This window comes from Sceloporus occidentalis, unplaced genomic scaffold (genome assembly GCF_023333645.1).
Source record: "Sceloporus occidentalis isolate IW3139 unplaced genomic scaffold, rSceOcc1.0.p SCAF_50, whole genome shotgun sequence".
Classification (NCBI taxonomy): domain Eukaryota; kingdom Metazoa; phylum Chordata; class Lepidosauria; order Squamata; family Phrynosomatidae; genus Sceloporus; species Sceloporus occidentalis.
In genome coordinates, this window is record NW_028317030.1 from 2,921,335 (window position 1) to 3,065,513 (window position 144,179).

The following is a 144,179-nucleotide window of genomic DNA, read 5'->3' on the forward strand; positions in this document are numbered from 1 at the left end:
TTTGTCTCATGCAACAAAGGAAAACCCTATCTACAGTACACAATGTACACAATGAATACAATGTACACAATGGAGAGATAAAGCAACTTACTCTGAAACACACAGATAACTCATGCAAGCACCATAAACAGGCTCCACTATATATTATTTAAGTGCCAACCCCAGAGAGCTTCTGCTGGCCCTGTATAATGTGTAATTAAATTAGTTACAGTTCTGAAATGTCACGTTGCAGAAGTAACCAGGCATTATACAGGGCCGGCTGACCTCATCACAGGTTGGCGCTTTACCATGTATAGGTAGGTCGGTAAGATGAATACTTACTCTCACCTGCAAACTCACAGCTTAGTGAAAGCGCCCCCCCCCAAATATATATATATATATATATATATGGCTGAACACAGCAGTTCTAAGGAAAAGGGGTTCTCCGGATCTACTCGGAACTAGATATGTCCTTTTCTGATTAATATTCATCGACAGTAAAAAAAAAAAAACACTCTTTAATACACTAGAAGGTTTTTTTTAAAATTATGTTGATTTATTGATTTTTGTGATTGAAAGACTGGCCCTTAGCACTCCCTGTCCCTTCAGCTGGGAATACAACGAAACCCCGGCATACGACCGGAGTTTGAGACTCGTCTTCTGCTTAGTTACACCTATTCTCACCTGTGATAAGCCTCGCGGCGATATTTCTTCATTGCAAGACCGTCCATATTCGCTGGAATATCGGCTGCGTTTTGGAGTCGATCGCTCCAAGAAGTTGTCATTTTCAAACAGGTTCCTTGGTGCTGCATAGGAAAAAAAAAAAAAAAAAAAAGAGAGAGAATGGTTTCATCACGATGGGGAGAGAACACCTTGTGAGATCACTTGTGGGCTCCATTTTATCTGATCAGTACACCACCTTTTAACTCGTTTCTTTACGGTATTGAATAAATCCGGTCGAATCAATAAGGCAGTTGAGTCACTCATTACTACTTTTGTGTTATCAAAGCAAACTAAAAACGGGAACATACCTGCTACGTAACCCTGTAATAAGCATTTACACATCAGAATGCTACAAGCGCCGGCTCAATAATTATAGTAATAATAATAGTAATAATAGCAGTAATAATAACTCATCAGACATTAAGGTAACTACTTTTTGAAACATTTGAGTTGCTTTATTTAGCAATTTTAAAAACTAAACCCAAGAGAAAATAAAGTTAACTTGGTAGCCACCAACAATCCGTCCGACGTCATGCCAATCGACTATTTTCTCCCCTTAGTTTCTGAGCCACTTAAAATACTTTAATATCAATTCTCTTAACTAAAAGAAATAGAAAAATACCCATCTTGGTCTTGGCTGATGAAAGCAACCAATTATTTGAATATATATACACATCTATGTATACTAAATACCATGAAGGACGACAGAGAGCGAATAAACAGACATATATCAATAACAAGGAGAAGTATCCTACCAGACTGTCAACACAGTCAATAAGTGCCTGCTCATAAATAGGTCTTTAAGGTTAAAGCAGAATAGCTTTACATAGCGTGAACATTAATGATTTACACTCACTCGGGGGCGCATTCGAATCATCGTGATAATCCAGCTGCCGGTGCTGCTCTGAAGTCCCTTCAGTTTGACCGGCGGTTATTTATGAAGATAAGCGGCGTCCGTCGCACTATGCCTGGCACAGGCGCTGCCAACGACTCGCTTAACTTGGGGGAGCTGGCACCGGCGCTGGCGTTACATTTAAAATAGAAGGGCTGGTAAGAGCATTGAGATCTCATTGGAAATAGAAGCCATGTTAATAGGCTAATAATAGCACTGGGGGGGGGGAATCAAGCTCCATTGTTTGGGGTAATGTTATATTCACACATTCCCCGGGCCAGGAGTAATAGCAATGAATGGCAGACGTACTGAAACCAGCGAGCGCACACAAAAATATTCCGGGGAAGAAAAGGGCTGCGATAAGCAGGGAGGCTGACAAGAGGCTACTACTTTTTTATTGCCTGCAGTTCCACTTCCTGCCAGCAGGGGTACAAGGATTATTTCAGTGATCCTTTATGGGATCTCTAGACTATTATTATTTACTGCTTCATATAGCGCCATCAGATTCCGCAGCGCTGTACAAAGTGTAGACAGGACGTAACACTTAGCATGTAACATAACAAGATGACGTACAGAAACAACAGGTGAGCTTCACAAAAGAGCTTACAATCTAGTCATTTTCTGTTTTCTAATAACTGGAGGGTTAGACTCCAGCGATTATGTTGGGGTCAGGGAAGGGTAATAGTGAGTAGGGACGATGCATTTGCCCCTTTCCCTGGTCGCTGCTGTTTGCCAGGCAGGCTATATGTTTGGCTCGTGGTATACTAACCAGCGCTGGCTCTGTGAACGTCCTAAGGGTTCCAGTTAAAGCACTCTCCGTATATCTTCAATGGGGGGCGCTTCCCTGCAACCGATTGGCTGCCTCAAACAGGCAATCAGTGGCACGACCTTTTGGACCACAGAGGAGGCGTTCCTCTGCAGCTCTGGAGCTGCAGCTTCTACTTATGGTATTTTAAACATCTTACACAATGCATATTAAAGCACTCATAAGGTACTTTTGTTAATTCTTTGTTGAAGCCGTCTGGGAAATTAAACTCGCCCTGTAAAGGGGAAGTGCCTCTATTACAAATTTTAACACAATGTTAAAACAATTATAAAATTGCAAATCTTCTGATTGTAGATTTTTAATAAGCGCAGTTGCTTTCAAAAATAATCAAGGACCATCTTAGCTCAGGAAAGCAGAAATCTCTTAACTTCTCTCTCTGCAAAACTTTAAAATGCCACCAAAGGAGAACAGTAAATGAACAATCATACAGATCAGGCTGCTCCCATGGCATACAAATGAAGAGGATTAATAATACATATACATTTATATTACTTATTTAAATACTTTTATAATGAACTGCCGAATGTACCAGGCCACAAAATTTTTTGAGGGCACGTGGTTTTAAGTGGAAAGAAAGCTGGAAATTGAAGGTTTAGAAAAGAATTACACTGAAAAACAGTAATTTAGAATTTTGGAGTCGTGCTCACAATCTGATAAACCAAACCCCCAGAAGAGGGTTTATTCATCCTTCTGCAAGACTGCCCTGCATAATGTGTAAGTAAAGCAGTGAGCGGAAACTCAAGAGGTTGCACTCACTCTGGCTCCTCGCCTGACATTAATCACCCTGTTAAGCACAGCCGATTTAAACCCACTCACAACACCGTTCCTCTCCGGCACCCCTTCCTATGGCTGGTTTTAGGGTGTCCGCTCCAACCCGTGGTTTTTAAAATGATTCCCCTTGAAGGGGAGGACGGAAATGAGATTCTGTATCATATATGTTATATCATAACGGAAAGATCAGGTCTGATGTCCCAGGCCGTGTGAAACAATAACCAGCTCAGCTTCCAAACTGTATCCCAAATGTATCCTCCTAGCAGGTAAGAATACAAGCGGAGAGTCATCCATTTAATACGTATTGCTTCAGGTACCAAAGGCGCTTAAAATGCCCCATCGCCTGTCGCACAGGACGATCGCCTGCTCTGTTGTTCTTGGTAAACACTAGTTTATAAGTTCTCCAAACTGCCTTAACCCCTTAAGGACTTTTATAAATAACTTTTATTCAGTTTTATGGGTATACAAATTATCTATGGCTATTATAAATGGGGGGGGTACCAAAAATATGTTGGTTAACATGTCCTGGCTTAACCCCCCCCCACACTATATATAATATATATATATATATATATATATATATATATATATATATATATATATATATATATATATATATTAGTTTAACCTAACCCCCACCACACTACTCAACTACTCAATATATCACCAAGGGTCAGTAAAAATAAATAAATAATAATAATAAAATAAAAACAGTAGGCCAGTAGGGTGAATTAACCCGTCTTGTGAGACGTCTTGGTGGGGGTTAATTTCCCTAATGCTGTATTTCTGCAGGAAATCTCCCCAATCCCAGCTATTTTTATTAGGTCCCAATGTACAGAAATACGAAGGGAACAAAAATCTGTAATCTGTTATTAATCTTAATCTCTATGCAGACTGACGATTTGCCGCATTCTTTCCATACTTTTACATTCTTTTAATCATTTTGCAGGTTAATAGCTTAGCTTTGTGCTTCACGTGACTTAAACTAGCCCTGTTTCCGTGTTAAATACATTTTGGAGCCGGGTTTGCGTGGATTCCGGAGCATTTAACTGCAAGCAAATCGATGCAGGAATGAAGTTATTAGAGGTCTCTCGTTTAACCCCTTCCTAACTGCCTCCACAGAAAGCAGGAAACATACTTTAGTATGATTCTTGCACGTGCTCAGTAGAACTCCCATTCTGGCCAATGGCAAATGAGCTATGGAAATCCAATGTGATCAAGAACAACCAATCACATGCCTGCAGTCTTGGCACGGTTATCTAGCACAGATGTGATTGGCTGCTGTGACTTCTATCGGTATGTCGAGTGAAAACTGACATTTTTTTCCTTAATGCGAGGGCCTATAGCAGCAAATGCCGGTCAATAAAAAACTTGTAAGTATAAAATACATGCAATGTATATAATAAACCTATGTATTAAAATGTTTATATGGGAACTTTCATCAAGATAAGCTCTTTTTAAGGTCTATATATTCACAAGGACAACCGTCAACACACTCTATAAAAATGTACGGCAAGGAGTTAGCATTCTATCAACACCACGAAAAATATTACAAAACTCCCGTCTTGGGTAATCTCAAATAAAGCTGTGTATTTACTATACACAGTAAAAAGCGCGCACGTTCAGAGAGGGCTCCACGTCAGCACAGAGCGGATCTGGAGCGATGCCAGCGTTATGAGCTTGTGCTGGATAAGCCTCTGAAATGACCGGAGCTTTGTGTAGGTTTTAAAAGCCTCGCTGTTTATCTACAGATTTGTTTGCCGTCGCATCTACATCGGGATATTGAATTTTTAGAACGGCCCAGAACTTTTAGGCCTCGCTCTGGAAAGACCTGGAGGAGCCGCTTTCCGCTCTCTCGCTGATAGAATCCCGGCGCGTTATTGAGGTTTTACCCGGGGGAAATTTGTGCCGCGGTGGCTCCGGAATAATGTATAGTAATGTATGGGATAATGTATAGCTCAATCCAACTGCTATAAATGGACCTTCCAGTGTCTCAGGACAGCCCCACCAACAAAGAATGCATGATAAAGTACTTGCCTTTAGGAGAAGCTGAAGCTCCAAGGCTGCAGTAACCATGTTTTGAACCACTAGGAATGCTTTAAGATGCTAGTTTTCGGGCAGGAGATGTGTATCTCCTTGCACGTGATATACTTGTTGCAGCATCTCCTGAGGGGTCCGTTAAGACCCCATGTCTATGCATGGAACGTGCCGCTACTACCTTCAATGCAACGAATGTCCTCCTACTGACTGAATGCTACAAGGAGGCTCGGAGGAGAGGACAGCTGCGGGGCTGCAGCTTCTACCACAAGTCATTTGTTTTTCTTTTTGAAGAATGCATATTAAAGTACCCAAAAAGTTCTCTAATATGCTTTTTTGGGGGGGGGGGGCGGGATCAATAAACTGTACATTTGTAATCACCTGGTTGCAAATAAAGAACCAAGGAAGCTCACAAAAAATAATGGAAAAAAAGGATATTATACTTGTATCGGTAACCTAAAGAAATATGACGATATTTGGGCCGATTGGAATCGTATATCTGTTTAGTCCATCCCAAAGAGTGCTAGGAAGTCTGATTGAATCGTAGAAACATGTTTGGTTTTTTTTTTGTCATAAGCATCAAGTAAAATTACTTTGAGACGTTATATAACCGCTACATATTACTTTTGCTTTGATGCAAGTCTATTGTCTTGTTTTGTAAAAAAAAATAAACGGTCCCTTTTTAAGTAATTTTCTGCTTTGTGAAAACACATTCCTTGGTCTCACGATTTTCTGGGCTGCTCTTTGTCCGTGAAGCGCTCGATATATTTGTTGCTCAACCAACTGGGCTGCAAGAGCCACAAATTCAGCAAATACAGATCAGGAAATTGGGTCCAACTGAGACGATTCCACGAGGCTGACCGCTCCCGGCACGAATCCTCTTACTAGACAGCGTTACATTATTCTGTGCTTATAACCTATCGTACATTCGAACGCATTCTTCCCCACGTTAAGCGAACAAAGACCTAAAACCGATTCCTCTCTGCAGCAGCTCGGCGATGGATGTTCCACCAACGTAATCCGTACATCTTATAACATGGTGCGATGTCTTCCTTCCAGAAAACAAATTGGGGGGCAGGGTACAAGTTTACCCAACTATTTTATTATTAATTATTATTATTATCTTTTATTTATATAGCGCCAGCAATTTCCGCGGCGCTTCTTACAGTCCCTGCATTCAATGGTCTGTCGGAACTCGAACTGACAAACCCATACACTATGTAGAGAGAGGGACCGACTCGCAGACTTACCGACTGCTGTAAATATAATACAAAGTATTTAAAACACCAAAGGTCAAGGCAGCCTCTGTCAATAAACCCTCAGATACTAAGCAACCTAAGAGAGCATTCACGTGAGATCTGCTGGGAGGGACCGCGGCGTACGGAGACCCGCGGGACTACATCCAAACTCTTTATAACAATTCCAATGACGTTATACAGAAAATAGCGGCCAATGCTCGGAAATATTCCGCCTAAGAGTCTCAAGGATTTCTTTCTTTCCTTTCTCTCTCTCTTTTCTGTGCAAAATTTATAATTTCTAGTCTCCCTTCCCAAGATACTTGGGGTATTTTTTTTAAACAAACTGAGGTAATCGTCTTAGAGAGGCATGGCTGAGTGTGTTTGTGTATTTTTTTAAATACATTTTTATTTTTATTTGTATATTTATCAGAAACAAGGCAAGAGGCATCGCCACCAAAATCATACATATTCAATAAAAAATTAAATACACATTTTTTGTATTTTTTTGCATTTTATTTTTTTATTAAATAAAAAAAATTTGAATATGTATGATTTTGGTGGCGATGCCTCTTGTCTTGTTTCTGATAAATATACAAAAAAAAAAAATACAAAAAAAATTAAATAAACATTTTTAAAAAATACACAAACGCACTCAGCCATGTCTCTCTAAGATGATTACCTCAGTCTGTTTAAAAAAAAATACCCCAAGTATTTTGAGGGTGCATCCCACTGCTCCTGGCTTCTTGTATTTACTAAGCAAGACCCGAACTATGCTATGGACTTATGGGCGCCTCTCCACCCTCCCCCGCCGAAACAAAACCGGTTCAAACATAAAAAAATTAAAGGCGCTATTCCAGTTACTGGGAAATCTATCTAGAGTGGAGATAACGATGTACCATTCAGTGACAATACCAAGAAGTGTGATAGAGAGCAATCTGCGCGGAGACACAAGGTCAGCCCCGGGGCGGAATTCACCGCCAGCGAAACTAATGTTCTCAATGAATTCTCCGGTTCCGGCAATTAAAGGATCGGTTGCCGTTTTATCGGACGTACAGGGTTACAATGATTAATTTAAACGCGGGAGAGGATGCTGATTCAGGGAAATAAAGATCTCAATCAGGGTCAAAAAGGTAAAGTTACCTTTTAATAGGAAATTTAAGGCCAAAATCACCCATCGAACCTCGTTTCACATCAACAGAGGAGTTTTGGGAGTTAAGGAACTTCTTGATGATTTTATTTTTTCTGATGCTATTAGAAAAAATGCAGCTCAAAGTATCTAAATAATAAGAGAACAGAGATTATCTCGCCAATAATCAATCAACAATCAATCAATACTACAGTTTGTATAAATTGAGCAGAGTGGAAACAACTCGACATGTTTAAACCACGTAAAATACTCCTAATTCTGGGTTCTTTATTTAGTTTTTTTGTATCACGTTTTGATTTCTCTTTTCCCTCGTTATATAAATCACACCAAACCTATTATTATATGTGACGTGTATATACAGTCACTCTACCATTCAAATGCTTGGGGTCACTTAGAAATACCCTAGTGTTTTTTTTTTAAGAAAAGTACATTTTGTCCATTAAAATAACATGAAATGGATCAGAAATCTAGCGCAGACGGGGTTAATGTTATAAATGACTATTGTAGCTGGAAACAGCTGATTTTTGATGGAATATCTTTATAGGCGTACAGAGGCCTTTATCACTCCCATCACTCCTGTGTTCCAATGGCCCTTTATCACTCCCATCACTCCTGTGTTCCAATGGCCCTTTATCACTCCCATCACTCCTGTGTTCCAATGGCCCTTTATCACTCCCATCACTCCTGTGTTCCAATGACACGTTGTGTTCCCCGATCCAAGATTAAGTTTAAAAGGTTAATTGATCGTTAGAAAAGGCTTTTGCAATTATGTTACAGCCAGAAATTTCCTAAGTGACCCAAAACTTTTTCTACTGGTTATGTCATAACGTTTTTAAGTAATATATGGAATCTCCACGCACTCCATAAATAAAGCGTAACTTCAAAAGACTTGGTGAACGTCCAAAGCTTCCCCGGAGAGAACTCTTTAGCCGAGTATAATCACACTTTGGTTTCGTTTGGTTTCTTTTTTTTTTTTTTAAAGGGAATGATTAAGTGTCATGTGACAAAAGCAATTAGTTCATAGGTTGTTTCCATGGAAACGGAAAGAAAAGCTTTGTGCTCAGCTATATGCATAAAATGGACACCGGCCAGAATTGCTGACATAGAGCTGAGTCCTCTCTGTTTTGTGATACGGCGGATGCCGCGTTCCATGCCTTCCGCGCGTTTAATAATAAAAACCCTTCTAATCATGCAGCGCGGCCGGTTAAAGAACGTGCCGGGTTGCCAGGGCAATAGCCACCAAAATGTCATCTTTGAGCTATAAAAAGCAACGTTATTTGGTTAATTACACATTACTGTAACGCTCTGCCACGCCAGCAGCTGAATGAAAGAATTTGGCATTAAACATCTCCCTCATCTCTGGGCATCTCGTTGAAGCCGGCAGCAGCTCGTACACGACCACGGTGCAAGGAGAAGAGATGGCTGCACATGCGCATGAATGAAAATCACCCGCATTCTACACAACTTTCTCTTAATACTTTCCGCTACTCGATCTAATCTGCTGATTGTTAGGGGGGGTTCAGAATAAAAGTCCTGGCGAGACTCAATCTCTCTATTAGAGACCCTTATAAAAGCCCTCGCCTGCACCTACGTACCATGCCCTGCACCCACCAGCATCTTACACTCCAACATCTGTTTGCCTCTGTATAAGAACATTCATCAACAATAAATACCCCCCAATACCATAACACAGCTTTCATCCTTTCTGTATATAACACCCTCTTCACACCCACCATACACATTCCTGTGCAGTAGTATTCTAAAGGTCAGACTCTTCCTTCCACCACGCTAGCTTCCCTCTATATAACACAGTGCCTCCCCCGCGCTCGCTTCCCTCTATATAGCACCGTGCCTCCATCACGCTCGCTTCCTTCTGTATAACACCATACCTCCTCCACGCTCGCTTCCCTCTGTATAACACCATACGTCCTCCACGCCCACTTCCCTCTGTATAACACAGTGGCTCCCTCATGCTCGCTTCCCTCTGTATAACACCGTGCCTCCCTCACGCTTGCTTCCCTCTGTATAACACCATACCTATTTCGGGCTTGCTTCCCTCTGTACAACACCGCGCCTCCCCAACGCTCGCCTCCCTCCGTATAACACCGTGCCTTCCCCACACTCGCTTCCCTCTGTATAACATCACACTTCCACCAGTAATACTGGTACATAAGACTACAGACTCCCTTCTCTCTGTATAGCACCCCTGCCTGCCATGTACATCGTCATCATACAAAGGACAGACCCTCACCGGTCATATACACCCTTTTATAAAATCACCTAAGGCTCAGGCCCTGCCACATATTTCCTATTGTATCAAAGTCGGCTGCTCTCCGTATAACAGCGATGCCTGAGATTACCCTACAGATAACCCAAAGTTATGTCTGTAACAGCGCGATTCTCCCTCTCTATAACACCTCTAGGGCGCCCTGCCCTCATTACCGATAGGTGCCAAGCCCCGTATACCAACCGGTGCCACCCAGCCTGACCCCTTTATAAAACAACCGAGCTCCCCTTGTCTCTGTATAGCGTTCTAAGCGCCCACATATACCGTAGCTGTGTGCTAGAATATCTCGTCAGCCTCCGCCAAACATCAAATTACGTGCAACACAAAGACACGGGGAGCTCCCTCTATAACATCAGCCCGGTGCCCGTCACTCACCTTCCGTTCCTGTCAAAAAGCTCGCAAACTGCACTAACCGCTCGAATGCGCATGCGCGATGCCCAGAGCGCAGGGAGCGGAGTCAATATTAGACTGTATTCTAAACGAACAGTTGAGCCGCTGTATGTATGCTCGTCACTGCGACACGTCACTGCAATGCTCCCCAGAGCCGCCCCTCAGACCGTGTACAATGCAAAGTGTCTAAGGGCAGGAAAATCATAGAGCGCTATGTGCCAGAGGGGTATTCATTTACAATATATAATATAGATACTATAGATAATATATGTGTGTGTGTGTATATATATATATATATATATATATATATATATATATATATACAGTGTGTATGTATTTATATATAATATGTAATACATAATATACAGCTTAATTCCCAAACTTTCCTCTTTGCAACCTGGAACCTCTCTGGAAATGTGCCTTTTTGTGCCTCTGTCGCTTTTTTCCTCCCCTGTTGCCATAAAACCCCAAATAATGTGTATAGAGACTGCAAGACACGGGTCGATACATTTTTTCCTCTAATAAACTTCATTATGCGGCTTCTAGATGTCTTCGGTTATGTAAATAACTATAATGTCCCTCAGCCGGGACTCTGACTACACCCTATAAAGAAAGCCTGCCAGGCTATTTACAATGTGGGAGTATAATTTATACATTTCAGGGGTCCAAATCGGGGCACCTGTGTTGGGTGGAGTGGCAAGGGAGAAGTGGATGGGGTGGCCGACGTGGCCACCTGCCCGCCTTAGCCAACCCGCCAGCTTACGACGCTAGTTTTTGAGGGGGCATGTGGGATCTCATAGATGAAGGGATCTCCCTAAACAGCCCTCACTCCATGGGACAGCAGGACAGTCGGGACTGTCATGTTAAAACCAGGACTATTGGGAGGTATATTTATAACATTTGTAGTTGTCAACAATCAGTCTCAGTTAATAGAAACGGTGGCAGCAACGCGCTACCCAAACCAATACCTGAACTGGATCGGAAGAGCCTAACTAAAAGAGGTCCATTGGCAGCGTGTGACACGAAGAATTAACACCCGGGATTAATTCCTATTGAAATCCGTCTTCAACTCATTTTAATTGCTGTAGGCTGCACTTGCCAGACAGTATATATGTATGTGTGTACAGTATGTATATATAATGTATACACGCTACAGCTCAAAAGGTGTCACGTAGCTGTTTCCATGGAAAGCAAGGACATTTCTGGCTGTAACATAATTGCAAAAAGGTTTTCTAATGATCAATTAGCCTTTTAAACATAAACTTGGATCAGCGAACACAACGTGCCATTGGAACACAGGAGTGATGGGAGTGATAAAGGGCCATTGGAACCCAGAAGTGATGGGAGTGATAAAGGGCCATTGGAACCCAGAAGTGATGGGAGTCATAAAGGCCCATTGGAACACAGGAGTGATGGGATTGATAAAGGGCCTCTGTACTCCTTTGAAGATATTCCATTAAAAATCAGCCGTTTCCAGCTACAATAGTAATTTATAACATTAACCCCATCTGCGCTGGATTTCTGATCCATTTCATGTTATTTTAATGGTTAAAATGTACTTTTCTTTTTAAAACAAGGACATTTCTAAGTGACCCCAAACATATGAACGAAGTGTGTGTGTGTGTGTGTGTGTATATACAGTGTATATATATATATATATATATATATATATATATATATATATATACTTTTTTCATTTCAGTGGCACTATATCTAGTGCTCTTACTTCCTGTTTCGGTCTCTTTTTCTATCGCAGAGGCTTGTTTTAGACGTTTTCTTATCATTTTATTGCTGGCAGCAGTGCTGAAATAAAGTCATTTGTTCCTGAGCCCTTGCAGTTTGATGCGCGCGGCGCGTGGTGGGGCCAGCTCAGCAAATTAGAATGCAGCAGGAGAAGTCTGAACCTTGCGAGAGTTAAAAAAGATAATGCAGCTATTTTATTTCCCAGTTGGCAGCCGATGCCTTGGGCGGAAAATGTGTCGCCCGCTGGCATTTACCTGGGCGATCCGAAAAAAGGGGACCAATGCGGGGTACAAAGTTTTAAAAGGAACTGCAACATTATCATAGGAATGCCAGGATTAACCCTTCATTTCCGGTGGATTTGTGAATTTATTTATACCTCCTGCAAAAAAAATCTTATAAAAAAAAAAATATATATATATATATGTAGAAACTTTTTTTAAAATAAATATACATAACGCATAATTTGTATATGCAATATGAGCTCTCTGTATCATCCGTAGCGCTGGTAGGCAGCCAAGGCACATGCGCGGTTTCCTTTCCATATGTGACGGAGGAACAAGGAACCCAACAGTCAATAAACGCAGCTAATCTGTTAAAAATAATCACTAAAAATCTGTTATTAACAACAGGCATTAATCTCTCTGGCAAAGATTCACGTTGGTGACGTAACGGATGCTAATTAAAGGTGCTGTTCCACCTACTCTGCTGAATTTCAAAGATGTTTTAGAATGTAGATGTGAGTGTGTGTGTGTTCATGTGTCACTCGGCTTTACCTGCCCCTGAGCCAAACGTTGCCAGTCTTCCCCATTGTACTGTAAACCATACCATTACTTTGTCCATCTGAGCATCCATGACAGTGGGTGGGAGCGGTTTTTGGGCTCAGATTCAGCCCACCTGGTAATTGCCTTTCTGGATCTGCATATAAAGGACCAACAGTCATCTCACAAGCCACAGCAATTTGACAAACATCCCGTTCATCTGCCACAGAATCTGATGTAATGTGAATAGGTAGAGAACATTATACATGTAAGTGTAGCCCATCCAACATGCGTGTCCGTTTTTATTGTACCATGATATCTCCAACATGGGTCATTAACACCATACTACGGTTCAGTAAAGTCAATAAGGAAAGACCATCTGGCAATCTAGACAAATTCTCATAGAGCTGCTGCCCGGCATCGCTCTATCCGTATCCGATATGTAGCTCCAGCGGCAGATCAGGTGTTGTAATGCGCGGCCTATGGTCTAATGCGCTACATGTGCAGAATAACCTGGGGAGGAACAATAAATACTCATCGATGGAAATGAAGATTGCATTGGAAAAAATCCACAGGAGGGCTGTTAGTGCCGCAAACACCAATTCAAAGTTAATAGTAATCTGCATGTATTACACGTTAAATGTGCAATATATATATATATAATTTTAGTGCCTGGTGAGTCAGACAGCTGTCTGGGGTGTCTGGACCAGGGGGTCACCCCTGAAAATACCCCCAATGTGTAGAAGTTGGACTGATACCTGGCAGGGGTGCGGATGTGCACAAGAGATCTGTGTATATTTAGGCATTCTAAGTGTATAAAAACATGGTGAGTTTGTGGGGACAACAAAGGGTCTTCTTGCCAGGGGTGCAATTTGGTCGAGGACCAGCCCTGTCTGTTTTATTTGGTTTGCTAATGATGTTTGACGCATCCATTTTGGAATATTAAAAAAAAGCATAATAATGCACAAAGAGTGGTGGCTCAAGAACTTACAATGTTAAGGGGAAAGTAGTTTGAGGAAAGAGCTTGTTATTAGGGTGATGAATAAGTTTGAGGTCAAGCAGGATTAGAAACCAATAATTCACATATTCATAATCAGATTTCCTTCAGGAATTAGTATAGCAAACATATACTGTATACTGAATATAGAGAGAGCAAGGGAGAGAATGGCAAGATAGGTGAGGGAGAGATGAGAGAGAGAATGAAGATACAGAGAACGTAGTTAGAGAATGTATATTTTGAGAGAGAGGTGAGGGAAATGAGAGAGAATGAAGATTTAGAGAAAGTAGATGATATATATCTTGAGAGAGAGGTGAGGGAGATGAGACTGGGAGAGAATCAAGAGAGAGAATGGTAAGAGAGGTAATTGAGAGATGAGAGAGAAAGAAGATACAGATAAAGTAGATAGAGAATGTATATCTTGAGAGAGGGGGAGTGAGGGAGATGAGAAAGAAAATAGAGAATATTTCTGTTGAGAGGTGAGAGTGAATGGGGAGATAGAGAAATAAGAGACAAAGAGAGAGAGGAGATAGAGTACAAAGAGAGAACAGTTAGATAATGTAGAGAATATATATCTACAAAGAGGGGAGAAAGAGTAAATACATATAGAGAGAGGTGGGTGCAAGATAATATATTGAGAGGGGAAAGCAGCATATAGATATATGTAGATTGTGAATGATAAAGATTTGTTTTACATAATGTTCACGAACAGCAGATGGGAGAATCCCGACTGCCCCATCTGGAGAGATAAAAGGCAAATCCATTAAAATGTGATATGTTAAGAACACTTTATTAGACTCTGGGAAGATTTATAGGATTAGAATGAAACATAAAAACGCAAATGACATTCTTATGTAATGGTGATTTACTGCCCCATGTGGGGTTTTTCATCTCTGCAGAGCTTTTCAGAGGTTTCTTGAATGAAAGTTCATAAAAGAAGAAAAGAAGACTGGATTTTTGTTCCATACAATAATAAGGATAATACAGGGCAGGGGCTGGTAGGAGTGCCAGGCAAGGGGAGAGCCAGGGGAATCAGGCACTATCGCTGACATCAGCACTGCGGCAAAACGGACAGTTCCATCTCTAGAACCTGAGTCAAAGCTCTGGATTGTTCAGGTTGCCAGCTGCTACATAGCATTTCCTGCCAGTGATCGACTCTAGAACACGGGGAAATACTCACACAGGGGAAACGAAAGAGTTAAAGCCTCATCCTCTAGTTATTTGGTCGCGGCTCTTTCCCATTTAATTGATCGCGCCTCTCGGTATAAAAGGCAGTGTTCAGGAGTCCCTCCCTCATTCTTCTCTCCAAGATGAGCTACGGTTCGGATCATTACCTCTCTTCCTCATACCGGAAAATTTTTGGAGACCCTCCCCGGGTGTCATCTGCTCGCCTAGGGGGAAGCAGTTCCTCATCCAGAACTACCTCTGGAGGGTACAGGTCTCACTCTGTGTCTAGAAGCAATGTCTCATCTGGATCTTCTTACAGAAGGACCACCAGAGGACTTGGCTATGCACCAGGAGATCACTTAGACCTGACTCAAACTTCAGCACAGAACAACGAGTACAAGATCATTCGCATAAATGAAAAGGAGCAGCTTCAAGGGCTCAATGACAGGTTTGCGATGTTCATTGAGAAAGTCCATAATCTGGAACAGCAGAACAAGGTGCTGGAGACAGAGTTGGCTGGTTTTAGGCAAAGGCAGTCTGAGCCCTCAAGGCTGGGAGAACTTTACCAAGAGGAGATGAAGGAGCTTAGAGCTCAGCTGGAAGACCTGAATGCTGAGAAGTCTCAAATCATCATAGAGAGAGATAATCTAGAAGATGATCTGCAGAAACTCAAAGGCAAATACGAAGATGAAATCAGAATGAGAGAGGAAACCGAATATGCTCTAAAGGCGCACAAGAAAGATGTGGATGATGCTACCCTGGCTCGCCTAGACCTGGAGAAAAAAGTAGAATCTCTTCTAGATGAGATCTCTTTTCTGAGAAAAGTTCATGAAGAAGAAGTGACCGAGCTCATGGCCATGATCCAAGCTTCACAGGTCTCAGTGGAGATGGAGGTGGCTAAACCTGACCTTACTTCAGCCTTGAAGGAAATCAGATCTCAATATGAAAGCCTGGCTGCCAAAAACCTCCAGTCTGCAGATGAATGGTACAAGTCAAAATATGCCAACCTGAGTGAGCAGGCATCTCGCAGCAATGAAGTGATCAGAGCCAGCAGGGAGGAGATCAATGACTACAGGAGGCAGCTCCAGTCCAGAACCATTGAGATAGAAAGTCTCCGCAGTACCAACGAATCTCTAGAAAGGCAGATCCAAGAGATGGAAGACAGACATATAGCAGAAACCTCTGGACTCCAGGTAAGTCCTCAACTTTCCATAAAAGCAGTAGCCAAATATCACCCCTTTGTCACTTATTTCCTGATAAAAAAGAACTAATATGACATCCAATTATATTCTATATTTCGGTTTAATAAAGATACATAGAGACAAATCTTCTTACCTTACTGCTGTTCTATGTAGCTCCAGACTCTGTCTATGGTGCTGAATATATAACCTCCTGCTGCTTCTAGATCACTTATGAAGACCTCTTAGATCCACATTCCATAGACACATTTAAAGGTCTGAGGTTTTGTTTAAAGTAAGTTTTCTTAATGTCTTCAAGGTGCTGCTTCATTGGTTACTTCTTTTATTATATCGTTTCCATCTTGTTCTATTTTCCAATAAAACGTAGGTGCAAACACTTAACATTGTTTATCTTTGTAGTTATATTCTATAGAATTGAATGTAAAAAAAACTCATCATAATGTAAATTGTGTTTTGTGAACATACTTAGTAACTTGAAAGATTTTCGTTGTGCTTTGGTTGTATGTAAAAAAAATGTCCAAAATCTGTAAATTTCCACCTGGTAAGAGCTTTGTGTTGAAGCAGGTGCAGTGCCTAGACTCAGTTTGTGAGGATGAGGAGGATGAGGAGGAGGGACAGGGTGTGGCAGTGCCATAATCCAACAAAGACACAAAAACAGAATCCAAGGAGACCTTTCTGTAACAGATCAAGATCTGTAGCCTGACCAGCTCCATAGTTACATTGTATTAAACCTATATGTATGTTGACTGCTCCTATAGATCCCCTTAATCCTATAACAACTAAGGTGGAGAATAGAAGCATCTTATCTAAAGATGTACCAGAAGGGAGATGGTCTTGTTGCTTACTTGAATGACATATAGGTAGCTTTAAACATGAAAATACATATTTGGAGAGCACAAGATAAGTTAGACTAGATCGATAGATAAAATAGAGACTACAGAAGCATACGCTATTACTGAATTTGTTTTTTTTAAACTAATACTTTTCAGTTTAGAGGTTTTTTTTGCCTTATTTCACAAGAGATCCCCTAATTTGACTCATTTTAAGTCTGTGTAATGTGGACAAGAGCCCCAATATCAGTAAAGCATGTATGTTGGCTTTTTCAGGTACATGTCACATATAAATGCGGCCAGAATCAGGGAATTCTTTTCTAATGGCTGCAGATGCACAATTTTCCAAGAGACACAAGAAACCAAGATATTCAGGTGCTTTTTGCACATCAAGGAAAATTATTAAAAAAAAATATGGTGAAATATAATGCCACACAAATAATAAAATATATAAATGTAATATAACATATAAAAGCTAGTTTAATTTATTTTAATCTTGCCGGTAGCTTCCAACTCCAACAATCAATGTCCTTGGTCCTTGGTGCCCTCTCACAGCATCACAGTTTGTTCAATCAAGTCCTGAAATTTAAAGAGCAGATCTGGCCAGTAAGAGCCTTACATCCAGAAACATTATATCTCAATGAAAGGGGACGGGAACCACTGAGCTAGAGCCATAATCTTTAAAATAATCCATCTAGACTACACCCGTGATATATCAGGGGCCATCTTTTATAGAGGGAGAGTTGAACCTTGAATTGTGACATTCATTTAATTTGATTGTTCTTTTGCCTTTGTTATTCAATACAATACTTTACCAACTCATTAAGAATAATTCTTTAATTACTGTCACAATTAAAATGACAAGGAAAATGATTGTGGTGGTGGTGGTGGGGGGGTAGAATCTTTATACATAAACCCATTGCGTGCTGCACCCCTTTGGTACTCAGGGGGTTAAGATCCTCAATGAGACAAGGAAAGAGGCTGTGAATTAGAACATACATGTACATATTGTGTCGGTACTGTGTGTGTGTAAATATATATGTATATATATATATATATAATTATTACATATATATATATATAATTATTATTATCACATATATATATATATATAATTATTATCATTCATATATATATATATATATATATGTAATTATATATATATGTGATAATAATAATATATTATTATACATAATGTGGAGATGCTTTCTATGTAAACGAATACACCTTGATTTACTTTTTATTTAAAGGATACCATCAGTCAGCTGGAGAATGACTTGAGAAACACTAAGGGTGAAATGGCTCGCCATCTGCGTGAATATCAGGATCTGCTAAACGTTAAAATGGCGCTGGATATAGAGATAGCTGCGTATAGGTAACTATACATTCCGTACATCTATCCATCCATCACCCATCCATCTATCTGTATAACTTAGATACCTATCACAGGATATATTTACACATAGAAAAATGTGTATACATTAGGTAAGCCTAAAAAAATTATATGAATGAGCTGGAAATAAAAAAAATATTACTTGCTTCCAGTCTTAATTAGGTTTGAAATGCTATCCATGACATCTAAGGAAATTGGATTTGTTTTTGTTATTTTTTTTTTATTTTTTTTTACATAAATTCGTTTTAAAGCACCATTGGGCGTCCTTAACGTTCACCCTCCCGAACCTCTAAATGTATAATAAAGTAGAGTGGAAATAATAGAAAATGCATTAAATCTCTTTGCAAGAACGCCGTGTTCTTTCTGGTTTGGATTAGTCTAAATTGCTGCAATTTGATTCATCAGAAGGGTACATTGTCATGCCTTAGCTGCTTGTTTAATGTATACTATTTGTTCGTACTCAAATCTCTAAAGACGAGGGGTTGGGTGAACGTCCCTCTCTGCCTATTTCACCTCCTATAGCACCCCTAATAATATTGGCACATGGCTAGTCTGTCTAGTGAGGAATCTGGCTCCTTTCGCACCTAACTTCACACAATCCAGCTTCTTGCACCTCTCTTTACACATCATCATGCGTGACTGATTAATCACGCTTAGCATCACATACAATGTAACCCCGTACATCGCCTAATGAGATGCTGTGTTCCCCTCCCTGTGTCACGGTATAGGTATAAAAAAATGTGCAGTGTGTGTGTTTGTGGCGTGGTTTGAAAGTATTTTAATTAGTGTTAGGATGGGTGGTTGGTTGAAGCAAGAAGATGATATTATGTGACTGATTTAGTCAATGGCTTAATTTATTTTTTATGAGAATTTGTATTTTTTTAATCATTACAAGGCAGGCTGTGTCTCGATTTATATTTGAATCTCTTTTTATGTGCCTCTAGGAAACTACTGGAGGGTGAAGAGACCAGATTTAGCACAACAGCCATGAGCATCACTCCTCCACACCCAAATCCATTTCCCGGCTACTCTTATCAACCTCGGTCTTACAGTTCATCTTCCTCATCTAAGGTGACACCGGCCGTCTCTTCCTCGAAGAAAGAAGAAACTGATGGCGTATCCAGAGTGGTCTCCAAGACATCGACCCATACAGGGGAGACCTTTGAGGAAATCATTGAGGAAACAGTTGTATCAACCAAAAAAATAGAGAGGCCAGATCAGGATGAGGACAGCAACGGAAAACCATAGGGAAAAAAAAATAGAAGTTAAAAAGTAGCGAGAATATTAAAAGTTAGAACTTTCACACCATATTTCATTCACTCTTAGAATTCAAAATATAACACACAATACTCGATCAAATCCAACAAGATACAAGCAACAGCACCTGGTGCTTTCTAAAGCCAAATATTAAGGAAATTACACTTAAAAATGAGTACAAATTGGGCAGCCATGCATTTTTTAATTACCATGATCAGGTAGTGGATAAAATTGGCAAATTGAGGTTATAGAGGCAATAACAGAACAAGAGAGCAGGTTATTTGGGGAGCAATTATTTGGTAAATTCAGGAGATAACTTTACAATCACAAAAGCCACATCTATGTTCTTAAGTAAACCTGAAGATGCTGAGGAATGCGTAGAAATGTAGAATTTTAAGAACCATTTTGCCCACCTAGAGTGTCCTTTATTGCCCCAATGCGTTGCCTGACACTGAAAGGGTTAAAGGTGTTGGAGCTCCCATTTACTTATTAAGGTGTAATTTCCTAGGTAACGTCGCTACGTTGAGTGCCGGGCTAGCCAACCACACAGGAAGACACCATTGTTGGGGGGAAAGTGGGCGGGGAGTGGGGCGTGCCCCAACGCCGCCCCCGCGATGCAGAGTTTTCCCAGTGGTGACTCCGGAGTCTCCTGGCGAGACCAGGAGAGTTCCCAGGTATGAGGATTAGGATAAGGCAATAAAAGCATTTAATTTAATTAAGCAATAAAGCATTTCCATATAGTCCAAAACACTTTTATGGGGATGAAATACAACATTTTCCTATGAAATGTTTTCTTTTCGCTATTTACAGTCCCAAACTGTGCTCATGCGACGTATACATGCATGATGATATCTCAAGGCCTTGAGAGTTGAGCATGGCGTGTTGTATCGTGATAATCACACGTTAGAAGCACATAACTATTTAAAGCACTGACTAGAGTAGAACTTTAGCACTTAGTCGTTAGAAATTTGTTGAGTGAAAAAGAAACTTTGACGCAGGGACCAAAAGTGGCAGAGCCATAAATCATGGGGCCGGTTATTTAAATATATCGGGACCTCAATGCATTGGCAACGCTGAGATATATTGGGGGGGTTTGTGGCAAGACCGATTCTGCAGCAAAGTGGTAAAAGTAAGACCTTTATTTGGACCATTCCATTAGTTGCCATGGAGATGGCACCTTTTACCATGTTGCTCTTTACATATGACTTCTGCATACTCTTTACCAGCAATTATCCGGAGTAAACTTCTCAATGTCACTGGGCCTCGGTGATTTGAACCAGCCACACCAATGTTAGGTCTGTCTCTTAACATAAAGCACAGCGGTAGTGTAGTAAAACTGGTTGGAATTTGCAACCGTGGCCTACAAAACGTATTGCGTCACCTACGCCTATGTTCACAGCTCAACCACGTTTGCATTCGATTCCAAACGCGACACAACTACCAGTAACGGTGAACGTGTTATTGTGAGCACAAAGTGGTCGCTGAACACGCATGAACCAGACATATCATATTCACCCACATACACGGTAGGTGGCTATCTAGAAGCTGTTATGGTGTCCTTTCATCGAAGGATCTTGCCGCGATGGAATCATAAGCAGCAACAGGACTGCTTCGCACCAAAGACCAAACTTACAATAGTGAGAAATGTACCAGACCAATGCAAATAAAAGAAAAATAGGTTAAATAAATAAGCATTTAATCAAAATTGTAGATTTTCTGCCTAAAAAATACAGCCACGCTATAATGATATTTAAAGCGAAATCTGATCAGTGGATCAATATGTTTTCAACAAGTCGTGAGATTCTAAAGAACTAAATCAGATACGGTCTAAATGTAATGTATTTCCATTTAATTTTCTTTTATTTGCGTGGTTTTTAGTACATTCTCCATTGAGATAGCTGTCCATAGACACATACGCGGGGTTTACCAGCAGGGAAGATGCATTTCATTAAGCCATGTTTTAAGATAAGATTTTCCACTCTGTCTTTAAACGCCTTGTTACCAGGAACATTCTTCATGAAATAAGTTGTACTTTGTGTGTTTGTCTGCGACCAGACGTTTATTTGGATACCATGACGAGGGGTTACAATGAGTACTGTGGCCTGGGATTTTGTAGAATTGGCTTAATCACAGTAAGTAGGTTATCGTTATATCATTAGACATGCAAAATCTAGAAATAAAATTTGTGAAACCAAGATGTCCCGTGTCGCTCAGATTTATTATATTTCAGAGGCCGAGTATAGTTGCGTTAATCTCTTTGACGGAAACTGGAGCCGATCCGTTTACTAAAATGCGGTGAGTGAATTAACGGCCAGACAAACTTTGCGGTGACCGACTCCGGGTATGATCGTGGTGCAGGAGGGGTACGAATTATATTACCTTTGCTTCTCTGGTCACGGGGGCAGCATTTGGTTACTCCGCCCACTCTCAGCCCACATTCCACCTTCTCCCCACCCACTAAAGAATTCTGGTTAATGCCCCTTTGTATGTGGTGGCTAGCAACATGTGAAACATGTGTGTCCTGGAAAAAATGGCCACCCTATTGGAGCCATAGTTAAGCTGCAACCTATTTATGTCCAGTGATTCTTCTTATAGATGTCAGCAGCATGTGAAATAGAAGTCTGATGTGGTCACCCTCAGCCCCATCCACTCCTTTAATACCATTTCTTTCACCGTGGACAGCAATTCTCAACACACCCAGGCAGCCAGGGGTTGTTGTCTATTCGATCACCTGCTGTGGTTCAATCTGTGTTTTTCAGCGCTGTCCCCTTAGGACTGGGCGAGGCGCCGGTGTTAGAACAGACCGGGCAAACATGAATCCTTGGCTTCTTTCGCTGCTATGACACAAGACAAACTCGGCCACTAATTCTGTCTCCGCTCCGTGTCGGCACCAGGTCAGGGGTTTCTCCGGCAGCTGCCAGGTGTGACTTTCTAGTGGAAGGCCGTGAAAGGGTTACAAAGGGCTGATTACACGCCTGGCGCCTGCGGAGTCTCCCTTGGATGTTAGCAGCACCTTTATTGCAAGTCATTGTTCTGCGGCCCGGAGGGACGTACTTATTTTTAATGAGTAAATTACATGTTGCAGCTGTTCCCCTGCGGTCTGGATAGGAAGATTGGTGATTTCGCCTCCCCACCCGTCTAATGATTTCAGGAGAAAGGATACGAAAAATAACCTGACATGTTTACTGCCGGCGCCTGTCTAGTAAATAATAAGCTTGGTGCTTGGAGTAATATGCACTTGAACATACATTTGGCAAATAAACACCATCTGGCCCATCCTACCTAAAACTCAAGTATTGGTTTTCTGATGACTATTCCAGCCGCCGTCTGACCTCATATCCATTGGCAATATCCAGTGCTGCAGTCATTTCAAGGAACAAAACATTTAACGTCCTTTAATAAAATGTAAATGTTCTGTGGATCGAAAAGAGTATTGGGAAGAATATGGAGCAAAGGAAACCCTAGTATTAGGGAAATTTAAGATTTGCCTGTATTCCAAAAAGCAACGAGGTGTTCAGCTTCATCTAGTAGAAAACCTGATTAACAATTTCAAAGAAACATAGAAAGTGGTGGCAGATCAGATGTGATGGCAGATCAGATGTGATGGCAGATCAGATCCATTCGGCTGGCATATGCTGACTCCCTATTACCACTTAAAGGGACACTCCGGCTATTATACACACTTTAAAGCATATGTTAGCTGAGCGTATTCTTAAAATTATAAGAATCCCCCCCATCCATTCGCCTCTTTCCCTGCCACGCGGCTCACAGCTGTTTTCAGCCAAACATGCGCCTTGCTTGCCAGTGGACAAGTCCATTATACTTACTGCTAGCCGGCACCAGTGCGGGATGGGTGAAAGCTCCAGGGGTCTAATGAGACCCCCTGTGCACAAACACCGAAAAAACTCCTATTGGTCTCCGTTGGGGTGCTTCCTTGCCAATTATTGGCTGCTTCAGACTGGTGTGAAAAATTGGAGTGTGGAAAGGGCAATGCACTCCAGCTCTAGAGCAGCAGCTTCTCCCTAGGGTAAGTTACTGTACTTACTACTGAGCGTCAGGAAATGATGTCATATCCTGGTGGTCCACTATTAAGGGAAGTTGGGTGCAGGAGGAAACTAGGAAGGACTATGCCGACCCTCTATAGCATTAATTGGCTGGTTGGGGAGATCAGTGATCTCATAATTAACTGGCCCATTGAGTTATGCGTCAACTGCCCTCCCCCCCCCCGACCTGTCATCCTAGTCCTTGGCCTAGGCCAGATTACATTACTGCCCATGCGCTGCTGCTTATCTTTGTGTTGAAATGTTTACTGTTTATAAAGGAAGATAGATACCTTTGGAGGATATCTTTCAACAACCTATCAGTGCCTGCTTTAATGTCATGTGACAATTCAGCACTCCCTGAAAAATTATGAATGAGACAAAATTTTACACGATTGTAGAATTATTTCTGTGAATAGTCTTGGCATTGAACTGTAGTAACAATTATGCTTCAAATGCTGGGTTTAGGTAACACAATTATTGTGAATTCATCAGAACAGACAAAAAAGCATTTTGATAAATATCCTTCCAAAATATTAAACCTATTTGGTGCCGAATGCCGCTGCTAACTCTTGGGGTGCTTTTTTTTGTGCATAAATGCCTATTTTAGTTATTTCTCTCTTTAATTCAACACAGCAGAACACAACAGTTGATCTTATTTTATTACACACTTTCATTGTCCATTTACACGATGGGTACATTTTATAAAGAGCAATTCTGGGGCAAAGTTCTAAATGTGGAGCAGTTACCACGGAAACCAATGGAATTCTGCTGTTAACTGTTCCCAGTATAGCAATAACCTATAATTACTCGTAGATATAGCCCGGCATTTTATTAGAGTACACCAGAACCAGTTACAAGTATACCAAAAACATGCAGTGGATGATGCTTCTCACAAATATCAAATGTTTTTTTGTTGTATTAAGACTTGCATGTACCTCGGGAACAATTAAGGAAAGCACAGTTTGGAACAACAGACATTAACACTGCTGGGAATTCCCTGAGTTTGACTTGGAGTCTCTAAGTGAAGCCCTGAGTTTCCCGGGGTCTCTGGGTCCACGTCTTCCTTCTATGTCCAGGGCTGTGTGACCACGCCCACTTCCCTCCTTCTTCCCACCCATTAAAGGCTGTCTGGGCTAGTCTTGCCCATGACTGACTCCACCACTTCACAAAGCCACTACCCCTAAAGAGGGAGAGCTCCGGGTAGCCTACCCTGGGAATTTCCCGGGTGTATACATAAATACCAAATAAAAATCCTCATTTTAAATTAAAACATGACTAAATATACAATTTAATAGATTTTTTAATAAAATAACTGAACGCTTCCAAAAATTATATATTTTTATAAGAACGTCAATAAAATAAAACGGAATAAAGGAAGGATCAACCTCATCGAATGCCTGAGATGTTACCTAGGGGAACGCTTCTTCCGGAAATCTTTAAAGGAGAGACAGAAAAGCTGTGAATAATGAGTATCGATCGCATGCCCTTTCTCCTTCGGTTCCCATTGAGATATAACCTGTGTTTTTTTAAAGGCTTTTCTCACCAAATTGATTTATCGCGTACTGGCTGTTGTTAGACAGAAAATTTAGATTTTATGACTGCTTAAAATAAAAACCTTTTTTTTCCCCCTAAAACAGCAAATCTTGTTGTTTTAGGTCCAATGTTAGGCAGATTTTACTCCAAAGAAACATCCTCACCAAGGTTGGACTAGAAAAAAAAATCATGAGGTCATAACCCCCCCCCCCAACCTTCTGTAGGTCATGGACAACATTGCATCACAAAGTAATTGTGTAATTTAGATGCAATTACGCATGTTGGTCAATGACCCTCATATGTTGGCAAACATGTAAAATAAATCCTTAATAAATTTAGTAGCGGTCAAAATCTAGAGAGGAATTTCTTGTTATTCTGTAATCTCGTGTTAATGGGTATATTTGGACACTTGCTAAATGTTCAGCGAATACCATTCCAAGAAAGCGAAGCCATAAATGTTGGGGATTCCGTCACACTATAAATGGGCATATATTGCTTTCAATTGGCGTATAAAGGCAGATGGGTAAATAAATTGAAATTCTTTTCAAAGGTTGCTAGGTCTCTATTTAAAAATGTTGCTTTTTTTTTCCAGAACCTGTCATTTTTCATCTTAAACCAAACGTGTGATTCCCTCGGGGTAACGCCGGAGTGATCGGATCCTGAGTGATGCAGCTGAACCTAATATTGATCCTTGGACCCTCCGGCTGGGACCGCAAAAAAAGGTCACGAATGGGAAAATACCAGTAATATACATTTAGGAAGAAGAGAAAGCACAGTGCTGGTGCATGGCAGCGATTACACAGCCTGTGGGTCTGACACAAAGATTTGGGTGAAATATTGCATTTTGTTATTGAAGCCCCCGAGGTTGAGTGACTCTGCTGCGAAAAAAAAAAATCAGTGCCAAATCACGCCAGATGGTACCAGTTCCTCTTCTTCGTTTTTTCAGGGGCCACACTCCCCATATGGCTATGTGCCCCCTTATTTTCCTCCCCGTCCAGAAGGCCCTTCATCGAAAGGGTTTGCGCTACTAAAATCATGTTTTAAGGAGAAGGGGGAACTCATAAGTGCTACCTAGCTGCCCCCTCACCAGAAAAGCCAGGACCTTTTTAGGTGAGCCAGCACCACCATGGCAATTTCGGTGTTCTTACACGCATTGCTTGGGGTACTTGGCACCTGGGGCCATGCTCTGGGCTGATGCCACATCCACTTCGAGAAGCGGCGAAAAGCAAGGGCAGGGGCATTGTCTCTCTTTGTCTCTGTTTAGTATGTAAAGCTCTTTGTAATTTAATCTAAAATAAATAGTAATTATTATTAAAATCCTGTACCTTCATCTCTAAGAAAATCCACATAAAAGAATACATGAATACATATTAGTTTAAAAAAGCTAAAAAAAAGATACAGTGCGATATGTTACAATATTAACAATGGTGACAATGTTGCGTTGTAAATTGTTCTACATTGGGTTTCTAAATACAAGCCACTTGGCATGGGTGGGCTGGTGACATTCTCCCAGTGGGCTATCCTAGCTGCGTAGCCGACTAATAAAGCAGCTTGAAGTATATTTGGAGGCAGCGTGCCCAATGTTTTCTTTCCAATCTAGTCCGTAAGAGTTTGACAAAAAGTGAATACATATAAAAAAAAATCTGGATCTGGTCAATGAGATTTCTTCTTTTTATTCTAAACACCCCTGGTGGCTGTATACGGAATTGCATGTAGAACACATAAAGCATCAGGCAGTGGCCCAAAACCATTAAATTAGAGCAACAATTACCCCGATTGCCTCCTGCCAACTCTTCTCTGCCGCTTGGTGATAATTAGCATGTGTTTCAGACAATCGGTCTAACCCATCCTGCCAGAATATCCGCCTCGGCAGAGGTTCCGGCTGTAGAGATCATTTATTCCCAGAATCATAGTGATTTGTTTATTGGGTATACTGGGTATACTGGGAACGCACTGGTTCTTAACCCTTATGAATGAAGGTTGTGTTTCTGTTATTAAATGTCTTTGTATTCTGTGCAAAGCCGCACCTGTCTGAAAGGCTTGGTTATTTATTGCCCGTTATCGCTGTAAATAAGAGCAGATGAGTAAGTAATAGCAGGGGCAGGAACCCAGAGATTACCCCAGGGGCCCATCAGTTTTCAGCTAGGGGGTTTTAATTTCACATACGCTGTGGTTTGTGTTGCAACATAACAATAGATTTGTTAAAGCTGCTGTTCCACCAGTAATGCTGAATGCCCCAAAACCCTTCCCAGGAATAATTCTTTAATGAGCAACAATGTTGTCTCATTCACATTTTTGTCGGGAACACTTAATCCTCATGTGACACAGAAACAAGGTAGTCGAGGCAGTTGGTACCTTTCATACCCTCACACAAGAACACGCTTGATTATTGTCACTAAATGCGGCCCTTTATACGGATACTCATAGGGTATTTATATATGCATTCTTCTTTAGTAGGGCCGTCAGGGATGTTAAACTGTCCCTTTAAATATCATACCATACAAAACCAGCACAAAAAAAGCAATATTAGGAAAAAAACCTGCTGTTTCTTGCAAGAAAAGTAAGAGTTTATTCTGTATGTAACTCCACGGGCAATCTCGCTTCATACCGAAGTGTAAATGAGAAGGAAAAATAAAAGGAAGGCTGAATGTACGGAATGCGGCGCGGGGAAATGTTACTGACTCATTAACGGCCCCGTCGAGTTATTGTGTCAGAGGACGGCAGAAATAAACCGAAGCTGGTGTCAGGTTAGAGGAAAATGATTCGGAACGAACGCCTGTCGGCGACAACTGCCAGACCAAAGTGTCTGTCTGTCTGCGTCTATATATATATATATATATCTAGCGAAAAAAAACATTTTTCTTCTCCCTTTCTTTCATCCTTTGCAACCCCCTTTGTTTCTTTCTATGTGTGTATAATAATAATCATTTGTGTAATTTTGTATTTATTATTAATATTATTGTTAGTGTTATTATTATTATTATTATGAGTGTATTATTCCCAAAGTTTGACTTTGCTTGGTTTCTGAATGATTTATTCTGAGTTTCTGAGCATACTGACGTCTCAATGCTCCTTTATTAAAAAAATTGAAACAGAATTTAAAAAATAAATATTTTTTTTCTAGATCGGAAGTTGGTGAGCAAGGAACGCTTTGGACGTCTTTCCACGAAGAGGCACGGGGGGCCGAACTGGGGATAACGAGGCAGTCCCGGCACTTTAAAGCTTATGACCTAACCGCAGCCGACGGCTTGACATAATAGGCTGCCCCAGTGTCGTGCCCTTTGAGATGTGAAACCGATCGAGGTCAGCACTGACCTCTATCCCGGCTCCCATGTGGCCACCTTGAGCCAAACTGATGGTGGCTAGACAGGTAGGGGTGACAGGTAGTCCCGCTCCTGCCTTTATCCCCAACCCCAATTTGGACACAAAGTTCGATTAATACGTGTATAGAGTCAATGTGAGTATGAAAGAACGGCTACTGGTTCGAGTCTCAGGTGTGTACGGGGCAGCTACAAGATCGTAATGTGCAAATAAAGGTGCAGCTGATATAGAAAGATTGATTGATCGATCAATAAACAACCAGGAAGCTGTCTGACTTCAATGAGACAGCGAACATTTGAGCTGGTTGCTCTCTCTTCCTTTTGGCTTCTACTTTCTCTATCTCCGATTAATAATTCAGGCTCATTCTGCATTAATGAGCCATCGCTAGAATTTCGGTAATGCATGAAGTAGAGAGAAACAGATTTTCTGCAGAGGTCTTACTACAGTTGGGATCTTCTCCAGGGGACACTAACTGGTTTGTGATATTAAAAGCTAATGGGTTAAATGAATGTGCGTTAATAAGCGTGCAGGACTCTTAGATTGCTTTTGACCCAGGGGCAGCGTAGTGCCAACTGTCTTCCTTTAGGAGGATCAGTCCCAAACTCCCATGTTCCTCTTGTTTGCGGAGTATGAGGGTATGAGAGGGTTCTACAGCCCTAAAAGCCAAAATAATGCGTATTGAAAGAGCAGGAACTGTAAATGCACGTTATAAAAATATTTCCTTCCTCTTAAATCACATAAAGAGTCACCTAGGGGTCTTCATAAGACCCTGAGCCCTGGCTACACATCAAACCATGCACCCTAAAGCAAAAAAAGAACCATTCAAAAATGAAATATGGACGCCCAATGAGCTGGTTCAGATGGTCGGTAGTTGACGTGAAGTTCTTTGTGCTGAAATGTCATTCAGAAACTGGGTCAGCAATGGACTGGGGATTAAAATGGGTCCTTGCACTTTAAGGTCAGCGGCCAATTAAGCACACGGAAGTACGTGGCCGCTCGCTAAAGCACTCGATCAGCCTCGCGAGTGGCACAAATGATGAGTAGGTGACACGAAGGACACCGGCCCACCAGGCTTTTCCATTAGGATGCGGATCGGACCCAGCAATGCTGAGAATTCTTAGTAGACTGGAAAAGAGACCACTACGCGAAAAGGTGTGCGTGTAATAATCCCGGGAAAAAAGCAATTCATTGAGGAGGCCCCCCAACTGCTGTAAAAGACATGTAACAAGCACAATGGAATCCGCAAAACGGCCTTCTCTCATGGAATGTTATGGTTAAGTTTTAAGATTTTTCCTGGACAATCATTTTTACATTTTTTTCCCAGTTTGCTCCTTAAAAAAACAAACAAACAAAAAAAAAACAAAAAAAACCATTTGAGAGAAGATCATTGGAGGGTTTAATTACAAACATCTACTATGTCACACTGTCCTCACATTCATCTTGAACGTCCATACGAACCATTCAACAGAAAGCCATTAATCCCGACAATGCAGGCGAAAACCCATCCACTTGAGGTTTACGATCAATCTTGCATTTCATTAGGTAAAGGATTTCCATTAGTAACCGGGGAGAGCTGTGGCTGCCGCTTACATCAAGGAACAGCGGAGATTTCAGTTAATGCAACATCATACGTCAAACTAATATCGCAACTTATCACCTAAACGGGACGTGCCTGAGAACGCTGTACAGCCTCACGAGTAACTGCGGAATCCACTGTAAATGTGCACGTGGATGAAATATACCGTACATTCATACCATAAAGGGAGAAAACAGTTCACATTTTAATGTTTGTGTAAAGTTGATATAATATATATATATATACACACATACATATACATACAAATACATACACATGCATACTCACACTCATACATACACTACTGTTCAAATGTTTGGGATCACTTAGAAAGTTTGGCTGATTTTTTATGGAAAATCTTCATAGGTGTACAGAGGCTCTGTATCACTCCCACCACTCCTGTGTTCCAATGGCCCTTTATCACTCCCATCATGCCTGTGTTCCAATGGCCCTTTATCACTCCCGTCACTCCTGTGTTCCAATGGCCCTTTATCACTCCCGTCACGCCTGTGTTCCAATGGCCCTTTATCACTCCCGTCACGCCTGTGTTCCAATGGCCCTTTATCACTCCCATCACTCCTGTGTTCCAATGGCCCTTTATCACTCCCATCACTCCTGTATTCCAATGGCCCTTTATCACTCCCATGTTCCAATGGCCCTTTATCACTCCCGTCACGCCTGTGCTCCAATGGCCCTTTATCACTCCCATCACTCCTGTGTTCCAATGGCCCTTTATCACTCCCATCACTCCTGTGTTCCAATGGCCCTTTACCACTCCCGTCACTCCTGTGTTCCAATGGCACGTTGTGTTCACCAAGTTTAAAAGGCTAATTAATAGTTAAAAACCATTTTGTTACAGCTGAAAATGTCCTGTTTTTCCCAGAAATCAGCTAAGTAACCCCAAACTTTTGAACGGTAGTGTGCGTGTATGTATTATATATATATATATATATATATTATATATATATATATATAGCTAAATCTAGTGAGTTTTTAAAATAATGGAAAGCAGAGAAGGAATTGCTGAAATGTTTTATTGTGCTTAGAAATAATTCTGTAGAGCACATATTCATTTTCCCCCAAAAAAGCCAAAAGAAATAATTAGAAATTTATACAATCGTGATATTGGGTCATGAATAAACAACAAAGTACTTTTAACTCAAAATTAATTCTTAATAAAAAAAAAATAAAAAAAAAAAAAGGATATTTTCAATAAAGGAGAACATTTATAAATTCATATTATATAAACATGAAAACTACTTTTACAATATAAACGTAGACAAAAATATATATATATTGTTTTAAAAAAAAGAAAGACAAGAAAGAAATTGTTACATTGTCTATACACAGACCTGAAAATTCATCATAAAAAAGATGAAGAGTAAGAAATCGGTAGCCAGAAGAGAAAAGCTGTTACCAGGTCATCCAGTGTTATAAATATCCTCTTCTGTGGGCTTGGCTTTGTGTAGAGACTGGCCTATCCATGTGTAGGGGTGGAGCTAACCCCAGATCGCCTTCAGTTGGAGAAAATGGGCAGGGAGTAGGTGGAACCTGGGTGGGAAGTAGGTGTGGCCATACACTGCTCTCCCGTCTGCCTCAGAGACTCTGGGTCAAACCTGGAGAGTACCCAGGTATGAAATATGAAAAAATAAATGCTTGCCTTAGGCTTTTAAGTTTATTTTTCAGTCTAAATTATTCTTCTGAAAGCTTCCACTAAAGAGCACAAGACTGACATCCCAGACAACAACAACAGTTCTCTCAAAATCTCAGGAGAGTTATATACACAAGAGTGTGTAAAAACTGAAGAATACAAATAAAACAGTTTGTAAAGGAAAAGAAACGTCTGGGGAGAGCAGACCGACCGCCGATAGGCAAGTCACTCCGAGTGCATACATACAGGATCAATCCTCAAAGACAAAACAATATGTCCGTTCTGAAACGTAAAGCGAGGGTTCTGGCTGAATGATATCAGCTCGGCGGCCGTCTCAGAGACAAGTCGACCGGCGGAGATCCAAAGTGAGCGAAAACCGAAGCACAACGGGGTGAAAGAGAGGAGACGGAACGTTTGTAGCATCTTCACTCTTCCATGAGTGGATCCTCATGTTAGTGAAAGCGGGGACAACACCAAGCAAAAGTGAAGCACGAGAAGACCGTCCTGAGGAGGAGAAGGACATTGGGACACGTTATCGCATATTAAATAATTAACGCATATTGTTTTTCAACAGCGAAGCTTATTTAGTAGAGACAATCCATTTGATCACATGGCTCTGTATATGCGTCCTGACGTCTGTAGACACCGGGAGCAGCTGGGGCAGAACTTTTCATTGACTTAGCAAAACCTGGCAAGCATCAACGGCCCTCACCCGGTTCCTGAAGGGCAAATACTCACAAAAAAAATAAATTGTGCTAAAGGCTCGATATCATAAAGATTGCTGCGGTGAAACTCATTATCAAATACTGTCTGCGTCTTGTATCTGGGTTCTTTTAACTGTATAGAAAATTGTCAAAATGTCGAGTGAATGCACATATTGTTATGGCAGCCAGCAAATAGAGATTTGCTGTTATGCAGAGAATTACGATGCAGTGCGAGATCTCCCGCGTCTCGCCTGTTTCATTAGATGTGTGAATCCTTGAAGATCCCTAGAAGCATCCACGGCAAGGCATGAGAACCGACGGAGACACGCGCACGCACGCACACACACACGAAGAAGGAACCCGCTCATTTATTATTATTTTTTATTTATACAATGCCAGCAATTTCCACATCGCTTCTGACAGTCCATAGAGTCAAAGGGTCTCATAAAACTAGTACTGACGGACTAAGACGATCCGATACATTAGGTGAAGAGAGCTTACAATCTAGAGTAGCACTATAGGGTCACCATTGATATGCGTGTCCGGCCAGGTCAGGCTGGAGACCCCGAACCTATAAATCTGAATTACTTCCGCTGGGCGGCCGTCACGTCACCCCCTCTCAGTAAAGTAAACCTTCCTTACGTTCCATGCAAGCCTCTGGCCCTCTAGTTATAGATCATGACCTCTCCTTCTAAAATTTCTCCTCCTTTGACATAAAGTGGCCTTCTGGAGATGAGGTCTCCAGAACTGGACACAATACTCTAGGTGAGGTCTCCGACCAGAGATAAAAACATAGATTAGACAGAAAATAAAACGGGCGATTAGGTTTTCAAATCTGGAGCCAGCTCTGGTTACTTCGGATATGACAATTCCTTTTTCAGATAAGCGAGCTAAATATATCACGTGAAATCGGGTCGTGCCAAAGGTCACCTTTGCTCGGTGGTCTGCCATGGGTTCTATTATCAAGCAGAGTTCTATCAGATGTTCGCCAACGATAACACATTTTACGAGCTAGAATTCATCATGGAAACGCGATTTAACGTCTTTTTCGTGGCTGCATTCAGATTTTGCGTTTGTAGCTCTCGCTCTTCTTTGGGGGAGGAGAGTAAACGATAAGAAAAACAAAAGCACTGGGGCTAGAAATAGACCGTTCATTTGTCTTGACCTTGAACTGTATCTGTCCTCCGTCAGTAACGCACAGAACAAAAGAGTCTTTTATTAACACATTAATACAAAAACGTATCAGAGTAACCATGAAGTAGCTGTTGGTTTTAAGAAATTAAGTAATATCTTTGGTTCTGGGAAACGACCAGAATGTCAAATTGTAAATTGCTAATGATATGTAAAGGCTTATCGTCTCCGCACTTTATAGCAGATCTTACACTTAACTGACTAAATGGAACAGCACCTTAAAAAATAAATAAAAAAGAAGAGTAAATAAAGGGTTATAAGAACCCAAATGATTGTTTTTGAGGCAGGATTCAGTTAGGGCTCTGATGGTTTCACGCTCCGGCTACTCCATGGATGTAAGAGCAAAGCCTTCGCCCCCCGATTCTAATTTCTCACCTAGAAACAAAGACCAAATCTCTACCACGTGAAGCTAATCGCACTCCACTTCCATTAGCGGATCGGAAATAATCCGCCGCCCGCAGCTGAGACACTCTTTTCATTTTCCGTTCTCCTCCATAAAACACTATTTCATACTGGAGGAGCAGACAACATAATTTACCTCCGTGATTTATTAGATTAGAGGGGATTTCGGGATGCGGGGGTCTCATTTAACACTCAATGCGTACAGGAAAATGTAAAAACGTATATTGAGGGCCAGAGTTACGAAGCATACACAGCATACATATATATATCCACTCTCTGCCCTGACCATCTACAAAGGCTTTAAATATTGATTCTGTTGGATTTTGTAAAAAAGAAGTGTTTTTTGATGTTTTAAAGCATAAGAATCAAATGAAATACGGTTCTCGTGACTTGAGGGGTCTTGTATTCTTTATCTAAATCTCATCAGCAGAAGTAAAGGTAATTCTGTCATTGTGTTTATACATTATTATTATTTATTGTTTTCTATAGCGCCATCAAATTCCATAGCGCTGTACAATGGGTGGACAGGACATTAAGTTATTAACATGAAAAGTCATTTTCAGACATTCATTTAGCTACCAGTCTCCACGTTGGGTTTATCTAGCTTTATATAGAGAATATTGTGATGCAGACACCCACCATGATGAATTATACATTAATTTGCCCCAGGAGACTCGGAATAGAATTTGATGACTTCTCTGAGCAAATGGCCGTTTTACAGATGTTATGAAGCTATAACGGCTGCATATTGATAAAATATACCTTACTCAGCATCTAGTTTATGGAAGCGCATCACGTACAATGAAATATTTTCAATATACGCCGATAAACACCCGCTACCCCCGATGTAAAGTGAGATTAAACTGAAAATAAAGCTTGCAAACATGTTTCACGATTGTACTGAATATCAAAGTGACCGGAGTCCCACGCGGCCCGACAATAATGCATTAGTGCTTTAATATTAAATTCATCGACCTTCTTTAGGAGAAGCTGCAGAGCCTCACCCGCTCCATGGCTTCTGTTCTGCACCACCGATTGGCTGCTTGAAGCAGCCAATCAGCAGTGGGGAAACACTCCCTTTGAAATCCCTCCAGACATTTACAGGGGGGGCAAAGGATATTTTAAAGGGACCGCTCAGCTATTATCTGCATTGAAGTGCATACGATGGTGGGGGTATCCGTTTAATTCATTTTAGTTTAGTTCATTTTCAATGACACTGAGGTCAAAGGGGAGTCACCAGACCCCACGGTGGGAGACAGCCACTGGCTCGAGTCATTATATTGTAAAAAGAGTGACTTGGGTGGATGAATAAAAATGGGAGAGTCCTAATATCAGATGCAGAGCCTGTCCAGTAAAGCAGTTTATCCCCCCCATATTTTCTCATTATGCTTTTAGATCCGATACTTTACCTGAACGGCACTTTCGCCTATGGCTGTAAGAATTTCCCTTAGCGTCTGATAGTGCTCCAGCAAATGATCTCCACATATAATGTCCACCTGCCAATAAAACACACAGCGATCACGCATTAAACATAACAGACCAAAGGGCTGGCTCCTTTACACTTCCATTCCCTTTTATCTCCCCATTTTCCTTTTCTTCTGTCCCTTTCCCTTATTTTCTTCTTCTAATCATTTCTTTACTTCCTCGGCTCTTTCATTCTCCATCCCGTCTTCCATGACGACTTTCCCTTCTCCCACGATTTGCCTCTATATTCCCCTCTCTTCACGTTTATTGTTGTTATTCCATTTCCCATCTTTTTTGCCCGTTTGGTTCAACTATTTCCTCGAATATATAGATCTATAGATCTGGCAACAAACATCACCATAGAGACTCGCGTTGCTCTTCGGTCTGCTACATTAATGACCGTCCGCAAACCGACAGTACTCAATATTACATTGTTACAGAAACGTAGAATGCGAAAGAACGTCCAATTTTTTAGATGTAAAGAATGAAACCTTAAATCCGTCCTTGGCTCATTTTACATTCTGGAGCCATATGCGTGTTTAAATTCCCTGTGTTAAAACCATACCACTTCAGCTGGGACGCTGTTTCACTTATCTACCTCAGAAAAGTAAATTATTGCACACCACGCAGCCTCTTGTAAAGGTCAGGCCCACTTGCATAATGTTCTTGATGGGATATCTTTATAATAAATCCTTCTGAAAACACGTGGGGTGTGTAATTGTTTAAATATGCCTAGCAGTCTGCTCTTATTAAACTTCATGTATTAAACATTTAATCACACAAGCGGAGTGAGAACCCGGCTGCGTTAAACATCTATTCCGCGTGCTAAACTGACAAGCGGATGCGAGGAGGGATCTGTAACTGGTTTCGCTCAGAGGAAGCAATAAAGACGGAAATCGGCTTAACTCAACCTTGATGTATTTTTGACTTTATATTTTTAGCCCCTATTCCAGGTCGATAGCCTATACTCCGGCAACTTTGGTTCAGAGAACATTAAAGAACCGAGACAATTACAGCAGAATAAAGCATGGCTTGACAGCTACTCTGTTAGGGTTCTGGGAGTAGAAGCGATGCTTTTATTTCACGGCTCGCTGAACATTAGTTGCTCCCTGCAGACTATAAAACAGCTTGTTAATGAATATTTCACTTCGCCGAGGCCCCCCCCCCTCTGATTAGCTCCTTATAATTATGGAAAGATGCCGAGAACGCTGTTTGTGGGGGGATGAACGCGATAACAACGCAGGTAAACGAGTCGCAATAAATGGTCTGACCGTAAAGAATATATATGGTTATTTTTAAAACGGTAAAATAGGGCGTTTTATTTAAAGATTTTGTCTTCTGTGATGCAATGAAGAATCGCAGCTCTGGCTGCAGATGTAGAACAGCTAAAATGAGACAAATCGCTGGTATTTGGTTAAAATCATTGACTTTATATCTTGCCACGTTATCAGTAGACAAAAGGAGCTTGGCGTGGAAGGCTGCCTGGAGTTCTTCGTGAGGGGTGGGGCAGGGGCAGGGCTAACTGCAGGAAGGGGTGGTGCTTGTTGCAGACAACCTTTAGTGGGCACTCCCCTGTCTGGGAAAAAAAAAAGAAAAGACCCGGAGACCCAGAGAGGCAGCACTTTATCCAGAGACTCCAAGTCAATCCTGGAGCGATCCCAGGTATAGTTACCAGAAAAAGAAAAGAAAAAAAGTGTCAAATTGCCGAAATTGATCATTTTGAAGCTGCCTCCATACTATTATTATTTACCGATTTATAAAGCACATTCACCATATTGAAATAGATAGGCTCTAGTGTACTAAAAGGGTTAAGCTATGGGGTTAGAACTTCAAAGTTTAAGTAAAGTCAAAGAGGTAAAACTGCAAGTTCTCTCTTTAGTGAGTAAACCCCAAAGTCTTGCCCGATCAGGAAAAGAGAAGTCTCAATGAAGCTCTGTTGGGGGGGTCCTTCAGCTCGTAGCCACTCCTGGTAGAGCAACTTACAGTAACTGTTAATGGGACCAAAAGATTGGAAACTCAAAAGACCCGAGCCCTCTCCTCCTCCTGCAGCAGTACGTCTTCACGTGTGTTACTATCAACCCCATACTCTTAATGTTATTAAATATCTGCATCATCCCCAACAGCAATGTAATAAACGGGACTCGAGCCCAACGCTGGACTTGGCCTGGCCCCTCGGATTAGGGGAATGTAAAGCGAGGCAGATACGTCCAAAAAGAGAAAGAAGCAAGAAACGAGCAACACGCAACCAATAAAACATCTCGCTTACCTGACAGGCGGCATCCAGCTGCATCTTTCTTCTTAGAAACTTCTCAACGTGCCCAATGGTTGCACTACCGGACACACGGACAAACTTCTTCTCCAAGGGCTAAAACAAAATATAAGGGAAAAAAATAAATAAATAAATAAAAAAAAATATATATAATATAAAAAAATAAGGAAAAACTTGTAAAGTGACCGATACCACGCAGGACCCGCAATATACACGAGCAAGAACTGAAATAAACTCTAGGATTCACTATGGTATAGATCAGGGGTTCTCAAACTGCGGCCCTCCAGCTGCTGCAGGACTACATCTCCCATACTCCTCAGCCAGCCCCTTAGCTGAAGGAGCATTATGGGAGATGTAGTCCTGCAGCAGCTGGAGGGCCGCAGTTTGAGAACCCCTGGTGTAGATCTACCAGCGCAACCAGCTCCATGGGGGTTTATTTGGACAAAAGTCTCTGCTTTTATGTCACGTGATTAAGTGTTATTTTTTTTTTTTTTAACTCAAAACTATAAAGGAGACAAAAGTTTACTTTATGAAAGAATTATTTCTGGGAAAGGTTTGGGATTTTAACGATAATAGGAACAATGTTTCCGATGACGCAGCTTTTAAGTATATAACTAAATGTTAATCTAAGCAAGTATTCCGCGGCTTCTACAAGCAATGCCCTTATCACACACGCAGACGCAGAGACTCAAAAACAAAAAACACCCAAAAAACCCATGTTTATTGGAATAAACACATGAAGGACGCACCGCGCGGCAGCGATTACCTACCTTAAAGTTCCCCGTGCCTTCCGCAGCCCTGAAATACAGAAGCCAAACACTTCATTAACGACACGATTAAGGATCCAATGGATTCCCAGATCCATCGATGAATACGTCTCCAGGCAGAAGCGATTTATAATTTAAGGTTTACTCATTTTATGCTACATGCGAGGACCGAAGCGTTCTCTTTTTATCCACTTTCAGTACCATCTCATCTTCATAAATAATAAAATTCCTATATAATGGAAAGCCTTTCACATATTGTCCAGGTCAATGGCTAAAGGTGTCGCACATTACTGGAGGAACGAGCATATCTTCTTTACTGCATAAACCGGATTTATTTTCCTTTTAATTTTAGAGACAGACAGAATTGGTAAGTTTCTATGACGCATGGCGGGTCTTTTATATAAACCGGGGTCATCAGGCAAAGTTCCTAAATGGGAGCCGCAGCAATGGACGCAAACAGAACCTTCCCGCTGGTTATTCCAGCTTGTAATACCTGTAAGTTCACCCAGAGGGAACATTTAATATGCATCGCCATCTTTAAGAAGCAATAGAACTTCTTCTATGCAATCAAAAATAAAAATGGAGCCAGTACTGGGCGATGATTCACAAAACAAAGCTAAATATTAGGCCAAACCACATAAGGCTTAACAATAACAGGGGATTAAAAGCCGGGGAACATAAGGCAGGGGAAAATCGAATGAAAGACGCACCCAAAACATTAAAAATAAACATTTGGTCGTTCTGCCCCCTTGTGGCCGATATCCATCATCAGATATTACCCCCCCCCCATTGCTTAAAGGGAAAGTCACCTTTTATTACAATATCAGATGATCAGCTCCGTTTTCTTCTAGTTTTTGCATAATATAATGCTTTCAGGCAGCTGTATATCAGCCATGTGCATGTGTCCTCGCCCTGCTATATTACCCCAGACAAACGCCCTTATCGTACTGCCTACGGTATACAATAGAATAACTCGGCCTCAATAACCCAGCAAGACACTGACTACTGAGTATATAGAGAGCCAAACTTCATTAGCATCGCCATAAAGCATCAGCTCAGTGTGGTGAATGTGCAGGGAAAGCCACCCAAAATATCACACGACTGAAAGCAATGTCAGACTCCAGGTCCACAGATAAAGGAAGGTTATTGGAAGAAATTGAGATAAAAACAGGTTTTACGTCAATGCTGACTTACATGACTTGATTGATGCTGGCAAATCGTACAACCGTAACCAGACAGCACCATCTTGACACTTTTAACCACTAGTATATATATATATATATATATATATATATATATATATATATATATATATATATTATATAATATATATGAATGAGGTTGGCTGGCACCGGTGATTTGTCCAGGGGCAGACCACCTTATGTCACGATTCTTTCAGGTGTCACTTTGCGTTTACAGGTAAGAGATGATTTCCTGGGCTGGTTTGCAAGACGTGAAAGAAGAACAGTTTTTTGGGTACATCTCAGATCTTTTCAAGGAGTTAATGACCGACTCCCAAGAAGTGATCTGATTCCACATGTTTTGGAAATCAGCAGTGTTTGTTCTTTTCTATGTGTCATAAGGAGTATAGGTAAAGAGTGAGAAGTGCATTTTCTACAATACAATTTAATAACATTCACTGGTTTATGTAACAAATATAAAAAGCTAATAAAAAAAAACAAACAAAAAACAACAAAACTAGTTTTTTTTCTTACAGACCCCATGAACTCCAGGAGTAAGGACACATCCAGCTCCGAGGGAATACGGAAAACGGGTCCCAATATCCTCCTTGATCTTCCTCGGTCGGTACAGACTGCTTGCGGGGCCGCTATACAAAACAAGAACATATTTACAAAGAAAGTAAAGGAGAAAACCCCACATCCTTCAAATCAACAGCCTTTACATCTCCCCATAAGAAAGTACAACCCCCCCAGTCAGAACATTTTGCCAAAATGAATGCCCTATTAATGTCCAGAAGCAACAAAGGCTCGTTATGACAGAGTAACAATATATATACATATAAATAATTGCACTTTTAAAGGGGAGAGGAAAACAAATAGAAGAGCAGATTCCATAACTACAAACACATGCGCAATGGCCGAAAATTCTGATTATCGCTTACTAAACACTCTTACCATTAATTTATAGACACCTTTTCGGTATTACTGCGGCCTCAAAAAGATGCCAGCATATAGAAGCGCGCAGACAATTTACAACAAAAGCTTACGTTGTCTCCCAAACAAATAAATACTATTATCAGTCTACTGTAACAATATCTGAGCCTGTAGGTAAAATTATTTAAAATACATTCGAGCATAAAAATTAAATGTATTCTGAATCAGCGCCTCGCTCAAAAAGCGAGCATGTAATCAAAGGACATTTCAGCCATTATATGCCATCGTAGGATTGCTGAGGGTCCCTTTAAGTTTGCAATGGATCCAACATGCAAATACATTGTGGGATTATGCAGGACCCCCTACATGTATTCCCCCTTCCACCTGCCTTCGGCACATTTATGGTAGCCGGCGACCGCGTTGTATACTCATTGCCAACCAGCTCCAGCTCATAGAGGGGTACGAAGAGGTCTGATGAGACCCCCACCCCATGTGCATGTGCAGAAGGTGCTCCCATTGATCTTAATGGCAGTGCCATCCTGACACCGAATGGCTTCTTGGAATTTAAGGACAGTCAGGTTAATTTTTGTCACTTCAGGTTGAAGAATGCGTATTAAAGTACTTTAACGTACGTTGCTGGTAAGGCTAGAGTCGATGGCGCGTAACAAACTGATAAAGTAACTTTGTCACCCAGATGGTCGGCATCATACTTACGAGGTTTTGGGACTTCTAGACCTCTCTGTCTATAGAATTCACACATTTGGTTTTTCTCTCCTAAAATAAATAGAAGGACATTAAGTGATCTCCTGGGCAAATACAATACAAAATAAACAATAAAAAAAAAGTTAGACATTTAACCCCTTAATGACAAAGCCTGTACATGTGCGGGCTCAAAATGCATTGTTTTCAATGGGTGTAGGGACCTCCCATTGTCCTTAAGGGGTTAATATTATGAAACAAGAATGAAAAAATATGTAAACCAGTTTTTGTTAAAAAAAAAAAAATAATAATAAAAAAAAAGTACTTACGTTCTTCCAAATTGACTACCAATTTGTACACAATGTCTTGTAATTGTCTATCCAACCTAAAAGATAATTTAAGGAATCAGTAAGGATTTTGCAGAAAGAGGTTTATCCATCTAACGAGTTCGGGAAGAAGCATCAGAAAGAGAAGCGTTTGTGTTTCGTCTACTAGGTTCCCACAGGAATCAGCGTAAACGGAGCCATAAAACATGCGCGAGTTTCTTTTATTTAAAGGGCCGCTGTCACAAAGTTCAGAGCTGTATAATATTGCAAAAAAGTACTTTGTTTTGTACTTATGTTTTTCTACAATAATTACAAACTGGTAACCTATATAAGCCCGTGAGCAGGGCCCCGTCTACTTAATGGGTCAGTTTGAATGCACGGAATGTGCACGGGGGTGTCGTGTAAATACGAGGTCGCTAATTAAATAAACGGTTATAATAATCAACCCCCATCCACGCATTTGCAAAATGGACAAGATGAAAATTTAAATAAGAACATGAAATAATGCCGGAGGAGCGCTCACCGGATATTATAGAGCGGCTGCGTCTGATGCACCACAACATTGCACTTCGGACATCGGTTGGAATAATAAAAGTGTCGCACAATACAACTTTTACAAACTGAAATTGATAAAAATGATAGCATTAGATCCCAAATGATGCGGTATATCTGTGCAATCTGTAACACTGCGCCCCGTGCTCATGCGTGCGTTTACACAAATAAGGGATGTGCAGGATTGAGGGTAATAAAGTGTTTTTTTAGGACAGATGGGGCTTTCCTTTGAGGCTAACCCTTTTCTTTACAGTTTAAAATAAGTGTGAAAAATGGGAAAAAAAAAAAAGTTTTCATGCTTTTATTACTTTATTTTCAGGGATGCACAATCTCTCGCGCACACACACACACACACACACACACTAGATCAAAGCGTGTCGTTAAGAGAGGATTTTAACAACTCCAGTGTTCATCGAACACGGAGTTGTCATTGATTGTGTGTGATCACCGCACATGGAGATAAGGAAACCCTTACTCACACGTATGAAGACATTCGGGGAAACCCTTACTCACGCGTATGAAGACATTCGGGGAAACCCTTACTCACACGTATGAAGACATTCGGGGAAACCCTTACTCACACGTATGAAGACATTCGGGGAAACCCTTACTCACACGTATGAAGACATTCGGGGAAACCCTTACTCACACGTATGAAGACATTCGGGGAAACCCTTACTCACACGTATGAAGACATTCGGTGATGGTCGTAGCATCGATGAAGTATCCTTTGCAGATCGAGCACCGAATGTAAGGGTTCAAGTCCGTCAAATTAATCAGGGGCTGTAAATAAAACAAAGCAGGTGTGTTTGACTTACACATAGTACGGATAACGCTACTTCGTGACACCTACTCAGGGAATACGTTATTCCTTCTCTTCTAGTACTTTACCCTTATTACCCCATTTCTGCATCTTGCACGGGGGTAAAGCTCACAGCGAATGGGTTTATTCACAGGAATTAAATGCCATGGGATCCTCGGGGTGGGGTTAACGCCATCTACTAGAAGGAGTCTCAGACCGACTAAGGGGTACTCTGTGTTACAGTTCCTAAAATCCGCCTGGCGAAGGAGTTCTATTCTATTCACTAAAGGGAGAAACGAGGTCGCTATACATCATGAAGGTCCAGCCCCGGTGAGCGCCTGCTGCAGGAAGAGCTTAGCTGGCCCTGTACAATGTATAGTAAAATCAGTGGGTTTGTCAAGGTCTCGTCACCCACCATGCATTACGTGGGGTCAGCCCTTCATAGTGAATAGTGAGGGATCTCTAAACCCCAAAGTGCCCAAAAGCTCTGGGCACCTGGCCAAGCCATACGAACCAACAGGAGCTAAATAACTACCGGAGACGGACAGGGTATTATTATTACCTAAAGATTTAAAGAGCACCGTCATTTACCACAGTGCTGTATAACAGGCAAACAGGACATAACCGGCGGTGCATTAATGCGGAGGTTCAGGGTTTATGATCCAGAAGAAGGTGGGATGCATTACGCAAGAGCCCAGGGGCTTAATTCACTAAAACAGGAGTTCTGCAGTTCGAAGCGAATCACTTCATTTTGCAATAAAAGGGGCAAACCATGTGAAAGGACTAGTTAGCTGGCCCTGTATAGGGTATAATAAGATCAGTGGGAGCTCAAGCAGGTCAGCACGCACGTTAAAACATGCATCACACAGGGTCTTGCAAGAGGAGCTAATATTACATAGCGATGTCAGAGGGTTTAAATGCCACAGTGTGCCCACTTAGTGAATATTGCCCTCAGCAGTAGCCGATATATATGGGTGCTGGGTACCTCTTCCTCCTCTTCTGGAGACAGCTGCTGCTGCTCCCCCACCCCCTCGTCCTCTCCTCCATCAGTTCCAATGGAGGACTCGGTATCTTCTACGAAGGAAGAGCGAGTGAGCTCCGGCAGAGACTCCGCATTCCGAGGAGTGCTGGAGACCAGGTCCTCACCCTGCTCACCGGACCTCGGTGAATAAGAAGGCTCCTCGTCCATCCGGACGTCTCCCCGGTCTGAAGTGGAAGCCAGCGCGGTACGAGTTTTCGGAACGTTTCTGCGCATGCGCGCCGCTTGGGGTGCTGGGAAATGTAGTTTATGGGCTAGGTGCATGGACTATAACGTCAACCTCTTGGATGCAACAGATACATTATTTGAAAAATAAAAACGGTGAAACTTATGTCATTATATTGATAATTTTGTTCGCTATTTACATTAATTAATTTAGCCACCTTGAGGTTAATAACATAATGTAAAGCAGGCGACCTACACAGTGTTTTACTATAAGGTCGATTTTCTAGTACGCACTGATATGACGTCATGTGAGTGCGCCCTCTGCCAATTAGGCTTATGCCAGGACTGTCGCGGAACGATTTCCGGAAGTAGGGCGGGTTCTGCCCTCAGTGTCGCAATGATCGACGTCGTAAGGGAATAAACTCCCGCTTCAACATGGCGGCGGTGCCAGACGAGGCGAGCGAGGCGGTGAAGACGGAGCCCGAGCTGCAGGAAGATATTAAAAGCGATGGCCTGGGCTGCAACGAATCCAGCGCCCCTGTGCTGGGCAATGGAAATGGGGCTTCTTCGAAGCCCCCGAGCCCTCAGACCGTGCCTCCCGCTGCCCCAGCGGCTGTTCCAGCCCAGGCAGCCGGGGCTGAGTTCCCTGACCGCCAGACCCTGCTCGCCGTGCTGCAGTTCCTCAAGAAGAGTAACCTGAAAGATTCTGTGGATATCCTGAAGCGGGAAACCGGGCTTCTGGATGCCGATGAGGCCTCCACCCTGAGTCCGGAGCAGTCCGGGGCGGCTGATGGTGGTGGAGCCAGCCTGCTGAGCCGGGTGACTGCAGGCAGCGCGGGGCTCGCTAACTCGGCTGCAGCCGGCGCTGGGAATGCCTCCAATGCCTCTACCGTGAAGGGTGAGCTTCGGGGTAACTATTGGGTCTGGGCTGCTGCGGTTATACGGTCTGATCGCTGGTGCTGGAGGGGCCGGCAGCCTCGTATACCTCATATCAGTCACTGTGTGGCGGGGGAGCTGGGGACTGGGATCGCAGGCTGCTGCAGAGAAGCTCCAGCCTCCTCCATGCCTGTGGGAGATCCAAACCAGGACTTTCTGGCTCTTGAAACTGTAGCTTTACCCCTCTAGCCAACCACTCCAGTGCCTTTAGTTTGGTCAGGATCGTGAGAATTGTAGTCCAGCGAACTCTTCAGAGTTACAATCCCTCCGAATGACCTATAGATGTCTTGCAGCCTCCTATACCGTGGTGCAGGTTTTAGGTTCCTCTACATACAGCCTGCGGTGTTTGGGGTGTTTGGGCAGTCATACGGTTTAGGGTTTGAATTTTAGTATTAGGGGGTTTGGGGCGCTGTTATGCTGGATTTGGAGCTTTTTGTGTTGCGATGGTCCGTTTCCATCTGTTAGGCTTTCGGTCGCCGTGCAGGGACTGGTCTCGAGGCGCTGTCTCTCTTCAATCAAAGGTAGAGTCCTCTATACAATCATGTTTTTTTCAAACTACTCCGACCCCACTATCGTCTAAAATATATATAGTTCTGACATTTGAGATCATGCTCACATTTTCTGAAAATTACTTGTCTATGAGGCGTTTTCTAACGGTTCAGGGAATTTGGAAGAATGTAAAGGTTTACACCTGTTGGGGATCTTGGGTAATTGCAGCCCTGGAATACTAATTTGTTAAATTATTTAATTTAATTTTTCTCTCTCTAGTCTCTATGAGCAGCGGCCCGCAGGACCAGCCGGATGTCAGCGCTGTGTTGTCTGCTTATACACAGCAAGGAGACCCTGCTATGTACGAGGAGTATTATAGCGGCCTGAAGAGATTTATTGAGTCCGTGCTGGACTGTCACCGTGCGGAGCTGTCCCAGTTATTCTACCCGCTGTTTGTGCACATGTACCTGGAGCTGGTCTACAACCAGCACGAGAAAGAGGCAAAATCTTTCTTTGAAAAGTAAGTCTTATTTACCAAATTTGTGTTCTGGAGGTTCAAAGAGGTTAATAAACCAATGGACGATCCCCCAGGGCCTTATCTGATTTTGTATGTAGAAGCCATGTTCTTGTGGCTTCTAAATACGTTTCTTTTAGTGATGAATTTCTTGACCCGTGGATCTATCACTTTCTGGCGGCTACATAGGACCAGATAAATCGTTGTATGATCTGTCCGTATTGAATGCACCTTTAGTAGTAGCTTTTATATTGGGGATTTCTAAGCATCTCTAGTAAGGTGTTGAAGCTGTTCTTAAAGTAAAGCTGTGTACTTTCTAACAAACAGATTTCATGGGGACCAGGAGTGTTATTACGAAGACGACCTTCGCGTTCTAGCCAGCCTCTCAAAGAAGGAGCATATGAAAGGCAACGAGACCATGCTGGATTTTCGGACGAGTAAGTTTGTCTTGCGGATCTCCCGTGACTCCTACCAGCTCCTGAAGAGGCATTTGCAAGAAAGGCAGAACAATCAGATCTGGAGCATCGTCCAGGAGCACTTATACATCGACATCTTTGATGGGATGCCGCGAAGCAAGCAGCAGATCGACGCTATGGTGGGCAGCTTGTCAGGAGAAGCAAAACGGGAAGCCAACAAAGTCAAGGTATCTGTTTTAATTGGGTTACTTTGTTTGAGACTCGAGCGCGGAATCATCAGTAAAATCTATTGCTTATGTGTCCGTTAATGTGTTTTAATACTTTTTAATCTTCCTTAAGGTGTTTTATGGACTTCTTAAAGAGCCAGAGATTGAGGTGCCTTTGGACGACGAAGATGAGGAAGGAGAAAATGAGGAAGGCAAGCCGAAGAAAAAGAAGCCCAAAAAGGATAGCATTGGGTCAAAAAGCAAGAAACAAGACCCAAATGCTCCTCCACAAAATAGGTATCTATAATTCTTCACAATGGTTTATTCAGTATGGTTTCAACTACCTGACCTTGCTACACATTATAAAGTGCAAACGCTGGCTAGTTTCCCTGCTAACGAGGTCTGAGTTGGCCTTGTATAATGCATGATATAATATGAAGAAATCCCCCTCGATTGAACTATACATGGAGAGCCCACCTCTCTGCAGAATAATCTCACTGAGGTTGGGCCATCATAAGGTACAGTTAAGTCAAGGAGCTGATTCGCATCTCCTGCAAGCTCTTCCTTTAGTGAATATACCTCAATTTGTTTGGGCACATTGTCTATAGAATGCAAAGCGTATGTTTTACTGGACCAAATCTATTTAGCAGTATTTTCAGATTGACTTTATTGCACAGTGTACATGTTCTTGAGTATAAAGGTACTGTTATTACTCATCACAATGTGTACTTGTAGCTGTGTTGCCCTAATTGTTAAACAAGCAACCAAGGGTTAAACAAGTTGATAGGATAGTGTAGAAGCTGCTTGCTTTTGAGTGTTTGGTAAATCAGGGTGAGGAACCCTTCCAGGTAGTTTGCATTTTCTGGTTTTGTGCCACATTATCCTGAGTTGATCAGTTGGCGCTCCATTATTTCTATGTGGAAAATGACATCTTTTGACGCTCCCCCCCCCCCCATTTCTTTTATAAGGATTCCACTTCCAGAACTGAAAGACTCAGACAAGCTTGATAAAATTATGATAATGAAGGAGGCTGCAAAGCGCGTCCGCCTTGGTCCAGACTGTCTGCCATCGATCTGTTTCTACACGTTTCTCAACGCCTATCAGGTCTGTAGCAAATATTGGTAATCCGTAAGTAAAATGACGTCTTTTTAAAGCCCGCGACAGACCAGGTGTATTCCTGTGTCCAAGAGCTTCACTGGTTTTGTTCTTTTCTACAAACAAACCTCTTGTGATTTTTGTACTAACCGGACCCGATCTTTCTTCCAGGGCCTAACAGCGGTGGATATTACAGATGACTCTAGTTTGATTGCCGGGGGATTCGCAGATTCTACTGTCCGTGTTTGGAGTCTGACTCCCAAAAAACTGAGAAGTGTCAAATCTGCAACAGGTAACTAGAACGCCGTTCCCCGTGAACAGAAAATTGAATCTGCCCCTTAAGCTTTTTCGGTGAAAGAGGGGTATGTAGCACTACGTGAGGTGAGGGCGTCCTTTTACACCTCTGGAAACCCATATAAAATATTTGCCAGGAGGGAGTCCTTGTTACTGCTCTGTTAACCCCCCCCCCCCTTTAACTTGCAAAGGGTAAACCTGTATAGGCCCTTCATGCATATTGTTCTTGTGCATTGAGTCATTAGTCCCGGGCATGAATTGTTTAATGTTAATTACTATTTTCACACCAAGATTATATTAAACACAATCTACTTCCTAGTGGCAGTCTCTAGGAACAAATAAATTGAACCCTATGGCGATCAGCTCTTCGCTTGCTGCTAATGGTCCTTTACTGGCAAGATAATGTTGATGGCCATGGAGTTAACAGGCTTTTTGTTGCCTGGAGGTTAGAATACTATGAATCAATTAAAGTTTGCCTTCTATCTTTGTAGATGTCTGTATTAGTGAACACTTCTATGTTAGGAAAATACATAAAATGCATAGATAAAAAAGCAATGCTAAATATTTGGGAGCGCGTCCTTACCAGATGCTTCTTTCTTCAGAGCTTAGTCTTATAGACAAGGAATCTGATGATGTTTTGGAGAGAATAATGGATGAGAAAACTGCCTGTGAGATGAAGGTTTTATGTGGGCACAGTGGTCCCGTTTATGCAACAAGCTTCAGTCCAGACAGGTAAGAGAATGTTATTACAAGTCTTATTATTTATTATTATCTTTTATTTATATAGCGCCAACAGTTTACGCAGCGCTTAATACAATACATATATTCAAGGGGTCTGACAAGACGAGGATTGACAGACTAAGACAAACCGACACATTAGGTGTAGAGACTCGGCTCGCAAGCTTGCAATCTTGAGTGTTTATATCCTATTGTGAGAAGACCTCTGTGTAACTCAGCCTTTTCTTCCTCTCAGGAATTACTTGTTATCCAGTTCAGAAGATGGAACTGTCCGCTTGTGGAGTCTTCAGACGTTCACTTGCTTGGTAGCTTATAAAGGACACAATTATCCTGTGTGGGATGCACAGTTCTCTCCATACGGTTACTACTTTGTGTCTGGAGGTCATGACAGAGTTGCCCGGTAAGCACACGGAGGTCAACGCGTCACAATGTACGAAGGCACGTTCTGTATTAGAGAGAGAGCCAAATGGTATTTGGTCACTAAATCAGAAATCTGCAGCTTTCTTGAAACATTTCACATTTGACTTGGAAAGGATCCTGCCCTGAAACGCGGTATCGGTGATTAGGGACATGGCTTCCATCCTAAAGAATTGTATTTTGCCCTCCTAAATGGATGATAATCCCTTTCCTCTGTTGCTGACAGTACAGGACCCCTTATCTTGTCTTTGGATTTTATGTCCCAAGTGAATTTATAATCATTGAGCTGCATTCTTGACCGTTCTTCTGGTTCATATAAATCACAAGGGTGGCCATTCCTGGTGGAATAAGCCACATGGCTGTTGCAGACCTCTGTATCATCTGCAGAAACACATGGCTTACCTTTTTGAGGCCGTGTGTAACAACGCTAATAAAATGTATGCTTGTGAAGGACACCTAAGGATGAAGCCAGATGGATCCTTTACAGGCATGCATGCCTAACACTCATTGTAACGGAGCAGCCACGTGTGCGCGCCAGAATTAAACGAGTGTATTCTTTCTGCTTTGTCTTCAGTTTATGGGCTACAGACCACTATCAGCCATTGCGAATATTCGCTGGCCATCTTGCTGATGTGATATCAACTCGTTTCCATCCGAACTCCAACTACGTTGCCACCGGTTCCACAGACCGAACGGTCAGAGTGTGGGATGTGTTAACCGGGAACTGCGTGAGGATCTTTACTGGGCATAAGGTAAAGTCCAAATGTAACTGCGGTGTGTAGCCACACTGTGTGTGTGTGCGTGCGTGTGTATTTACACAAGCTTTCTTGTCTCTTTAGGGACCAATTCATGCATTGACTTTTACTCCTAATGGAAAATTTCTCGCGTCTGGAGCGACCGATGGCAGAGTTCTGCTGTGGGATATCGGCCATGGTTTGATGGTTGGAGAGCTGAAGGGCCACACGAATACAGTCTATGCACTTCGATTTAGCAGAGATGGGGAGATTCTGGCATCTGGTATGTCTAGCGTTATACTGGGTATTACCAACCCCCACCCTGTTTATTTCTAGTATCTAACCTCCTCATTATAACTCCATATAAAACTTAGGTTTTTACCGTGTTTTTGTTTTGTTGCAAGTGCGTATCCATTGTAATGCATTAGAAGTAACTCTAGGGGAGGTCTGTTTTCCTTGCCTTAGTACACTCGGTACATAAAGAAATGAATTGCTGGCAAAATCACTAAAGCCATAGAGGGATAATCAGTTTATGTATCCTAACAGCAAATATATGGTTTCACATTTATCTGCCCCGTTTATCAAAGTGTCTTTGTTCTTGTAAAGGTTAACCTGTAAGATTACATTCAGCACATTTAGAACTATAGCATTAGGTTTGACCCTGTAGTGTTTTCTATCGAGTATAATTTTACCTACTTTCTTGGGCATTGTTTGACCCAAAAGCTGGCCTTAGGAAATATATATATATATTTTGTGATTTAATTATTTAGTAGAATAGAATGATCAGGCTAATGTTCATCAGTTAGAAAGCTCAAATTTAGTCTAAATGGAATTAAGCACTTATGTGAAACTGCACCATACGCTTTTATGATCGATATATAAATTTTTCCCCGGAAAGAGTGCCGTTTTAAAGCCTGCCATCTATCCTTAAATGAACAAACATATGGGCATCAATTTTCCATGGACTCCAATGAGTTTCTTTCTTTGCTATTGGATTTGGAACACCGTTGGTAACATACATCTAATGGGATGTTACTGCTCCCCATTTTTAGTGGGAGCGATACTGAGTATGAAGTGTACGCTCCAAAGCTCCCATAGCCCTGGAGTAAGAGGCATTGGAGACGGTACACATGAGACTTACCATGTATATGTATAATGTGGGGCGCTAGTTTTCTTTAACCTAAAGAAACAATGGCATTATATGGCTTTATAAAGGAATGAGCTTGGAAGTGAGATTTATTTTTTTTACTCTTCCGTACCTTTAGGTTCAACAGATAATACGGTGAAACTATGGGATGCCATCAAAGCTTTTGAAGACTTGGAGACGGATGACTTCACAACTTCAGCCGGTCATGTAAACTTACCTGAAAACTCGCTGGACTTGTTGCTTGGATCTTATATGACCAAATCAACTTCAGTTATACATCTCCACTTCACCAGGCGAAACCTACTCCTCAGCGCTGGAGCCTTTACTTCGCAGGGATAGCGATGCACTTTATCGTTCTGATGCAAAAGATTATCTTCCATTGTTCTGATCAGCAAATGGCTCTCAGATGGGGAAAAAGGCTGATAAAGCTGGAACGTTTCCAAAATGGGGAACAGATGTCAATTTCTCCAAGATTTCCTGCCTCCTCCACGATGCCTTGTTTGTACCATAGACTTGCAAAAACTGCATATGCCCGATAGCTTTGCAGCGAGCTGGGTTTATAAAACTTAAGGGAATTTTCAGTGGTTTAAGCACAGGTTGCTTCCAGAAAATGAATGCCTTTCGGTGCGTTTAATCCTAATTTATTAAGAGTCTGTTTTCTCTTTAACCGTCGGATAAAAGGAGCAGTCCTTTACCTATCGTAACTGATCTTTAGCTTCCTGCACTGACACAAGCTTTTCTGCCTCTTTCGAACATATGATTTCACTAGTAGCAACTTCTTCTGATGACTTACAGGTCTTGGGAACACATTCAGTGACGAGCGAGCTCTCTCCGGCTTCGTCAATACTGATACACATTATTCGGGCCAGTTTGTTCCTTAGAAATGCTCAGGTATTAGCCGATTACAACTTTACGTACTTAAAGCTACCGAAGCTGACTAACCCTTACAATGCTTATACTTGTTATTTGTTTATGCAAGGAATGGGAAGGCCAAGCAGTTTTAGCTAAGCTTCACCATTAAAGCCCCCCCCCTCCCTGCATAAGTGGCATTAATATATTGTCCTTTTTCATGTAAAAACAGCAGTTCGGCCTCAAACCGTAAGAGTAATTTTGATGCCATTTCTACCTCTAAATTAGAACAGTTGCAGCTCAGTGTAGGCAGCTACTGAGATGTGAATAGATGCTGGAGCAATAAGTATTTTACGAGTCACCAGAAGGAAACGTGAAAGTGAACTAAAGACATTTATTTAAACATATACCTCCAACATACTGTGCTATGCTCAACTGTAAAGTGATCCAACAGACAGGACTCCACTGTCATTTTGTACAGGCTTTTTTTAACTTTATATTTTGTAAATAAAGAAAATACAAATCCACAGCAGTTTGGTTGTTTCTTTCAGACGATGTTACTGTTTTCATAGCTCCAGGCAGGAAAGGGCCTAACGAACAGAGTGCAAATTAATAATCACAAATAGAACACGTAGGAAGGTCGATATAGAATTTGCAATGATGCTGCTGCAGACATAGCTTTATACACAGTGCTAACTTAAAGCATTTACATTATGTGCATTACAGTATGAAATAGTTACCTTCTAAAAACAAATTGCAAACCTGCTTCACTCTTCTGCAGAACAGGAGCTCCATATACAAGTAGGATTCAGGACTAATTCAAGTTCTAACATGGCATAAGTGTTAAACAGAGCAAGATTTCTTCTGTAAGTGGCAGGTTGGTGATAATAGGATGTGGTTTCAAAAACACTGCCCCTAATGTAGCCGTGTCCAAGTAGACCAGTTTGGTATCAAACTAGCAGTAGATTCATAACACCAGGTACTGTGTAATTGTTTGGCGGTTGGGCTTCTAAGAGGCAGTATTTACCTTAAGACATCTAAGCTTATATTTAATGCCCATCTTCCTGAAGGACGGGAACAGGCCTTATAACTATAGGGAGAGTAGAATTATAACACAAAATGTGAACAGCCAGCCCTCGGTGGCAATAGTCGCAACATTTAAGAGTATTTAATAATGTGCCTTAAATGTTTATTCTCTGGTGGCCATACATCCTTGCGTGGCACCGGCTGACTAGATATCTTAAGCAACATTCGGCTGCAGAAAGTCTGTATTAACTTTCATTTTTTCCTCACGCCGACTATCTTATGGCAAACCCTCCCTGTGAGAGTATTATTCTTAATAGCACTTGTCCGATTTCCATTCTTACAGACGTACTTTAAAGCTACAAGAGGTGTGGGGGGGAATGTATAAATCAAACTCACCGCTCATTTTTCTGTGACGGCGGGGGTCTGTTTTTTAGGTTTCAGTTTAAAGAACAGGATGAGTCCCGCGATGCCGGCGTACGTGGCCAGTACACACTAAAAAAGAGAGACACAGTGAATAATTCTCCAGTGGGAACGTACAGCTATTAGAAACATAGATACATCTGTACGTACATTTCTTCTCCCTGTGATTGTATACGCATTGAAGTATTTCTGAATGCCGGTGAACTGGTGGTGGCTGCCGGAATCGTGAGCGCCCATGACTGATGTCTATAAAACGAGAGAGAGAATGCAAGTTAATATGCTTTAGGAAGTTCGGTTTCTGGCTACATTGCGGTTGTGCATTAACACATTTACTGGTTTACTATAAAGCTGAATTCCACCATTAAAATAATTTAAAAAGGACTCTATGTAAAAATCACTGCCCCTAAAGGATGTGCCGTTTCAAGGGTGCTGGGTTTTTTTTTCCCTTCAGGGTTTGTTCTGTTGGAGGGTAATGTTAATGCAACAGCGTATAAAGAGATTTTGGACAATGCTATGCTTCCTACTTTGTGGGAATAGTTTGGGGTAAGGCATTTTCTATTCCCCACTGCGCCCCGGGTGAACAAAGCAACGTCCATAAAGACATGGTGGAAGAACTTGACCGGCCAAAGAGCCCTGACCTCAACCCAATCGAACACCTTTGGGATGAACTGGAACGGAGATTGCAAGCCGGGCGTCTCGTCCGACATCAGTGCCTGACCTTACAAATGCTTTACTGCATGAACGGGCAAAAATGGCAGAGGGCAACTCCATATTAATGCCCATGGGTTTGGAATGGCACGTTAACAAGGTCATATAGGTGTGATCGTCAGGTGACCTCAAGAGTGTATATCAAGTTTCTGTTTCGGCTAATTCAAGCGTAGAAGATACAAAACAGCTGATAAACTCTGAAAGTGACAAGTAAGCCACACGTCATTAATACCTGGTCATTTCATACATTGCGTGTACTGTAGTTAAAGTGCGACCTTATAGCTACTAATGTTTAGAACTTCATGTTCACTCTGTCTCTTAATAAACTCTCTGCCATGTTACTAATATGGAGATTTAGGACATAATTTAACAATCTGCTCCATCGATATCAGCTTATCGATATCTCACTCCAGTTTCGATGCACCCCATCTTCAAGACAAGCAGTCAACAGATTATATACTTTTTGGTCTGGGTTAAAATATCTATTGGTCCCGATTGGTAAAATAACATTAATTGGACCTAGAAAACGGCTGGACCTGTAATGTGTCCAGAGAAAACGTTTGGTATTTTCTCACCCCTGGAAGGTCAAATTCATCGCGCTGATGCGGTTTGATCGTTCGCAAACACAGTTATTCTCACAATTAACCAGCAACATAGACAGCTGTGACAAATTCCCACCCCCAAAAAAATAATTCACTAATTCTTAACCGCATTCAGGGTGCGATAACATTGACTTTTGATTGAAACACAGAGTGTGCGCTTAGGTGCAATACCGACCATTACAGATTTCTACACTAATCTAAATCATTCTTAGGGTAACCTGACCTCTTATCAATGAGCATTTACTCCTATAAGAGATTTTGATGAATCAGGCTGGAGTGAAGAATTAAAAAAAAATAAAAAATATTAAGATTGTACTATTTTTTCTCAACTGAAAGCAACAATTTTTAATAATAATAAAAAAAACTATATTCCGAGCAACAGTCATATTACCACCCAGTTACCGTTCTTTTAAGGTCCTTTAATAGAGCTTGCCTTAGTGAATTAATAATTCCAAATATTAAATGTATAATATACTATATATCTCAACACTTATATTGCAGGAGACTCGTAACGGATAAATAATAAAGTAAAATAAAAATATCCCTGCCGCCTGATGAGCCCCATGCCTGGTTTTAGGCCCCAACACTACCGAACGTTACAGTAACGGCCGGACCCCAGCCATAAACACTTTGCCTCATACATGACACCCCCACATGGACAGCATCCCCTCCCCGGCTGATATGACCACGCTTCCCGCTCCCTGCACGCCTCCATACTCACTTATTTCCCTCAAATCAATCTAAATGGCAAGTGTCCTTCAGCGGCAGCTCCTGCTTCCTCGGATCTGAACAGGCAAACCCAACCTCTCGCTTACATTGGCTGTCAGGCCTGTCTATCAATGCGTTGTCGGCTGTAATTGGCTGTAACAGACTCTCGCCCTCCCGCTAGGTCACAGAGTTCTAAGCGCTAGAGGCAACAAAACACCAATGACAGCTGGTTTAAAAACAGTGTCTCCGTGGCCGAACCTTGTGCTATATTAAAGAGAACATTTCTCAGAAGCCTAATTAAGATACGGGATAAACCGAAATGCACCCAGTGAACTGGCTGGGGAAGTAGAAGTTCAGAAGTGCGGTGTTTAGCGCTCGGTGACTGGGAAGGTGACTCTAATGACGTCGCTTCCATGCCTGTGACAGGAAGTTCTTGTGTGTCGACCTGTGAAAGTTGAGCTTCCGGGTCGGGTGCGCGGAAGGCTACACGTGGGTATGAATGCTGCATGTTGATGTAAAAGATTGGTTGTGATCAAAGCGGGAATAGTTTATTACAGCTGAAGGTAAATAGATTGGGATTATTATATGCACAAGCTAAACTCTCACTGCACCGGAGTCTTTAGCGGAATGTGATGGTATTTAATTGGCTAACACAGGAAAATATAAACTTTCGAGACCTCAGAGATCAGATTATTGTAATGTAACCCTTTAATGTATTGCAAGCTGGTAAGAGTCTTCTCCTCTTGTATGTTGACGTTATGGTTCATCTTGTATATGTTTTCCTCATTGTGGTGATCCGCTGGTGTTCAGTAAATACAACTAATAATAATTGTAGAGACGCAGATACAGCCGGCAAACACAGGCATCAAGTAAAATCCATGGGAAAATAAGAATAGGTTTTTTTTTTATTTTTAATAATTGTTGGGAATATAAAATATGTATGTGCTGAGCGTGTCTGTTACCGGAACGAGGAGCCTGCATCTTAACCAGGGCTGGATCAGATGGAGTGAAATCAGTCTGATTTTTTTATTTTATTTGATTGGCTAATAATAATTAAAAAAAAAAAAGCAATAAAAAATAACTTTTATTTTCCGTCGTGACAGTTATTCACCAGCCTTTTCTAAAATGCAGTTATTTTAGCAACAGAAAAAGCAAATGGCTAGATCCAAAACTTTGTATGCCATTCATAAAAAAACAAACAAACAACAAATCAATTCATTTTACAGCGTCACTGATAATTTCACCAGGACTCGCGGTTTTGGAATGCCCCCTCTCTCGGATACTCATGTCAAAAGAGAATTGATGCCAGAATGTCTTGGGACCTTAGTATTTTTATTTTATTTATTTGCGATTTAATACTAGTTGGTCTGTGATTAGTGAACTAACCAGCTCATAAGTTTAAGAACTGGGGCACCATTTCTCTGTCAAAATAGGCAGTTGATAGGGTGTCTTATTCATACGTATCTTTGTTATGAAATGACATTCCGTTTGGATATATATGTTTCTAGTGGTTGGGCAAACGTGTTTGGTTCCTGGTATGATATGCATGAAACCATAGCAAAGCAAGACTAATCGGACTGGGATAATCCCTGGCACTCTTTATTCGTCAGTCTGGGGCATTGTGGGACTTGTAGTTTCTGGAAATTGCAGTGCTACCTGAAGCATAAGTATATATTGTTTGGTTAAAATAAATGTAGCATTTTCTGCAGATCATGCTTGATTTGTCCAACTTTCAAAAAGTGGTTTTAGGGTTGTAAGTCTTTAAACGCGGAGTTGTATCCGCTTTAAAGATCTTAAATACCTTTAGCTATTTGAACATGCCAAATTCTGTATCCACCAATGAAGGTCTGTTCGTCATGTTAGAAAATCTTGGTTGGCCCTGTATAATGTATGATTAAATCCATCTCATCAATGCATGATGCAAGGTCAAGGAGAAACGCAGCTCTCATGTTAATTCGCCTGCAAACTCGCAGTTTAGTGAATAAGTCCCAAGGTGCCTTATTTATGACAATACATGGCTTTTATTGGACAACGTCGTTCTTGGAAGCATCGTCTTGGGCTTTTGCGCTGAAACAAATGGAAGGTCTACACACGGGACGCTGAGCTTGCTTTTTTTGTTGCAATGGGATGACAAAACCCTAGATGCCCACTGTACAGTTCTACAGAATAATATTATTGTTTTATATAGCGGCATCGTATTCCGTAGCGCTGTACAATAGGTAGACAGGACATAACAAGTAGTATGTAACATAACAATTTGACTTACAGAAACAACAGGTGAGGAGGGCCCGGCTCAAACGAGCTTACAATCTAGAATATGATGGCATTTTGTAAAATATTTAATAATAATAATGCCAGGAAGTGATTTCTTGTCGCCATGGCAACCTGGCACTACATTCATACTTGTTTTGTAAAACATAATAATGTAGAGTATTTAATAACATCGATGATGGCCCTTTTATTTTTATAAATACAGAGAAGAAATCAAGACATCATGGAGGAGGAATGTTTCCCTCGTGGTGGATCGTTACCCAAATCTGACCAGTCAACCACTAAAAAGAGAAAGAAAGAAAGTGACAACCTGTTCTCTGTAAGTTAACATCACCGAACATTTTATATATATATATATATATATATATATAATATATATTTAAATACATTAACATTTTATATATTTGTCCCAGTTGCAATCTTGTTTGGAAGCATAAAATAAAAAAAAACTTGAAGGGGGATCGAAAACATTTGTAAAGTGAAAAACCTATGAGTTATCATTGGAAATGTTTCTTCAGTTTCATGAAGAAGAAGAGGAAACCAGGAAGAAAAAGAGGAAAGCGGGCAGTGAGAAGCCAAAGGCTGTCCGTCCAGAGAAAGCCACGCCGGCCAAAGAGCAGCCGGTGAAAATCCTGCGGTTTAAGGTCTGTTCTCCCGTTACATCTTTTATTAACAAAAAAAATTTCTCCTGTGACTTTTCCTAAAATCTGATTGGGTGATACTTAGCGGATCTGACCCCCCCCCCCATCCTACATTTTAATACCTCTGTTGACGGACTGAATGACAATTCCTTGATTGTTATTGATTGGCTCAGGCAGCCTTTATAAAATAAAATGGTGCTTTAGGTCTCTCTATATTGAATAAATCTAGTTTTTTGCTACAGATATCCGGTTTTATGATGTAAACTAATACTTTTGCTGTATAGGTGATTAACACATTTTGTTACACTAAAGGTCTCACACATACACACATACATACGTACACACTCACACCTATCACCGGTCCCCTTTAAGTGATGATGGTAATGTATTGCTCAGGTAATTTACATGTTTACGTGTTCGTTCTCTTGGTGTTTAGGATCTCAGCGTTGGTTTTCTGCTCTTGGGTTGTGTGAAAGAAGCTAAAGACTTCGAACTGGTTGTCAGCCTGCCGTATGGCCTGACGGGATACGTCCATGCAATGAACATCTGCGAGGCCTATACCAAACTCCTCAATGAGCAGGTGGAGAAGGAAGTCGTATTGGAGGTAAGGACTTTCTGCCTGACTATTCCTTTTATTGTTAGGTTTGTTGTGTGTTAGTGTTGTTGATTGCAGATTTTGTAATCGGCCGGTCAGGAGAACTTCAGAGCAGGAAATTGATTATACGATACCAGCTGTGCCACAGGCTGCTGCCATTTTGGATTCTGGCAGATCACTTCTGGCAAGAATAATACGTTACCACCCGCCAACCAGCAGAGGTTCTTGGTTCATTACGTAGATTTTAGCAGTCAGAGACATAAAACGGTGACCAAGCCAAATTGGCTCGCAGGGTAGTTCCGCTCAAGGTTTGTAGGTAAAGGGTGCAAAGGGTTTGTTGGACTTTGCTTTGCGACATTTTTAATATGTAGCATTGGGTACTTATGCGGAAAGCATGTTTTATTCTCTTCCCTTCCAGAATTTAACTCCTCTGTCTGACCTGTACTCTCCTGGGATGTTGATAAGATGTGCTGTCAGTGGCTTGGAGACGACAGCAGGTGGCTTTAACAGCGTCAAGTTGGCGGTCGATCCCAAACTTGTCAACAGTGTCCTCGTGGCTGCGTCTTTACAACCAGGCATGGTATGTCTTGGGGTGAAACTGTAGACAAACCAAATTACAATGCTGGTATTAAGCTATAAAGTCTGTTAATTTATTATTTTGTCTGGGGGGGGTATTGTATGGGGACCTCAATAACTGAGGATATTATTGTGGCCTGTCACGTTTTAGGGCTGTTATTCCATCTGTCTTTTACTTGTGCTTATGATTTTTGTCTTTTTGTCTCTGTGCAGTTGCTGTCGGGCTGCGTGTCCAGTGTAGAAGATCATGGGTATCTTGTTGACATAGGAATTGGTGGATCTAAGGCGTTCTTGCCTCGTCAAAAAGCTCAAGTGTTTCTAAAGCAAGCAAACAAAGGTTTGTGAAGTTTCACTGGTCAGCCTTGGCTCTCGTTGTGACCGTCTCACCTGATTGAGCTCCAGAACATTTTCTAAAAAACGTTCTAGACAGGAAGTGTCGCTCTTAGAATATTCAACCTGAAAGGGTTAAATGTTTTCTGACATTTTGAATTCCTTGGTTACAACCTTGCACCCTATCTTTCTTCTAGGAGCAGCCCTGAGAGTGGGAGAGTACCTTAACTGCGTGGTTGATGAAGTGAAGAATGAAGGGAGGATTGTCCGTCTGTCCGTCGTTCAGTCCGAAGTGGCTGCAGCATTTGCGACAGTTGAACAAAAGTGGACATTGAATAATCTGTTGCCCGGACTGGTTGTTAAAGCCAAAATTACGAAGGTAAAATGCGAACAGGTCGCAAATTCATGGAAGTAGCATACTAATATTTAGGATGTTCTGTATGAATACGCTTTACGGTACGGGGAAATCTCAAGTCATTGCTGCACATTGTGTGTGTGTGTGGGTGGGGGGGGGGGGTGGTTTGTAGAATTTTACCCCATAAGCTTTGGTTCTCACTATTTCTTCAAGTCTAAGAAGGGATTTTAACCCAGCCCTGACCCTGTATTTTGCCGCTCTCTTTCTAATCACAGGTATCCATCAGCAAAATTTCCCTATCCTTCTTGTCATCCTACACGGGAGCTGTAGATTTCTTGCACTTTGATCTCCAAAAAAAGAGTGCGTACAGTGTGGACCAGGAGGTAAGTGATATGGCATACATAAAAAATGTTTAGTTTATTTCCTTTTTTCCTGCTACAGACTTACCTTAAACTACTTTCTTTTAAAAGAGGTTTCAATATTCCATCTTAGATCTCTTCTGATTTTAATGGAATATCTTCATAGGCGTACAGAGGCCCTTTATCACTCCCATCACTCCTGTTTTCCAGTGACCTTTTATCACTCCCATCGCTCCTGTGTTCCAATGGCCCTTTATCACTCCCATCGCTCCTGTGTTCAATTGGCCCTTTATCACTCCCATCGCTCCTGTGTTCAATTGGCCCTTTATCACTCCTGTGTTCCAATGGCCCTTTATCACTCCCATCACTCCTGTGTTGCAATGGCCCTTTATCACTCCCATCACTCCTGTGTTCCAATGGCCCTTTATCACTCCCATCACTCCTGTGTTCCAATGGCCCTTTATCACTCCCATCACTCCTGTGTTCCAATGGCCCTTTATCACTCCCATCACTCTTGTGTTCCAATGGTCCTTTATCACTCCCATCACTCCTGTGTTCCAATGGCACGTTGTGTTCGCTGATCCAAGTTTAAGTTTAAAAGGCTGATTGATGATTAGAAAACCCTTTTGCGATTATGTTATAGCCAGAAATTCCTTTTGTTTTCCATAAAAAACCAGCTAAGCGACCCCAAACTTTTGAATGGAATAAACCATAATTACACGGGCTGTGTTTTTTATTTAAAGTATGTATGCATATCATGCCCATTGTATGCACCTTTTACTAAAACATTGGAAACAAACAAGATTCAACCATTTTTTGGTTAATTGACAATAGAGAACAAAACAGCTTTTTAATATTTAGGATGCTTGCCGTTATTGATTTATACTCCCTTGCAGGTGAAAGCTTGCATTCTTTGGGTCGACCCGTCTTCCAAAAACTTCCGATTGACGCTACGCCAGTCGTTTGTGCAGCCGGGGAGCTCCGTGCGGCAGCTGTCCAGCTCCCTGGTCGGGTCGGTCATCGAGGACTGCGCCATGAAATCCATGTTTAAGACGGCGGGAGCTTTCTTCCAGCTTGGCGAAGGAACTTTGGGATTTGCGTTTGTAAGTAATAGCAAAGCTACGAATCCAGAATATATACTTCGTTTCCCCACCAATATGTTTAGAAGTCATAAAGTTTTTAATGTCATTTCAAGTTGTAGGATTACCTGGGTCAAGATACATGTTGGAAGCTATAAAGATGGAACCGTCCACAAGGTCTTGAGGTTATCCAGTCGTGTTCCAGAACGATAAACCGATAGAACCTGGACTATTATAGTCAAGTCTTAGAAGCACTTGTTTTGTTTTTTTTTGTAGGTTCTTGTAGCTCAAATGTTGCTTAATATCCCGGCAGGAATCATAGCTGATGTTTCACTTTTACTATATTTACAGATGCACAATCTTTCTGAAAACCCCAAGGGTGTTGAGAAAATTAAAGACGGCACCCGTCACGCAGTGCGAGTGATCGAGTACAGCCCGATGGATGAGACGCTCTTGATATCTTTGAAGACGTAAGAACAGCAATCTCACTCCACACAGCTTTGGACAAAAATGTCCAAAAATCTTTCTGAGTGTAACAAACTTCTAAAGCTTAATAACATTACTAACCCTCGCTGAATGGGTGGTAGGGTTTATCCAGAAGTGCGAACATACACTTGCCTGACTCTAGATACCTTTAAATAAATATACTTACCGATACAGCAGGCTAGAGAGATCTCTTATTAGTTATTAGAACTAATAACACACACACACACAATTGAATGCTACATCTTGTATCTGCTTTGTTGTCCAGAACTAGCGCTCATCTTATTCTTGATTCCTGGTGGGTTTTAAAGTGTGTCGTAAGGCTAACACTAATTTAAGAAAATCAATAAAAAAAATATTAGAACATCATTCATGGACAGTGTAAAAATAGTGTATATTTTATTTTAATTCACCGTTTTCACTTACACGTTAAATATTCACTATTATGAATATATATATGTGTGTGTGTGTGTGTGTGTTTTTTATGTGTTTGCCTATGCTCTGTTAAATGCCTGTTGCTAAAGTGTAGCTTCTGGGTCATTATATCCGATGGGTGCTTATCTTTTGTTGCGATTTGACTTTGTAGGAGCGTCGTAGAAGGGCTGTTCTTGCGGCACGAAGATATACGAGCTGGGCAGATAGTAGAGGTAAAGTCAACCGTGCTGGGTGGTTAAATAGGTATATAGCTTATTGTTGGTTACGCCAAATTGCTATAAAAATGCACAGATCCACGTTTGTGGGGCGCTCGGTGGCTCGCTGTGGATGTCTTAGTGAATGGCTGGTTTGCGCAGAGTTGTGCTGACAGCTTGGAGTGTCGATCAGAACAGCACCTCTCAGCCAAACATTGTGACGTTCATTAAGACGACTCGTCGGTAAACGATATTCTTAATGATTGTACGGCTGGCTGCAAAACAATGCATTTATTTTTATTCTATCATGGTGTTTGTAACCGTCTCTCTGCTGCCGCCTTAACAGCTGATAAAATATTCCATGGTTGGTTGGCGGACACTCTGCATTAAGATGAGGTTTTATATTAGGCGTCATTGGTCTTTTCCCTGGGGAACTTTTGAGTTCAGAAGACCATTTGATGTAGGACTTCTAATTGTAGAGTTCACAGAATATTAACTTAATATCCGTTTCTTTCCAAGGGCACCGTGAGCACCATTGAACCTGTAGGTATGGTAGTGAAGATCACCAATTATCTCTCTGGTCTTGTCCCGCGACTCCATTTGGCGGATGTCGAGCTTCAGCATCCCGAACTCAAGTATAAAACAGGGCTGAGTGTGAAGTGCAGGGTAAGTACGAGGCAGAATGTTCAAATGATTTACTATATTGAGTAATAAAAAGGTATTACAGGGTTGACTTTCTATACCCCTTACTGTTTTTTCTCCATTAGGTTCTAACTGTAGATCCAACAGCCAAGAAGTTGATATTAACAAGGAAGAAAACATTATTGAACTCGAGGCTGCCGGTGATTGCCAGTTTCGAGGATGCAAAGCCAGGTCTCATCACTCACGGGTTCATTGTCTCTATCAAAACCTACGGCTGCATTGTCAAATTCTACAACGAAGTTCAAGCGCTGGCTCTGAGGAGTCAACTGAGCTCGGAACCCATTCACAATCCAGAGGAGGTTTTCTACAAAGGACAGGTTAGGTGTTGATATGATGCACTGATGTGTTGTAACGGCGTGAATGGATGGGTGTGTGTGTGTACATAGATGTGTTTATGTACTAAATTCGCTTTTGCTTTGAACATCAACTCTCTTCTTTTGTAGGTGATAAAGGTGCGTGTCCTGGAATGCAATGTAGAAACTCAAAGGATCTTGGTGTCGTTTAAATTAACCGAAGAGGATGATGATGAAGAAGCGACGCTGAAGAAACCAAACCCAAAAGCCCTGGAAATTGGCAAGGTAAATATTTCTGTAAATTATTTATATGAATTCTCTGAATTCGAGTAATCCGCTTAAAGATAAAATATAACAACATGGAAGCACTGCTAGAAAGTACAGTGCTAAAATGCCATGTGTGTCACCGCGGCAACCATCTCCACTTCCTGTTCTCAGGATATGCATTTATCCTATTCAGTTGCTGACTGCTGCTGATTGGTTCAGGCAGCCTTTGTAAGGGGAAGGGGGGAGGCGCGACTTCAGGACAGGAAATTGATTAGACATCAGATTTTGCCTCGTCTCATGTTTATACATTAAAACAAAATATCTCCGAAGCCTTTAACCCCTTCATGACAAAGCCTGTGCGTGTACAGGCTCACAATGCATTGTTTTTAACGGGTTTAAGGACAACCCATTGTCCTTTAAGGACAGATAATACACAGGATCGCAGAGAAATCCTCTTTTTATTCCTTGGAGTCTCTACTTTTTTACATTTTATATATATATTTTTTAGCATGTTTCCATGATCTGCCCATCTGTATAATATCGTGTAAGCAGGCAGCCCATTTCTCTAGATTTTCTCATCGCCTTGTGTATTTCAGGTGGTTGATGTAAAAGTCGTCGAGAAGACCGCCGAGGGATTGGATGTCGTAACCCTGCCGGAGAACACCCCCGCCTTCCTTCCTAAAATGCACCTGTCGGATTACATCACAAATTGCAATTTACTGTGGCATCGCCTGGAGGTGGGAGACGTCCTCCCCGGAGCAATGTATCTGAGCAGCTTTAAGAAAAAGAATGTATCCTTTCGTCACACATAAGTAACGTTTATTATAACGGGGCAGACGTTAATAGGTGTGTTTTATTACTTTTCAACGGTAAACGAGGGAGATCTAAAGAGCGAGATGACATCGGAGTCCAGAACGGGCCGTTGCCACCTTCAATGTATTTAAAACGCACCTTCGCATAAATAATAATGTGTAACCTTACTTTGCCGTTATATTCATCTGCTTTCCAATTGATAAATATTAAATGGTTGCCAGTGGCAACCAACATATAGTTGTATGTTCCTTTTGATCTGTACATTTGCTGGCAGTTTGTAGCTTTGAGCTGTACAGCACACTTGTGTTTCTGAATGGCACATGGCTAGTGCATCGTTTAGACAATTAGCCTACGGAGTGAAGGGTTATTTTCCCACTTTTATCCCTTTCATCTGGATCAGTGCAATAGGGGATACTTTGGAAAGGTTGAAGTCGCTGGACTTGTGTCTTATCTCAGCCCCGATGTGCGTTTTAAGGACTCCGTGACTATCTGGCAGCCCCCTGTAATTACTCGTTTAATCCTTTACGGAAAGCGTAGATATTAACCAGGAAATCCACTCTGATTGCGGCCGTGAAGGAAGACGACTGCGTGAAAGAATTTTCCGACTTGCAGATTGGGATGTTACTCACCGGGTTTGTGAGAAATACCATGCCGTACGGCGTGTTTGTGCAGTTGTCACACGGGCTAGTAGGCTTGGCACCCAAATCGGTAAGTAAGGCTGTCCCTATATTCATTAATTTTTAATACGAGTTTATAAAATAAGAAGAAAAGTTAAGTTTTGGCTTCTCGCTAACAGGAAGTGGCCGATAAGTTTGTGACGGACGTCAACGAGCATTTTGTAGAAGGACAGACGGTGGTAGCCAAGGTTCTGGAGACAGACGAGGAGCGGAAGCGCTGTCTGCTGACCCTGAAGCTGTCTCAGTGCGCTCCGGATGACTGCTCTGATGACAGCTTCTCTCGGCTGAGCCGGTGTTTCAGCGAACAGCAGCTCCTAAAGAGCATGATCAGCAGAAAAGGTGAGGCTGTTTCATTGTCGGCAGCAAGAAACCTATTGGCTTCGAGCAACGGCTTTCATTTTTTACGTTTTTGTACACACTATGGAGATTTTGGTAAATTTTCTCTGCTGGCTTACCTTAATCCTGATGACATCATCGGATGTTTGGCGTCATTCTTTATAGCAACCGATTTCAGAGCAGCTAATGGGATGGAGGGCTTGGAATCCTAGCATCATTTTTAAAGGGAAATTGAATTATTTAATGAGTTGGTCACATGGGCTGCTTTTATATTATGAATAATTTATCATAGCCTTATAAAGCTTGCTGTCCACCTTTTGTTAATGTCTCGTCTGTTCCGTGCAGCACTAGGAACAAATATCCTTAATGTTGTGTATGGTTCTAATTTTTAGGAGACTCTGATGATGGTGAAAGTATCACCAGTTTAGTCCCTGGAAAAAAGCTGAACCTGGTGGTCAAGGAGGTAGAAGAAGACGGGACAATCCTTTTCGCTGTTGGCCAGATTCCTGGCGCTGAAAAAGTTATGGCTTCCAACCATAACCTTGGAGGTACGGGTTCAATCAGTTTATTACTGAAAAAGCTCACCATACTTGTCTTAAATTTGTAGTTTTTGCATGATATAATGTTTTCAGGCAGCTGTATAATAACCGTTCGTGCATTTTCTAGACATACTAGACAAGCAACCCATTATGCTACCTATGGTAGACAATAGAATAGAATGGCTTAGTCTTAGTCACCCATCAGGGCACTATGACCAATAAGAATAGATTTTTATCAATGCTGACCTACATTACTGTGTACATCACTGCATGTAATGCTCAGGTATTTTTCATGATACTTTCATGCAAAAGCTTTAATAAGCCAGGAAAGGTAAACCCCATGGTCTGTTAATTATGTTTCAGATATGGGTTTTTTTCCGCTAAGTGTGGGGAATAATATAATGAGCCCTGAATTATTTCTCTGCTCTCTGACTGGTAAAGATTTACCGCGGAACGTGGAGCTGTGTCCAGGAATGGATAATAGGAATTGCTGGCGCAGATAACACAAATTATAATGCAGAGGCTGCACGCATCGGAGCTTTAGGAATATTATTCTGACGTTACAGATGATGTTTTATCTGACGTTGTTTTACCTCCATTGCAGGGAAAAGCATAGACAGCGGCCAGAAAGTGAAAGCCGTGGTTCTGTATGTAGATCTCATCAAGTCTCACGTTTACGTCTCTTTAAATAATACTCTCCTGAAGAAGAAAGGAGTGGTGAGTATCTTAACCTCAGCTGGTGGCAACTGAAGGTTCAGCTGTACATGTTTATGATGTTGCTCAGAGTCAAATATTTGGTGATCTAAAATTCATTTCTGGTTATTTCTCATCAGTATAAGTATGTGTTCCTACTTATGGCTACCCAGGAGCCCTGACTGGCTAAATATCTATACCTTTTCTTGTCTTGTGGTCATCCAAGGGACTTGTATAGAGATTTCAGTTGGCCCCATGCTCTCTGAAATGTTTAAACACCAAAATCTGATGCCATAAGCCTTATTGCTCTGAAAATATGACTGCATGTTGGTTTATATTTAATAATATGTATAATTGATGAATAACCTTCTCTCCTGCCTCTCAGCTTACAGAAAACTCCACTTATTTTGCCGTCGTGCAACATGTAGCAGAGGAGTTTGCCGTTGTGGCTTTGGAGGGTACTTCACATTTGGCAGCTGTACCCGTGTCCTGTCACTTTAATGACACGCACCAATTTGAGTCTGAAAAGTTAAATATCGGGAAAAGGGTCTCCATAACTCTTAAAACAGCATCTGCAGAGGAACACAGGTATTTGCTCGCCGTGCGAGATTCAACCGAGAAGAAAAACAAGAAGCGAGACAAGAAGACGCAAGAGAGCGCTGCGCCGGGCAGCGGCATACAGAAAGACCTGCAGATCGGATCGGTCGTCTCTGCGACTGTGAAGACCGTGAAACCAAACAGCGTCGTCGTCTCCATCGATGATAAAGCGGTTGGATTTATCCACGTGTCTCAAATACTGGAGGAGATGTCCGAGGGTTCCTTCCCGACATCCAAACTGAAGCCTAAGCAGAGCGTCACCTGTCGGATCATAGGAGCAAGAGATGTGAAGTCGCACAGGTGTGTTGGGCTAACACATTGTATAGGTGAAAAATATAGGGAGAATTGTCTCTTTAAAGAGCCTTCTGTAGGTCCACATATCCACTGGTTGGGCTTTCGTGATTTTTGACCCCTCATCAGCAGTGATTTGAGGTCAGAGGTGGATATATCTCTCCGGCTGATAAGATTTACAACCCTTGTCAACCTCATGCAGGCAAAGATTGTGGCTTGTGGAGGATAATGGGGATTTTTAGGTGAACATCTAAAGTAGGTTGCCTTCCTCCGATTTACCGAGAGGTGAATAAAGACCCTACAAAAGAGATCTGTATAAAGTATGTGCTATCTTATGTTTCAGTGCAGCTATTTAAAGTGAAATGTTTAGATGAAAGGTTTATCATGTTTGGTTTATTCAGAGTTACAAACACATCAGGATTTACGAGTTATGGTTTCTTTTTCATAGGTTCCTGCCAATTACGCACCCGAATTTCAAGCAGTCTTTGCCAGAGTTGAGCCTTCTTCCAAGGTAAGTAATCCTCTATGTAAGCAGAGACCTTGTAAAGCAGGAATCAACCCAGTTTTTCAACAATTTCATTGAAGAATGACCTCCCAAACGTGCGTGGCGTATCATACGGTTTGTCCGGTTACATTAACGACTCGTATAGTAAATATGTATTTTTCTCTTGCAGTGTAATTGAAAAAGAGGGTGATTTACCACCTCCCAAAAACCTGAACATGTACAGCGTTGGAGAGAAGGTTACATGCTTCGTACTAAAGGTAATAACCATTAAAAGAGGAAAGTCGGTATGTACAAAACATAGCTTTTGTTCCCAAGGATTGCTATTTAATCTGTTCTTAGTATCAAAAAAAGAAAGTCGACTGACTTGGCTAAATGTTAATTGAATAATTTTCCCTGAAATCCAGGAAAAACAGCCGGATATATTAAACTTTAAGTTGGACAGCGCTTAATTTTGGCATTTTCTTTTATACCGTGTGCAGTATTATAAGGAGATGTCCGTCCTGGAGGTAGAGCTCACCCCTGGTGTCCGTGGCAGAATCGAGCAGTTGCTCCTCTCGCATACTCCAAAGGTATGAAAATGCCTCCTCCATATTTGTTTCCGCGGACCATGTATTGAGACGTCGCTAAGCAAAATTCAAAATTTTTCCTCCCCAGGTTTTGAAACGTCCAGAAAAGAATTTCAAGCAAGGGCAGGCGTTGTCTGCTACGGTAGTGTCCCTAGATGCCTCCCTGAAGTATCTTCACCTGTCGCTCACAGGTATTGTCATGCCGGGTGCCGACGGGCTCACGGGAACGCGAGACTCCGCTTTCTGGCTATTTTAACATCTAAAATGAGGACATATCTTTCGTGGCCAGAAGTGCAAATGAAAGCAAATTTTAAAGTACTTCCACACCAAAACAAGTGTAAATCCCAGTGTAAACTTAGAATTTTACTGCCCCCGGCCTCATCTTCCATTGTGGGTGAACTTTTTAAAGTAAATATCTCCAAAAAATGGCATTATTTGCCAAATATCGGTGGTTTTAGTAATGCTCAATTACTTTGAGTATCTGGTCCTTCTGGGGCTCTTATGCTCTTCTTCATCATTAAGAGTAAGTCTTGCTGTCCGTAAGGTATGGGGTCCTGTGGCTCAGACCCAAAGGCAATACTCCCTAGAAGCAGCAACACGGTCTCCGATACTCTTCGTTCTGAGACGCTTAGATTGTGTTTCTTTCTTACGCAGGCTTCCATCGGCTGGAAAAAGGCACCGATCTGGTGGGCCGTGTGAAGAAGGTGATTCCGGGTTCTTGTCTTGTTGTATCCCTCCCGTTTCGAAAGACCGGCAAAGTCGACCTTTTTCACTTAAGCGATTGTCACGCCGAGGCTCCGCTGGACAGTTTTAGCCCTGGGCAGTTTGTGAGGTTAGAACTAAATTTGTTCACGTTTGTATTTATGTGCGTGCGCGTGTGTGTCTGTGTCTGTGTGTGTGCGTACGTGTAGTTTTTTGCATAATTAAAATGTGTATTTATACCAAAAGTTAACATTGTGTTAGGTCGGGGAAGCCACCAACATCTAGCTGTCCTCTATATAGTCACATTATCGAGATGCCTACCTCCCACCCCAGGCTCTGGAGTTTATATGGCTGCTCATTGGTATGACGTAGTTCTATGTAGGCTCGTGTTCTTTAGTCTCATTTGTTTTTCTATTCTGTGTTTTATTGTTTATTTGCTCTAGTCCAATAGTTTGCATAGCGTGTTCTGCATCCTCCGACACAGAGACAGAGTGGTGGTCCATAAAGCACGGACCTCCTGCTACCGACAGGGTTTACTGTCAAAACCAACCTACACGCGTTGTTTGACTTATTGTATTTCCTTTCTTAAATGTAGGTGCTGTGTACTCTCTACTTCAGCTACCACGGAGCTATCGCTTAGGAAGTCAAGGTAACATCTAGCCTTGCGGTTTTTCTTCTTGGCATCTGTCACTGTCACAATTCTTACATTTTTTTTATAGGAAACCTATGTAACGCTACTTACTTTTCAAAAGTCGCAGTATTTGAAACTCATTATATGTATATACTATGGGAGTCGTAATCTTAAAGGGACCCTCCAACCATTGTGTTTTCCTCACCAATTGAGTTGCTAGTGGTGACTTGAGCAAGATTTCCAAGGGTTAATGAGACCCCCACGTGTGTAGGGAGCATTCTTCTTGGGTTCTGTGGGATTGGTTTTCTTGACACTGATTGGCTTCCTCAGGTACTCATTTTAAGGGATCGTGCATAAGCAGAGATTTTTATACTAACGTCAATAAACCGGTATAGGAACCGTAACCACAACGTGTCTGATCTGTACTCTGATATAGAGAGAGTTTAAAAAAAAATCGGTATCGCATGGCAAGTGCTAACAGTGGGTGGAATGGCGTTCCATTGGTTCATACGGTAATTACACCACCAGAAATGCTCTTTTTTCATTAAATCTTATGCTGTTTTCCAATCCTTTTTGTTTCAGGCTAAATCCTGAGAGTAACATCAGCGTTGCCAACCCAGAAATCACATCTGTTGAAAGCCTTGAAGAAGGGCAGTGTGTCAGCGGTTACGTCAGTGCAATTTCAGAAAAGGGAGTGTTTTTCAGGTATGTTTTTTTTATACGTCGATGCACAACGTTCTGTCTCTGGGGTTTGGTGAGACTTGGGGGCAAATACAGTGTAAGTGTGGCATTTTCTCTCTGCCCTCGTATAGAGCAGATATGCCATGACTTCTTAAATCCTAACCATAGACGTTCTTGCCATTCATTGTCTTCTAATGAATTGGCTACTAGCCACTTGCGGATGTAATTTAATAACTGTTATTTGTTACAGGTTATCAAGCACTCTTGTGGGGCATCTCAAATTCAGTAATGTCACAAGTTACTATGTTCCCGATATAACATTGTATAAGAAGTATATCCCAGAAGGAACACTGCTGACAGCTAAAGTTATTGGGTATGTATACGTGGAGGACGAGGTTGAGGTTTTCCAAGTTAGGCCTCTTGATGCTTTCACTTCTAGTTCTCTCTACATAAGCTTTATATTGTGGCGTTGTTATTTTCCAGGAAAGATATAGAGGAGAAGCACGTCGACCTCTCGTTTCTCCCGGAGGACACTGGCAAACCAGATGTGATCCCAGAATCTGCTGGCCTCAAAAAGAGAATCGTCAGAGATCCGCGGGAACAGTCCGACAAGAGAAAAAGAAAAGTTTCGCAGAGTGAAACAAAGGTACCGCGATTTAGTATCAAAACTGGCTTTACTGGCTATATATATATATATATATATATATATATATATATAATTTTGGATCCAATAAAAAGATAACTTAAAAAAATAAATACAGAACTTGTGCTCACGTTGGTCCTATGATGTTCTGCAGGATGTTCCTGAAAAGAAGAAAAAGAAAAAGAAATCTCAGGAGAACAAGGAGGACGAAGACAGCGGAGTTGAAGTTTACTGTCGAGAAGATAAAGGAGAGAACAAAGACAAAACCACTGATACGGTGAGTTGGACGCGTTAACCCAATGATGGTGCCGTAGAATGTGTTTGCAAAGCCATGTAGCAGCATAGTATCAAAGGGACCTTTATTGTTCTAACCAAAGTTACTTTTGTATATTTTATATTATTATATATAATGTGTGATTAAATTGGCTTCCACATGAGGAATACATTTTACTATAATTGTACTGGGGTTGTGTGTTAAACAGCTGCTGAGTGAGTTGTGTTGCTTTTTTTGCCCTTTCCAGAAGGACCGCAGCAAACAATCGATCTCTAGGCTTGAAGTTCCTGCTGGCTTCTCCTGGGACGTCAGTTTACAGACACTGAGAACGTCTTTAGCGGATGTGAAAGAAAGCAGCTCAGACAGCGAGGACGAGGAGGAGCCGCAGCCAAAGGTATGGCCTGTGCCGCTCGTATTTTGGATTTGTTGGATAACCTTAAGACTTGGCACAGGCTACCAATGATACAATACATACTGGTGATTCCGATGTTGCCCCCCCCCCCCTCCTTGCCCATTGGAGCGATTGCCCCCTCCAAGAGCTCCTGTGCCGTTTCCATGGGATTTATAACATTTGTATTTAACTTCTAATAATCCTAACTCCAAGATGACCACGTGATCTTTGTCCTGTATACTAATTATATGTCATGTGATTTCATTAAATATGAGATTGCGTCTTTCCCCTATTTATCCCCGCGAGCCGTGCCGGATTTGTTTTAAAGCCACACGCGTGTTGAATGAAACTTTGTTGACTTTCCATTGGTTTTTCTATGTGACCTTTCAGACAAAGAAAACCGCAAAAGAAAAGGCCATGGAAAAGAAAGAAGCAGAAAAGGAGCTTTCTAAGATCGAAGCTGCCCTTATGGACCCGAGCCGGCAGCCTCAGTCTGCCGATGACTTTGACCGGCTGGTAGTGAGCTCTCCAAACAGCTCCATCCTCTGGCTCCAGTACATGGCTTTCCATCTTCAAGCTACAGAGATCGAGAAAGCCAGAGCGGTGGCAGAAAGGGCCCTCAAAACGATTTCTTTCCGGTAACCATGACACTTATTTATCTGAATTAGTTTTTTTCTTGATCTTTAATAATTTAGAACTAAAGTGTATTTTGTCTGTCCTAGAGAGGAGCAAGAGAAGCTCAACGTTTGGGTGGCTTTGTTGAACCTGGAAAACATGTATGGGGCAGAAGAATCGCTGCTGAAAGCTTTTGAGCGGGCTGTCCAATATAACGAGCCCCTGAAAGTGTTCCAGCAGCTGGCCGACATCTACATCAAATCGGAGAAGTTTAAGGTGAGCGCTCCTTCCGTCTCTTGAACGTTTGTAAAGTGGGCGTAAAAGAAATTTATTTCAAATGTATTTAAAATAATATTTATAGAATTGTGATAGAAGTAATATATGTATATATATATGTGTGTGTGTATATATATATATATATATATATGTATGTATATATATATATATCTATATATATATAAGTAATATATGTGTATATATATATATATGTGTGTGTGTGTATATATATAATGTGTATGTGTGTTGATGGACACTTTATGCATCAATTTTCCGTTTGTTCATTTGCTTATATCTCTTTCTGTTTTCTCCTTCAGTTATTTTTTTTTTTCTCACATCATCTTTTTAGAAGGAATATTTTGATTTTTCTGGGGGGGTTTTGTGTTTGAGGGCTCACACGAGCCATCATCTGCACTTTAATGTTTATGGTTGTTAGGGAGTCCCTTTAAATACCCCCACCCCCCCCGTGTGTACCTTCACCAACCCCCAGCTATTGTCTAAACACCTCCAGTTAGCTCCAGTGCTGGCTTAAGAAGGGCTATCCGGGGAAGAAACCTGTCCGATCTTTAACATTTTGCATATTTTATTAAAATTCCACAAATTATTAAATTCTGCATCTGCTTTTCTAGAAAACCAATTAAATGTTTGTTTGTTTTTTTCTTCTAGCAAGCAGAAGATCTGTTCAACACCATGCTGAAGCGCTTCCGTCAGGAGAAGTCCGTGTGGCTGAAGTATGCCACGTTCCTTCTGAGACAGGGTCAGAAAGAAGCGACGCACAAGTTACTACAGCGCGCCTTGAAGTGTCTTCCTGAGAAAGAACGTGAGTATTCAGCCTCTCCAAAGAGCAGATCACTGAGCAGCCAATGAGAAATTAGCAAGGTGAAGATCCCATCTCCCATTGGCTGACTGCATTCGTTTGCTCGTCAGAACCTTGTGTAATTCTTATCACTGGTCACGGTATTGTATGATGCCACGTGTCTCCTTTTGGCTGTTGCTGTATACGTTACTGAAGACGTCAACCTTCTAGCGATATGAGGTGAGGGACTAATTACACGTCTTTGATGAATACCCTGTGGGATCAATTAAGCAATTGTATATCAATCTGTTCTAAATTATAGAGGATCGTACCTGTAATCGCATTGGGCAGATCAAAAGGGAAAATAAAAGGCGTTTATAAGTGAGGAGTTGACGTGTGTTAAAGGTTTGATTGATTATGCTGTGAATTTTTTTTTCCTGTTGTGTTTTCAGACATCGATGTCATTTCAAAGTTCGCTCAGCTAGAATTTAACCTGGGAGATACCGAGCGAGCCAAGGCCTTGTTTGAAAGCACGCTAAGCAATTATCCAAAGCGAACAGATCTCTGGTCAGTTTATATCGATATGATGATGAAACATGGCGGCCAGAAGGAAGTGAGGTAAGTGGATACTGGTTATAGACAACAGTACGTCTTAAAACTTGGAGCCAAACGCCAGTAACCAGATGTAAAAGCTCCATGGAATAGTCACGGTTTATCTGAAGCCACCATTTGGCTACTGTCTGCGCATGTAATATCATGGCATGCACTGCTGGTTCAGTAGCCCTCGTACAACTGGAGCTCTCCCCTTTTTTTCTTCATTTGTGGGGTCTTCAAAAGAATGTTTAAAGCAAGCTTGTGGATAGCGATTTTTAAGATATTGTATATATCCCTTTTTAACATCATCAACATCCTTGAATGCAAATGAAGAAACATAATTTACATACCAAGTCAACCAAAACACAATTTTTAAAGGAAAACTAATCCAATTATGTAACACCCCTTAAAAAAAATAAAAAAAAGTTGATCATAAACCAGCATCACAAGTAAAGAACTCACAAGTCAAGTCAGTGCGTAAGGAAACCCATTTATTAATTTCTAGAAAATATTTTGATTTAGTGTTATTTTCCGCAGCACTGTACGATGTGGTATACAGAACATAAGAAACCCGCAGGTGATCAGCTGACCCAAGGGCACTATGTTCTAGTCTGTAGTCTGTTGAGAAGTTTCAAACTTCTCTACACCAAAAGAGCATTTACATTTGATCTATACATTTGCTTTCAATTCACCAATCCCAATGTATATAAAGCTCTCAGCTATGCATATATATGTATGTGTGTGTATACATACATATATATATACATACATACATACATACCGTATTTGCTCGGTTATAAGACAAGGTTTTTTCAGAGCAAATGCTCTGAAAAGTAGCCATTGTCTTATATTCAAGGCCGTCTTCTAATTAGACCTCAAATAGAGGTCTGACTACAAGACTAAGATCCAGATCCCCCGCAGCTTATATTCAGGCTTTTTCTTTTTTCCAAAATTAATATTCAAAATTTGGGGGGTCGTCTAATAAGCGAGCAAATACGGTACATACACACCCATACCTTTAGGGCTGTTTAGAATACAAATCCCAGTTTATTAGTTATGAGCCGACGCTTTATGATGTATAACAGAACACCGTATTGTTTCCGCAGGGATATCTTTGAGCGAGTCATTCATCTCAGCATGACTGCAAAAAGAATTAAATTCTTCTTCAAACGCTACTTGGAGTACGAGAAGAAACACGGCACCGCGGAAAGCATCCAGGCCGTGAAAGAGAAAGCTCTGGCATACGTTGAATCGAAAAGCTCAATGACGACGTCCTAATGCCTGTGTCGGTTCTGTTCCTGCTTACGGACCGCGGTCTGACGGAAAGACTTGTTTCTCTGGCCATTTAATGACACAACTTTTTATATCACGCCTTCATACGGGACTTCTGACTTTCCACTTAATTGATCTGTAAAGCCAGTAGAAAACTATACACAGAAGATTTCCCAGTAATTTTTTTTATTGTATATTATTGTATGGAAGAGATGTTTCATTGCAGTGATAGACATAAAATGAATGTATTGACTTCAGTTTTATATTTGGAGTTTTTCCTCATCAGACAGAACTATAATAATAATAAGAATTATAAAATTATATATGTAATTTAATTTACAGCTCCATTGGTCTTATAAACAGCCCGTTATACTCTGTTCAGTTATGGTTTCCCTTTTTTTTTGTCTTTTTTTTTTTTTTTACCAACTTTCACCTACATGGACCATCACCTCTTCATCTTTACATACAAAGGGGCTGTAAAGCCAGCCTTCCGCTTCCCTGCATGCGTATTAATATTCCACCTTCATACTGTACTGCGAGCCTTCATTGGTTTTTCTGAATGACCGGCATAAAATTTGTACTAGTAGCTGAAAGAGCCGTTAGCATTTGTCTGGGATACTCGCCATATCGATGGCGAATTTCAGGTAATGGAAGGCTGGCGTTATTCCAACTTCTTTGTTATAATTTAAGTCAGTTTTAAAGGCTTCTATTCCGATCAATGTCTTTGGACATGTATACAGGCTGGTGTGCTATGAAACATGATATGTCATGCATAATGTTCCCAGGCATAGGTACCAAAACTAAATAAGGGCACCCCATCTAGTTCTTTAACTATGGGGTTCATACACAATGCTCCGGATCGCCCCCCCCCATCTCATGTTTCTTCCTCCTTGCCGTATATGAGATGTAAAAACTCACAGAAGGGGGCATTTTGACTATTAACAGCCCCATACATTTCAATCTCACCCCAGCAGCCACAAACCCAGTCCACTTATTCACTTTCTCTTGCCATCTACAACAAACGATGCATGCGTAGCAATGGCTGCTGCCACCTGTAACCACCACATACAGAGCAGAGGCAGCCGTTGGGTTAGGACTCGTACCACAACAGATGGACCAACTTCACTTTACTAAGTATTGTTTGGCTTTATCTCATGATACTCATTATCTGAGGACAATGTTGGACAGGGACCTTTTAACCCCTTCATGACAGCCCCTACATGTATGAGCTCACAATGCATTGGTTTAAGGAAACCCATTGTCCTTAAGTGGTTAATGTCTGTCCACTATTACTGACCGGAATGAGTATTGTGGGGTCTAAGTGTGGTCCCCACTTTCTCACGTCACTGTTCGTTATGAAAGGTCAATACCAGCACGTTTCTCCAGCCTGAAGGACGGAGCTGGCCCTGGATAATGTACAATTAAATGGCTGAGAATAATTTATATATATTTAAAAGGTCTCTTGATGGGATTTGGAGTCTGAGTGCCCAGGAGGTCGTTTAAACGCACGACTTACTATGCTAGTTCCCAATTTCTAAAAAGGAGGACATCTGAGCGTGAATGACAGGTTCTCCATGTTCTACAATCACTGATGGTGTGGGATCAGGTTGGAGATGACAGACCCACGGGGACCCGAACAGGTTAGAAGCCCCCTTAGTTTCTCCTCCATGTCTGCTACATGAGAAATTAGATACTTACTCCAACTAGGTTGGCCTTACTGGGCTTTTCTTTTAGGGTGATCTAGAAAAACAGCAAAATAGTCAATTAACCCCCTAATCACCACTAATTTTATGAATTCATATTTTGCCGACCTCAACAAAAGAGCAAATGCTTACGGAATGCTGACTTTAAGGAGTTTGAAGACTAAACTGTGCATTGTAGGAGAATTGTATTTAATCTCAGACTTAAAGGAAGGTGGGATTTACCAAGAAGCTTTTGTCACGCACACTTTTTAAATGAGCGGACCCGAAGGCTCTTTAAATATGAACCCTTTAATAACCCATCGTGAAGATTCTACGTACGCAAAATATGTTACCCAAATGGCTTTAATACGGGCCTCATAGAAACCTTGACGTTATTTAAAGATGCACTTAGCTGAGTCACCTGCATTCAAGCAGGGATATCAACCATGGAAACAGCTAAGTGACCCCAAACTTTTGAATGCCAAGTGTATTTATGTTTCTATTTATGATTCTAAATATTTCAACTTTGTAAAATTATTCTAGAGAGTAAATATCGGGTTACCTTTTTGTATCCCCGTCGCTGGTACCGCTCCTGCTGCTTTAGCCTGAAATAATAATTTACAAATAATTGAACTCCAAAAATTTGATATAAACAAGAACAGCCTTGCCCTGAGATGCCTCGTTCATTGCTCGATCACAACTGGTCTCCCAGCTTCAGACGCGGGGTCTTTCTTTCTTGTTGGGGTACGAGTGCGAAAACAGAAACTTTATCATTTTTGCGTTACCTGAAAAAGTAGCAGCAGAAAATGAAGCAGAAAATCAACAGAAGAAGCCCTGCTCCGAAGACGAGAACGATGAAGTTTAACGGGACCCCGCGTAGAACTTCTCTGGTCATATTGGGCTCCTGGGACCGTGAACGTCCTACGTTAAAAGAAAGGATGTCACCTTCAAGGGTCCGACACATCGAACAGAGACTGGCTGTCATGGCAACACATGGGATCTTCTTTAATGAAAATACTAACACTTTTATCCATGTAAAAGACTCAAGGATGTTTTTAAATAATCCTAACAGGTCCCTCTGTTGCCCTAGATGGTGGTACAAAAGGAGAAGAGGGTGCTGATCCTGGGAGCTTACAATCTAATCAGTGGTTGAGGGGGAAGTGAAACAGTAGGAGAGACGGCTTGGATGGGGATGAGTTGGTTGGGTCTGGATGATCTGTAGAGGTTGTTGGTCGTTGATTGGGATGTTGGCTGAGAGTGTTAGGAGGATCGGTTGTACGGGTTGTAAGGAGCTTTTGAAAGTTGAGTACGAGGGAGAAAGCGACGGAACAAAGGGAATTCCCTGAATTCGGGAGTGAGGAGAGGTAATGGCGGTAGAAGAGAGACGCGGGTCATGAGAGGAACGGAGAGGGGGGGTAGGGGTGCATTTGGATAAGAGGGTAGAGCTAAGTATCTTGGATCAAATGACTTGGGCGGGGGGTGTAGGAATCCATTCTCCTCTGTTTGTCTGCCGCAAATTCCATTTTTAAACAATTTAAACAACTCTTTGTGTGACACAAAACCAACGGGACTCAATAATAAAGAACTCTCCTGAATATCTGGTCAGTTGCTATGGTGACCGCACTGTATTTGCTGTTCCGGGTGATGGATGAACTCCCACCCACCTAAGCTAACACTCGTTTGTTTAGCGCAATGTTGTTCGGCTTCCTTTGCTGTTCTTTTTTGTCTCGTTTTACTGAGTTCAGCAAATGTTTCCAAAAGCAAAGTTCCTGCTCTCCCACGCTGCAGCCTGCGCTAACAGAAACGTGCAGCTCGTTTTGGAATAAAGGCATAAAAATGCCCTTTTCTGATTAATACATATTTATATAATATATATATATATATATATATATATATATATATGTATGTGTGTGTGTGTGTGAATTATACTGTATATATATATATATATATATATTAAACCCATTAAACCAAAGGCATTATTAAAAGTGGCCTAATCCTGGCCATGTTGCTTGTAACTGTATGTTTCTGTAAAATTCCCAAATTCTCCTTTTTCGGAGCCACTTTGATATTCCGCTCCAATATTTTTTTCCTCCCCACTCAGTCCCTTTAATCCAAGAGGCCAAGCTGCTTGTTAAAACGTCTGTGATAACTCTTATACCCGTTTGTGGTTTGAACAGGTGCAGATATCAAATATCCGAACACTTGTTCAATAAGCAGCGCTCACGTTAAAAGGTCCGACGGGCGAAGGATTTAACCATTTACTTCCTTCCTTTTTTATTCTCTAACTGTGCTTCGTATGGCGATTTAAAACCTTCCGGGTCTTTTGTGTCTTCCTATGCTTGGGTGGTAGATAAGAGGAACAGCCTCCCAGCAAAAGTGGTAGATGCTAATAAAGTAAGGCAATTTAAACATGCATGGGATAGGCGTACGGCTCCTGAAGTTTAATCCACGGTGAACCCTTGTGGCATCCGATTCACAGAAATGTAGAATTTGAAGGTATATACCTAGAACTGTTCACCCAATACCAATGTCCTGGAGATTGTAATATATTTAGGATGGTCTTATGCATGTTTAATGCCATCATCACTGGAATAACCTCTACCACCTCTCCTGGAAGGCTATTCCATCTATCTACCACATTCTAAGTGAAACAGTACTTTCTCAGGGTGACAAGGGAAGGTTCCTAACTTTCACCTTCATTCTCACAGTAATAAATAAACATTTTTACCACCATTTTTCATGTTTCTTTAGTAAATATGAGCACAATTTGAATGTCTGCCTCCAGCATGTACAAAAACGCATCAATGCGTATTTCAATGTTAAGAATTATATATAATATAGAATAAATTACTGATTTTTTTAATATATTTTTTAAATTATTTGTATTTTTATATTTTTCAGCAGTAATGATATATTTACAGGTTAGCGCCACAACTAATAATCTAATTTCTTTAAGAGACAGCCTGGCAACCTCCATACCCCCCTGTGAATTAGTACCCTATACGCTATATAAATAAAATTAATAATAATAATAATAATATATAACCCTATGCAAGACTCATGGCAAAATCACCCTATTATTCAGTACAATTCACCAAATTTCTTTATCAAAAAGTCATTGTACAGCGCTATGGAATATGATGGTGCTATATAAAACAATACATAATAATAATAATAATAATAATAATAATAATATAAAGCATATGGACATTTATTGCCCTACTGGGTTTATCATAATGTACCGAACAGCTAAATTTTAAACCCAATCCTAAAGCCAAATTTAACATTTTTTTAACCATAAGCACGATCCTATAACTCAGATTTCGCACCCGTAACACACGATACAAGCTCTACACAGAGCCACTTCTCACGTGTTCCATAAAACGTTAATATTACTCACTAAATCATTGTCCGTTGGGGCTTCTTTTCCGAAAGCCCCCATCTGCCTCATTGTAAGAAGCTTCTCTTGCCCAAATGCCCCTCTGTGAGCCGCCCCAGTCAGATGATGTGAGGATTGCCCAGAACTGTAGAGGAAATCCTGTTCTTTTGTGTTTCTGTAGCTGGATAACAAAGAAATGTTTTTTTGGGGGGATGATCACATTGTGGTCAGCATGAGCCAACCTATTGTCCCAAAATTCACTAACCGTGAGCATTTAAAGGAACAGAGCGAGTGAAAATCAGCCGTCCGCAGACACCGGTGTCCGTGCCAATGGAAGTCATTATGGCTTATGGGGCCTTTCATTAAATGCCTTCAGAAGGAATGTTACTGCCCCCCCCCCCCCCCCCGGCTGCTCTGGAATAAGCCAATGATGTTTATAGGAGGAAGGCAAAATCTACTGAGATATATAGGGTATATAGATCAGCTGCTGTTAAAAAGTGCCCTGGCCTAAAGGGTGGTAGGCAGCAGGGCAAACGCTGCTAACAAATCTTCCTGCCAAAATGCAGTGGGGGTCTTGTTAAGATCCAACAGAGGAGGGATGGCCCCTTCTGGTCCAAGTGGCATGTTTATCCAAGTGAGCGTCCATGCCCCCCCCTCCAATCACAGTAATTAACACACTCACTCTAACACACACATCCTCTAACACACACTCACTCTAACGCACACATCCTCTAACACACACTCACTCTAACACACACACATACATATTCTAACATACACTCACTCTAACACATACATCCTCTAACACACACACATCCTCTAACACACACACTCTCACTCTAACACACACTCGCTCTAACACACACACACATCCTCTTGCACACACGCTCTCACTCTAACACACACTCGCTCTAACACACACACATTTTCTATCACACACACTCTCACTCTAACACACACACATACTCTAACACACACACACTCACACTAAAACACACACACTCGGGGCAGAAAGACACCTTTATCTTTTATCTTCCTGTGTAATCCAGCCGGTGAATCTTGTGTGCTCTTCAACTTGTAACAAACCTGATGATTGCACATGACATCAGCATGACATCACTGACATCACAGCTGAAATTGGGTACTGAGTCACCTGTTCGTAAGGCTCGAACTCTGTCTTATAAAGTAAGCTGTCCCAGCATGGCCCAGCGGAGACATCCACTGTATTGACATCTAGCAAAGCCGTGAATTTCTGAAAACTGCGGCATCCGTGTCTCTCTGGACCAGGAATTAGACGTCCCGGCCTTTTCCCAGCCAGACTTTTTAGCTCTCTTCTCTCTTTTCAGCTATTTTTATATCGAACGCCCACAGCGTGTGACTCACAGATGGTTTTCGCCGACACAATCGCAAAACCATTTTAAATTCATTCCTTGTGGTTCATAAAAACTCCTCTGAAGGAAAGCTACGCACAAATAAAGACCGTATTCTCAGCCGCAGCGGGCAAAGAGACCGTTTGACAAAGGAGCCTTTTAAATCAGGACCCGCCAAACGATATCTGGCACAAACCCGCTCGGCCCTTTGAGTCCCCTTCCATAATCAACAGAGAAGGTGGGTGGTAGGCGTACTGGTCCCAGTTACTTCTTTTCAAAATCTATCCTGGAACCAAGTCCCCAGAGAGTCTCCCACTCCTACTTACAGGGACACTCAAATACACATAAGAGCCAAGGCCCCCCGTGTTATTTCCGCGTTTTCCCTTTCCTTGCCTACAAGGCTCCTTGGCTTGCAGGAGATGGGGTCAGCTGAACACTTCTCCTGCTGCCTGCACCCGCCTGATGTACTTACCGTCCGCCAGCTCAAGCGCCTTCTCAGCGAGGGTTCTGAGATGGTTTAATGAGACCCATTCTGCACATAGAAACGTAGACAGTAATGGGAGACGAGAACCATTTGGCCCATCTAGTCTGCCCAGCCACCATCACCAGCTCCTACTACTTCAACCGCAGAAACCTGTCCATGACGGTGGTGTTGAGCTGCAGCTTCTCCTAAAAGTCAGTTGTGTTTTTTTGAGGAGGAGGATGTATGGGACACTTCAGTGCCCTTTATACAACAACAAAAAAAACCAAACAACGATTTTTTGGTCCCGACTACATGATTTGGGTTTATTTGCCTGGAACAAATCTAACATTTGGGGTCAGTTTATTTATTTAGCTGCCAAGTCCCACTCATGGAGGATATAACCCTCAGTAGTCGTTCCCATGAGTATACTCCGATTGTGTAACATAGTAACAATTTGTTGCTTATGTATTTTCTAATGGTCTCATTTCACACGTTTTGTAAACCCCTAATAAAAGCTTTTTATTTGCAAAAAAAAGTCAGTATTTTTTTTGGTTAAGTTACTTCAAGAGGGAAGAAAATGGAGAGAGAGAGAAAGATTGATAATCATAGAATTAGAAATCGGGTAATTATCAAAAAACCCAAAGATACCGTGTGAAAAATATTAATTATTTTAATGGAAAAACTACATGCACGGCTACGACAAACATTAAAAAAAGATACATATATAATATATATATACACAATTCCTGAGGCTTTATGAACAAATGTACCTTATTGCAGATCTGTTCTATATATATTGTAACCCTTGCAGTGCCAAGGCTGTGACATATACCATCTGGCTCTCAAGGGGTTAAACAGTACTTATAAACATTGATTTTTGCAGTGCAGTTAATGGGGATATTTGCCATAAAATTACACTGCTTACTGAAATATTTCAGACCTGATTAATAATTAAAGGTTTGTAATTTTTATTCCATCCCTGCGGTTCCACCGGCTACCAAAAGAATAACACTATTGGTAAAAAGAACGCATTTCCTTTAAGTTCTTAGACATGTGTAATAATGGATCTAAATGTTACCCGGCTAGAGGGGACTTCATGGGTCTGTTAATATACGACCTACAGCGGTGTTGTCCAAGTTGTGGCTATGGAGGGCCACCAATCACTTGGAAAACGAGGTCAGTGGGCCATACACAAGGAGACGAAATCATGTAATATCACAACCTATGGGCCTTGCCTCATCAATAACAGCATTTGCCGAGACCATTGGTTGGATGGCAGTGGTCTAATGAGTGGTTCAAGTTTTCAAGCCATTTGCAACAAGGTGGCTTCGGATAAAAGGTTTGAGATAGATCACAGATGAAACACGTTACATTCAGCTATCGGCAGATGGTGTGGATGAATAACCGTCCTGTAGGTTCTTTCATTTAGAATGTTCGTTACTTGGGAACCCATAATTAGTCTTCAAATCCCTAGTCAAGTTTTACACAGCAAGCAACGCCATTTCCCTGCCTTCAGGGTCCAGGCCATTCCCTATTAACTTTTTAGCCCATTTATGGAGACGGCTATACAACGGGTACCCTTTATTTTCCCGATACAAGTAAACCCCAGTAATTTCGTTCCACTGAGGACTCGGTTGGGCCTCTTCCACTCGGTATTCATTGACAAGTTCCTTCTCCTCCTTATCCAGAGCCACAAAGCCAAAGAATTGCTTGACGTTACTGGCAGCCAGGATCTTGGCGTGGACCTCCGCTGTCCGATTAAAGAGATCCTTTTCGCAGGTCCGGTACTGTGACCAGTAAGCCTCCTGATGGTAACTCATCGGTGAACAGCAATGCTGCAAACACTTCAGCAAAAATATGGTTGATGCAACTACAGCGATCATTATCCAACCGAGGAACTACGAGAGCAAAGAAAACGATTAGATTAACTTGGGCTGAAGACCAACGTAATATCCTTCATCATACGTTACTCCAGAACTTTGTCCTTTCTGCATTCCTTTTTGCTTAAAAAATAAAGATAACCCATTGTAATCTCAACTTTTCTATTTAAAATAATGTTAATTAAGATTAAAACCTGCTTTAATTATCATCTGGAGATGAAGCTTTGAGTCCCAAGGCTCTAGATCTTGTCATACATCAATGAACTAACAAAGCGCATCCCATATGATACAATGTTTAGCTGTCATTCGATGACATATCTCCTGTGGTTCATTTATTCAGCGTACCCTCGTCTAATGTTATTTGCTGCTGGAATCAGGGCATGGGGTGGGAGAAGTCCCCAACATGATGGAGATGGGGAAATAATGCACTATTGTGCACTCACAAGTTATATATTATAAGAGTTAAAACTAAGTCACCTGTGATTCATACTTCAATCTTCTTACTGCTTCTTCTCTAAAGGGCAGGACAACTGCTGGGGCATCTTTGCAGGGGATCCTTGCCAAAATGTCTGGTCCGTAGAGCGTATTAACATCTGAAAACGTGAAAGGATCAAGGAATTCGCTTCTGGCGCACACGTAGGCTTCTCCACGTAATAGTGAAATCACAGACCACGTAATGGGGGCCACCACCGCCCTTCCTACAATGGATCCAAATAATAAGAAAGTCGCCGGAGCCGAGCAGTTCTTCAGCCCTCTCTTTCGACATTCTGCGACCATATTCCACGTGTGGTTATTTAGAATGATCCCAATGAGGAACAAGACGAGAGCAGGGACACCAATGGCAGTCAGTCCGTACAGATAGTTTCTTTCCGGAGAACACGGACAATGGAAAGCAACCACCGAGAAAAGTTCTTGACTGCCCACGGTTCCCAAGGCAATCAGCCCATTAAATATCATAACATCCCGGCTTTTGAAGAACAAAGCAAAGAATTTCAAGTTCTCGGATATTATGGAAGCCATTTTCGCTCTTTGGTTTTAGAGTCCAGAGATTTCAGAAAAATCTTTACGCTGAAAGAAAAGAAAGAAAGCTTTAAAATTGTGTTTCCCTTTACCCACTCCGTTAATTATACTCACAAAAGTCTGACATTCTATGATCTGCTTCTACTTCATTTATAACCAAGATGTTACCCTCAACTTCCTTAGTTACTCTGTTTCCGGTTGATTTCTGCCTCTAGACAGTAATATAGAAAGTGTAAAATAAAAAAGTATAGCATTTGGTACATGAAGCTATGCAAAAGAACCACCGTTTTTCACAAGAGTCCCATTGGTACCCACCAGCGCTCCACAGCTCTACGTATTCAGGGTCTGGGAGCAGAACAAGGGAAACATTCCATGATATTAGGACTAGGTCAGCGGTGGAAGCTTAAGTCAGATATCTTGTCTTAGATCAGCTTTAGTGTTCATTTAGGATAATGAAGCCAACACTGAAACCAGGGACAATCAAGACAACCTGGTCTGGCAGGCTGGTGTCCACAAACTGAGCTGGACTCTAGTTCTACTATACCTTTTCTAGTTCCCCTACCTTTACCGGGGCTCTAGGAAGAGAGCCAGATTAGGGTCCCCATCGCTACATACAACAGAGGGGTCATCAGATAGTACGTGTGGTCTTGCTTGATGTGGCACATAGGAAGGACCTTCGCTCATGGCCATGGGCCCTAGACAATATCCTATTCTGCCATGACCAGAATAACCATTTTAGAACACCACCAAATCCAACACCCCAAATTAGCCTTAAGTACGATAAAGGATTTGAGCCAAAAGTCATAGGCCTTGCAGTCACTCAGTCCTCATTACTGGACTGCGGTGGAGGAGAGGTGATTCTGAGAGACCGCATTCATCGTGTGTGTGTTTTCAGCTTTAACATTCTTCATATAATGTTTCCTTTTAAAAGCCCGGGAACGTAGATGAAGAAACACCTGAAGCTTTTTCATGAGCAGAGGGATCACGTTACAAACACGCACAAACCTGCGTGGGAAGAGGGACTTTCAGGAAGTTACCTAGAAAGAAATGCCATGGATGCCTCGTTCAACCTGGACTTCTTGTGATCGTTTTCAGTCTTAGGTGTGAACCAGGGTGCTGGATACTTATGGTGGCCATATTTGACCCTTGTGGAAAATGGATACCATAGGGTTTCATTAAAATAAACGATGACCTGCAGCATGCCACTTTTATGAGTAGTCACATAATGGTCAATACCGGATGGATACAACCTGCTCCGGCGACTACATTTGTGGGGCTAAAGTAGAAAAAGTTACCACCAGGATCACAAGGATGCGGTTCTAATACTCTGTAGACTCTATGGGAGTCCGTATAACTAATCCCGTCCTTATAACCCGTTATATCCTGTATATTCCTCATATTATATATTATATACTCTCCGGCCGTATAACTAATCCCGTCCTTATAACCCGTTATATTCTGTATATTCTCATATTATATATTATATACTCTCCGGCCGTATAACTAATCCCGTCCTTATAACCCGTTATATCCCCTGTATATTCCTCATATTATATATTATATACTCTCCGGCCGTATAACTAATCCCGTCCTTATAACCCGTTATATCCTGTATATTCCTCATATTATATATTATATACTCTCCGGCCGTATAACTAATCCAGTCCTTATAACCCGTTATATCCTGTATATTCCTCATATTATATATTATATACTCTCCGGCCGTATAACTAATCCCGTCCTTATAACCCGTTATATCCTGTATATTCCTCATATTATATATTATATACTCTCCGGCCGTATAACTAATCCCGTCCTTATAACCCGTTATATCCTGTATATTCCTCATATTATATATTATATACTCTCCAGCCGTATAACTAATCCCGTCCTTATAACCTGTTATATCCTTGTATCAGTAGCGTACCTAGCGGGGGGCGGGGGGGGGGGGGGGCGGTCCGCACCGGGTGCCGCTCATCAGGGGGGTGCCAACTTGTCGGCACCCGGCACCCCTCCAGATATAAGAAGGCGCTGCTATCCCTTTAAATGTATTCCACATTCATAAAAAAGGTGTATTTGTACTGGACCTAAAGGACAATAACAGGTTTCCATTTCTGAACCGGTAACGGTGTAACAATTAGTTAAATACATCTGTAAGGGAACGAGTCACTTTGAGCGCTCGATTGGGAGAAGGAAGACCTGACCACTTCCCTAATGATAAAGATTCCCCGGATCAGCCTTTTCACTTCTTCATCTTCATAAAAGCTCTTTATGCTTCATAGAAACATAGAATTTGACCCATTCAGCCCATTTAGTCTCAGAACCTGACTCAAACCTTAATCCCTGATCTCGTCTTAGATTCAGGAGCCATATGTTCACCCCACACATGTTTAGACCCCCTCACTGTATTAACCGCTACCACTTATGCTGGGAGGCTGTTCCACTGATCTACCACCCTCTCGATAAAGTAAATATTCCTTACGTTACGCTCTGTTTCAGTTTATGAACTCTTGTTCTAGAATGTCTCTTTCTTCTAAATAAACTCCTCTCCAGTACTTTTTATGCATTTCAATGTTTTAACCCTGACTTTCCTGTTCACGTTCACCCTGCAATCACTTTTTCAGTTGCCCTTCTCTCTCCCCAGGATGCAGTAAACACAGAATACTATAGCACCGGGTCTACTAAAATAGCTGCAGCTGTCTGGAAGGCAGAAAGGAAAGTTTGAAGCATGGACGACTGAAGCCAATAAAATGCTGCTTTTTATTTCACCCTCCTTCATTAAACATTATGTAAAAGCTTGCCAAGCTCTCCCCCCTTAGCTGATTTACAATAAGATCTGGTAACATTATATAAAACAGATAACTTACTTCGCAGGACACCCTCCTTTTATCTGCACATGACCCTCCTCTGCAACAAGAGACTTCTGAGTCCTGCAGGACTGTGCCTAGGAGGCAAGGAGGAGAGAAAGCACTAAGGGAGTGACGTCAGAAGTGCTTGAAGCCCAGGAATCCTTATGGGGTGTGTTCATAGGAAATGACATGAAGCCTGCTGGAAGGGGGGTCTGTTTTAGGGAGAGAAAATCCAATTTAAAGCAACAGCTGGTTTGTGTGCAAAAAAAAATAAAATAAAGAAAACATAAAAACAAAAAAACAAACAAAACAAAAAACTAACTAAAAACAACAAACATTACACTGAAGATCTCTGTGATCTGTACTAGAATCCGAATGTATTGTACTAAAGGGAGATAAAGCAATCCTGCTGCACAAGAGATTTCATCTTTACTAATAGCCTTTTTTAGCCTTTTATTGGGACAAGACACCTGAAGAAGAGACCTCTGAGGTCTCAAAACCCTGTGTAATTCTTTTTTTTCTGTGTTGGCCCAATAAAATATATCACGTTAGGCTTAAAAATAAACTGTGTATGTAAGTACTTAGCAATGGGGGGGATGACACTTTTTCCCCCCACACGTTGGGTTATCATTTTCTGCTTTTTTTTTATAACCTCATAACTTTTTGCTACAGTTGGTGCTATATAAGTAAACGATGACTGTCACTAAGAGGTTAAAAGGAGAAAGCGGAATGAGTTTAACCCTTTGAGCACCGACCATTTATGGGATATGGTGTTGGACAAGGAGACCCAGGGGTCCAAAGTTCTTTGCCATACATGGCACCCCCTCCATTCCAAGGGCCGGAGTCTGTGTATCGAAATTGTCAGCTAATAACCGCCCATTTCTATAGGAACCACCAGTGGGTATAACACTAAACACACCAAAACATTTATTTTCTTTTAAAATAGGACGGGTGGTCTTTTGTGGACTATAACTCCCATGGACCATCTTGCCAGCATATGGGAACAATTGCCCTGCTCCCAGTAACTACAAAAGACACAATCAGATACATTTCAACAAATGTATTTATGTATTTGACTGTAACTCCCATGACTCTGAGCCTGACTGATGTTGAGGGTTATGGGAATTGTTTTCCAGAGGTACAAAAAGTGCTATACTTGTGAAAATGTGTCCACCGTGCTGTATGTTCTGTCACCGACATCAACTTTGTGAGCCGTTTAGGTGTGTGTTTACCGGGGTAAGTGAGGCTTCCTTCCTTTGGAAAGTTAAACGCAAAGACTTAAGAGGATTCAGCAATAAAAGAAAAGTAAGCTGAAAATCCCTGCCTAAAGGGATTGAACCATGGAGCCTGCAGCCTAATGTGGCTACCCGCTACTATGCAGCAACATATTTTGTTTAGGGGCTGCCCCGGCCATCAGGGTTATATCTGGACAGGTGGACGTCCTAATAGCCTACTTAACCAGCCCGTCCAGCAGTGGCACACCGGTGGGCTTAATCGCCCAAGAGGGTGGTCTGCCCCCTGGGTTTGGGGTGGGAGGATTGGCGCTCCCTGGACCTGCCTCTCTAGGGGTGAATACGTCACAGATTAGCACTCACTTCACTCATAAAGTCTTTTTTTGGCCGCTGCTAAGGCAAAGGCGCTTTTAATGTGGGAGTAAAGGCTGTCACGAGTTGTGTGATCAGTAACGAGAAGGGAATCTTCTATTTCTTTAACGAGTTTGTGGTCAATCAGGTTGCAGAACTGTTTGAGAGACGCGGTGAGGCTGAAAGGAATTCTTCGCTTATCGACTGTAGGAGGAAGAGGATGACATTTGTCACCCTTTCCTTACCGACAGTGTTTTCGGTGTATGAGACGATACGGTCTGTCTGAGGTTTTTTATTATATGATTACATGATTAAAAAAAATGAAATTGCACATTTTTCACTGCTGTTCTGGCCTAGTCCGCACATTCTACTCTTACACGGTCATTCTGCCCAGTGGGGGACACGGACTATTTGCTCTTTGAGCCCAGCTACGCTCTTTAAAGATCCTCCAGGGACATGTGTTAGAGGACCAAACACAGCGGCGGTGGCGGGATCCGGGATCTGCTGATAGGGACATTTTTAGAGATCCTGCGTCAAACTAAAATATCCTTATGACAATTATGTATGCACTAAAAATACTGCCTCCCCTCCTTGGAGTGTCATCAGTATGGTGTAAAAAGTAGTATGGAAAGTGGCCAGCAGGGGGAGTGAATACTCACTGCAACTGAGTATTTGTTACTACTGTACCTACTAGCTCTAGTAAATCCCTCTGCCTATTATATGGGCAGCACTATGCACTCTACATTCAATTGATCGCGTTTATTCTTTGTGTTTCTGCTATAGAATGCGACAACCAAATCCACGTCTGTAAGAAAAATGCCAACTGTCAATAACAATGGCAAGGTATTTTTTGTAATAGTTTAGTCCATTTAGTACATTTAGTCCATTAAAATAACATGAAACGGATCAGAAATCCTGCACAGACGGGGTTAATGTTGTAAATGATTATTGTAGCTGGAAACGGGTGATTTTTTAAGGAATATCTTCATAGGCGTACAGAGGCCCTTTATCACTCCCATCACACCTGTGTTCCAATGGCCCTTTATCACTCCCATCACTCCTGTGTCCCAATGGCCCTTTATCACTCCCATCACTCCTGTGTCCCAATGGCCCTTTATCACTCCCATCACTCCTGTGTCCCAATGGCCCTTTATCCATCCCATCACTCCAGTGTCCCAATGGCCCTTTATCACTCCCATCACTCCTGTGTTCCAATGGCACGTTGTGTTCGCTGATCCAAGCTTAAGTTTAAAAGGCTAATTGATGGTTAGAAAACCCTTTTGCAATTATGTTACAGCCAGAAACGTCCTTGTTTTCCATAAAAACAGCTAAGTGACCCCAAACCTTTGAACGGTAATGTGCGTTCTGTAAAGAAGAAATACTAGTTTGTTTCTCGCTTTATTGAGAAATGTATGGTATACACTGCGATGTAACAAAAAGCCGTCAGCACTCACAAGTCAGCTTACAATGAAATAACCGTCTGTTTGGGAAAGACGCGGAGGAAGGGACAGTACAATCGTGAGGACAGTGTCAGAATGTTTACGTGGCAGGCAGACACTCTCACTATATCTCTATAATACTGTTAAATATATAAACTCATATTCCTACATCCTACCCCGCTAGGTAGTTGCCCCTGGGCTACTTCCTTTACAATGATTTTGGCTGCCATCAGCAGTTTTTGCCCGCATTTCCAGATGGGGCCACAGGGTGTCTAACGTAAGATGCAGCCAGGTGTGTAGGTAGCATTCCTCCTGTCCGCGGGGGCCGCTCCCAGATGACATAGCACCCCAGGCAATAGATTTCTGTGCGTGCCACGGAGATCGGTGCTACAATAGTGTCACCGTGTTGAATGTAAGTATTCATACCAGACCTTCCCTCAACTCTCTTAGCTTAGCCAGCCGGTCTGGCAAAGATTTAAAGGGGACAGTCATGTTAACAAACGAGTTAAAGGGACAATTTGGCCATCCTATACATCCTATGCATAAAATAGCTTAGGTGCCCCTTTAAATTTACATGGTGTCCCCTACAAAGTAATTGGGGGGATGAATCCCCGGACTACAGAGGGAATGGGAAGCTGCAGCTTCTCCCCAAGGTAAGTACATTTTTCTTACTCTCATCCACCTCATTTTTAGGGGCTCCCCGGGCCCTTTAGTGTTAAAACCGGGAGACCAGTTCCCCAGTTAGATACTCAAAATGCAAATGGTTTTCATAGCTGCTTCAAGGCATTTGTGGGCCCTCTACCCCTTATAATATATAATAATAATAATAATATAATATCATTTCACCCCAAAGAAATAGTAGGGTGTACACTATTACCCATGCATTCTTCAGACTAGGAGTAGCCATTGTGGTATTTCCAATAAAAATGAGACCCTCTGTGAGTAGAATATTTCCTTCCCGGCAGGGGTAAATATCTTTTCCCTCTACTGTCAGTGCCTTTTATCTTGTATGTTCGGAAGACGCTTCCACGGTGCATTTCATGTATTGTGATTATATGGTCATGTTCAATGCTGATGGAAACGTCCATTTTCCATTTAGTATTTTTTTTTTTTAACAATTAAAGAGGAAAACAGCTTACATAAATAACTATGGTTCTGGATTTAAAGTCTCTGATAATCGCATATTTTTTAATCTAAATTCTCTAATTTACATGTCCTGTATTTCCTCTAAGGTCCAGCATTGACCCCTTAAGGACAATGGGCGGTACCCTAAACCCATTGAAAACAATGCATTTTGTCTTTAAGGGGTTAAAACCATTAAGGAAGGACACAACTTAACACAAGCTGCTCGGAACACAAAGGTGCTCAAAACAACCTCTCAAAATTCCACATAAGGGCTGGGGTCGCTCTCCTTAGAGGGAATACGGCATCAGACGCATGACATCACGGTAACTTCTACTCAAAGAAGTCATATGCACGATGAAGCTAGAACATTTCGGCCAACTTTTGACCTTCTCGATGAGGTTGAACTTTGGCTAACCCATTATCCACAAATGGGTTAGCCGTCCCTGTGCCACAGCAAGTCACGTTTATTCAGTGATCCGTTACTCTTCGTTGAGTAACTGCAGGCAGATTTCCATTAAAAAGATGAAATCATGTATCTTCTATTTAATGTTAACCATCAAATCTTCAGACTTTACTATAATATGTTATAAATTCCTTCTTAGGGACGCTTAGGTCATTCAAATGGTGATTTTCTTTGATACAACCGTTACCATTATGGTCTTCATACTTATTGAGGTTAAGCGGGGGCTTACATTTGTGCCAGTTCTTTAAGAGTTTATTCATCGTTCCTTGGTTTGTGATTCCCAGCAGTTTCTCATCTTCTTCTGGTTCCAGGGTCTTCTCCAGAATATGGCTGTGGGACAGGTTCATGTCCCTGTTTATTGTCTCGAAAAACTGCTGGATACATAGCTTGGCAAAGCTCTTTGCGTGTTCCGTGCACGTCTCGTCAAAAAGCTTACGTTCTATGTCAATGTAATGGGACCAATATTTGCTTTTCAGGAAGGCCGCTTGGGTGAAGCATGGCCGAATGGCTCTGACAAGGAACGCAAAGAAGGTCATCAGCAGAACAAAGGTCCAACCGAATGCCTAAAAGAATAGAGAAGGCATCACATTATTCGTTTATATACCATATCGGGATAAAACCTTGCAGCTTTGACCTTAGGACCCTTCCCCTGCCTCCTTTTCTGAGCGCCTTCTTGCATTCACCTTGGATAGATGGACTCCCAGTTGGGCGAGTGCCCAATGGCGCTGTCCATAAACCTTTATTACCCCTCATGGGGCATATCCCATGATTTAGTGTGCGGCCACCCTCTGGATACACATAACCACGGACTACGAAAGTGTAAAAGATGTTAAATACGGGGTAAGGTAGGTGCCACTGACTATTGCCACTCTCAGGCAACAAGTTCACACTCAACCACACAGACTCTCCTCTCACCCACACTCGGCCACTCATATCACTCTTAGCCACACAGATTGGGTTTGGCCACACACGCCCAATGCCACACTCAACCAAACGTCTTACGTTCTATATATTGAATGCATTTTATTTAATACACAAATGTATTACATCATAAGATACAATGACATGCATTCAAAAGGGATCACAGACAAGGTATGTAAAACATCATTAAGTCATATGTCAAAAAAACGTTTAAGCCGTTAAAATTCTGCAGCATTGCAACAAAAATATGATCACAATGACTTGCAATTCCTGTTTGTGAGAATGAGTTATGTTTAGCAAAGGTTATATCTTGAGAATATGAAATGTTGTATGACCAGATATCACCTTGAACGTGTCAGTTCTAGGAGCTCAGAGTGTTGGCCGGGTGTATAACAGCGCTCTACAGAGGGGTTTACAAATTCACCCAGAGCTCGAGCCCCCACTTCCATAGCCTTAAGTATAATTATTATTAATATTATCTTTTATTTATATAGCGCCAACAATGTACGCAGCGCTTCATACAATACATATATTCAAGGGGTCTGACAAGACGAGAATTGACTAAGACAAACCGATACATTAGGTGGAGAGAGTTCGGCTCGCAAGCTTACAATCTTGAGGTTCCCTAACGCTATGAGGTGTCTTTGCGCAGACCCACTTTTATAAGGACGCCTACAACCTTACATGTAAGTGTCTTCCCTTCTATATTCCTTTAGCTCACTTTTCCTAGTGCCTCTCCTGTAATACTTATACCAGACCCTGACGGTGGCCCTTTTACATCCCTAACTACCTCTAGATTGTAAGCTCCTTTGAGCAGGGCCCTTGTTACCTGTTGTTTCTGTAAATCAAATTGTTATGTGATGCACTACTTGTTATGTCCTGTTTACCCATTGTACGGAGATTGTACGGAATACATACATTAAGCAATAAAAAATATTATTCCATTGCTGCCTCATTTGGGAAGACAATCTATCCCCACCCCGGATAGACAGGTCCTGCTGTGGCAGCAGCCAGTGATGCAGGTGTGAAGATCTGTGCCTCTTGTGCTCCCTCTAGTGGCTGCGCAGTGTTTAGCCGCACACAGGAGCGAATTCATTGCATTTCTTTCTATAGCACTAGCAGATCCCGTAGCTCTATTACAATAGGGAAGAGTGGAAATTAGCAATAACATTAAAAATTACACTAACACGAACACTTCTGGTAAAGAAGAAGACGAGGGCCTCAGTCTTGTTAGTCTGCAATCTACTAGATTGTAGAAATTGTGTCAACTAATATACTTCTGCTACCAAGCCGCCTGTTGACACTCACAAAGTGCAACTCTAGGCCCAGACCGAGTCAGCCTCAGCATAAATACGCCCCTTGGCTTCCTCCACTCCTTGACCTCATTTGCCATTCCTTTGCATGGTAGCCCAAAGTCCCTGCACAAATCATGAATGGAAAACCCTACAATAAGAAGATGGCCTTTTGGTAACTCATTGTTCCAAAGTGCTGGAAAGCCCCATTTGATCACACCAGTTCCCGACATATTACTGAGACTCTCTTGGAGCAGCAATGAAGAGATACTTGATCATTTTACTTCTAATGCTGGTTGTGCCAGCCAGGGCCAGACTGGGGATCAAAATTTGCCCTAGCACTTTAAGGCCAAGGGCCAACAAAATGATGAATGTGCAACTGCTGGATATATGTGGCAACATTCTGTGCTCTTACACTTTTGTATAGAGCACATTTCAGTTGTATCTCTCTCTCCCTATATATATATATATTTATATATGTATATATATCTATACTATTATAAAGCGAGTCTTTATATCAGAAGAAATGAGCAGACTAGATGGGTCGAATGGGTCTTATCTGCTGTCAAATTCTATGTTTCTATACATAAAAAAAAAATGATACATATTTTTTCCTTTGTCTGGCAGATTCAAACTAAAATAAAGTAAAGCAAGAATGCTTGTAAGTTAAGATGGGATTTGGTAAACAGTTTAATGTTCGACTATACAGTCTTACCTGAGAAATGCACCGTAAGTACCTAGACGCCACTTCCTGTCCAATAATGTGATGTCCATCATAAATCTCTTTACATGGAATCCTGGCCAGTATTCTTTTAATCTCTTTCTCCGACAAATTCACACCTGTCATGTTTCCGAGCTTTTCCACGGGCACCGACGTGCTAAAGGCACATATAAAACACTCGCCGTGTAATAACGTCACGGATACCCACACGGCCGGGGCGATCAGCGCGCGCTGGGTCATCGAGCAAAACATATAGCGTAGGACGGCTGAGTCTTTTTGCCTCATCCCAGTGGGCCTCTTCCATTCTTCCGCTAACATGGACACGTTATTGTTCATTACAAACCCGAGTAGAAAAAGCACAATAGGCGGGACGCAGAGGACACCCATCCCGTAAGTCAAGTTGTAATTTGGAAGGCAAGGGCAATTGAAATCAAAAGCGGTGTAGAGATGGGCACTTGCCAATGCCATAATACCACATATCCCATTCATAAAAGATTCCTGATTGGACTGCAGGAACTGGAAGATCATCCGAAATTTATCCATTTTTTGTTTTGGACTTGCTGTCTTCTACAAGAAAACAAAAATAACAACCTAGGTTTGTCTTCTTGGTTTCCAAATGACGATGTTAAATTTCTTTCCACTCCTTGTTGGCTACACTTGAAAGAGGTCAGATGACCCCCGATTTGGGTTTCTCCGTTCTAGTGATTGATTTGCCCATTGTCCGTCTCTTTTGATGCTTCAAAGAGGTTCATCTATAATCTCTGTTCTTCTCTACAAACTGTTTGATGAGAAGCTGTTTGCGAATGCTGCTGTGACAGGTTCACTCCCATAGAACCACAAAAAAACAGCCCCACCTTATAGCCCGGCACACACATATGCAAAAATCTAGAAAGAACTAGCTAACAAGCCGTCCCCGGTCTTAAATAACCAGAGAACGGGACGGTGCTATCATTCTACAGTAATTCTAGACTTTAGGGATTGGAGTCCACGCAACTTATTTTAGGCCTTAAGAGGAAATTTTTGAAATTCCTATTTTCTTAGTTCATTAACTTGGTTATTATGTTACCAAAAAAAAGATGTAGGTGTTCTTTTTCTTCTAATACACATTTGGAACGATAGTAACAGTATGTAAATTTACTGTCTCTTGGTGACGGTTTCTACCTCGGTATTTAGTCATAAAGTGTTTAGTTTTAGTTAATTAGCCCAATTTTGAGTTTTGATGTGAAAAAAATCAAAGTTAATGAAGCACGAGTACTCGTAATCTGGGTAATAATTCAAAACACCCGATACTGCGTGATCCTTACATACGGTATATATTATGATCATTGCATGTATTACAATTGTTGCAAATTTATTTGTGCCAGAAATAAGGGGAAAACATGAAAATTAGGTACTCGTCTTAAAAGGGATCTGTAATGTACCCCCAATTCTGAATGTTACAGTTCATGCACCTTATATCCTCTCATGGTGTCTATACATTAAAACATACAATGCATATGTATTAAAATCCCATCTTATACGTATACAGTGGGATGATCATTTCTCCATTTCACCAGAAAGGTGAGAACGTCAGAAATCGCATGGTGCTCCATGGGCTGGTTGGGGAGATCAGAGATATTCTTTGCCATTATCCCAGTTTCGGTCTCCATAGTAACATTACTGGGTATTGTGCGAATTGATCAAAAACGATTTTCCGTTTCGTTTTTGAGACATTTTTTTCAGACAATGAATTTCGTTTCCTGCTCTTTCAGTTCGGATGAAATTTGGAGGTTTTTTTTCTTATTTGGAAACGAAATTCACTCGCTGACCCTCACTCATCCTCTTTTACACTATCTCACACTCATGATCCCTCACACTCTCCTGCTCAGTCTCTCTCATGCTCTCTCATACTCTTTCATGTTGTTTCAATGTCTCCCTACCTTCTCCACAGGGAGAAGTGGACAAAGAAAGAAGACAGAAGAACAAGAAGAGGCAAGAGAAGAAGTCAAGCTACAGAAAAGAAGACAGGAACATGGAAGCGGTCGGCAGAGAAGGTAGGGAGGCATTGAGAGACAGCGTGAGACAGTGTGAGTGAGAGAGCGGGATTAAGAGTGTGAGAGAGTGGGAGACAGCATGAGTGAGAGAGTGAAAAAGCAATGAAATGCAAACAGAAATTCTGAGGTCTTTGCTTTGTTTTTCTTTGTTTTGTTGATGGTCCATCCTCATATCCGGGCTTTTGTATGAATTAACGACAATGGTGATTATTTGTTATAATTCAGATTCATATGAATTCATATAAATGCACACGTCTATGACTGGGGGTCACTCATCCTTCAGATGGAGAGCGCCAGGATATGATGTAAAATCCCAGCATTCAGCAGAGAGGAGGTAAGTGGGGGACGATGGCTGGGGTGTTCTCCTGGGTCTGGCCAAAGTACGCACTGACTCTAGGACAGGAGAAACATTAGGTACGATAGTTGGACTACATTGAGGTTTTAAGATAAACTTTGACAGCTCCTATTTCGATTGCCCTGGTATTTTCATATTCATTTTGTCTACAAAACCAAGAACAGATTCCAAATAAAAGATCAATCAGAAAGTAGGAGTTGGTTAGTGTATGGAGTTAGAGTGCGTGTGATCAGATGGTGCTAGAGACAGTGTGTAGGGGTTTTAGTGTATGGTGTTAGAGTGAGTGTGTGTGTTAGATGTATGTTTTCGTTGTAGCAGGGAGGGAAGGTGCCCCAGGCATCACTTACCCTAGACTCACCCCTGCAACCACACTCTAACCTTTAAAAAGCATGTGTGGAAGTGCGACTATGCAGAAGAGCATCTGCTTACGTACACAAATATTACTTTCTGAGTCACACAGATACTTCCTATAAATATCTCGACTGGCTGTTATAATAGTACTAAATCTCAACAACGTAATGTCATTGTTACCAGGCTGCTATCCTATGATAACTGATATGCCACAAACAATTTATTTTTAATATCTTCACTTAGTTCTAGTAGATTTTCAAATTATGCAATTATGTGAAGAAATAAAAAGAGAAATAATATATATTTGGCAGCATTTTTTTAGCCCAAGGTACAATTCTTCACTAAGAACTGGGGAAAAACAGGCGAACGGTGGGAAAAAAGCCCATTATGCTTTTGGGTGACCTCAGATTTGCACTTATCCATAATAACGGGGCATCTCTCACCTACATAGCTTTTGGCATAATTAACCCAGTTTAACAAAATTGCCTACAGCAATAGCTTATGTCTCAGTTTAATTGTTTTGGGGATATTTAGATTAAAATCAGAAGATTTCAGTGAAGCTGAGATCTGGGGCAGAAAAGTAGGAAAACGTACATAACAAGTAGTTTCCGGTCCTGAAATCCTCTCCGTCCCTTACTTAACCCTTGCAAAAGCTAAAGTTACATTAAAAAAGGCAGGGTGATTTTAATGGGGAGGAATAATCTTGGAAATCTTGAGGTTAGGGAGTTATGGGGGCTGCTCCCATGTCAAGAGAGCTTATCTCATGCTGTGACAAAAAGAGGGGGTTTAATACGGTTATGTTCCTTTTGTAATTTGGAAAGACCGTTACATAGATTTATTGTTGGTTCTGAACTGTAAAATATAGGATTTCGGAAATTTAGGCCTAGAGCACGGTGAGACGGGATCTCATAAAATTGCTTTTTTTTATTAACCTTCAGCTACAAAAATATTTTTTTTTAAGGGAAATATAAAAAGTGATACTTTCACCACTAAAAAGGATAAAAGTAGCTGCATGAATAAAAAGTTATAAAGAAACATACATTTCCGTGTATATCAAAAGACCAGGCAGAAATCTTTTGTAAAGGTGAATTTCATTTACGTTTTCAACTACTATGTTGCTACATTTAGTCTGCTGGTCCACCACGCTCACTCGAGGCTTGCGAGCAGTAACGACGTTGAAGCAAATCCAATGTTCATTTGCATGGATGGTAGTTTAAAAGCCGGCCACATCTGGCCAGCTGCTCTTAACGTCTGCCTGTATCAAACGTAGAAACAAAAGTATCTGTTACATACTCCAAACAGACCAGGGTAAGGATGAATATTGTAAAGATCAGATGAGGTTCAGTTATCCAGAGTCAAAGTTTGATTCAGATGTTGGGAATGGCCACCCCAGTTAAGGGCGTCAACAATGAGTCAATGAGTTCTTAAATTGCTGTCTTCTTCATCAACGCCCATGATGTCACTCATATCCAATGAACAATGATATGCAACACAATGGCAATGGGTTTGGCCAAAAGTGGGGAGGGTCAGGTATGGGCAACCTCCTGCCTCACCTGAAAAGCCACATCGCCATGTTGGTGCTACAGCAGCATGGACCTCCGTTGAGTTTACAGCTCCCTGGGCAGGTCGGCAGAGATCAGAGGATCTCCCCATTCAGCTCTTGATCCTCAGCTCTTGAGCTCTGCTGCTAGCAGACCAGCTATGTGGGACAACAGGACAGTACCTGTAATCGGGACTGTCCCACGGAAATCTGTACACTTGGGTGTTGTCACCCACACCGAGAGGCCAAATCACTTTCTAACCAGGCAGCCTCAACAGGACAAGGAGAGACAACAGCTCCTTATTTTGTCAAACCTTTCTTTGAAGGAATACATTTGTGAACTGATGGAAGTCAACAGCGGAGGTCAGGAGTTTTGCTAATTATTCATTTATTTAAAGATAAGGAGGGGAAAACAGACTCCAGGACCAAAGTGTTTCCGGTATAACATGTTTCCACTGCTATATAAGCTGGATACAATGTAGATGATCAAACCCTCCATGGTTTAAAGGTGCTGTTCCAGTTAGACAACACATTAATTGTTAAGCCCATAATAAACCTTACAAGAGCTCTTACTTTATTCTTTTCAAAGTAGGTGAAATAGAACATTTATTAACTGAATTATCCATTCTTGATTGCCTATATTTCTATTTTTGTATCTATTTTTTTCTTTATGGGTAGAATAAAATCCACATTTTTGTCAAGTAAACACCCAGACGTTTCCCTTGACATCACGTGTTTCTTTAATTACATTTAAATGTAAATTTTTAATTTGGGGCTTCTTGTGATCAGCATCCTCCGGAGACCAATTAGTGCTAATTAATGTACCGAAGCGCTACGTGAAGTGCTTTTATCTATACTGTACAGGTGGGGCTGCATTAATGACACAGTGACTTTCTAATGCTCATTTTAAGCAAATTACCGAGAAGATCCTTGAAGCCTCGTTAGATTTTCCTACGCATACTTATGGTTTGCATGCAAAATATACATTTCCGATTACCTCTGCCAGAGAGGAAAAGAGAAAATAAATAAATCTCTTTGTTTACTGCACAGAAAAGATTGAAAAACCTCTGTGCATCCATAACTCTCATAGTATTAGAATATCTCATGTTACAGAGCACTTAAACTGCCCAAATTTGCCCAAACCCTACACTTAACAATAAAGTAGGATAAAAAATATATATTTTTATATTTACATATATATATATATATATATGTATCTCTCTCTCTCTCTCTCTATATATATATATACAAAGTTAGACACAGAGTCTAAATTCTCCAAGGTAAGCATTTAAACATAATACCTCCAATACAACTTCACTAATTGCCAAACAACAAGTGTAATAGAAATATATGCATTTACTTATATTATTATTTATTATTCATTCATTTTATATAGCGCCATCAGATTTATATAGAGCCCTGCAGCCCAGTTAAACATATATGTTTGTTCATTTTGCATTGGCTCCAATGCATTCAGCTGCATTCAAATTGATGCAGTCATTCTCTTTGTTATTGGAACCTCTTTCCTATTTAACTCCGCCTCCAGCTGCCTCTGCTGGGAGTGGGATGCATTCCTCAGTACACTTTGTGCACATGCTCCGTAGCGTTACCATTCTAGCCAATGGGAGCTCGGTTCCTATTGAAATCCATGGGACCAATGGATTCCCAGATGTTTTTGTTGGATCCATATATGCAATAGACTGCTCCTACTTCCACTGATTTCAATGAGAGAGCTACTGACCATGCGCAGCAGATATATCTCCTGGTTACATTTATCAGTTTCTGTAGTAGTAAAACACATTGGGGTCAATGTTCCATCTAATTTTTCTTAGTTGGCGTGCGCAGAAAATTTCTCTTGTGCAAAAATTTTCACAGAGCAAAAATTTTGTGCGCACAATATCCTCACCGCATAAAGTTTGAAACAAATTATAATTTTTTTCTTTTTTTGGGAAAAACTGTTGTGCGCACAATTTTTGGACGTGTGTGCTCTCTAAAAAAGCTATGTGCGTGCGCACAAGCGCACAGCTTAGAGGGAACACTGATTGGGGTCTATGAAAAATTATGCATTTAAAAAAAATATATATATTTTTTTCTTTTTTAGGACTAGGCCGTTCCTAACTGGATCCTTCCTGTGTTCCCTTTATTGGCTTAGTATTTATTTTATTTTTTTGAATGTGTGTTGGACATTGAACAAGTCTGCCAAAGGCTTTTTTTTTAAAAATTTTTTATGTTTGGCTGGACTTGCTTCTGGCTGAGAGTTTCTATAATTCCCCTCATATGCCCTAAATGTCAGATTTGTTCAGTTCCATCAACAACAACAAAAATAAAATGGCATCGCGCATTCCAAGTTTTTTATTGTTGTACTTTCTTATTGTACAAAACTTAAAAATAAAGATTTTTTTGGTCCCAAAGTGATCACAGCTAACTTAAGAGCCATATAGAAACTATCACATTTTGCATTTTTTTTAAATGGTGGAAAACGCGACGTAATGTAATGGGAATGCAAATCGAATATACAAATAGCTGCTGACGGGATGTTTTTAGTGGCGTAAGGGACACCAGGGAAATCAAGCTTTTTGCATATAGTCTATAACACCAAGGTCACCTGAATGTCATTCCCTTTGCCTGAAACAACGTTTCTAATAGCCGTCTACTTCCAAAACAGGTAAAAATGGTCACCTTGCCAACCATGTTACTGGAATATGGCTAAGAGAGCTTTTTGCCCCTTCCTTGTTGAAGAGACAAATTGCTGTGCGTATCTCCAAAGGGAGAGGAGGACGCTCTTGAATGTCATACTTAGTTTAATCATTCACATTAAAATTAACTCTTGAGCAGAAGGGTGTGTTTGCTGGCAAAATTTGCTTTAAGAAGTCCCATGGCTAATCACCTTTTATGTGGCCGCTCTGGCGATGACGAAGTAGCCCTGGCACGTTAAGGCCGAAAGTTATGATTTTATGCTCACATAGCGTGCCGCTAGGCATATCCAGCTGGTGGGTGCACACTGCTGCACCGGATCCGCCACTGGGGTAAGTATGTGGCCCTGTTGGCCAGCAGCCAACCAGGCATTTGTTAGATGTAATTATGAGTGATGACCATAGCCACAGGGCTTTAATATTACTAGAGCATCGGAAATACCTCTTCTGGTGTAACTTCCTACCAGTTTCCCAAGTGCACTTCCATTTATTGATTCATGGCCATGAACTGATGGCTCTCCATGGCCTACCTTCACCGGATCGGATAAAGAAAACCGGTGCTTAGATGAGGGGTGTATGGATCATACACCCGTCATCTAAGCACTGGTTTTCTTTATCATCTCAGCACTCCTTTATCCTCCCTTTCTCATGACTTCCATGAACTTATAATCCCTACACAGGGCATCTATCCATCTCTGAGGTCCTATACTTGTGTTGAAACAATGTATCGTCAACTGGTAGGACAGAAAACAATATGTTTACTGGCTGTGGTGGTTATTGCGGGAGTTCCATCTCGAGATGAGGAATATCTTTCGTGTAGCTACGTCTCATTGCTGGCATAATAAACCACAGCTAGTGTTAAGAATCTGCGTCCGTGGCCAGTTTCATCCTGTCACCACCCACGTGCCGTGTATCTTTGAAGTGGAACGAGGTATGTCCCACTATGCCGTAAAAATTGCGAGATAGTTAAAATGTTTGAAGAAGAGAGTTATTTCCCCTGAAATTTTGAAAAAAAACAGCTTGTAATTTCGAAGTAACAAGCTTCTTTCTCAGGGTGACAAGCGCTGCCCGAGGCTGACTCATAGAACCAGTTTGAACGGAGCTCAATACAGGGGATCTTACCTGGAGCCAAAGTGGGGATCAGCGCATGTCCGAGGGCCTTCAGCTGTCAGTGGGATCGACGCAGAAAATGAGCTACTGAAATCCTTCTCGTTTAACACGGAATAAAAATAACGCTGACATCCTTCAGAGGATTTTTTCATGTTCACTGGCCTCATAAACATGCTAATTACATACATTTATTCATACATTCATCGTATGTTTTTTTGTAGAATCAAATTTTCAGGAAACCTGGGCCATAGCGTTGGGTTGCCTTACGGTCAGTTGATCTGGTCACATGGGCATGCATTGTTCCACAAATGCATAAGATATACGCATGGGGTCCAACAATGGCGTTTTGTCCCAGACCCTGTTGGAATTTATGGCCCGATACAACCCATGTGTCCCATTTTACAGAGAACACTTCTGATATTCTAGCACTATCCGACCAGAAGCGATCAAAAGTTCGAGATCAGAGGGACTTAGGTGTGAAATTGATTGTGGACTGCAACCTTAGTAACAGGTCCCAAAACGGCCACTTAGTGCTGCGATATAACATGTGCTTGTGCCTGCTTGAAAAACTCACCACTTACCAGGGCCCCCTACCACGTGTCCAACCATGCCTTCAACAAAGGTGTCACGGTAGGGCCAAACTGGGGGCAAAGGTGCAGTCCTGGCAAGGCCAGCGGACGTCGAGGATGTAAGTGTGTCCAACGGCTGGATAGGAGAGGCCGCACGCTACCCAGTATTAATCTGGCTATAACCATCAGAGTCCAAGTAATTACTTCAGAGAGTCCTCAGTTGAAGACTCACTCGTAATGACCAAGTGACACATACAGCCACTCAAGATTTATTAAATTTGAAAGAACAATACAAATGCTTTTGGCTAAAATGAACCTGTTCTAGACAAACGCTGAAAGGTTTATCTCACTAACATGCTTTCAAATCAGTTACTTAACAGCAAGAATTTACTGCTGGAGGAATGCAAGCGGTGAAATCTGAAGCCAACATCTCAGCTATAAAATAAAGTCTAACCCGCCACTTCAGGGAATGCTGAAACATGATTATTTTGTAATGTTTTGCCTCTATGTATTTTTTCTTCCCATGTCAGTTATGAACTGTTGTGACATTTGCAGATCACTGGATTTTTCTTTAAAGTGCTCAGTGACACGTTACGGTATTTTACAGAAGTATTACACACTTTATGTTTTTATGGGGACACTGGTATATTTAACTGATATGTAACGGGTGGAGGATATCTTCACCTTCGTGTTATTGTTGATCTCTTCGTGTGATTAGTAGATGGAACAACCTTCCAGCTAAAGAGGTTAATGCAGTGGAGGAATCTAAACATACATGGACAAGACCAGGGGCTTATTTTTGGACCATGAGGACCAAGATGTTGTTCCTCAGCCTAGACCACCAAGTCAGAGGAACCCTCTCACCATCATTTGAAGTTTTTGCTTGCTTTCAGATTCGGGATATGACTTGACGGGTTTTAAAAGATGTCAAAAGAAGCAATAATACAATGTATCATAGGCTTGAGGAGCGGCAACATATATTTGTTGGAATGGAACACTGGGTGTTTGTCAGTCTGCAGTGAAATTATACATCTGTATGTTTGTCTGCATTGACTTCCATGTTGCAGGTACCATTTTTGGCTTTGACATGCTGTCGCAGTGTGGGAAGATTAACGCAGAGGGGAGGTTTGCTTTGGTACCAAGATTTTAAGAGATTGTTCACTTGCTCGTTGTCAGTGATCCCACGCAAATGGTCTACTTCATCTTCATTCTTTTTCTTTAGGGTGAAATGTCCAGCCTTCATTTCGTTGTGCATGTTCTCAAAGAAATAGAGGATGCATTTGTGGGCAAAGTCCCGTGCGTGCTCACAGCAGGTCTCATCAAATATCTTCTGCTCAATGTCAATATAGTTGCTCCAGTAGCGTGTCTGGAGAAAGACGGTTTGGTCAAAGCAAGGCTTGAGGGAGCGGGCTAGAAAGGCCAGTATAATCAGGAGTAAAAGAATTCCCCATCCAATGGCCTACAGAACACACAAAACAACGGAAGGTTAGTTAATTGTTCATGGTAATGTCTATATTCCTTGGGATCTGCTATGAAAATCATTAGTACATATAAGGAAGGGGGTGATCCCCCTCATCTGGGGGTTGCCCGGTGGACTGGCCGAGCAGATGTCTTTGCGGCCCGCCTAATACAGGCCTGCAGCATGCCGCTGAGGACCTCAAACACCGTGCCAGGAAGCTCTTTTTCCTTGCCCAAGGAAGCAGGAACCTGAGCGGGAAAAGAGAGTTTTCTCACAAAGTGTGCGAGGGCCACAACGGTAAGCTGTGTGCCCGTGTTAGGCGGCTGTCGGGCCACATAGACATCTGTGTGGCCCCAGTGCTGCTCGACCGCCTCACAGACCAATGAAAACTGCAGAGGTAAAGGGGTGAGGGAGGCTGAATGGGTGCATGAATGAGTGAGTGTTTAGAGGCAGAAATGGGACAGGCAGGCTGTTTAGGGGCAGAGGTTGAACAGGCAGTCTGTTTAAGGGCAGAGGTGGCACAGACTGGCTGTTAAGGGGCAGATGTGGCACAGACAGGCTGTTAAGGGGCAGTGGTGGCACAGGCAGGCTGTTTTAGGGGCAGAAGCCTACCATGTCAATGTCTGGCTCAGTGTGTAGTGATGGGAGTTATGCTGTACCACCCTCAATCTCTGGCTCAGTGTATAGTTATCGCGCTTACGCTGTACCACCATGAATGTCTGGCTCAGTATATAGTTATAGGAGTTATGCTGTACTATATATGTTCAGTAAATATTATTTATTTAAAGTTGTTTTTTATTCCTTGTAGTTAATAATTTTTTTTTCAGATTTCTAGTTGACATCTAGTTCACAAATTTGTGAAATAAATATGCTTGCCAACATTATCTTTTTTGTGGGTGTCCTATCATTTTAAAGTGGAGGGGGTGCCACATACAGGATCCGCCCTGAGTGCCAAATACTCTAGGTATGCCCCTGCTTTGAAGAATGACCTGTTGGGCTCCAGTGTTTAGTCTCGGCTACCTAAAATGAGGTGAAAGTGTGCTGTTAGTGTTAATGTCCCTATCTCAATGCCCCCATCTCAACACGACAGCACACAGGAATTTACATATCATCGGTTATGTTGGAAAATAGAGCGAACACCTAAAAATAATTACACATTATAAAGCCAAAAAGACAATGAATAACAGCATTCCATTTTTGATGAGACTGTTCATTCGACAAGTATAACAAGTTACCTGCGACCAACATTTTAGATATCTAGAAACGGCTTTCCTTGAAGTGTTATTTGTAATCAGTACATCTTCTTTACAAGGAACCTTGTAGAGCAGAAACTGCAGTTCGGGTGAGCTGTCATTTGCAAAACCAGGAAACTTTTCTGGGTCAACCGATCCACTAAACGCACAGACAAAACAATTTCCATCGAGGAGCGTGGTAAGAATCCAGACAACAGGGGCGACCATAGCTCTCTGGAGAACAGAGCTGCACATGTACCTGTTAGCGAGGAAGCAGGAAAAATAAATAATATCCTGTAACATGTTTCTCGCTAGAGGACTAAAACTACAAAATAAAAGCTTAATTCAAATAATAATAAAAAACAGAAGGCAATATCTGCATTGATGTGTAGAATTAATATATTTTTTTATTTTATTGAAAAAAAAAATCATCTCTTTTGGGTCAAAATCTTAATGCTAATCCTTGGTCCTAATATTGCTGCTGTGGTCCAATTTAAAAGGGGGGGGGATGTGCATTTTCATACCCCTGCCTATAGATCCCCAGGCATACCGCTTTTACATATTTTCTGTTTTTATTTTGTTTAAAACTTTAAAGACAAGATACACATTATTAGGAACCATTTAAGGATCTCAATATGAATAACTTGGAAGAGAAAAGAGAGAAATGGGATATGATAGAAACCATTAAATTCATAAAGGGGTTAAACAAAGTCCAGGATGAAGAATGTTAGGACCCGAAGTCAATCTAATAGGTTTTCAAATAACATAAGAAACAAAATTACTTTGTACACGTTGATACAGTAAGGGGATTTAATCATGCATGGAGTATGGATAAGGTCATCTTGGACCAAGTTTGATCTTTACAAGTACTGCCCTATGAGACAAACCTTACAGACAGTACTTACCTTACAACAGCCAGGTCTTTTCTTCGGTTGCCGGTAGGTCTTTGCCATTCTTCGATCATAATCACCGATTGCCTATTCACAATAAGGCCAACGAGGAATAGAGCCACAGGCGGAACAAACATAATCCCCATGCCATAGATCATGTTATACTTTGGTAAACATGGGCAGTTAAAATCCAAAGAATTGTAAATCTTAACGCTCGCCAAGGCTAAGATTCCACAAATTCCATTCATTACCGATTCTGAGTTCGATTGAAAATATTGAAAGACCATCTTAAACTTATCCATGGCTGCGTTGATGGCTATACAAAAAATAATTCAAAAAAATGTAATTAAATTCAATCTGAAAAAGATAGTCTTGATGTTTACTAATTCCGGCTTTTTCAGAGGCTACTGGGCATCGCTGTCAGATTCTGTATCTGTTGTTTCTTCTTTGTAGTAAATGAGGAGAGTCTTCCAGCAATTGGATTTTGTCTCAGGGCCAGCTAACCTTATTTCCCCCAGCTCCTGTTCTTTCAGCAGAAGCAGGCTCAAAGCTCTTCTTTACTCACTGGGATGTAAACCACGCCGGCTGCCCTCGGCTAGAAAGAAAATGAGCTATTCAAATATAGTTGTTTGCTTATATAGCCTCGTTATTGTAAGACTTCTTCAAAGAGAATCGCGGCGATTTTGGATCGCTCTTTGTAGAGGTCAAATCCAGAGTATAAATATGGGATATAATTCTAAATAATAAAAAAAAACCTGCAAATTGAGAAAAATCACAAAATACTATTCCCTTTTGATCCCAATTGATGTATTTGACACACTTTTGTAACATTTGATTTATTTGGGCCTATATAGAATAGGCAAACTGACACTTGTAATGGAGACCTGGCTCAAAGTACGAAGGTGATGTTAAGATCATGGTGCGATGGAATGTGCTGGTACTCAAATTACATTTAATAACGATTGGAACAAACCTATGGAAGGCTTTTATACCTCGTATTTGTGTGCTTTATCACTACTGATTAGTAGAGAACATCTCCCAACCTTCCAGCAATGCTCTCATTCATATTAAAAGTAAGCTTTGAACAATCGTTCCCTTATGAGTTTAAGAGCCATTGGTTTAGCTGTTGATGTCCACTTCCGTCCACCACCTTCTTCATGGTCTTCTCTGCAGAGCCCAGAGCATACTGATATCCTCTGTGTCAACATACCCACATGTAAATCCTTGGTTTTATCCATCACATATTAAACACTTAAACCATAGAAGCTTTTTATACACTCCACTATACATTATGACTGCATACCATCTTTTATTGAATGTTGCTGAAATAGGTGGGTAAGACAGTTCTGTTGTCCGGGACTATTCTTATAAATATGAGAATACCATGCCTGTGTTCACGTGCCTCTCTCTAAATAAGGCTGAAAGGGTGTATTTAAAGAAAAGCGTGAGGACAGATTTTGAAGACACGACCAGATCTCTTTGTTCAGCCCTTTAATAATTTGATCAGGATTATGATATTTAACCAGCACTTTGTTAAGAACCCATAGAACTAGGGGGATCAAAGAAAATATCTTGCCATGACTGTTAAATGAAACCTTTCAACAGTTTTTGGAATGTGGCAGAAGGGGTAGGCAACGTACTTCAATCCAGAAGCTAGTGTGGGAGAATTCACCCACTGGATTGGCAATAAATTGACCCACTAAGAATTTTAGCCTCAGAATATATACAGTAACTACTAATTACTGTATATATACAGCAGAATTTATACAGTAATTACACCCCTGCAATGAGAAACATATTGGAATTGTTATAATGGGTATAAACACTGGGAGGATTTATTGGCACTTTATTTCATAGACGATTGGTGGCCGACAATTGTACCACTGATCTACGTAATGCATCATCTCTCCTGGGGATATGAGGTGCTCTTCCACATCACAATGTTTCTTTTCGACACTCTGCCTTTCGACTGTTTCAAAGTAGCTCTTTACATTGTTTTCAGCCACTTCATAGTTGTACGCCAGACAGGTAATATCAAAGAACTTCTCTTCCATGTGAGAGAACTGGCTCCAGTATCGGGATTGCATTTTTGAAGTAACATTGAATAAGGAGCTCACAATACGAGATAAAGACGCCAACACGATAAGGGACAATAGCAACGAAACGCCAATACCCTACAGCAAGAAAAGACCAGAAACATGGATTATTCATGATTATCCTGCATCTGTAGACCTTACAACCAGATAGAAGTTTGTGGTTCCCACTAGTCCAAAAAAGCCAATTCCACCTTCGGATGGCACATTTACCTGTGAGATACATTTAAGAAACCTCGATATCGCCTTCCTGGTTTTGGAATTGCGTAGCAGCTCAAAATTCTTACAAGGTACTTTAGCCAACAATATGTCCGGATCCATCCCTGTGAAGTTACCAAAGCCTCCAAAGTCTTCTGGATCCAAGGTTTCACTGAAGGCACAGATGAAAGACTTTCCATCGAGGAAACTCACAATAATCCACAACGTAGGAGCTATGAGAGCTCTAATCATCACCGACTGGAACAGAGACCTTTATTAAAACAGACAGAGAGAGAGAGGCTTTTTCAGATGGGTTTATACTTGGGCCGGAAGGTCAATTCCAACTTCTGGGAAAGCCATTCACAAATTAGCCAACGAATGAAAGACTTACTTCAGGACATGCTTGTTCTTTTCTCTTCTACCTTGAGGTCTTGAAAATTCCAGAGCCAAAGAAACAAGATTACCGTTTAACACGATACCTAAAAAGAGGAATACGAATGGGGGTACAACCATGACAATGAGTCCATAGTATAAATTGTACCCTGGCAAACATGGACAGTTAATCTTGTATAGCCTATAGATTGCCATGCTGGTCGCTGTCAATAAGGCATAGATCAAATTACTTTTGGATTCAGGGTGGGACTTGAGATATTTTGAAACTTGATCCAGTTTGTTATCTACAAAATAAAAAGCATATAATACTTTTAGGTACATGTACGTAACAGACAAGTATAGCTAGGTTTCTTTTTTTTCCAAAAAAAGTGTTTAATGTTGGCATTACTCAGGAGTTCCAGAATATTGCGCAAGATTCTTTTGAATGACTCAACATTTTGATTTTGGTGTCCTGTCCCTCTTCATCTTCACTTTGCCAGTCCCTCCACTGCTTCCCATACCCTCGCCTATCTGGGATGTTACATTTCATGTATATATTCTCTGGAATTCCCAACTACATTCTGCCAGACTCTGTCCAATTTATTCTAACTTTTAACACTCAGTATATTCCACCAACTCAGATACACTTCCAACCCATCCTCCTAATACCATCAATCTGCATGATACTTTCAAGATCATCTTCTCCAAAAGACATTCATTACAATCAAACCATTCTTTCCCTTTTCTTTCTCCTCTTACAGCTTTGTTGTAAGGAGACCCTTGGAAGATTCCAAAAAAAGTTTTCAGCCTCATTTAGACTACTTTGGCAGATCTACAAACAATTATTATTTCATTTCATATTTTATTTAATTATGCATATTTTTCTGTATATTTGCCAAATATATATTTTAGGGACATTGTTTCTTTTTTGTCATACTCTGCTGTTTACTTTCTGATCCCCTCCCCCTCTGGCCTCCTTTTTCAATTACCCATATTATTCATTTAGATTGTAAGCTCATGAGAGGGACCCTCAAAAGCCTCCCCATTCTTGCCAGAAACTTTGTGTAAAAGTCCGATAAGGATAGATAACAGCTAGTGAGCAGGGTCTTTAAAACTCCTAATGTGTCTGGGGGTATTAATGTATATTTATTATGTTTGTGTTAACTGCCCCACTTTAATTGTACAGCGTGGCGTGATGTGATGGTGCTTAATAAATAAAAGGTAATAATAATAATTCTTCCTCCAACAGTCCTTCACGTTTGGTTTCATTTCCCACTCATATTTAGATTGTAAGCACAAGTGTATATTTTACCAGACATTTGGTAGTAGTAGTAGTAATAGAAATAGTAGAAGTAGTAGAAGTAGTAGCAGTAATAGTAGAAGTAGTAGAGGTAGTAGTAGAATTATTAATAGTAGAAGTATTAATAGTAGAAGTAGTAGTGGTAGTAGTAGTAGTTGAAGTATTAATAGTAGAAGTAGTAGTAGTAAAAGTAGCAGTAGTAGCAGTAGTAGAAGTAGTAGAAGTAGTAAAAGTAGTAGTAGAAGTAGTAGCAGTAGTAGTAGTAGAAGTGGTAGTAGTAGTAGTAGTACTACTACTAGTAGTAGTACTATGGGTCTAAAATGATTGAACATTGTTAAAAAGATAATTAGAATAATTAAAAGCTCCAAAACATTTCTTGTGTTTCTTAACCCTAACCCTAAATCCTACTTAAAACAGAAAAGACAATTTACTGTACCTTGGCTCTGCAGATACTCAGCCGAAATATAGTTGGTGCGCAGTGACTGTCTTTCTCAGATATCGGAATTATTTACAACGCAACCCAGCAGAGAATGATTGTTCATTTAAATGTATCAACTAAAATTGTACAGTCATTTGTGTTTTCGCCTCTCCTTGCAGGCATTTTCTATATGTGAATGAAAATAAACTATTTCATTTTGTTAAAAAAAGACACATATGTCAGACCTTTCACAATACCGGTGAAACTAGTTGTATCACTTTACAAAAACATTGTAGAAATGTATATGAATGCCATACAAGTTTTTTTTGTTTTTTAGGTTGCATTGTCCGGATGCGTCCCCAAATAATCCAAAATAAGACAAATACCTGTTAAAATATACACATGTAAAAAGGTCAAAGATGAAAAGAAATCACAATGCTCAAAGAAATCTGTGAGCTAAGAGAAGAAAAAATGTGTGAGCCTAAGCATACATATAATAAATAATCTGAAACAAGATAACAAAAGAAAGAAAAACGGTCTATGCTCAAACTCCCGCTATAACTAAACGAATAAACAAATGTACAATAAATATTGTATCATTACCATCTTCTCTAACAGTACGTTTATCAGAATGACTATAAACATGATAAGGAAATAAATCGTAGGGCAAGGACACTATTCCACCTCAAACAAATAGCAGTAAAAATCATTAGTGAGATCAAATACGTCATATGTAATATAGGTGACTTTCCCTACCCATACTGAGCTGATTCTTTATGGCAATGCTAATAAAGTATCTTCCTCCATGGCATGGTGTTCTTATCAAATATAGTTTCAAGACAAAGTTATACTTTAGTCACAATTTAGCACACGCTGGGATGTCCCACTATTTAATAATCACAATTGAAAATCTTTAACTTTTAGTTAAAAAAAAAATATATAGATTTTATATTGGGACGTTTTTATTTCTGGCATAAGAAGCTATTTTATTTATCTACAAATAGAGAAGTTTGATACATGACCGGGGTAAATGCTTATTAAATTAAGGTGATAGTTAAGAAACGTTGAGGAGTGCTTTGATCCAGGCTCTTTATTTTTTCTGCTTCGGTCACAAAAAAAGGATTCAATGCTGATGAGAAGCAGTATTGGGGTGATAGTTGCTCCTTGCTGGTTTGAACCATATCCCTGCACAGAACCAGAGAGTTATGTTCTTGCAGTTATTGGCAGTGAAGGCAGAATGAGGGAATGTGTAAAACCACCTGGTGCCATGCAGGGGCGTCACATGACCCACCAAATGCCCGGTGGGACGTTCTCTCTCATCCGGGTACTTACTGATCTGGTGCTGCAGCATGCGGTTGACGGCTGGATACGTCGGTCGCGTTTACTTTATCAGGCAGCCACTGGCCTTAAAGTGCCATGACCACCCTGTCACCCTGGAGAACATTAAAGAATAGTCAGACCTTCTGGAGGAGACCTGTCATGGCCCTACTGTGAAATTCCAGTGATCATATGACAGCAAAGTGTAATTGATATCAAATAAATTCATTATCCACTAATAAATGCTGAAAAAAAACAAAGATCCCATGTGAAAAAAAGCAAAGCTGTCATTTCCTCAGCTACCAGTAGGGGGCATGAGAGTGCCATGTGTCACTCATTCTCACCACGTGGCCCGCATGGTCGGTGTAGGCGAAATCTTACCCTTTAAATGCCTAAATATAGGTCAATATTTTACTTTCAGATTTGCCATTAATTCATACTTTTATCCTAATTAATTATATGCTTTACTCACTAACTTAAAGGGACACCCCAGCCCTCTTATACACTTTAATGCATATGATAGATGTGATCCCTTTAAATTATGGTTTTTGTCCCCTTAGATGGGTTTCGCAGAATCTCCCCAACCACTCTTTTTCTTGCCCCCCCCTTGTGAGTTTCTAGGGGTCTAAGGATCCCACAGATGTCAGTGGGAACACTTTTCTGCCACCGATTGGTTGTTTTAATCCAAAACAACAGGTATTTAGTGATGATGATGATGATGATGATTATTTACAATACTCCTCTGGATGGTGTCCAAAATCGTTAAAATGGGACGGATAAAAATGGATCAGGGAGCTTTTCCTCGGCCCCGACTCCTTCTGGCCGTCGCACAATCATTCAACGCCATAACCTGGTTAATGAATAACCCTACAAATAATTGTTATTGTGCAACGCACGTATTATGTGACATTCAATCTCTCATAGTTCTCACCTTCCCGTACTGGTTTCTACCTGGGAGTCCGGGCATGCGGGGCATTTAACCCTTTGATTTCTGAAAAAGTGAGGATAAAGTAAAATTTACATAAAAGAAGTATTAATAAGAACACGGCATGGGAATGAAGTCACCCAGCTATGCTTATCATGCTGTATTTTCCAAAAGGTATGAGTTGTTCCCTGATTAAACATTGTGGCGCGATGAGAAGTACCTTTTGTGATGGGCTGTGCCTTCTAATTAGCCGGGTTTTACACTCCGACGTGTAATCCGAACTGAGATAAGCGATAACGTACAGGTGAAATTCACCGAGTTCCCATGGGAAAATTTATATTTATGAATGCCGGTATCACTTCTTGTGATTTATAGATACAATATTTCTTCTTAAGGCTTGGCAAGCCACATGATGACATTTTTCCTAAATCAAACCAGCACCAAAAAACCCTTCTGTTTCAGGCAGGGACGCTACACACGTGAATTTAGATCTTAACCGTAAATCTAAAGCAGAATTATAGTGTAATGTTTTTAACGCTTGGATAAACTGGCACTCTACTCGGAGATCGCCTGTGGTGAACAGTAGGGTGGCTAGGTCTTAATCACCCAGTCGGACACTCTGACTAATGAGAGTCTATGGAGGAACGGACTTCATTAGCGTTGCCATAAAGCATCAGCTCAGTGTGGTGTTTGAGCAGGAAAATGATTCGGTTGCTGATTGTTGTCAGACAACTTTCTTTTAGATCTGAGAGAGTGGTAGATAAGTGGAAAGGTCTCCCAGCAGATGCTGACAAGTGAGGGGGTTGAAACATGTATGGGATAGGTATATGGCTCCTGAAAGAAGAGACCAAGGACTAATGGAGGTTTCAATCGTAACATCAGCAAAAATGGGCAGACTAGATGGGCTAAATGGTATTATTTGCCATCAAAAGCTATGTTTTGTTGAAAATTGTGCTTATCCTGAGCTAACCTTTCTCCTTCTTAAGCACCGAGGGCATTTCAACTGAGCGGTATGAAAAGAGGATGAAAAAAGCATTCAAGACGGATGTGTATGGGTACAACTGGCACAATAAACTGCACAGGGCACATCGAAGTACTCAAAATTAAATATTTTAGTATGATTTCTGAGATACAATCCAGCAGAATCGCCCCCGGACATGATATCATGATGCGCTGTTTTGGGCACAATTCCGTATTTACTTACTATCCGCAAGAACATTAAATTGGAATCAGGATCATATTTAAGGAAAGTCATTTATGCGTTTGTGTGAAATCATGAACATTTCCATATAATCAGCTCTTTGTGAGGATAAACATATTTTATTTGAACCACAAATGAATCTGGTAACCATCTTGGTCATATTAGTCCTCGATTTACTGCTAGATTTCGCTGAGGATGAGATCAGGAGTAGGCAGCTTCTTCCATTCTATCTCTATGGTGGTGCATAATGGGAATTGTAGTCTACAGGAGCTAGATTGTGGGAGTTTGCTTCGTTTGGCGCTGTGTTCATGTTGACATATGCCCGTCATTACTGCTCGCTCTCTGCTTCATATTTCCAGGAGACACGGATCCAGCTGGGATAGCTTTGGAGTCAATTAGAGTCATCGAATGTTATAAACACCAAATTCATTTGACTGCCAGTGAATGGTGGTTTGTATGAAACTTTGATGATGTCACATGTTCATAGAAACATCCACCTTTTAGCCTTGGGCATCTCCCTGCCCCCCCCCCACATGTTCTTCTCAAGATTTTGAGATGGTATCGATTTCTGAGGTTTGGACCCCCCCCTAAAGACGGAAATTAAGACTCACATCCCTGCCCCGTTGCCTTTAACAAACAACCCATACTTCATGGAGGGCATACATCATACTAAAGGCGGGCAATTAGGAATTGTTAGTTCAGAAGCACCCATCAACAATAATTCTCCCAATTCAGTCACTACGTTAGGAGCTTTGTGGGTAGACATGGGTTGGGTGGGGAACTATCAACCCTACTGTTGACCAACTGTGGACCAACCAACCATAAAACTAATGCGACATGGCTGCCTTCAACAGAACGACCCCCGAAATTGTCCTGAAGGAACACATTCATGATAGCCGAGTGGAAAGAGTTAATGTTTAAAATGGATTATTGATTAACTGACAGGCAAGCATGGAACGTTTTCTTGCAAAAAAAAGACTTCAGGGTTTTGGGACAGTTCCACTTAATTGCTTGGAGTGAGTCACCTCTTTTGGGGATTTTTATGATGATCAGAAAAAGTTAAGACTGTTCTCCAAAAACAGCAGATAAAAAACCTTTTCCTCAGCCCGTATTGCAAAGGCAGGAAAGCTGCCCAATTTGTAGCATTATTTACCCTGCCCTGCGCTTGTAACACTGTAACGTTATCCACGTCACTGTCATCTAGATGTCCCTGCTCCGTATCACAATGTCCACTTCTTCAGCGTTAACCTCCACTCCATTCCAATGGTGAGCCTCAAATTCTCGACTTTTAAACCCTAGAATCCGATGTTTCTCTGTGTTCTATTGTCCTCTCCATGGTAGTCTATATCCCACCGGATGTTCAAAACCATAACGCTCTACACCATACTTTCCTCTGGATCACCAGGCCATGTACCAAGGGAATCAACAAAACATTCTATCAAATATAATGAGATCACATTTCAAACTTATCCCCACCGCAGACTTTTAAGATAACTTGATAAATGTTGAACAAAAAAATACTCTACCCTCATTCTTCTGGTTGCTGTAAAACCTCAAACCTTAGTTGGTCCTTGACCTTGTCGTACATCTATCCCGCACAGGCTTAAATCCCCCTACTGTTCAAACTCTACCACTTCTGCAGGGAGCCTTGTCCACTTCTCCACAACCTGCTCAGTGCAGTGATATCTTCTCGGTTTGGCATAAATCTTTCTTAAATTTTCCATGATCCTCCATATTCAGTTTCCATAGAAACCATGGAAACAGTGAAATTTAATTGTATTTTTTAAGCTCTGTTGGAAAAGGGTTAAACATGTCTATTTAAGTAATTAGAGTAATATTTCTATGCATTGAAAAAGCTCAACTTACATGTTCAGGGGGCAAATATTTAGGTTCACCTTGGGTGCTGTCCTAGTCCTGACCTGTATTAGCACTCCCAACCTTGCTTTGGCAGCCGCCGCCCCCCACTGAGAGCTGGGGTATATCCCGACGCTCGGTGCTTTAAAGGAGTGTGGAGCCCGTGGCTGCGTACTATGTGGGCTCGGCGTGGCCCTCCATAATGTAAATGGGTCCGTTGGGGAGATCTCATTTGTAACTGTCCCACTGAGCAATGAGCCTAATCACCCAAAAGCACTGCCCCCCAAGTGGGCCTAAGCCATAATACGTCTCTGATGTCATTACTTATATTTATTTACTTCCGCTTCAGTAGAAATTAAATGGGTTGCAAAAGCTTTCCTGTTATAAACAATTAGTCTATGCAGTAATCTACCTATACGCCTCTGAACTAAATATAGTATATGTTACTGAGCAACAATTTAGTTTTTTGGATTCCGCAATTTGTACTTTAGACAAATTACGCCCATTCTCTGCTTCTGCGGTTTATTGCTACGAAATTCTTTATGTTGAAGTCGGTACCTCTTAAACCGGTGGTTGCTTTTGGATCACATGACAATGTTTGAATATATGGACTGAGTGAAGTGCTACAGAAATTGTTGGCGCTATATAAGTAAATAATAAGTAGTAAAAGACTAAGTAATAAAAGAGTGACAATCATCTTGGGCAGCACTATTAAACTAGGTATTGCTGTATCAGTTACATTGGTTGTTACAGGTCCTAGAGGTCATAAGGGTCTAGAGGCTTAGAGGTAATGTAAAGAAGTTGTAATGCTGCCTGCAGCCTCCATAGAGTGTAGCGCTTGCAAACGAAGTCCTTCTCAGCTAGGTTAACAATTTGCAGCAATAAGATTGCGAGCCTCGGGTGCTGAAGAGAAGGGGGCATTCCGCTAACGCCTCCAGAGTGTATAAAACAGAGGTCAGATGAAATATTAACTGAAAGTCCAAGCCTGGTGAGTTTCAAGGGCAGAGCTATTTAAATATGCCTTATACAGAGGCAATGCGATTGCAACTTGCTGTCTCTCGGGGGTTAATGACTAAACGCTGCTGCGTTGGAGGGTGCTGGGTGCATATTGTCCCGTGATATATATATATATATATATATACACACAGTACATGATTTATACTGCAATTAAATGTGTTTAGTAAATTGCTCTGATCTTATGATACCTGGGAACTCTTAGTGTTTTAGCCCATGCTACAGGGTTTTTGCCCCAATCTCAGGGTGAAGGGGCAGATTTTCAGGGTCACACAGTCTGGAACTGACTGGATTCTACTCTGCCCCGCTGTGATCACATATACTACTCCCAATTAGTGCTTTTGCTTTCAGTATGTTATGGCTGATATCCCTGCTTGAATGCAGGTGACTCAATTAAGTGTTTCTTTGAATAATGCCATGAGAACTTATATTACGGTAGAACGCATATGGCAAGTCACTATAAAACATCTTCACAATGGACTATTAAAGGGTTAATATTTCCAGACTCATTACGATAGATCCCCCAAAAAAGTAAAATTCCTCACCCTTTGGGTTTGTGGGGTATTAATGGCGGCATTATCCTGGGCATTATGGAAGCTTCATCAGGATCGGGTGATATCACCTTATATTTGCCAATTAATAAATTGGTAATTAATTAAGGAATTGCTAAAATTCCATAATGTAACAACAGTGAGTATCAGCGCAGAGTGGCCCATCTCTGCTAATGGGAAAAATAAAAGATTAATGATTCCGTCCCTTAATATTTAGATTTTCTATATAAATAAAAGATAATAATAACAATAATAATAATAAAAATAATAATAATAACAATAATAATAATAATAATTTGTGAACTGAAAATATAATGGGTTTGTATTGGAAGGAAAGCATCTTCTGGGGAGGAATGAGAGGTATTTGGAGATGAATCAGAAAGTTGCAGGGAGGGAGGGAGGAAGGTGGGAGGGAGGGCAGTCACCATGGATTGGCCATATGATCCTTTTATTATTAATTCAAAGAGACAATGCCAGGTAGCCAGCAGAGGCAGTGATCCCCCCAGACATGAGTGCATAGGGGGGCAAGCATGGAGCATCCTCTCCAGCCCCTGCACAGAATGGGGATCCATGCAGCAGCTTGAAGGGGAATTAAAGAGACACCCAAAGCAGGTCAGAGTGGAGGAGAAGCAGCATCATCCAAAGGAGGAGGGAGAGACAGAGGGGGCTGAGGTCCCTGAGCAATAGCAACATAGTGAAAGCAGGAGGATTCCAGAGATCTGTCAGCAGGATCTGCATCTCCCATCCCAGATCTGCTCTCCCAGCTGCTGGGATCCATTTGATGTGATGGGGAACAACTTGTCCAGCAGCATCCCTGCATTCCCCAGAGGAAGCCAGAGCAGACTGCCAAGGGTCCAGCAGCATCATCATCACCTCAAAGGTAGGTCCTCAAAATATTGCTTCTGATCACCCCTGACCCCAAAACAGGTCACTCAGGTACCCCACCTGCAAGGCTGGACCTTGCTGGGATCATTGCCCTGCTTTACCATTCTGCCATGGCATGGTCTGGTGATTATGAAGCTACAGCCCTTTAAATGCTGCCCTAGTATGGGCTGTAATTGTTCTCAGAATGCCCTTTTGATCTGGCACAGTCTTTTATACCCCTTCAGTGCTGCCCCTGGCTTCATGATCAAACTTAGATATATTAATTTAATAACAGGGGGACAGCACCTTTAATGTAGCCCTGGCGTGGTAAACCATAACTACCCCTGGCATACACCTATTACCGAACCCAGCTCCTACAGGTGGCTTTCGCAGAGTTAACCTGCCATATGTGGAAGAGACTCCGCTGTATAATTAATAGTTAGTATTGTTTTCAATCTGATCTGGTGTAGTTTGCATTTCAGGAGATGCTGTTTGGATCAATATTATTTATTCATAGCTCCTGGCTATAAATAATCTATTTTCGTACTTATTATAGTACGTATTATAGTCTACGTTGCTTAAAAAAATGCCATAATAGTTTTTTTTAATCGCCTCTAATTATTAATGAAGCATTTAATAAAGAAAGATAACACGCAAGGATATCCGTGAAATATAGTATATATGTGTATATAGGAGCGTGTGGAGCTCTCCCATTCTTTCTCCATTCATAATTTTATACTACGCTGTTCAGTTGTTTCCTTGTAACGTTACTCTGCTCTGGTATTTTAGAGGTTAATGGAGGGGGTATAATGACAAGGTACCTTCTGCCAGATGTGGTCTATCTTATTTAAAACCCAAGGTTACCAAAACCTCCCTTATAACTGATGAGGCTGCTACAAAATGCAACGTGTGGGGTCACCTAAATATACTAAAAATAGAGAAAAAAATAGAGGAAAAAGACCAAAAAATCTTATTTTCATGCATCAGTTTACCCCTTAGTCTCAGTGATCTCACACCGGAGTTTTAGGGTAAATTAGTCGATTTTTAGGGTCATACAGTCTGTAGCTGACTTCTTTATATGAATCCATGATTTTTGCATCTGGGTGTCCCAGTGTTTTTCTTCCTCACTGCCCTGCTTGAATAAAGGTGAAAGTAGAGATTTTCTTAAGGATCATTATTAGATCCCAAATCAATGGGACGGCATCAGAGAAGCTTTTGGATGGAGTGTTAGAGAGTTGGGGACAGGTCATTGGTACAGTTCCCCGGTAAAATGATTATTTGTTTTAAATTATAGTAAATAATGGATATATTTTTTATTATTTTTTTGTGATTTGCCACTGTTACAATGTATTAACCCTTTAATGTTTTGGTAACACGTGCTCAATTTGCAAATAAAAAAAAGTTTTAAATTTTTTTATTTATATCAAAAGCATTTTTTTTTGTAATTTTGCTCTGTTGAATTTCATTTTAACTCCAAAATTAGATTTACTTTTTGCAAAGCATTCGCATAGTCACACCAAAATTTTTTTAAAAAAAAATCCCATAATTGCTCTCATGAGCATAAAAATTGATGCAAATTTAAATCAATTTTAATGTTTTCACGTTTTATTATTTTTATCACATAAGCGTCTCATTTCTTTAATCGTATCTAACGTTAAGAAGACATTTCTGGCACGCAAAGGGTGCTGTAATACCACCCCGTCAATGCATCTTACCGTTCCGTGTTGATTTGGTGAATTCTTGTCCTTGGAACTGCCTTTTTTTTATATAAGAGTGAAAATGAATGACAAATTGTTTATAAAACTGTGACGGTCTGTGGGATGACATCATTTTGCAAACAGAATCCTTAAATCCAAGCTTTCGGGGATTCTAATGAGAACAGGAGAGAGAGAGAATTCTAAGTAAATCAAAAATCACTGGGGCGGAAATTTTTCAGCAATATGACCCCCGCACGGGGCTGGATATCATGTCCGTGCCGAGAATTTGGGAATATTTATATAATTTAGCGATTGAATTTGTGTTCCGACGTACGTAGAAGTGACAGCCCACGCTCACATTTTAAGTTGTAAGCTGATCCGTGCTGAAGGTTTCCGATATATATGAATATGGATGTGGTTGTGATAAATATTGAGGAGCCCTGGGTTAGGAGACATGCGCAAAAAAAACCCACCATCGCAATATTTTTAAGTATGTTTTTCCCAGAGGCCGGGTCGGTTAAAATCCAGCTTCCTGGTTGCTGAGACCCTAAGAGTCAAATTCTGTATGAAAAAGCCAAGTTCGGCAACAACTGGGGATTTAGCCGTAAATTCCATCTCGATACATTGTTTTCAAGATGGCCGCCTAAAGGTCAGTGGTCTTTAAAGAAAGGAGCACACGGATACATATGGGTATACTTGGGTTTGACCCAAAGTTTGTGCCCTAATCTCAGGGTGAAGGGGCAGATTCTCAGCTTTAGTTGACTCTTTTGCATTCTACCCCGCTGGGATCATATATAACCCTCCCAGTTGGTGCTTTTGCTAGCAGTTATGTTATGGTTGATAGCCTTGCTTGAATGCAGGTGACTCAATTAAGTGTATCTTTTAATGAGTCAAGTCAAGCATTCCATGAGGACCGGTATAGGAGCCATTTGGGTAACACGCCTACGTAGAATCTCCACGATGGGCTAGTAGAGACTCTTTTAGGAAGTTAGAAAGTTCACAGGTATGCGTATGAGTTTCCAGAAGACTTGATTTTCTGTGTTTTACTGAAAGCCATCTTTAGTATAGGGCAACAAAGCTTAGGACCTAACTACTCAACAGGGGCCCATTATTGACTACCCCCTTTGCTCCTAATTTCTGCTGGCACTGCCACTTCACCAGCCCCTACCTCGAGGATAAGGTGAAGCAGCCAGCTGCAGGGTGAGTGGTAGAGTAAGTTGTGGTCGTGTGAGTGTGGCCACGATAGACATCTCACATAATTATCTCACATTTGGTTTATGGAGCGCCAGCAGATTCCGTAGCGTTGTTGCGAAAGTGAAGTGAATATAAGTGACAATAACTTTAGCACATTTTAAGATTGGACAGGAAAGAGGACCCTGTCCTCGCGAGTCTACCAACTACCAGCCCCGACTCAGACCCAAGGTGAGGCCAGTGGGCTGGAACGTTCAATGAGGTTGAACGCGATGGTCTTTTTTCAACCTAAATTACGGTGTTAAAATTAGGGTGGTGCTTGCTGTACTAGTCAACCTGAAGTGGGTCCTCACACCTACTCAAAAGATGAATTGAGTCTCTGGTCTGTGACGCTTACATACCTTAAGATTTAATCATATTTAAAAAAAAAATTACGTTTTTTGCTATGGCAACAACCTATCCACATGTGCTTTTGTGTCACATGACACATTTCTGCATTCTTTTAGAAATTATGAACAAGACAAGTTTTATGAATTTTTTAAGAATTATTCACCGGTACTAGAAATGATTGGTGTTTCCAGCCAATCAAAAGAGAGCAAGATCATGGTAAAAAACAAACAAACAAAAAACCACAAAACTAATAGAATTTCAGTGTCTGCTATAAAAAAGCAACAAAATGTTCAAACCATAACGTTTACCTGTACATCTGAACTAATTAAACGTTTAATCCTTTTTTTGCGAGCTACATTAAATAATCAAACTGAATCGTGATTGGCTGTCCTCCCGAAAGGTAATGGGTAAAGAAAGCAAAGTCTTTAAAGGGACAGTTTAATGTCCTTGGCATCCCAATTAAAGAAGAATGTATGTTAAAGTAATCTATTTTAATATGCATTCTTTAAAACAAGAAATAATTGCCAAAATAAAAAAATAACCGGGGGAGGGGAAAGGGGCAAATGCATATGATGGAATTCCGCAGAATTCTCCCCAACACGACAATAATTTAAAGGGGCCAAACAGCTATCTTATGTATTAAAGAGCATGTGATGTATGAAGGATCCCTTTAAGATCATTCATACCCGCAAACAATAATGTTATTACCTACTCCTACCCGCATACTGCCCGCTATTCTCTGCTCCATGTTATTATAATTCTATATTGTATTAAAATGTAACAAAAAAATTAAAAAACAAAAAAAACCCCAACATTGTATGGCTTTGCTTCGAATAGTTTTTACAAAGAGGTCATAGAGTCCATGTGGCTGTCCTACAGCGTATATAAATAGTATATATATATATAGTACATAAAAACCTGTTTTTTAATAATTTTGTTGGGTAGAATTTGAATGACTGTTGTTATCATCCATCGAGTGGATAAGTAGCATCATACTGGGGGGGGGGTTATTTATTCATCCCACGGTGCCCCCGGTCTCCCTTTCTCGGATCCCGTAATGCTGTAAGATTTACATTTACATGCAAAGTAAACAAGGATGATAGGGATTGACAGTTCCTTGTAAAATGTTCGCAGGCACAATATGAATGTCAAACTGAAATGCGTCATATTTTTTTCTTCTTCTTAACATATTTGTGATGTTATTTAATATTTTATTTGTAATGTTATTTATCGTAGCCGTGTCACAAAGCCCTGTGTGGTTGACGTCCTTTTAATGTTGACGTGTTGGGTTTGTGTTGATGTGAAATGAACAGATAAAAGATTGGGAAATTATGTCTTGTTTTAATTCTCCAAATCTTCCTATAAACGTTAATGACGTTAACGATGGAACACCCCCCCCAGTCAAAAGCAATAGTCTCAACAAGTTACATCTGAATGTGCCACTGGAAACCATCTATCACTTATTATTATTTTTATTATTATTGTTATTTTTTTGTATTTAATGTCTTTTTTTGGTTATTTTGTTACACTATCTGTCTTCATTAAAGGGCTAGCTTCAGCATTTCATGTAGATGCGCCTACATTTCTCATGATTTCTTATTGAAGTCCGGAGGGCCATATAGTGGCCGGGTGCAACATGGGAGATCTTTGACCCCTCTTTTAAGCGCCCCATTTACTCTATAGATATGTTCGTGTCTGGTTGGCACCGTCACTGTAGCATCGCTAACCCGTACAGCTTGTGCTTCGGAGCGGAACGCCGGTCCGAGTGAGATATAATAAGAAGAAAATCTTTATCATACCTGAGAGCTCCCTGGGCTTTGCGGCTCGTGCAGTCGGATCGTTCTGAGTCACCTTTGGTCCGCTAAAAAGTATAACAAAGATCCTTACACTTACTTACTTCTTCAGACCTCCAAGTAATTGTGTCCATAAGGGCCATTAAGCTCTATATAGTTATTAGCGGAATCTTTGTGATGTATAATCAAAGAGTTAATATTTGAAGAGTCTCCAGGTCAATCCATTCAGAAGGTTCCAAAGCATGATAACAGTAAATCTACTAAAAAGTCCCATATAATAAGGGAAATGACAGTTATTATTCCTTTAATGGTCTGCGGATGAAAATCCCACCAGCCATACCTATACAAGGGGGGGGGGGGGGCGCCACAAACATTTAAAGGGACCATGCAGCATTTAGTGTATAGGATGGCTGGCGTGTCCCTTTAAATCCATGCTTCCTATAATACATGTTGCTTTCTTTAGAGCGGCTGCATGTTCATGACATGTAACCACACAATCGTTTATTAGAGGCGATTTAGCCTTTCTGCTGTAACTGGCGTGAGTCATAGAAATTGTATTCGGCGATGATGTCATTGCTTCAGCTTTCCCCTTTCTTTTATTCTTCAGAACCCCTGCTGTCTAATCCCCCGTACGCTCCTAAATTGGCATCTGCAAACGCTGCCAGTGATAGAACAGAAAAGACATGTGCGCCATTATACTTAATAAGAAAAACCTCCGATTTCCGCCTCCCTTCAAATGAACATCATCGCAATACTGAAAACATAAGGCAGTTGCGGCGTGACGTATACAGAAATACTAGAATATTTAGTAAATGCATATTTTTCCCTGATTTTCCAATACTTTTTGGGACTCATGTGCATAATGAGCTAAAATGTGGAATTTAATTCATTTAATTTAATTCAATCTAGACTGTAAACTCGTTTGAGCAGGGCCCTCCTCACCTGTTAGTCAATTTGTTCTGTTACATACTACTTGTTATGTCCTGTCTACCCATTGTACAGCGCTATGGAATATGATGACGCTATATAAAACAATAAATAACAAATAATTATAATAATAATTGATCAAAAATACCTGGTTTGATATTTTTGTTTCAATTAGTATAATTGCATACAAAATGCCAAGAAAATATCTTGAATGCTATACCCTAACAAACTCTTCTGTTAATATCACTACATATATTTATTTAATGTACACTATCATTCAAAAGTTTGGGGTCATTCAGCTGTTTCCATGGAAAACAAAGACATTTCTAGCTGTAACATAATTTTCAAAAGGGTTTTCTAACCATCAATAAGCCTTTTAAACTTAAACTTGGATCAGCGAACACAACGTGCCATTGGAACACAGGAGTGATGGGAGTGATAAAGGGCCATTGGAACACAGGAGTGATGGGAGTGATAAAGGGCCATTGGAACACAGGAGTGATGGGAGTGATAAAGGGCCATTGGAACACAGGAGTGATGGGAGTGATAAAGGGCCATTGGAACACAGGAGTGATGGGAGTGATAAAGGGCCATTGGAACACAGGAGTGATGGGAGCGATAAAAGGCCATTGGAACACAGGAGTGATGGGAGCTGTAATGGAGGCCTGTGCCAGTCCCCATAATGAAAATTTCACCAAATCATCATTCAAAGTTGTAACCCATCTCATATTTTGAAGAACATTCCTGCTGTACCTCTAGGGTTGCTACATTGTAACAGTACATATTATCCTGGTCAATAACGGTAATACTCCTAACAAACTAAAAACTGAAACGTTCCCCTATAAATTAACTTGGAAATGTAAAATATTATTTAAGTTTTTAGTGTTAGCGATAAGGTAAGAGGGTAAAAAGACTCCTGACGGGTAGATCTGGATCAGGGCCAGAGGACAGGTGGGTTTTCCTATTATTCCTTTTCGCGTAAACTCTAGAAAATGTCAGGCAGAACAGCAGATGGCGAAGAACAAACCCAGCTTAGACACAATCTCTTGTAAATTGTATTTACAGCTTAGTTAACTTCTTTCCTTATTAACATGTGGTGAAGTAATGTCTCCATCGGCTTATAGCATCGTCACCGTATTTCATGTAGACAAACTGACCCCGTCACCTGCCGACGGCTTCCGAGGAATATCGTCTGACAAACAGCACATTAAGCACTTGGATTAAAATAGCCGTGTCTAAAGTACATTGCAAGCAATAAACAAGATTCAGGTACATCGGGTACCATGGAGAAAAGACCATGGAATGAATCAATGAATCATTTCTTTAACTGCATCTTGGCATCAGTGAAGACTTTTGTCCCAATGGGAATAAGCCAATTCTCATATATATATACCATTTATTGTAGAAATTTTAAAATTGGAACAGGTTTTGTTTACCTTACAAGTCATTTACATTTTATCTCTTTTACTTATCTTGCTTTATTGCTACAAACAATAGAAATAATGAGTCTTATCAACAATATCTACATGGCCACAAACGGATCTGTTCTCTGAAAAGACAAGTAGGCATCCGAGTTAAGGGTTAATTTGGCTGAAGAGACTCAACAAAAGTTGCATGTCCTCACATGATTTGCATATTCATTAATATGTGAGTGCCTGCAATTTAACATTTTGCAAGTTGCAGGTGAGGAAATACGAGTTAAACGAAAACTCCCATTGCCTCACTTGGTAATAATAAACATTTACTAACAATGCCAATAGTTTTTTTTTCAAAACTATGGCCGTCGTGTAAAATCTCTATAAATGCGAAGCCATAAAATAGATAAGCCAAGGAATCTAGCACTAGCGATGTGAATAATTCAGCTGAGAATGTGTCTAGATGGACACATCCTATGATTTATTCTGACAGATATACTGGATATGTCAGACGGGAATGCAGACATTGAAATAATGTATTATTTTTTTGGCTATAATTTCATTAATAAGCCTACAGTAATCAAATATGCTATGGCACTTTTGAAAAAAAAGTCATTATTCAGTTTATCATTTTGCTCGGAGATGGCCACGTAAATTTTCTTATAATAAAACACACAAATAAATTGTCAGAGATGTCTTATCGTAATTAAAGTACGATATTTGTACAATATTTATGACCTCATTTGCACCCCGATCAGCTTTTAAAAACCCATATTTTATTCCAAGAATCTTTACACGTGTCTAGATTTTAAGACGTTTTGTATGTATTTCCTAATATTAAATGAATGAAAACCTGCTGCAATTTTAATCTAAAGCTTTGTAAACCTAAAAGGTCTTTTCTTTTGACTACAGAAGATTGTAGAATATATTTGTGTATCCCTGGGCAGTAATTACTTTGATTATGCTTTGTTTCTGAATTAGCTGGCATTGTTTTAATGTTCCAGTGCCAGAGGGGGAGAGGGATCGTACTGCAAAGAGCCATATGTTAAACGCAACCCTTGCACTCCACGACATACACCATGCTTGTCATTAAAGGGACAGACAATGCTCTCTCTCTTTCAGATCTGCCCAACTGGCCCATGATCCCCACTCCCCTCCCCCCAAATGGGGGACAGTAGGGCAGCTATGTGGGTTGGTGCCCCAAAATCAGAACTGTTCCTTAGAAACCGAGACTGTTGGGAAGTATACCTTGTCTAAGCATTGTTTTTTAATGCTGCCTTTTGCCCATATAGCTTGCAATCACCTCTGTGTGACTTTCCCGCAGGCTCTGTATTTTCTATAGATTGTTAAACACACCTGTACCTGTCCTGAAATTAATGTTCTGGAAATCCTGCTGCCCCAGGGGACGGGGTGAGGCTGGGGGGGGGGTCGATAACAAATACCCCCCCCCCCAAAGAGATGAATATCTCGATCGTTTGTTAACAAGTGCCATTTGCTTATTGATGGAGAAATCTTATGTTTCCACCTTTTCAACTGTAATATTTTTAAGAATATTACTACCTTTGTGCACCTGCCATAAAATTCAACACTGATTGACGGGAAGGACTCTCACATGTACTCATTTACTACGCCAAACACTAAGAGGATTGAGCACGACAGACCTCCCCGCACCAAGTTATGTCCAGTAACCTTATGAAGCGGATTAAATGCTTATATCCGTCTGCAGCAACAGCCGAGTAAAAGTAGCAAAGTCTAATACCAAAGATCCAGAATCCTGAGAGCATAGAGATTCTACGTTCAGTTATAATGTTACGTAGTGCCTAACATTGGTCGGAGAACACATGAAGGCTTGTCAATTTTTTCAACACATTTAAAACACATAAAACGTCATTAGCACGATATATCACCATGACCATGCATCGTGTGCCTCATGACTCTAAGAGGCAGAGCATAACTTTGTCTCAGAATACTAAAATTAATATAGTGATTTGATTTGTGGTTCGATTTGATTCAAAAAATGTTTGCATCAAAATACATTGTATTTGTAGGAAGCCTTACAAAGTCGAATTGCACATAGAGTGGACATTGGCGTGTAGAATGTAATAACGAAATTGTTAAAAAAACAAACAAAAAACCCAAATATATTAAATTCATAGTTAATGGTCATAAACTTTTCCACATGATCTGAGATGAAGTCTTCAGCGATGACATCATCAGTTATGACATCATAAGAGATGACATAACAAAAAATGAGTCTTTGTGAGTCCAGAGGTAGCCCCCTCCTTGATCTGCTTTAAGGCCAATTAAATCGGAAAAAAAAATGATTATCTAATAAAACATAACATATTAATGTGTAGAAAATGATCAAACATTGCATATATATATATATATATATATATAGATTATAAAATGTATATATATAGAAATATCAAATATGGTTGGGTCACGTGTCTGTAAAAACATTTATAAATACATAAATAAATATCTAAATCGGGTGCCATCGGATAAGATTTCAAAACTTCAATTGAAATATACAAACACCTAAGAACGATTAGTATTATACAAATTCTCAATACCTAACCAAGATGGCAAAATTGCTAAATATTTGTGTATTTGATTAATTTGTATATAATGGCTTTTCTCCATAGAGGATATAAAACTACGTAACCGCGTAAAATGAAATTACGTAAAATGAAATTAATCACTAAGCAGCTGATTCTTAACTGCTAAAATGGAGAGATCTCCTTCCAAAAATATCAATACCTATTTTGCATGTACTAAATCTGGAAATATTCTTTTTTTAAGCGCTCCTTGAAAAGATCATTGACTAACCATGTTGGAAAACAAAGATTTCTCTAAAATATATTATTATAAAACATATGAATCACGCTTCCCTAATTCCTTTTCATTTTTTTTTTTTACATTTTAGTGTAATTAAATAATAAGCCTATATAATAGTGTTAACATTGTAAATATGTTTATGTGTAAAGGAACAGCCATCTGTTTACAGGATCTTCATGATTATTCCTACCATCAAATTATTTTTCACCTATTGAAAACAGGAAGGAAACTGATTAGTTGCAGTAGTTCTGATGCCTTCTCCAAGATGATTTTTTTTAATGAAAGTTGGAGTTTAAAGGTGAGCTTGTAAGAAAGACTTCTTTATGCATAGCAAAAGGAGACCTTTAGAAGTTTGTCCTGCTAGAAGACCCAAGTTGACCTTGCATAAAAAGAGGTGACTTTCAAGAAATCCAGTTGCGTTCACCATGTAGGGCCCACGGAGAAGGAGAAGGTCACTAATGTTGGCTCTTTAGAATTCATAGTAAAGTTGACGAGTTGAAATTGCAACTATCCTGTAACTTAGCGTATAAACCTGTGGAGACCTCACCCATCCATACTATGAAATACTTTTAAACTAAGGATCTCGAAACAATTACACTCATTGTAAACAAAAAGACACACCTTACGTAGTTTTGATGCATGTATTTAGTTATGCTAAAAGCAGTGAAAGCCACAGTTCCTCTTTACTATATGTCATAAGCTCGATGAAAATCAGAAAAAAATGAGAAGATAGATCATCGGCGCTGTCCTCGTTGAGGTCAACCTCCGCTGCATTTTGCTTCTTTCAACAACTGTTCATGTCTTTCATAAAATAAGAAAACATACCGAAGGAGGAGGTAATGGAGCCCATGTTCCTTATCATAAAGAAATCCATCAATTCATGAGAAATAAATCTTTTGTGGGCATGAGATAAAATAACCGATGAACAAAACGTTTATTCATTTGTTGGTGACAACATAGCCTGGAGAAACTTGTCTATTAATTTAAGATATTAATAATTTGGATAAAGTGCAGCATTGTTTACAAAATAGCTACTTTTCCCATCTGGAGGACTATTATACAATCACTATAGTGGATGTGTTGATCGCTCACAGCTATTTTTATTAGATACTTCCAACTATCATGCATGGGACAGGCATATGACCGTCCTGAACCTAAGACACCAAGATCAAGGGGAAGACTAGCTTCTATGTTTCTGTGATGTTATTAAAGAATCTTTATGTGGGTGAATATTAAGCAATGATCTATAAGTGTCATAAGAAAAGCAGCTGCTCAAAATGCTTCAATATTTTAGTAAATAAGGTAGGAATACGAGGAGATTTCCCAGTAATGATGTGCGGTGCTTAGGGAACAGCATGCTATGGAAGCTCTACCAGCTCTTCAGGAATATGGTTGAACCAGTGACCTTAAGCATGATCATTCCCTTTGTTTTTTTACACCCAAGAAACATGGTGTTGCTTAGATCCTTTTCTCCTTGTCATGTATATCTTGGGTTCCTGTCATACCTGCTCCTTATTCACTAAGGACTGCGCATGTACTGTACACCAGCGAATGTGATTTCCCTCTATATGGTCTCCAGAGAGGTCATCTCCTCCAACCTGATGACCAAGCAGGAGTTACGGGCACCGCTGATGACCCGTCTGTATATCTGCTATTCCTATACGGGTATGGGGTATATATGGGCATAGAATGAAATTTGTTGCAAGAGGTTCTGGAATCCCTAGCCCCCCTTTAATGGGAACATCTGCTAAAAAGTCATGCCCTGCTTAAATTCCACCATTATTTACTCTGAGATCACTTCAAAGCTTGGTGAAATCTGATTAATTTAGCATTATGCCATTTTAATCTGGATTTTATTTATTTTAGCTGCTGATGTCACTTTAGAGTAGACCATTATTTAAATAATGAAATAGGACTTGGGAGACGTGGCTTTTAATCAGATGCTATGTTGTTGTTAATATATATACAAGGCTGCCATTAGGGGGGGTATGCCCTCAGGGGTGCTCGGAACTGTAACTGAGGACCCCTGTGGGGTCAAGAAACAAGCATTACGTGACATTATGGTATTAGAGAGGCAGAAGCTGGAGAGAGTAGTGTGTTTGTATGTACTGTAGTGTAATGTAGAGTCATTGTGCATTATACAGTATATAAATATATATATATATATATATATATATATATATATATATATATATATATATATATATATATATAGTCCAGTATATCAAGAGAGAAAATTGGAAAACAGAATCTGGAAGTGGCTAGTTCCTTCTGTTTTTCTTCTACTTTTGCAGTGAAATGTTAAAAATTAAATTAATAAGGTAATCTTAAAGTAAACATCATTTTATATATATATATATATATATATATATATATATATATATATATATATATATATGGTGAAGAAATATATACATTGTGCAAAGAATATTAGATGGAGCCATTGGAAAAGGAGACATATTGTCTCAAAGGAGAATGGTAATTTCAGAAGTCTGTTTTATTGTACCTCTGTTCCTCTTTCCTCCCGTAATGTCCCTCCTTTCCAGGAGCTCAAAATGTTTTCTGGGTATGAGTATATCACAGGGAAATGGTTTTGTAAATTGTATAAGTAAAATACATCTTTTATAGCCGTAAATAGTTCAAACAGTCATGATTTTGGAAAATCAGTCCTCCAGCCGCACTTTCATTGAGCTTTTACACATAACGAATGGGATAGGATAATAAATGATTCCTTTGTTAATGGTTCATTAAGGGTTAAAACGACAAGTAAAAAATATAATAAAGACTGTTTTGGACCCAATATACTTTTTCTGGCCATTCTGATTGTTCAGGTCCTATGGTGCGCTCTTCTCAGTATGCCTATGAAGGACAAACTTGTTCATTTGGTATTGCATCGTTTCCTTGCTAAGGTTCCATAATTCGTTTTCTATTATCATCTGTAGTGGGTTTGAAGCTGATATTTTGTAATCGTGCCCTTAATACATTGGGATTGTACTAAATATATTTCTGCCGTCCTGCTTTATATTACAGCGTACAAGATCAATACCAATACTCCTGGTATTAGAAAAAACAGTCCCTGCATTTGCTACCTAGAATGCTGGCGGATGTCAGAATAACATGAGCTGAGTTGGGACAACTCATAGAAGATTCTAACGTAGAATCACAGGGTGAACAAAATGCAACAAATATGGGCTTCTTCTGCTTTATACGTCACAAGACTTGTAATATAACAATATACGTCATGTGACTTCCTGTGACATCACAACGCACACTACATCACAACATACCCAACTTAAATATTAGCAGGAGAATGAGTTCCTTTTCCTTTAAAAGTATTAATTGTAACAACACAAATACACTTTGTCTTTTGCCTTTTTTATGTCTTTTAGCACAGAGCGTGGCGTAGACGTTAAGAAGTTATTCCCATCTTTTTCCCTATTCATAAAGTTTGCATATTTTAAAATAGAATTCATATTTTTTTGGGACGCAGTCTAACGGCCACATATGGCATTTGTTAATTCCCTGATTTCCCCTGTGTGTTTTTTTTTTTATTTTTTTTTCGTTTTTTTTTATATACAAGCCTGGCGTTTATTTCATAATAACTGGTCGTGCCGATTACATAATGCATTACCACACGTTATGGCGCTGTTTATATAGCGAAAACTATACAGGAAGCAAGGAGAGGGCAACCTTCCAGATACTGGCCGGCTACAACTCCCAGCTCTCTCAGCCAACAAAACAGCCTAAAAGCCCTAGGCGTTATAGCCCAATCTAAATATAAGCCATAACCGCACAGCCCGGCCTGGTTGTGTTCCTGCTTTAGATGTTCTATATTTTATAAAGATATTTTTGGGAATAATTAATTAATAATTCATAATTTCTTTTTAATTAATAATTATTTTATTTTTTTTAAATGTCATCATTTTTAATACTTATTGTTATGGCTTCAATAATCTATAATGTATCCATAATCTATAGAGTAATATCAACTAGGTAGATAATTTGCATCCGTATCCAATAAAATAAAAACATGATGAGGACCAAAACATTAACTATGAAAATATAATTTTTGGGGATTTATGAGTCCAGCTACCGTATTTTTAGGGTTTGTTGCTAATCTTTTCTATTTTCTAAGAAATGCAAATTTAAATCCAAAAGCCCAACAGCACCGCATCTGATTTCTCATTGTTGCTCTGGCAACAGTCGGCTGAATGCATCCAGTTTCCATGGTAACGCATCCCCGAGGTTTAGGATAAAGGATGAGGATAAAGAGTACAGGTGGAATCAGATCGCAATAAGTACCAATTATTGTTTCCTTTCGTAGGGCTAGACACTGATTAAGAAAATAATTGGGGGGGGGATTGGGGAGATTGTGGCTTTTAAATGTGTTTTGCAATTCAGATACGTCTCTATTTGAGCCAAAATATAGCATTTTCCAAAACAGGAAACACATTAATTAATGCAAGATTTTATTATTATTTAAATTAAAGGATTTTCTGTCTTTTGGTCAAAATATACTCAAAAGCCAAAAATGCCCAGTCCATGTGTAATATATAACACCATGGGTCTATCATATAAACCAAGTCAACGCATGATATATTTTGATCTACACATTTTGTGCTATACAGATGTGACATTATATCGCACCAAAACTGGAACTTTTTTAAAAAAACCCACATTTTGAATCATTTGATACTAGTATTCAAAACATTTGGCGGTGGTCCCCCCTATAAGATTTCCGCTGTTCCTCACAGTCCTATCGGATATTTAGCATGGTTGCGCTTCTCGTGTACATATGGATGTTGTTATGTGTTGATAGCAATCCATATATTTACCAGAAACTTAATGAAAAATGTAGAGATGAAATATGCATTATTTTTTTTCCATACAGTTATGTAATTCCTGTGGATTTAGACTTTTATTTTTTTTTGCAAGCTGCAGTTTGCAACACAGAGCCGCACATTTTTAAATGTAGAAACTTTACTTGGTCCTTACCCTTTTATTGTTCAGGATTGCTCTCTCTCTCTCTATATATACATACATACATACATAAATATAAGGGGTAGCAGACGCATTACTAAACACTTATCTACAGACATCAGACAGCTTGTTTTTCCCTCAGAAATCCCATGGAGCTGCCACAATCACAAGGGATTCTGGGTAGGCATATGCAAATAAGGTTAACAATTATCACCTTTGCCTCTATATCCATTTTATACATGGATCCCTTGAAAGTAATCGCCCGCTGTACAGGACAGCCTTTACACAAAACTCAGGAAGAGATTCAACAACCGCTCATGGACAGCTTTTTTTTTTTCTGGAATCTCTTTTTTACACTTATTTTACACCAAGAAGGCTCAGGACCCCAGCTTTCCTTACTATTCATCCAAGTCAGAAAGCTGTGTGCAATGGGTCCCTTCAAGCCCTGCTAGCCTTTCATCAACCCAGCCAGAAAGCTGCAGCCTGGCTGAAGAGTTACTCGGTCCAGCTTCACCACAAGACACCAGCCAGAAGGCATGGCTGAAGAACTGAACACAGCAATCCGTTAGAGGGCCCTGCTGGTCGCAGTCAGCTCATACCAGGCTCCAAAGGCAGCCACAAACATGCAGCACAGCCTCTCTAAGCTTTAGACTCATTGGGACTCATCAGCATGAGGTTGTGATACTGGCTTAAGTTATGGTGGGTAAAAGGTGATGCAAAGCCCTTCCATTTAAATTTAAGGGGTAGTAGAAGTATTATTAAACACTCATCTACAGACACCAGACAAGCCAGAAGGCTTGTTTTTCCCTCAGAAATCTCATGGTGCTGCCACAACCACAAGGGATTCTGGGTAGGCGCATGCAAATAAGGTTAACAATGATCACCTTTGACTCATGCTGACGAGTCCCATGAAGGACAAAACAGCTATCCATGAGCGGTGATCTGGGTATTGCACCTCTTCACGGGGGGGATCAAGGGATCCATGTATAAAGTGGATATAGAGGCAAAGGTGATAATTGTTAACCTTATTTCCATGCGCCTACCCAGAATCCCTTGTGGTTGTGGCAGCACCATGAGATTTCTGAGGGAAAAACAAGCCGTCTGGTGTCTCTAGATGAGTATTTAATAATTGCTTCTACTACCCCTTAAATTTAAATGGTAGGGTTTCCATAACCTTTACCCACCATAACTTATGTAATGGTATATATATATATATATATATATATATATATATATATATATATATATATATATATATATATATATATATATATATATATTTAAATTTCCTAGCTGTATTAATCCATCTGCTAGAAGGCTGTTCCACTTAGCCACCTCTCAGACGATAAGTTTTGGGTCATTCCAAATATTCCATTAATTATTCTGTTGTGGTTTTTTTTGCCAGTAAACATCATCACTTCTAGGTTTTTATCGAATTAACGCCTTTTAACATATTCTGTAAAACAAAAGCTGGCATGTTCAAAATCATCTACGGTTTTCATCGGTTTTCCCGTGAGATTCTTTCTTTAATTGAAGAAAAAAAAAACCACGGCAAAGTACAGCCTTCCAGGGTAATTCTTTAAAATGCAATTAATGTTATCAGTGGCTTGAAGATCACCTTCCTGACATTAACCTCATTGGATGTTCGGATTACTGCCAAAAGTGCTCAGCAAGATTTCAGCAACAAATAATTAGCTTGGAATGTCTTCAACTTTATCTTCTCCGAAAATAATTTCCGTTATTTTATATTTCACCAAAAACTTATTTCATATTATCCATCACAGATATAAAAAGCAATGCTCGAAGGCTATTAATGTGACAATATCTGGCCATAAAGGGTTCCCCCCGGAATAATATGATCTTAAAAGGACACGCCAACCATCATGCACCTTAAAGCATATGGTAGCCCCTGGCAAATAAATGGGGGCATTCTATGCTTCTTTCCCGCTCCCCAAGCTACTTAGCTTTCAGGAGATGTGTTTATCCTGCCTGTACCCATGTGGGATACTCACCACCCAGGCCCGGACTGGCCACCGGCAAGACGTTGGTGCCCCATACTCTGGCCATACACTAGGTGAGCCTAAAAACGTAGAGTGTGGCCACGGATATCCACTGGACTTAAAGTGCCAGGACCACTTCAGCGTCACTAGCAGTCAGATTTCAATGGGAGTGCTTTTCTGTCCCTGATTGGCTGCCTCAAGCAAAAGACCCATCATCATATTTAAATAACGAGTGGCATACTTCTCTCCAAATGTTAAGGATCCTCAGTAAAGGAATTCCAAAACATATTATTTGGTTCCATCATTAGTACCCAGCATTTTTGGGCACCCGTCCACCCCAGCCACGAGTCCATTGTGAGCTTCGCATTGTAGCCACGCTTGTAGCCATGTCTTTCTGTTGCTTCCCTGCGGAGTTTATTTGCTGAGTTTATTTGCTGAGTCCACAGACACTAAAACACAGTCTACAAGTTCATTTAAAGTAACCTCACCAAATTATTTAATGAAATCTGGGGACAGTTACTCCGTATCACTGCAGTTTAAAGGGGGTGTTCAATGAAACAATGACCCCTTTTGGGATTCATGGGAGACAACATTTTCAGGGCAAAGCTCTCAATGAGAATGATGTATTCGGAAAATAGCTCACCTGGTAACCCTAATCTTGGCTGGCCCCAAAGTTGACTAAAGTTTTAGATCTTTAGAAGGGCAGTCATGACTTTTTTGATGTTTGTTTCACGGATGCCATTCTTTTCTCTAAGTTAGGCGTCTTTCACAATTATGTTCCTGCTCTTGGCAGGGAATTTTAATCGCTATTCTATAGAAGTGTTGTTAGCCTATAAACAGATTGAGCAGCTGCTTAGGGGCCCCAATTGATCTAAGGGCCCTGTCAGAAGATATACTCAAGATGTACCCTCATTGTTTTTTTGCTTAAATCCCCTAAAAAGCTAGAGCTACCCCTCCTAATCTTCCATAAAAAAAGGGCAAATCTGCAGAACATGGGGAGGTTGGGAAGAATATGTATAATTAATCAATGCCTTCCACTTTTTATTCTAAATTGAATATATTATACATTATATATATATATATATATATATATATATATATAAATATCAGAATATAAATGATATGTCCATGATAAATAACACAACTCATCAAAGCAATGTTGAAATAGAGCAACCTTTAATCTGCTGTAAAGCGTTACATACTCTGTATTGTGTCTTACTTTTGTATTGTAGAAGTGATACAGTTCCAATGGTGATGAATTGTTTATTGCTTGTGACACTAGTTTTGTGTGGTTCATTTTCAGTGTTTGATACGAGTAGTGATCAGACAGAGCTGGGTTAGATCCCTTGTTTCCGACGCGCACAACAATGTTACATTCATTAATATATGTCCCCAGGTCAGGTGTACTACCAGCGACTTTATTCTCTATCAAAGTAAAAGTGAATAGGAGTTATTTCCAGTTTGATTGGCAACTGCTGTTATAAATAAAGGAGATTCTGGCAGCTAGGTGGGGAATTACAGTTAATATTTTTGTTCTCATTCAAAAGCGAACAAATATATACCTCTTTTTAATTCAATCCCGAGTGCCTCCTTCCATGTAGGGTTTGAGGAATTGCTGTTTATTATGTGCTTAGGAGCGCTGAATATGTTTGTTTCTCCTGCCCCAAATAAACATCTCCTATCATTCATAAAAATGTTTTCCTTTTTACCCAAATAGGGGCGGGCAGAGGCTCCCCTCTCTTAGCCTATCCTGTGCCTAACAGTGCTGTATATCGTACTGTGGAAGGGGGGCTATATGTCGATTACCTGCTCTTTCTCCAACTTTGGCAGAGAAGGAAAAAATAACCTAAATTGGGCCACAGTCAGTGGGGTTTTGTATGCTCTCAACTTGTGGCACTTGTTGTGACGTCCTCTCTCTCGATTGGGGTATTGGGGAGAGGACGTCACCACAAACACCACCATTTTGGTGAAAGTTCACGCCGGGTTATAGCTGCGGAGATGCGGACGAGGATAGAAGATACCAGATTGAAGAAAGAAAACAGAAGAGAAGATAGAAGTTGAACAAGATGAAGAAAAAGAAGATGCAGAAGTGGTTGGCAAAGAAGGTAGAGAAGCATTTAAAGAACACGAGAGAGAGAGTGAACGAGAATGAGAGAGTGAGTGATAGTGTGAGAGAGAGCATCAGTGAATGTGGACCCACAAATTTTGGTCATAAATTCAGAGCTTTTTTGCTTCATTTTCATCGGGGCGGGGGAGGGGGGATTGAGGTCTGGCCTCCTACATATCCAAATGCACAAATCTAATAATGATAGTCAAATCTCATTGCACAGGCCATATTTTATACTGGGATGTCAAGTATCTCTAATAGACGTTACATTTACTTGGCATTAAAAGTTCTCATGTGTTTAAATATATCGTATGATCAATTAGTCGCGGATCAGCCAACTGTTTCCCTGTAGCAACACTGACTGCGGGTATTCTTTATACCTAAGAAATAAGGGGTCCAAATCTGCTCAGTTCGTCGATCAAAGAATGCTCGGTTCGCTTAAAATGTCTTGATGTAGTCAGTGGCGTCGGCAGGGGGGGGCCAGAGGGGGCCATGGCCCCCCCTACATCATGCTGTGCCCCCCGGTGTGCCCCCCCAATTGAAACGCCGGCTTTTTTTTTTTTTTTTTTAATAGACCCGGAGGAGAGAGTGAGAGGCGCCGAGCGGTTGCTGAGGAATAAGTTCTCAGCAACCGTTCGGCGCCTCTCACTCTTCTCCGTGACCGCGAGGCCTCTTCCTGGTTCACAGTGCCGGCATTTCAAGCCGAGCGCCGGTATATGTCGTCATATCCGGCGCCCAGCAGTGAAGCCGGCAGAACCAGGGATACAGAGACCTCGCGATCTCACCGCTGGACAAGCCCAAGGTAAGTGAACTTCAAAGGGGGGGTTAGAAAGTTAGGAGGGGGTTAGAGAGTCAGAAGAGGTAGATAGGAAGTGAGAAGGGGTAGATAAGGATAGATTGGGAGGGAGAGGGGGGTAGATGGGATAGACTGGGAGGGAGAGGGGATAGATTGGGAGGGAGAGGGGGGTAGATGGGATAGATTGGGAGGGAGAGGGGGTAGATTGGGAGGGAGATGGGGGTGGATGGGATACATTGGGAGGGAGAGGGGATAGTTAGGATTGATTGGGAGGGAGAGGGGGTAGATAGGATAGATTGGGAGGGAGAGGGGGGTACATAGGATAGATTGGGAGGGAGAGGGGGGTACATAGGATAGATTGGGAGGGAGAGGGGGGTACATAGGATAGATTGGGAGGCAGATGTGGTAGATAGAGAGGCAGTTGTGGTAGATAGGATAGATTGGGAGGGAGAGGGGGTAGATAGGATAGATTGGGAGGGAGAGGTCTTTATGGGACAAAAACGGCGTACGTTCAGCTGTTTGGGGACAAAGTTGACATAATGTGTAACTTAGGTGCTGGTCAGGTTCTATGTGGGCAGTGTGGACACCAGGGTTGGCTTTGGGGTGTGTGACCAGTGATCTATGCCTGTAATTTAGGGGGTTTTATCTATACCTTTAATGCAGAGTTTATATGTAATTTCCAATTGATTTATATCTGCAAAGCTGGGTTTTGTGTCATTCTGTTCATCTGTATCGCCTATATTTCCATACATTATTAATGTTTACCTGCAAATATAGGATTTGCATGTCTTATTCAGTTGATCAATACCTGGAGTGCTGTTTCCATGTGTTGATTATTTGATCTAAACCTTCAGTGCTGAGTGTACATGTGATTTCCAGTATATATATAACTGCAATGCTGGGTTTGTGTGTTCTGTTGGGTTATACCTGCAATGCTATGTTTCCATACATTATTTATGTATACCTGCAAATACAAGTTTTTTTTTAATCTCATTCAGTTGCATGTGCTGTTTCCATGTGTTGTTTATTTGATCTATACCTGAACTACAGGGTGTAAGTAAAAGAGCGCTATGGTTTAGTGAATGAGGGGACAAAGGGACTCTGGGGATGATTACAGGGGAGAGGACCTCTCAATGTCATGGTGCAGTCAGAAGGAGGGAACACTGCACTGACTCTCACTGTCTTCCCCTGATCTGCAGTCAGTGTGGCAAATATATTGGCAGCAGGGGCCAATATTAATATATATTGGCTGCAGGGGCTAATATTAATATATATCGGAAGCTGGGACTAATGTTTATATATATCGGCTGCAGGGCCTATTATCAATAAATATTGGCTGCAGGGGCTAATATTTATATATATTGGCTGCAGGGACTAATTTATATATATCGACAGTAGGGGCTAATATTAATATATGTTGGCAGCAGGGTATAATTTCTATGTATATCGGCAGCAGGGTATAATATAAGTATGTATCCGCAGCAGGGGCTAATATTAATATATATCCGCAGCAGGGGTTAATATTAATATATATCTGCAGCAGGGTCTAATATTTCTATATATCTGCAGCAGGGTCTAATATTTATATATATTGTCAGCAGGGGCTAATATTAAATAATGAAAAATAACTGTCACTTTAGCTGTTATTTTGAAATCATATTTTAATCACAGTCTTTACTTCAAAGAGATAAATACATATTATGTAGTTAAAAATGCACGTCTAACGTGTGTGTGTGTATATATATATATATATATATATATATATATATATAGTGTATATGTACCGTTTTATAATTGGCCCCCCTACTTTGGTCCCTGGCCCCCCATGTGCCCCCCCTAAATATGAAACCTGGAGACGCCACTGGATGTAGTCTTTTCATATTCATATTTACCAAACATGAAATGCTTTCATTAGTAGATTTAATCATAACTATTATTTTGCTTTGCTAATAATATTTACTGGAGACATGGGAACTGAAGAGAATAGACGATCAAGACTCTAGAGCAAAACAGGAATACAGATGGCAGACTAAATTAAATTAGGCAGTGTTTAGTCGTGATTCATTTCAACATATGACATAATTACTTACGAACATTCTGGTTGTCTTTGTTTCAGTGCCCCCTAGTGGCAAGATGGATACATTGTATTTGGCCTCTAAAGTTTCAGCTGTCTCTTGGTGATTTTTTCCCCTTAAAAAAAAACCTATATGCATAGCCACCAGACCCAATAGATGCCAAGTGTCTCGAGCCTTTGTAGTCTTCGGCAGTACCCTTCCAGTAGCTTGGATTGCTTATGGCTGCTTCTAATAAGAAATATAGCACACTTTGCAGAGACAATACGTACCGGTCAGTAGCTATTAGGTGGCGTGGCTATGTGTAGGCTCCATTTCTAGTTTTGGTTAACAGGTTATTTGAAAGGGTTGCAGTATTATTACAAGAAACCCGCTTGCCTTTGGTCACCAGTCCTCATCGTTTTGTATCGTCACTTTGGGAGGTCATTTTCACCATCTCTTTATACCTTTATGGTTTCACCTTTTCGTATCTGTGACATCACACAAAAATATTTTATAAGAATTCAGGAAAAGTTAAGATTTTTTTTATTTCATAGAAGGGAGAAAACATCTTTCTTATGGTCTGATTATGTTTTTTTCCTTTTGTAAAAAGTGGTGCTTTTGAACAAGGAAAGATAAAAAATGAAACAAGCACTGTGGAAGCAGGAAAGCAGGAAAGCAAAATCGGTGTCAGGTCCACGGTGAACACCCAGAAAAGAGGGTGAAGCTTCTCTGGGTGCCCCCTGTTATATGGACACTACCATTGAAAATTGTGTTGAATTCTGTTACCTTAAAATCAGGTGCTTTCAGTTTGACCTTGGTGTGAAAGTCAAATAGTATAAGCTTTCTACGGAATGTGTTTGTTTACTTAAAACACACTTGGACATGAGATGCGTGGAGATAAAATACTAGACTTGTGCATACGAATGTCCAAAAACCCCAAATTTTCTTTTCTTTGCTTGGAGGAACAGGCTGTCGGTGCGTGCCGTGGCCACGCCTCTTTTGAAAAAGCAGGAGAGGTAAGTTACCCCCAGCTAAAGCAGAGATTTTCTGGACCATTACTGCACATTGGAAAAGATTGGCATTTGAAGAATTGGATTGCTTAACACCATAATTAAACGACTATTGACGTTATAAAAAAAACAACAAAGTGCATACCAAGTATAAGCAACAAATAATTACCCAAATTTTCATAATTAAAATTATAATGTAATTAATTCCATTCCATTCCATAGAATTTATTTATACAGCACCAGCGCTGTTCTAGTAGGGGGCAGGGCAAATATTTAACAATTTAAAATGACAATAACATTAAGACATGCTATATAGATGGAGGAGAGGTCCCTGTTCTTGACAGTTTGCAATCTGCTGGATATTTAGAGGTTTTGTCTAAATTTTGTGAATATGATAAAAATTCTAACTTTGGGAATACCTTGGAACCT

The 144,179-nt window shown here is 40.8% G+C and overlaps 9 protein-coding genes across 9 annotated transcripts in view; 3 read left to right on the forward strand and 6 right to left on the reverse strand.

Moving 5' to 3' along the window:
* LOC149288646 (cytosolic purine 5'-nucleotidase-like) overlaps window positions 1-764 on the reverse strand; it is a 20,373-nt gene extending 19,609 nt beyond the window's left edge. The window contains exon 1 of the mRNA XM_089491474.1: window positions 664-764. Coding sequence (XP_089347600.1) covers window positions 664-764 — 101 coding nt within the window. The remainder of the gene's footprint in view (window positions 1-663) is intronic.
* A 14,334-nt stretch (window positions 765-15,098) lies between these two features.
* Window positions 15,099-19,625, forward strand: INA (internexin neuronal intermediate filament protein alpha). The gene is made up of 3 exons (XM_089491303.1): window positions 15,099-16,148; window positions 18,235-18,359; window positions 19,322-19,625. The coding sequence occupies exons 1-3, from the start codon at window positions 15,099-15,101 to the stop codon at window positions 19,623-19,625; spliced, it is 1,479 nt and encodes a 492-aa protein (XP_089347429.1).
* A 12,580-nt stretch (window positions 19,626-32,205) lies between these two features.
* Window positions 32,206-44,303, reverse strand: LOC149288648 (polycomb group RING finger protein 6-like). The gene is made up of 10 exons (XM_089491366.1): window positions 44,034-44,303; window positions 42,930-43,029; window positions 42,218-42,314; window positions 41,698-41,753; window positions 41,384-41,443; window positions 40,275-40,383; window positions 38,559-38,586; window positions 37,786-37,884; window positions 35,465-35,551; window positions 32,206-32,262 (listed from the first exon to the last, which is right to left on the reverse strand). The coding sequence occupies exons 1-10, from the start codon at window positions 44,301-44,303 to the stop codon at window positions 32,206-32,208; spliced, it is 963 nt and encodes a 320-aa protein (XP_089347492.1).
* Window positions 44,304-44,687: 384 nt separating this feature from the next.
* Window positions 44,688-51,577, forward strand: LOC149288649 (transcription initiation factor TFIID subunit 5-like). Its single transcript, XM_089491367.1, has 11 exons — window positions 44,688-45,150; window positions 45,957-46,197; window positions 46,519-46,834; window positions 46,947-47,110; window positions 47,782-47,917; window positions 48,080-48,200; window positions 48,805-48,934; window positions 49,176-49,340; window positions 49,932-50,109; window positions 50,197-50,374; window positions 51,357-51,577. The coding sequence occupies exons 1-11, from the start codon at window positions 44,688-44,690 to the stop codon at window positions 51,575-51,577; spliced, it is 2,313 nt and encodes a 770-aa protein (XP_089347493.1).
* Window positions 51,578-53,512: 1,935 nt separating this feature from the next.
* LOC149288650 (ATP synthase F(0) complex subunit k, mitochondrial-like) lies at window positions 53,513-55,615 on the reverse strand. Its single transcript, XM_089491584.1, has 3 exons — window positions 55,565-55,615; window positions 53,684-53,779; window positions 53,513-53,605 (listed from the first exon to the last, which is right to left on the reverse strand). The coding sequence occupies exons 2-3, from the start codon at window positions 53,768-53,770 to the stop codon at window positions 53,513-53,515; spliced, it is 180 nt and encodes a 59-aa protein (XP_089347710.1). The 5' UTR covers window positions 53,771-53,779; window positions 55,565-55,615.
* Window positions 55,616-58,045: 2,430 nt separating this feature from the next.
* On the forward strand, window positions 58,046-76,029 carry LOC149288651 (protein RRP5 homolog). Its single transcript, XM_089491368.1, has 35 exons — window positions 58,046-58,141; window positions 58,341-58,466; window positions 58,900-59,067; window positions 59,477-59,638; window positions 59,848-59,971; window positions 60,162-60,343; window positions 60,595-60,702; window positions 61,575-61,781; window positions 62,109-62,227; window positions 62,827-62,887; window positions 63,389-63,535; window positions 63,637-63,888; window positions 64,015-64,149; window positions 64,728-64,922; window positions 65,482-65,652; window positions 65,741-65,960; window positions 66,350-66,505; window positions 67,101-67,213; window positions 67,575-68,086; window positions 68,526-68,588; window positions 68,752-68,839; window positions 69,062-69,151; window positions 69,237-69,339; window positions 69,803-69,980; window positions 70,446-70,499; window positions 71,064-71,186; window positions 71,413-71,535; window positions 71,646-71,808; window positions 71,978-72,082; window positions 72,327-72,473; window positions 72,861-73,108; window positions 73,193-73,361; window positions 74,028-74,181; window positions 74,610-74,775; window positions 75,858-76,029. Exons 1-35 carry the CDS (start codon window positions 58,046-58,048, stop codon window positions 76,027-76,029), a joined length of 5,400 nt encoding a protein of 1,799 aa, XP_089347494.1.
* Window positions 76,030-84,398: 8,369 nt separating this feature from the next.
* Window positions 84,399-85,817, reverse strand: LOC149288652 (calcium homeostasis modulator protein 2-like). The gene is made up of 2 exons (XM_089491587.1): window positions 85,275-85,817; window positions 84,399-84,815 (listed from the first exon to the last, which is right to left on the reverse strand). The coding sequence occupies exons 1-2, from the start codon at window positions 85,815-85,817 to the stop codon at window positions 84,399-84,401; spliced, it is 960 nt and encodes a 319-aa protein (XP_089347713.1).
* Window positions 85,818-90,262: 4,445 nt separating this feature from the next.
* LOC149288653 (calcium homeostasis modulator protein 1-like) lies at window positions 90,263-96,753 on the reverse strand. Its single transcript, XM_089491369.1, has 3 exons — window positions 96,205-96,753; window positions 93,464-93,839; window positions 90,263-90,453 (listed from the first exon to the last, which is right to left on the reverse strand). The coding sequence occupies exons 1-3, from the start codon at window positions 96,751-96,753 to the stop codon at window positions 90,263-90,265; spliced, it is 1,116 nt and encodes a 371-aa protein (XP_089347495.1).
* A 9,132-nt stretch (window positions 96,754-105,885) lies between these two features.
* Window positions 105,886-108,744, reverse strand: LOC149288654 (calcium homeostasis modulator protein 3-like). Its single transcript, XM_089491370.1, has 3 exons — window positions 108,458-108,744; window positions 107,556-107,811; window positions 105,886-106,320 (listed from the first exon to the last, which is right to left on the reverse strand). Exons 1-3 carry the CDS (start codon window positions 108,742-108,744, stop codon window positions 105,886-105,888), a joined length of 978 nt encoding a protein of 325 aa, XP_089347496.1.
* Window positions 108,745-144,179: the final 35,435 nt, after the last annotated feature.

Excerpts from the sequence above, each read along its gene's own strand:
- LOC149288652 (XM_089491587.1), bottom strand. The coding sequence starts at position 85,817 with ATGGCTTCCATAATATCCGAGAACTTGAAATTCTTTGCTTTGTTCTTC. Across the intron at positions 84,816-85,274 it reads GATTGAAGTATGAATCACAG|TTCCTCGGTTGGATAATGAT; the intron begins GTGACTTAGTTT and ends TTGCTCTCGTAG.
- INA (XM_089491303.1), top strand. The coding sequence starts at position 15,099 with ATGAGCTACGGTTCGGATCATTACCTCTCTTCCTCATACCGGAAAATT. Across the intron at positions 16,149-18,234 it reads CAGAAACCTCTGGACTCCAG|GATACCATCAGTCAGCTGGA; the intron begins GTAAGTCCTCAA and ends TTTTATTTAAAG. Across the intron at positions 18,360-19,321 it reads ATAGAGATAGCTGCGTATAG|GAAACTACTGGAGGGTGAAG; the intron begins GTAACTATACAT and ends ATGTGCCTCTAG.
- LOC149288653 (XM_089491369.1), bottom strand. The coding sequence starts at position 96,753 with ATGGATAAATTTCGGATGATCTTCCAGTTCCTGCAGTCCAATCAGGAA. Across the intron at positions 93,840-96,204 it reads ACTTACGGTGCATTTCTCAG|GCATTCGGTTGGACCTTTGT; the intron begins GTAAGACTGTAT and ends CTATTCTTTTAG. Across the intron at positions 90,454-93,463 it reads TAAGTATGAAGACCATAATG|TCGATAAGCGAAGAATTCCT; the intron begins GTAACGGTTGTA and ends TTCCTCCTACAG.
- LOC149288648 (XM_089491366.1), bottom strand. The coding sequence starts at position 44,303 with ATGCGCAGAAACGTTCCGAAAACTCGTACCGCGCTGGCTTCCACTTCA. Across the intron at positions 42,315-42,929 it reads CACCGAATGTCTTCATACGT|TTTGTAAAAGTTGTATTGTG; the intron begins GTGAGTAAGGGT and ends TATCAATTTCAG. Across the intron at positions 38,587-40,274 it reads TTACTCCTGGAGTTCATGGG|GGCTGCGGAAGGCACGGGGA; the intron begins GTCTGTAAGAAA and ends TCTGTATTTCAG.
- LOC149288651 (XM_089491368.1), top strand. The coding sequence starts at position 58,046 with ATGGAGGAGGAATGTTTCCCTCGTGGTGGATCGTTACCCAAATCTGAC. Across the intron at positions 63,889-64,014 it reads AGGTTTTCTACAAAGGACAG|GTGATAAAGGTGCGTGTCCT; the intron begins GTTAGGTGTTGA and ends CTTCTTTTGTAG. Across the intron at positions 69,340-69,802 it reads TCTTCACCTGTCGCTCACAG|GCTTCCATCGGCTGGAAAAA; the intron begins GTATTGTCATGC and ends TTTCTTACGCAG.
- LOC149288650 (XM_089491584.1), bottom strand. The coding sequence starts at position 53,770 with ATGGGCGCTCACGATTCCGGCAGCCACCACCAGTTCACCGGCATTCAG. Across the intron at positions 53,606-53,683 it reads CAATCACAGGGAGAAGAAAT|TGTGTACTGGCCACGTACGC; the intron begins GTACGTACAGAT and ends TCTCTTTTTTAG.
- LOC149288649 (XM_089491367.1), top strand. The coding sequence starts at position 44,688 with ATGGCGGCGGTGCCAGACGAGGCGAGCGAGGCGGTGAAGACGGAGCCC. Across the intron at positions 47,111-47,781 it reads AATGCTCCTCCACAAAATAG|GATTCCACTTCCAGAACTGA; the intron begins GTATCTATAATT and ends TTCTTTTATAAG. Across the intron at positions 50,375-51,356 it reads TGGGGAGATTCTGGCATCTG|GTTCAACAGATAATACGGTG; the intron begins GTATGTCTAGCG and ends CCGTACCTTTAG.
- LOC149288654 (XM_089491370.1), bottom strand. The coding sequence starts at position 108,744 with ATGGATAAGTTTAAGATGGTCTTTCAATATTTTCAATCGAACTCAGAA. Across the intron at positions 107,812-108,457 it reads AAAGACCTGGCTGTTGTAAG|GTACATGTGCAGCTCTGTTC; the intron begins GTAAGTACTGTC and ends CCTCGCTAACAG. Across the intron at positions 106,321-107,555 it reads ATCTAAAATGTTGGTCGCAG|GCCATTGGATGGGGAATTCT; the intron begins GTAACTTGTTAT and ends TGTGTTCTGTAG.